Source organism: Macrotis lagotis, chromosome X, assembly GCF_037893015.1.
Source record: "Macrotis lagotis isolate mMagLag1 chromosome X, bilby.v1.9.chrom.fasta, whole genome shotgun sequence".
Taxonomy (NCBI): Eukaryota; Metazoa; Chordata; class Mammalia; order Peramelemorphia; family Peramelidae; genus Macrotis; species Macrotis lagotis.
In genome coordinates, this window is record NC_133666.1 from 63,445,628 (window position 1) to 63,589,806 (window position 144,179).

The window sequence follows — 144,179 nt, forward strand, 5'->3', positions numbered from 1 at the left end:
TGATATTATGGTCTAGAAGTACATGAGGTCATGATGAAATTCTTTCTAACATGGAACAAAAAATATCAAAATCATAAGACAGATTTAGGGGAGGTCCCCAATAGCCAGAAAGTCAAATAGTTATTTAATTGAGGACAGGAAAATGCGAGAAAAGCATATCGGGGCTTTCTCTACACAGTTCTATCAGATAAATTGTTTGGCTTGGTTTGACTTTACGTGACCAATTGATTCAGTAATAGAAAGACTTATGTCTGTCCTGAATTTTTCTCAAGCTATAGTAAGGGAGAGAGACTAAAGTAGCAAATTGTTGGTCAATTAGGGACTCATATATACATATATACTGTAAAAACCATAAGATTCTTAAAACTATATTCTTAATAAAAGATTGATTTCTTTAGAGAATACTCAGTCTTCACATATCAGTAAGAAATTATGACTCCTGGGTATCACCCCCCCATGTTAATTACAAACTCAGGAGGGTAGTGATCAGGTTATTGGGAGACTTGTCCTGACAAGAAGAGACAAGAGATTAGATAGTATTTTGTTGTCTTTGAGGAAAAAGTTGGGCACAGAGATATTGTGCAATCTTCATTGTCAGGCCACAAAAGAGGTTAATTATTTTCCCTATTCTGTGTTTTTACATGAAAGTTTCCCCTCTTTGCCAGATGGAGTATGTTCTTCACTTTAATGGCCTCCCTTAAAGGTTAAATGGTAAATTCCAGAGAATAAAACCTCATGTTTAATCTATACCTTCTGTTAATTTTGTCTGAACCCTATATTTTTGTTTAGGATTTTGCAAGGCAAATGGGGTTAAGTGACTTGCCCAAGGCCACACAGCTAGGTAATTGTGAAGTGTCTGAAGTCGAATTTGAACTCAGGTCCTCCTGACTCCAGGGCTAGTATTCTATCCACTACACCACCTAGCCTCCCCTGAACCCTGTATTTTTAAGGTTATTTTACAGTTTTAGGGTTCACAGTCTATATTTATACATATATAATATGTGTGCCTGTATGCATATACTTTCTTGTGTAGCTATAGAATTTCCCACACTGACTAGAAGCATGCTTTTTGCAGTAACTACTTCTGCTGACTATATATGAGTATATATAATAGGTCCATCGATCATATGGAATGGTTGGACAAGGTTTCCTATAGAAAGTGGAATTTGAATTGGGACTTAAAGGAAGTCAACGAGGATGGTATTCAGGGCAAAGGAGGGAGAACTTTCCAGGCATTGGAGACAACTGGAGATAATGCCTGGAGTAAAGAGTTGGAGTATTTTATTGCTGGAACAGCCAGGAGTCCAGTGTCAGTGGATCCAAGAGTCCATAGCTATGAGAAAGGTGGGGAGAGGACTAGGTTAAAAAGAATTTTGAATGCCAGAGTATTTTGTATTTGATTCTGGAGGTGATAGGAACCAACTAGAGTTACTTGAGTTAGGGGGATTTGAATCTGTGTTTTAGGAAAATTATTTTGTTGACTGAATGGAGAATACATTAGAATGTGGAGACTTAAGTCAGCTAGACCCACCATCTGGCTAATGTAGTAATGTAAGGATGAGGTAATGAAGGCCTGCACCAGGGTGGGGGGCATTGTCAGAAGAGAATAGAGGGAGTAGTTAAAAAATATTGCAAAGATGAAATTGATAGGCCTTGACAAAACTTGGATATGGTGATGACAATGGAGTGTAAGAGATAGTGATGAATCCAGGATGACTAAGTTGTGAACCTGAGGGGATGATCTTGCCCTCTAAAATAAGAGGGAAAAGAGGGGTGAAGAAGATGAGTTCTGTTTTGCTCATATTGATGTCTACTGGACATCCAGTTTGAGAAAACTGAAAGGCAATGGTAGATATGAGATTAGAGGTCAGCAGAGAGTTCGGGGCAGGATAAATTGGATTTGAAATCATCAACCTCGAAATGGTAATTAAATGTATGGGAGCTGGTGAAAATGAAAAGTGAAAATTGTATAGAGAGAAAAGAGAAGAGAGCCCAGGACAGAGGTCTGAGGGGAACTTATGTTTAGAGGAGATTCCAACAAAGGAGACAGAGAAGGGCAGTCAGAGAGGGAAGAGGAGAAACCAGGAGAGAAGGAAGATGTCCCAAAATCCTAGGGAAGAGCGAATATCCAGGAGCAAAGAGTGATCAACTGTGTCAAAGCCTGCAGAGAGGTCAAGTAGAATCAGAACTGAGCAGAGGCCATTGGATTGGGCAACTAAAAGATCATTAGTAATTTGGAGAGGAGCAGTTTCAGTGGAATGATAAGGTTGGAAGTTAAATTTTAAGGGGTTAAGAAGAGAGTATTTGATGGCTAAGTAAGTCATTTAAGTTCTAAGCCTATGATCAGAGGTGTCAGACATGAAAGCTTGTAGCCTATAACACGCCTAAAAGGGGATGGGGAAAGAACCAGATGTAATTGGGAAACAAAAATGTAATTGAGAAATATTTTTAAAAAATAAATAAAAGTATAATATAATACAATTAACATAGATAATGTAAATATATAGCTTTTAAGTTAATCTGTAACCTACAGGAATATATATATATATATATGCACATATATATGTATATATATATAATTAGAAATCCTGTTTCTTTTTTTCATTTCTCATCACTAGTATAGATGACTCCTATTTTTGTTCATTTTTGGCAAGGCAAATGGGGTTAAGTGGCTTGCCCAAGGTCACACAGCTAGGTAATTTTTAAGTTATCTGAGGCTGGATTTGAACTCAGGTCTTCCTCACTCCAGGACTGGTGCTCTATCCATTGTACCTCCTAGCTGCCCCTAGATAATTCTTTGATACCATAAATTGCAGAGAAGGTGCTGACCTGCATTGGTAGAGACAACTTTCTCACCTGGAAGTTCCCTCTACCAACATATAGACTTGAATTATATTAAATATTCTAAGATTCTATAAAGATTTAATATATTGGGGAAAGTATTTGAAAAAAATTATTATTTTTTTCTTTCTTTTCTTTTTTCTGTTTTATATTTTTTGGAGTCTGGTAGTATAAACTGGAAGTACAGTGGCCACTCATGAGATAATCCCATTGTTGATTGGTACAGAAGCTTTGACCTATTCTGTTTCTGATTTGGATCAGTTTTCTCTTCCCTAGGTAGCCTCCCCTCCCCTATCTCCAAGACACTCACCATATTGGATCGGGACTTAGTGAAGATTCCTGGTTGTCATTAACCCATCCACTTTTCAGAACTCCCAAAACCATCCACTTTTCAGAACTCCCCAAACCAAGTGATCTGTGCATCTTAGCCTTTCCCACAAGAAGGATTATAGGAATATGCTGCCATGCCCGGTGTAACATAATAACACAAGAGATCCATTGTCAGCTAAAATGGGAGGGAAAGAAGGCATATGGCACAAAGGAGTACTTTTCAATCCCCTCTTCTGGATTCCCTTCTCCATTACTGCTGAAGCCATGACACCTATGTATTAAGTGAAACTTTATCAATCCTAAAAATGTTCTGTTTCCTATTTTACTTGCTACTGTCTGTTTGTTTTGATTGTCATGAATAATAATCATAACAGCTCATTTCTCATAATGATGGAGGGCTATTGAGGGGATCACATGAAATAATATATGTAAGGTGCTTTGCAAACCTCGTGAGTGTCGGTTATGATGCTAAATATGTTAAGGTTATGACCTAAAAAAAACTAATGAATTCCCAGATTTCCTCTCCTCTCTTCTTATATCTCAGCTTCCGTGGGTTTAACCTTTTCCTCTCAGTACCATCTTTAACACACATTTCTTTCCTTAGGATGACCCTAAGATAATTGTATCCCAATACTAGTGACAGCAACAACAGAACTGAATATAGGAAAGCATTTATATAAAATATAATCTCCAAATTCCTTTGATTATTGTTATTATCAAAGAAATTGATCAAATCAGTTATAAAGAATGTTTTTCCTCTATATGAACATTGTTGTTGCTGCTACAGCTGTTCGTTGTTTGAGGAGGGAGGTCCAGACCTACCTGTGATTTTATTATTAGAAGAAAGGTGGGAATTTCACCAAAGAGATGGAAAGCTCTTCTGTAATTTTCTATCCTAGAGCTGTGTCTGTGGCACTAAGAAGGTAGAGGACTGATCTATGGTCACCCTACTAAAGGCACAGATTCGAAGTCTTTCTGTCTCGAAAACTGATCCTCTATCTGCTATGCCACACTGTCTTTCATGTAGACATACATATATCCACCAAAATTTCAGCATTAGTAATGGAATAAAAGAACTACCTAACAATTGAAATGAGATTTTAATAAAACATTTCATTTTGTGAAATCCATCCATGTTGCTGGGCTTTTATAAAAGGCCTGCCATCTTCTTAATTATAAACTACAGTATTTAGAGGCCTGGAAATCAGAAACTTGAATGGAAAATTCTCACCAGACAAAACTTGGCATTCATTCCACACCAGTAGCAAATGTTTTTACAAATTTTAAAATCAAATCAATTCAGCTCTTTTAGAATAGACAATATGCACATTTGAATAGTAGCATTTGGTCTATTTGGGGACCAAAAAAAGTATCCTGTGATTGTATGGTGCCAGATCAGCAGTTTTCTCTTGGAGAAACAATAGGGTGAAAGCCTGATAGACAACATGCTATTTCTAACCATGTGACTTCCTTAAAAACATAAGCTTTCCAGCTGAAAGGAATCTTCAGTGTCTGGGCCCCTCATTTAACAGAGGGAGAAACCAATTCCCTAAGAAATAGTGATCTTCCCAAAGCTACCTGTTGGCAGAAGCAAGATTCCATCCTAGACCTTTTGAGTCCACTTCTCAATCTTAGGCCAGCAGCTTCCCCAGACAAACGATGAAATCAACAGTATTTTTATGCTTGCATTACCTGACTCTCCTGAAGTCAAACAAGAGGATAAGACACTATATATCTATATCTATATCTATATCTATATCTATATCTATATCTATATCTATATCTATATCTATATCTATATCTATATCTATATACATATACATATACATATCTATATACATATCTATATACATATCTATATACATATATATATATTCTTTCATAATAAATGCTTTGGAAGGGCACAAGTAGAGTTATCTGAAGTCTGAGAGCAATAAGATAGATATTGAGATATTGGCATATGGGATAAAGATAAGCCTTGCTACAGGAGGGTCCTTTGGTCTTAGGTTACAGAGAGTTGTGAGGAATTCAACAGGAGGAGGGAGGTTATTTCAGGCTTAGGGTACATAGTAAAAGTACAGTGACTGAAAAGTATATGAAACATTCAGGGTACAAAGAATAGACTGATTTGGCTGCAACAAGTATCTTACAGGACTAAGGCATAAGCTATAAGAAAGAAGATAAGGAAAGTTAAGTTATGTGAACCCTAAAAAACTGTAAAGTTTAAAAATATAGGATTAAAATAAAATGACAGAAAACATATGTTAGACATGATGTTTTATTCTCTGGGATTTACCATTAGCCTATAGGTGGAGGTCATTCTGGTATGTCTACACTGGGCTGAGGGAGAGCAGACTACTTATATAGCATCCAGGGAAGGAGAACCAGGATATTCATAACAATAATAGACAAAAGCATAAACCTCCCTGGATGCTGTTCTATTAAGTTGATCATACTTATACAATCCTATCTTGTCTAAGGGAAGACGTCTTCTTTCCAGGATAGAATTATTTAAAGAAAGCAGGATAAGTATTCCAGCATCCTGATCACTGTTTTTCTGAGTTTGTGATTAACCTAGAGGGAGATAGTGACTTTTTATCTACTGGCAAAGGTGACTATAAAATAAAGATTGAACACTATTCTAAAGAAATCAGCCTTTTTTTACATAGAATACAGTTGTGAATTAAAGCATCTCTGAGGTACCACCTCACACCTCTCAGATTGGCTAATATGACCAGGAAGGATAATGATCATTGTTGGAAGGGTCGTGGGAAATCTAGGACACTATTACACTGTTGGTGGAGCTGTGAATGCATCCAATCCTTCTGGAGAGCTATTTGGAACTATGCCCAAAGGGCAACAAAAATGTGCATACCCTTTGACCCAGCAATACAACTACTGGGTCTATACCCTGAAGAGATGATGAAAAAGGGTAAAAACATTACTTGTACAAAATATTTATAGCAGCTCTGTTTGTGGTGGCAAAATTGGAAATCAAGTAAATGTCCTTCAATTGGGAAATGGCTTAGCAAACTGCGATATATGTATGTCATGGAACACTTTTGTTCTATTAGAAACCGGGAGGGATGCGATTTCAGGGAAGCCTGGAGGGATTTGCATGAACTGGGGCTGAGAAAGATGAACAGAACCAGAAAAACACTGTACACCCTAACAGCAATATGGGAGTGATGTTCAACCTTGAAGGACTTGCTCATTCCATCAGTGCAACAATCGGGAACAATATTGGGCTGTCTGCAAAGGAGAGTACCATCTGTATCCAGATAAGGAGCTGTGGAGTTTGAACAAAGTGCAAGGACTATTCCCTTTAATTGAGGAAAAAAACAGATATCTTATTGTCTGATCTTGTTACCTCTGGGACTTCTTTTCTCTTCTTCAAGGATATGATTTCTCTCTCATCACACCCAATTTGGATCAAGGTACAACATGGAAACAAAGTAAAGACTGACAGAGTGCTTTCCGTGGCGGGGGGGGGGGGGGGGGAGGGAAGCAAGATCGGGGGGAAATTGTAAAACTTAAAAAATATCTTTAATAAAAATACATTTCAAAAAGAAAGAAATACATAAAAAGAATACAGTTGTAGAAATTATTATCATCATCATCATTATCATTATTACATTTTGACAGGTGGCAACAGATTTCAAAGGACCTTGAATGCCAAACAAAGGAATCTGAAATTTACTCAATAGACAAAAGATGATGTTAAGTACAATAAAATTCTCAAAACTGAATTCCCGGTAAAAAGAAGGATTTCATTAGAATACGGTCTTCACCTATCAGTCACCTTGCCAACTAAATAAGAAATTAATACTCCTAGGTATCTCCCCCTATACTAATTAAAAAGGTAGGAAGACAATAATCAGGATGCTGGGAGACTTGTCCTGCCAGGAAGAGAGCATAAGAGATCAGATAATGTTTTGCAAGTATGAATGCCTTTGAAGAGTATTTGGGCTACTTAATATTGGGCAACCTTCATGGTTAGGCTGCAAAGGAGCTTAATAATTTTCCCTATTCTCTGTTTTTGTAAAAAACGCAGCTCTTTCCTAGTTCAAGTGTGGTCATTTTCTTAATGGCCATCACCTATAGGTTAGAGGTAAGAGCTGAGAGAATAAAACTTAAAAATGTCTTATCTACATTTTCTGTCATTTTATTTTAACCCCATATATTTTTAAAATTTTATTTATTTAAGGCAATGGGGTTAAGTGATTTGCCCAAGGTCACACAGCTAGGCAATTAATAAGTATTTCAGGTCATATTTGAACTCAGGTTTTCCTGACTCCAGGGCTGGTGCTCTATCCACTGCACTCCCTACCTGCCCAATCCCTACATTTTTAAGATTTTTAGTTTTAGGTTTAACAATGGCCACTGAAGATTTTTGAGCAGAAGCATCACATAACGAATCTGTATCTCAGAAACCTCCTTACTAATGAAATCAATCTTTGACCTTGATTACCTATATAATTCAAATGGAAGTCATTCCAAAACCAGCATCTTCCTAATAATTGCCTGTATTTTCCCCTTCATTTAATATATATAGGAGCCACAAAAAACAAAGAAACCCAGACATTATCTTTCTGAAGAAAACTGATCCTTTAATATTAATATAAAATTGTTGGATTTACAATAAGATGACCTTGATTCAAATTTACACTTTGCTACTTGTGACTTTCTAAGCATGATCTAAGATAAGACATTTAATCTCTCTGGGCCTTCTTCCATAAAATGAAAAAAGGTGGGGATGTGGAGGAGGGGACTAAATAATTTCTTCGGTCTCTTTCTTCTTTAAATTTATGACCTTATGATCGACATCTTATCTCAAAAGGCAGCACAAATTTGATCTGAAGGATTACAAAATAACTGTACCTCAATCACTCAGGCATCCAAGAAATTTGGGCAAAAACAAGGTGTATTGCTTCAATTATCCAAGTAATTTTAGGGATTTATTCATTATTAGGAAAACTTAATAATTAACTCACAGGGTGCATTGGCAAAAATGAACTCCTCCTCACTGGATTTTTTAAAACCACTTCTAGAAGATGTCATTGAAGGACTTGCTGATAGATTAAATAACCTCAGAGGGCCTTTCCAACTTTGAGATTTGGACATTCTACTGTGTATCTTATATATAGCTTCAGCTAATGATACAATTCTCTTATAATAGTACTCATCATAGATTCAATTCCACCATTTTGCTTTTTAAACTCTAAAATAAGAAAATATAATATTATAGCATACTGTTGTAAATAATGTAATGTACAATTATCTAGGGGCATGCTGAGGCTAATCATTCACATTTCCTCCTAATTTTTCTTAAGTCTATTAACAATGATAAAACCCTCCCCTTGATCTAGGTTTGCCAGCTTTAGATATTTGGCTTAATTTTCAAACAAAGTTTCACACTAAAAGTCTGGTTAAGGAGATTACCAAATAATGGGAATTAGTGAGAACAAAAACATTTTGTCTCAGCTACCAGGCTTACCTTTCAATCTGAGAATAGATAGTGCTTATTGCAACCTTCTCCCATGAATTCTATTTGCTAACATTTCCCACTTTTTGCTCATTTCCCTTTTGTTCCAGAGACCTGTAATACAAGGCTTTGGTGAACTACTACCAAGTTCTTTCTTGCAAATGTCAATGAATTAAGAAGATGTGCAGATTGAATTGCAAAAGTAAATTAGATATTAAGAGCAACAATTTCTTTAATTAATGAAATGATAATGTTCAGTGCAGGGTGCTAATAGTGTAGTAAGAATTATTTCAACAATTAACAGATTTTATACATTTAACCACAGGTGCTATATATTAAATACATTTTATTACTATAGTAGGTGACTTTAATTAATAATAAGAACAAAGGGTGGGTTATATTAATAATTAATTCATTATGAACAATGATCAAAATAAATGACAATTATAAATAAAGTTAATAAATCCCAATCCCCAAAGTAACTCATCAATATAATAACTTCCTATAATATTTTGGCTCCTGCCTTCCCCAAGAAGGTTCCTTTGTTGATTTTACTTACAATAAGCAATTATACATTATTGAAATATACAATTATTGCTATACATAAAGTATTCCATGGTGAGTTTGTAAGTGGTACCACAAGAAATTTATTGAAGAAATGAAGGGAATAGTTGAGGGTGCCATAAGAGGCAATGGAAAACCACAAATTAGTTCGTCTTGAGTATCTTCCATTGTTCAGCCTGATTCTCCTTTTCTGCCTTTAAAGGGCAAAAGTGAGGAGGGGAGAACATTCTTTAACCCATGTCCTTATTTCTAGTTAGAATAGAGAATCAATAAAATGAAGCCAGCAGTGAATCAGACTCTGTCAGACCTGTCATTTTCCTGCATGCTTCTTATGGATACATATAAAAAAGTAATGAAAGGGAAACTTGTTTCAGGGAGAATTCCTAGGATAGTGTAGGAATGCCCATCGATCCTATGGGAAAATAGGCTATTCTAGGTTCACAGGTAGAAATCATCACTATTTATACCTTATCCTTTTCTTCCAGGTAAAAACTATATTCCAATTGTTAAACATAATTTTCTCAGGCTAAAAATGAAATAACAAAATGTTATTTTATCCATGAAACTTTATTCTCTAGGATCTTACTGAGCCCTACAGGGTGGATGATATCATTAAAGATATCAACCCTGATACAAAGTTTAGGGAACACATTTATACAGAAAGGACAAAGATATATAAAAATTTTGGTCATCAACCAATCAGATTACACATTAGTACATAAAGGTGTCACTAATTAGACTTATAACCTGTTTACAAAGTCTGTTCTATTGTAAGAAAACTGATAAGGATTCCGTTGGAAGACTATTGTCTACATTTTGGGGATAAGAAGATCAGTTCCTGCTTCTTCAGGATGATGTTTATAGCCAACTGTGAAAGCTAAACATGCAAGCTTGCATATGCAACCAGGAGAAACAGATTGTGTGAAACATACTGAGCTTGCCTTCAGATTTATATCTATAGACACAGATCTTGCAGTTATCAGAGGTTAAGATTCAGACTTAAAAAGTCTAATTAGAGGCTAAGAAACCAATTTTTGATCAGAAATATAGGATTAAAGACAGTAAACTTTGACAGTTTATACCTTAAACTGTCCTTGAGTCAAGGTTTTCACTTACACCTTAGTGAAAACCTTGTCTCAAGGAAATTCAATTTAAGACCTTTTCTAGCTTTACATTACTGCTGTTCAGTCATTTTTCAGTCCTATCTGACTCATTATGATCCTTATTTGGGGTTTTCTTGGCAGAGATATTGGAGTGGTTGGCCATTTCCTTCACCAGTTCATTTTACAGATAAGAAACTGAGGTAAACAAGGTTAATTGACCTCACAGTGTCACACAGTTAGTAAGTAGTCTAAGACAGGATTTGAACTCAACAAAATGGGTCTTTGGGACTCCAGGCCTGGTACTCTGTCTACTGAAACACCACCACTTAGCTGTCCCACTTCACATTAAATAAAGCATAAATATATTGGGTTCTCTGCCCATGTCTGCACATAATTGCCAAATCCTTTTTACTTTATTGCTATTGTACACATATCTTTTAAAGAGCATATAGAGCTAGATCTCTTATGTTACTCCTTCTTTGGGGTTTTTGACAGTATAGTACTTTCTTAATTCCTCTCTCCCTGACACCAGCAAAGCCACTAAACATCACATCTAGGTGAAAATTAGAAAATTCATTCATTTGTCTAGGTCTGTGCACGTATCAACACGATAAATATGCTATAAACTACATTTCTGGATGAGAGGGTGACAATTTTGCTTTTCATTTAAAGATATATTTAGATCTAACCAGGGCAGCTAGTGGTCACTGGCCTTGGATTCAGGAAGATGGGAATTCAAATCTTGCCTCAGACACATGACAAATTGTGTGACCTTGGGAAAGTTACTTAACCCTGATGGCCTCACATCCAGGGCCATCTCCAGTCGTCCTGATTCATATCTAGTGATTCAACTCAGATGATTCTGGAAGAGAAAGTAAGGCTGGTAACTCAGAACAGCCGAGCCCCCACTCAAATTCAATTCATGTGCTTGTCATGGTATTGCCTCCCTGATGTCAGTGATCTTCTTCAAAAATGAAGGATGAAAGAAAGAAAGAAAGAAACAAACAAACAAACAAACAAACAAACATTAATTAGATGCAAGCAGGATAATGTCACCAGAATTAAATTAACAAATGTGAAACTAAGCATTCAACTTCACTGTATTTGAAATATGATACAATCCTCAGTTCTTATATACCCAGAACAATTTCTCAAGACATCCCTTGAATAGTGCTAAATGTTAGAGAGTTAATTCCTTTTTGTTGTTGTTCATTCATTTCCAGTTGTGTCTGACTCTGTGATCTCAATTGGAGTTTACTTGGTTAAAGATCCTGAACTAATTTGCCATTTCCTGCTCCAGCTCATTTTACAAAAAAGAATACTGAGGAAAATAGGGTAAAGTGACTTGCCCAGGGTCACACAGCTAACACATGCCTGAGACCAGATTTGAACTCAGAAACTCTTCCTGACTCTAGGCCTAGCACCCTATCCACTGTACCACCCAGGAGTAGCTAGTTTTTCCTTACTTGAAGGCTAAAATGTATCTTGTAATCAGAGCTGGAAGGACCTTTGGAGACTATTTAAATCAGCCCATAACCTGACCAAGAAACCTATCACCAATACCTCCAGCACATGATTAGACTCCACTTGAAAAACTCCACCTGAAGAAATAAAGCAATAAAGGAGCCTTATCTTCCAAAATAGTATATATGACTAAAAACATAAACGGAACAATGAAAACAGCAAAGGAATCAAAACTGGCCTCGTACAGGTGAAAACCTACATCTGAATTCTGGCCAAATCTTCTAGTTTCATAAATCACAAAAACAGACCCTAGAAAAATCCATGTACAGGAGGGATGGTGGAGCTTATCAACACCAGCGAATCATCATATCTAAATAAAAGGAACTTTTTATTTATTATTTTTTAATTCCTCCACATTTAAATTAGTGTTATGTCCTTCAGCATAGTTCCCTAGAGGCCCAGGTTCCTTCCTTCCAGTGTTAAGTAGACTCAGAAACCATCAAGGTCTTCTCAAGTTACTGGACCACCAGTAGCAGTGTCATCGAAAAGTTGAAGATAACTCTTACATTTGGCACCAAATGAGGGTAAATGTTCTTTTGTTCTCATTCAAGGCTTCTTCATTAGGTCAGAATTGACAGTTTTGTTCAGTCTAATATTTCTTTTGTCTAGCATCACACTTCTTTTCCATCGTTCCATTTTGTAATTATGAAACTCTGGGGTATAATTATGTCGTGAATAATGACTATAATGTACTGTATGAGAAGATGAAACCTGTCTTTCTGACTTAAACTGTAGTCTTCGCTTCATTAAAAGTGAGTAATGTTATACCTTGTCAACAGGATACTCTAAATAAATGCATAGCTGTGACCTTTGGCCTTATTATCATTTCCCATAATATTTATTTCATGATTACTATAAATCATACGAAGCAATGAATTTCTAATGGTTGTTCAGCAAATCTCTAGAGAATCAAGTCACCCGGTCTTTGGCTTTATGCCACCTGACTTGTCTCTCTCAGAAATTAGCTGCTAAGTTAGTTGTTGGGTTTTTTTTTTCCTTTGCTGTGCATACTGATCCTTCAAAAGGAATTACTTTTCACAAGATCATATACTAGAGAATCATTACGCAGGATCTATAGGGAATGAACTAGTTTGGTGGTTGCTTCTGCTCTTGTTATATTGTCTCCTTGAGTGAAAAAGATTCAGTTTTCATTTAGCCATGTTTGACAGAATTATGAAACAAGATAATCATATACTTAAGTAAATAAGCTTGAGAAGACCCAGATCATTTCTTGAGTGTCATTTGTTATGATGGATGCTATCAGAAAAAAAAATATGGGGGGGGGAGTAGAATATAATTTTGAGAAATCTCATACAGCAGTTACTAATTTCTTTTCCTTAAGCTATAGTCAAGTTGCTTGGTAGTGCTTAGGAAGCTTACTGGATCTCAGCAAAATTGGCAGTGGGAGTTTGAGAGCAAAAGGAGGCAGGGGGAAAGCTCAGTAGAGGGTGATGAAGAGGGTAGGGTTGCGGTAAGAGATGGACTTTTTTCTCTTTAATTCATGTTTCCATTGCTAAAGGCATCTTTAGTCCTTTGCTTCATTCTTTTCTTATGATCCAGTCCTCTTACCCCTCCTAAATGATATTTAAAAAGGAGGGTAAAGTTCCCAAAGTGCCTTGGGGTAACATATATTTTTTAAACCAGGCCTTCTTTATAGCCTCCATTTTTCTCCTAACCAATTACCTGAGGACCCAACCAGGTGCCAACAAACAGAATTGCTGCCTTGTCCTTTAACAAAAGGTTTCCTTTTCATTAAAAAAATCCTGGTTAACAGGATTAAATCAACCAGCCTAAAGTGGTTCTAATAAGCACACTATGACTAAAAAATCTAATGCTTATTAATAGTTGCACCATTTTGCACATATTTCTGTCAACCTATTTTCCAATCTTCTATTGACTAGAAAAGGAAATGACTTTTCCCAAAGATTAGATCAAGAACAACAGACAAAAATGTCTTCCTTAGGCCACCTGTGTGGGAATTCCCAATAACCTGTAATCTTAGAGAGGATTGTCAGAAGCTGAGAAGTGACTTGATTTGGTGATAAGCCCACAACTAAGAAAAGCCAAGCAGCCAATCAACAAACATCTATCAAATGCTTGCTGTTTTTCTAAGCAAAATGCCAGGTGTTGGGAAAATAAATTAAAAAATGAAAAACTCAATCTATCCTCTTAAGGATCTCACCTTCTATCAATGAAGACAAAATATACATATATGAATATATGAAATATACACATCCTAGATAAATATAAAATAAATATAAGGTGGTTATAGAGGTTAGGCACTAACACTGGGGGGATCAGGAAACGTGTAGAAAGAAAGCTGAGCTTGAAGGAATAGAGGAGCTCTATAAGAAAAAAAGAAAGGAGAAAAAGTGTATAACAGAAAGGGGAGATAACTAAGCCAAAGGCAAAACGATGGGAGATAGAGTGCTGTGTGCAGGGAAAAAAAAAGAAAGGCCAATTTGGTTGGATTGTAGGCTGGAGGAAGGGAAGTAATATACAAGGACCTGGAAAGATTGGTTGGGGCCAGACCTCAAGAGATTTTAAAGTCAAACAGTGGAGCTGAGATTTGATTTTAGAGGTAATAGGGAGCAACTAAAAGTGATTGAGTAGGGAAGTGATATGGTCATAGATAGACTTAAGGAAAATCACTCTGGCAGCTGTAAAAAGAAGTGTCAAACAGGCAACACACTGAGCCCACAATACACTCAAGCACATGGCTCCAACCTCATTAAAATGTAATTGGAAAATATTTAGCAAAATAAATAAAAATACAATAAAACACAGATAATATTGCATTTGAAAACCAAACCAGTATGAGACCTCTAGGAATCCTTATGTGTGCCATGATATATATTTGATTTATTTTTCTGAGTCTTTAAGAGTAGAGTTGGGTCATTTCCATTGCTTTGATGGTCTTTAGCATAACGATAGGGCATTATTTTTATTGGAATGTCTGATGACTGCTCCTGGTCCCTTCTTCTTGGGTTGCCCCTACTCCATCCTGAGTTGGGGGGGGGGTGCTGCCCTACTCTGATTGGACAAGCCGAAGGTGATATTTCAGCTCCCACCTTCTTATGTTCAAAGTTATAAAAACTCCAGGCCAGGGCTCCATTTTGTGGAGTTTGGCTGCCCTGAGATGACAATTAAACCCATGGAAACAGATAAACGTCATCAATACTGAGTATAGTCACAGAAAAGGGGACCCATGTGAGAGTTTGGGGAGTACCCTCAAAATTAGGGAGCATGAGATCAATAGTGGACCACCACAGAAAGTTGAATTGGAGCAGTCAGACAGGTAAAGATTAGTGTGTAAACCTGGAGAGGGGAGAGAATTCAAGAAGAGAGTGGAGTCAAGAATGTCAAATGCACCAAACAGGTCAAGAGTTATGAGGGCTAGGGAAAACACTATCAGCTTTGGAAAATAAAAGATTGTTAGTAACTTTGAAAAGAATACTTTTGATTGAGTTATAATGCTTAGAGTCCAAATTGCAAAGGATTGAGAGTGGGTGAGGAAAAGAAGCGGGAGTAGAGGCAGTGAGTAGAAAGTTTTTTTCTCAATGTTTAGTTGAGACAAAGAAGAGATGAAGGGCAAAAGTCTGACTAGATTGAATCTAGATTTTATTTAAGGGTGAAGGAGACTTTGGTGAGTCTGAAGCAGTAGAAGGAAAAAAACCAAGGAGGCAGGAAAGGTAGAAACCTACTGTTGATCATCCTTAATTCTGGAGAAGATTTGTTAGAAATGAATTCAAACCCAGGTTTTTTTTTGACTGCAAGACCAGCCCTTTTTTAACCACAATATTATGTCACTTATAGTTAAGAGGACCAAAATAAAAAAGCCACAAATGGGTAGTTCAGTTATTTCATTTTAATGATTCAGCTAGATAAACTATTAATCTGTTCAGCCTAGAACTTAGAAACCTACCATTTTTTGTCTCCAAATATTTGTCTCTATTAATTTATGGTTCCTTTCTGGCTGTTGGTGAGTCATGAGTTCAAAGACAAAATCACATTTTGTTTCAAAGACTGGCTACCAATGAATTATGTTTATCCCTTGAGATATCTTTTTTTGCTGCTTTGAAGATACATTATTCCCAGAATCCTCCAGTTGAAAAGGGAAGCTCCATTTCTTCTGGTTTTGAGTCCAACCTCTATTTATGTCTTACTTCATATTCTTGGCTCAAGTTTCTACCCCAACTCCCTTCTGTCCCATCTCTCGATTTCTGGATCTTGAATAAGGAACTTACTGGTCCTTTTTCCCTAGTAAACTATCCTAAATCCTGTCATAACTGTAGTCTCCTAACATCCCAAAGACAAGGACTGTAGTTAGAAAGTCTTATGGTTGCTTCCCAATGATCATTAGTGTGTCATCCCTAAATTAGTCAAATCAAGTAGTGCTTAACAGTAGGTGGTATGCTTGGTTTCCCTTGACATGAGTTTACTGGATTGCATAGTTAGGGGTAGAAGGAATCTTTGAGGTCATCTGATTTGTTGTCCTCGGTTTTTAGAAGGCAAAACTGAGACCAAAGAAGTGGCTTCCTCAAGGTCACACTGGTGACAGAGGCAGGATTCCAATCTTGGTCCTTGAACTCCAAATCCAGGACTTCTCCCTTTTTACTCATTTCATATACATATATATATATATATATATATATATATATATATATATATATGTATATGTATATGTATATGCATATATATATACACACACACATATATACATACATATATAGACTAGTGACAGAAATGATGATTCTAAATGATTCTAAGCCTTGTTTGGGCTGGCATAGGACAAACAGCTTCTAAACAGTAAGATGCTTTTCTAAGACACATCTGACAGGAAATTGTAGTTAAAAGCAGCCAGATGATCTAATGTAAATTCACCACTCCAATATGGGGGAAACTGGATAAGTAATTTGCATTGTACAAGAGACCTTCAAGAATAACTAGTAGTGATGAGAATAAATGAGGAGGCTAAGTAAATGAGAGCATTATTATGCAGACATTTATGAACCATTAAGCATAACCACAGCTAGGGAAATAGCTTTCTGTTTGCCAGAGATAACCACTCTGAACTCTGATACATAATACCATCAATGAGGAATACAAGAATGTTTACACAATAAGTAGAATTAAAAAGAATATCTAGTTCTCTCAATAAGGCAGGAGAAGCTAAAGAATACTCTCTATTACCAGTGTTCTCCAGATCGATCAAAGGGAAAATGAGTTGAGTAATAATCTTCTTACAGAGATGTGCAAAGCACAATTTATTTTGACAAAGGGTCTTCCACTGAAAAGTTCTCTCAGATATCCCTCTTGCTATGTACTTCAAAAGCCAATGTTGAATCTAGCCAAGTCATCAAAGTGTATATGCTGTCATCATTCCACACACACACCAAACTCCCACTGACTTCAATCAGGAACGTCATAGTCAAAACCCCAGCGGGATATGACCCCAATTTTTTCCCTTGACACCAAATTCAATGACTCTACTCAAAAAAGGGGCAGATAATTCTACTTTTCCCATAGACAATTTTAATAGTGGCAGCTTATAAAGGAATTTTATGAAGTATATTACTGTGACCTATGTCTCTTGGCCTCTGTTCACACTAACATACTTAAAAATATTACACAATTAAGATTTTTTTTCAAAATGTAGGAAGTATCACTATGTATTTGCTAGGGTGACAGTACCCAACAGCAGCAAGAGCCCCTGAGAAAATCACTTGCTAAAATAATTCTCAGATGCTGAACCAAATCATTATCAACCACTCCGATTCATTTCAGTTTTCAGAAAACAATAGGCTATTATTTTCTATGGTGAGAGGAATACTTAGGACTTCTCTCATATCCAATAATACTATAGATACTAATGACACTTTGCTTCTCTGGAAAAAAAAAACAGATGAAGCTACTGATCCCCAAAGTGTAGAATTAGAGAATCTAAGAACTGGTAGGGCCTCAGAGGTAGTTTTTTCATTCAACTCACACCCAAACACCTCACACCCAAACAAAACATGTAGTTTTCTAATCTTTAAGTTCCCAGAACGTTTACTGAAAGTATCGTTAATCTTACTTGCCATTCACAGACAATATGAATTCTATTTCAACAGGCTTCCCTTTCCTTTGGGTACCAGAACAGTTCTAACAAAAGGTGAGAATATGAGGGGAAGCAATGATTAGGCCAGAACGAAGGGAATCTTACAGAACAATGAGCAACTTAAAAGGCTACAGCAGGCTCTAGAAAACTAAACTAGAATGCAGGTGGATGGCCCTCAGCAGATTACTTCTTTGCTGGGAAACTGTTTCCTCATCTGGAAAGAGAGATTAGAACTTTCCTCTAGCTCTACCTCTATGATCCTTTGGTCTGTAAATTCAGAGATTGGTATTTTTAACTGTTGAGCTATCAATCTATAATTGCATAATGAATTTTTAAATTGATATTTTATTTTTCCAAATACTTGTTATGAAAGGTTTTCAACATTCATCCATATGCATATGCATATTTTTAAGTTACAAAATTTCCTTCTACCCCACCTTCCCACTCCCCACCCCTCAACCACAATCAGGTTAATATTGTACAAATACATTTATGTTAAACATGTCTATAGATTAGTCATTTTTGGTTTGAAGATTAGGATTAAGGGAAAGCAATATAAAAGAGAAATTTCATATTCTGAAGTGTTTTTTTTTGTTTTGCTTTTCTTCCCCTGGATAGGAATAGCATTGTCCATAGCTGATCTAATAGAGTTGTTCTAGCTCTCTGAACTGCTAAGAGGAACTGAATCCAACAAGGTTGATCATCTCACAGTGTGGTTGTTAGTGTGAACAATGTTCTCTTGGTTCTGCTCCCTTCACTCAGCATCACTTCCTGTAATTCATTCCATGCTTCTCTACAGTCTGACCATTTATGATTTCTTATAGAGCAATAGTATTCCATGGCATTCATATACCATAGCTTGTTCAGCCATTCCTCAATGGGGAATTTCCAATTCTTTGCCAAGACAAAAAGAGCCGCTATGATTATTTTGGAACATATGAGACTTTTCCCATTTTTTATGATTTCTTCTAGGATTGAAATTGCTGGGTCAAAGGATTATCAGGTTGGTGTTCTTTGGGCATAGTTCCCTATTGCTCTCCAGAAAGGTTGGATCACATCACATTTCTACCAGCAATGCATCAATGTCCCAATTCTTCCAAACCTCTCCAACATTGATTATTTTCCCTTTTTGTCATTTTAGCCAATCTGATAAGTGAGGTGATACCTCAGAGTTGTTTTAATTTGCATTTCTCTAATCAATTATGATTTGGAGTATTTTTTCATATGACTAAAGATAGCTTTAATTTCTTCATTTGAAAACTGTCTATTCATATCCTTTGACTGATTGTATGATCCTAAGATGAAACAAGGTGAGAAATGACTCTGGTCCTCAAGGAATCTCAAGGAGTCCTCAAAACACTACAACTGAACAGCCTCCTCCTGAAGTCAAGCTGGCATTTTTGTCTGTAAACACCTGAGATTAGAGGCTCTAACTGTATGATTGCTGTTATTGTTTAGTTGTTTCAATTGTGTTTAATTCTTCATGACCCCATTTGGGGTTTTCTTTACAAAGATAGGTGAGTGGCTTGCTATTTACTTATTATCCTCTGTATGATGACAGAGGCTAATGATAATGTCTGAATTTATCATTCCTGTTCCACCAAACCCTGTAATGTTTGTCCTTCATTTTCAAAGAACTCAATTACCTCCGTGATGTCATGATCTTCTAAAATGAAGGCTGAAGGAATGAAAGCATTGTTTCCATCACAAGCAAATCCTTGCCAAGGAAGGAGTCTTTTACCATGAGGGGAAAGTACTAATAAGGTTCACTCAGTTACAAATTCAAGGCCAGTACTAATAAGGCTAATGAGAAAGGACAAATCCAAATTTTGGTTCTAGAGCCAATTCTACCGTGGGTCTGGCTGTCCTGACTGGTGACCCCCTATTTTCAGACCTTCTCAACAACCAAAATAGCTACCTTGCCTTCTCTCCCAGCTCATCCAATTCCTGAATTGGGGGAGGGGGCTGTTAATGTACATTCCCATGATCTCACACCTCTGAAATCATAGTGTGTCCTCCCTGCCCCACTCACCCAATGTAGTGCTATTCTATATGTGTATCCCCAGGACATAGCACAATATTTGACACAGAATATGTTAACAGATGCTTTTTATTCATTTATTCATTTAACAAAGGTAATCACTCACAAAGGTAATCTCATAGCAAAAAGTGAGGGTATGAGAGGGAGGGAAGGGGAGAGGGAGGAAGGGAGGGAGAAGGGGAGAGAGAGAGAGAGAGAGAGAGAGAGAGAGAGAGAGAGAGAGAGAGAGAGAAAGAGATTCTTATGATTGATATACAGAATCTTGAACAACAAGGCTCTCTATATAAGGAAAACTGGCCAGAATTTCACTTCTTCCAAATTCAAAATATGCAGTAATATTTCAAAGTAAAATTCTTTCAGGTCAGGATGAATTGAGGTGTTCCTAGAAGGGGAACATACTTCAATCAACATGCAATAATGGTAATTATGTAAAAGGCTGTCTTTTAAACAGTAAGAAGCCAAGGAAAGGGACAATAACTGTATTGTAAGGAAGCAACAGGCTTTATACAATTCTTAGGCCTTTGGCTCCTAAATCAATATTTCAGTGACCAATTACAGATATAATGATACATTACAATGTCACAGCAAAACCACATGATGTATTGTCAATAAAAATGGCTCATAAAAAGCAAAATGCACAAAAACAATGACAATATTTACTGTTTGCAAATATTTCCAGCCAAAATGATAAGACATCAAAACTTGGAAGTTACAAGATGATAGATAATTCACTGGTGAAACAAAGGTGCTACTTTTCAGCAAACATGTCACTCTAGAGTTTTTAAAATCACTAAAGTTCTCTATTTTTAAAAAGAAGAAATCTATTTCTCTTAAATTTGATCTCAGTTTCTGGTAAGATTTCTCTCATCCATCCAATCTGTCTCTACCATCTCAACTTCTCCTATCTAGTTCACACCTCCTACCCTATCACTTAGTAAAAGAGTTAAGAGCCATTTAGAGAAAGTCAATTAAATGAAAACCACTTTGATCACTCTGAGTCAAGATGGCAAATCATTGCCTTTAGTTACAATATTGCAGATGAAGTACTTGGAGCTGAGCCATTCCCAAACCTCAGAGCCATTTTGCAAATCTTGACCACTGTCACATATAAGCATTTAGTCCATGATCTGACTATCAGTCAATTTCCAAAACTCCCACCCCTTGCCCCTTCTTTACTAAAGCATAGAAACCCTATAATCAAGACTTCACTAATCTAAATTAGAAATTTTCTAACTTCCCTTAAAACTGTTGGTACTAATTCTGTTCTCACTCCAGTTTTGTCACTAATTGAATGGCTTTGGGAAAGACACTCAGGGGCTCAATTTTGTCAGAAAAAATGAGGGACTAGACAACTTTTAAGATCATTCCAGCTTCAAAACTATGAACTCTAAGATACTGTTCAATTTCAAACTGATGACCCTGTGATCTTCCTGTCCCACAGCTCTTATACTCAGATGTCGAGTTAACATCCTTTTTTACCAAAAGAGATTAAAGCTCAACTAGGCCATGTGCAATTATACATATGATGTATAATGAATATATAATGAATTGTGACTAAGGCTGCTAGATTGTCCAGTGAATAAGATAAATCACTGGACCTGGAGCTTAAGAAGATCCAAGTTCAAATCTGGCCCTGGACATATACTAGCTGTGGGCAAGTCACCTAACTTCTGTTGACCTCAGTTTCTTCATCTGTAAAACAGGGATAATATCAGTGCCTACCTCCCAGCATTGCTGTCATGATCAAAAGAGAAAATATTAACAAGTGACATATAAATGTTAGGTATTATAATTTGGATTTTTTTTTTTGGTGAGGCAATAGAATTTAGTGACTTGCCCAAGGTCACACAGTTAGTAAGTATCAAGTGGTCTAAGGCTGGATTCAAACTCAGGTTCTCCTGAATCCACTGTGCCATCCAGTTCTACTATTATAATTTTATTGAGAATTAAAAACTATAAATCTCCACTAGCATCCAGGAAGAAACTTCTTGTATGCCCTTTTCCCTGGAAGGCAATTATGCAGGGGATCACCTTGATTAGGAGGCCAAGGCAGCCAGGAACAACATGAGGGGGCATCAAAGAGAAGATGTTGTTTCATTTGCTTCATAATTGCGCTGTTACATAATCATTTATCACATTGGCACTGAAGTTCAATATCAATATTTGTGTAATGCCTGTATAGAAGGGGTCTTTGACACCTTTCTGGACCACAAGAAACTCCTCGGAAATATAAACTTGGCTAGGTGTCTTTGGGTCTGAGAGTAATCTGACAGGACCAAAATGCTTGACTTGGGGGGGTCACGAGATATACCATGAATTCCTTTGCGATTCACAAAGCACCCTTGTTAACCTCATCATTTTGCTGTATCTGTAAGATTCCTGCTTTCTCCCAAGACTGCCTCCCCTTCCCTAGATGCAGCAGGAACCATCAGAGAGTAAATTCAACTCCCTTAAACCTGTGGGAAGCACATGAGTACAGGACTCCCTCTGTCTCAGGAAACTTGTTAAGACATAACACAAGGACCCTGATCCTCTTCTAGGATCACCGATCTATACTAGGCCATATATTTGCATATGTTTGTAATAGTCTGACAAGGAAATGTAACTAACTGCTAACTCTGTTTCTCTATCCTGCTTGCTCACAATATGCCCCCCCTCAAAATACTATAAAACCTTTTTCTCTGGACCCTCGGTGCTATGTGATTTGAGGAGGTATCCCAACATAGTCATTTAATTTGTTGTTCTTTGTTACTTTGGTTACCAGGATTTTTAAGGTGGTATTCATCTAATTCCTTCACTGGCTCTCCCCTTGAGCCTGCTTTCTGGATGTGCTACAATGAGTGATATGATCCTTCCCTCCTCACCCCTGCATTGTCTCTTGAGCACTTCCTAGAGGGATTTTTTAGTTGTATTTAAAAAAAATAATGGGTTTTGGTGTTAAATTGACTGAGGCCAAACTACTCAGCCTGTTATTCTACCATTATGAGAAGCCCCCCCATTCCTTGTTTATGTTCCCTTCTCTTCCCCATTCTCCATGATTCTGTGCTGCCAGAATGTTTTCCACCACACACACACACACCCCTTTTAGAAAAAGGACTAAGAGAAAGAGTTACTTCAGGAACAATTAGTAAGATAAGTGTTAAAACGGACCTTATTTTGAAGTTATAGAAACAGGAAAGAGACAGTGAATATTACCAAATATGTTAAACAAAGAAATCATAGAAAGAAATGCTATTTTAATTTGAAAAATGTGTGGGAAAATAAATTTTCGAATGACAAGACAGTCAGATTAATCCTAATGTATATAAAGGGGTTACCAAGATATGCCAGTATAGGGGAAACTAAATAGTTAATCTTTTTCCAGAATGATATGGTATCATTAGAGCTTCAGGAGTTCATCAATATAGATTCTGATAATGTAGTTATAACAGAAAATTATGGGACATATAAGGATTTAAGAATAGATCAACTCCCCCCCACCCAAAAAGACTGTCCCTCTATAAAAGTTATTCAACTTACTCTATTTGAAGAAGGGGGGCAGGGAGTATTATAATTAGGCTAAGAGATTTTTGAATGACTATTTGCCTCCTCCAGGGTTTTAGCAGTTATAATCAAGAAATGATAAAAATTAAAACCTTGGAATGGAAAATGTTTTGTGAAAAGTGAAATCATATTTGTGGTTTATAACTGTATAAGCTATGTGACTCTAGTTCAGAATAGTATGAATTAAAGTCAAGAATAGCTAATGAAAAGGAATGGTGGGATAGTATACTGAGGGAAACTGTGAGCTGTATAGCCTGGGTCAGAGGTTTGGAAAGAGCTGGAAAGAAAATCCAGATATAGAGACAACTGGGGTTTTTGAACCATTTGCTATGTATGGAAATTGGTTAAAGCATGTAGACGGAAGGTGTGAGCAGGTTTAACTTTGTATACAAAAGATGGATTTTGGAAACTTTGGAAAGTGGTTTACAAATCATTGTAAGAAAAGAAGAAAGCATAGAACTATAAGTCTAAAGGGAGATGTGTGTTTATATGAGGTTGGGGTGATATAAAATTGCATTAAATTGGTAGTTTTTGCAATGTTTGACAATGAATTGATTGAAAAGTAATAAACTCCTGAGTGAAAAGTTTGATGTGAAAGCAATTGCTAGTTAATTGTTAATTTTATTATGTTATTATTAATTCTATAATGTGTTAATCTAAAGATACATGTAAATTGAATTAAAGGGTTTGTAAAAAATATGTTTGAGTTTGGATTCTGATGTTTTATGGCCCCTCCAGAGTCATGGGTGTTAGGACACACTTGTGAGTTAGCTTTAGAATAACTAAACAAGGGGAAGGTAATATTTTACACTGATTGGGATATAGTTCATATATTTGGGAAAAATCTGGAGTGAGTGAGTAAGGATAAACACTAAAGGTAAAGAATTAGTCCATATTACTTTGCTATCTCAAATTGTGGGGTATCTCCAATTCCCAGAACATAGAATGTTCTAATATTAAGAAATGTTGGTCAGTGAGGATAGAAAACTCTTATAAGAGAGAGCATTGAGAAGTTAGAATTGCTCTGATCAAGATAAGAAGACTTTACAAACTTGTTTAGCCTTTGAAAAGAAAATGATTTAAAGTTAATTTGAATATGACTTTTGCAATTTAAGAGAAGTATAAAGAAAATCTTGTAGTCATAAGAAGGGATTATTTTAACAATTGGTCTTAAGAATTCTTTGTAATTGTAAAGTTTTAGGGAGTAAATAGAACACACATGTAATTGAAATTTCGTAAACTTAGTATAACAACAGTTTAAACTGTACTTTTTGAGACTTTAATATTGTTCTTATAATAACAAATTAGGAATGAATTGTAGTTCATCTGTCACATTTGTAAAGAACTGTTATGAAATAAAACTAGATGAATACCTTGCCAATGGATTATATCTCTCAAGGTATTTTTCCCCAGAAAATTTGTGAAAGGCTTTGTTTTTCACTTCATGTTTATGAAATGGAATACTGGTAGGTGAGATCAATGTAGCTTATTTATTATCTGTTAAAGAGAGGAAATTATACATATAACTGTAACACTGTCTTCGGTAATAAGTGTATATTGGGCTTTTGAAATTATTATATAAATCTAACATTGATAGAGGATCTTATTTTCTCTGAAAATAGAAGTGTAATTGGAAGAAGAGGTAAAATAAGTTATGAAGCAAACTTCAGAAGAGGTTAGTGTGTAAAAGATACTTCATTATAAGGTTAACTTTCAGAGAACCTGTTGTTTTCTGTTGCTTTAAGAGAATGAGATGTCAGCATGAAACCTTATGTTTCATGTGCGTTAAGAATTTAATGTTTACAGCATCTCTTAACTGCCAGAAACCCTTTCCAATGATACAGAGGGGCTTTGGGAAATGATTAGGAAATTAAAAATTCTCTGACCCTAATTAGATGATTTATCAGTAAGTAAGCTTGAAGGGTGTTGTCAAACATGTGATCTGCTTTTGGAAATGTCAACTATTCTACTGTAACGATGTCAAAACTGGAATGACTGCTAATGAGGGAAATGACCAAAGGTCATGACCCTCTGGGTTCCCTGAAATTTTAAATAATGTGGTGGACCTTGCTCTAGATCTGTAGGTCTAGGTATAAATATAATAATAGAAAGATTATTCTGTGAAATCTAGTTCTTCATGTGTTACACTTATTACGGATTTGTTAAATTTAGAGCCCTCAGCCCTTGATATCTCAAACCCCATCCCCCCACCCCCATCACCAGGTCCAGTCTGTTCCAGATTTCTTCAGTAGATCTGACGGGGGATACAAGAGCAGAGAGGGTAATGCACTTTCCTAGATGGAAAAATCCTGTTTTGTCTCCCCTTCCCCCTGAACCAGCCTACTCCTCCCACCTTGGAAGATTTCTTCTCTGAAGAAAAAGGGAAGAAGAAGGCAGCAGGAGGATGTTGGGGAACTGGCAGAGAAATTTTATCTCAAAAACAATAGAGAGACAATTAAAACAACACCTGCAGCAGGTTTTGAGCATCTCTTGGTTTTTGTTGATACATTTTCAAAATGGGGAGAAGCTAATGAAACAGCTTGGAAGTAATTAAAGAATTTTGACTGAGCCCCTCCCCATTTGACCTCCTGCTAGGAATCAGGTCAGGCAATGGCCCTGCCTTTCCAGCTCAAATCTCTCAAGGGAAATTCCAGATACTGGGAGAACTTGACTGCCATTTGATGTTTAGAAAGTAACCCTATTTAATATATTCTGATGACAGGGGCACTCAGAGTACATATATGTGATACATGTGTGAGGAAGGGAGCTGATTGATTATGACCCCCCCCATCTAAATTGTGAAGTGGATTCACTTGGAGATCTAATTAGGAAAAACAACTATTTTAGATTGTGAGACTTTTAATCAATTTACTTTTTATATCAGATACCAAGATGGTCAGCAAAAGGAAATGCTTCTGGGTAAATGTTATGTTCTTGTAACCAAGGAAACCAAGATGTCAGTTTACAGGGATGTGCAGCCTAAGGGGCGGCATCTCAGTGTGGCCTGAGGTTAGATCCTTTTGACTTGACTTCCCCAGAATGACATTTGGATAATGTCTCACCTGGAAGAATAAATCTGGCCTAAGACTTGACTACTCACATGACCTCTGCCTGGACACTGATATTCAATACTTATATCTATAAGGAAATTTTCCTTTGATGTCCTGGATCTGTATGGCTAGTAAGCAAACCTGAAAAAGAAGTTTTAGGTGAATTGGATCTAATGGCCAAAGCTAGGTTAGGTGTATTAGGTGTGTGGCTCTGATGCTTGCTAACAGCTACATGTTAAGATTGGAATTAAGTTTCTCTAATTTTATTTAGAAGGGATGTTTAGGTAAGAAGAAGAACTGTAAATTCTTAGGATAATTAGAGTTTTAACACCTAGTTTAAGGAAAGGAATGAGTCATATAAGATTATCAGGAAAGGGAAAGTCAATGGCATATTTGGGAATATTTTGAAAAATTTCATTTTGGTTAGGCAAGTTTGAGCCATTATTGTAAGAATAGCAAAGGCTAATATTGTTTTATTTTTAAACCATATGCTGAATACTCTGTTTGTTTGTTTTTTTAGGTTTTTGCAAGGCAAATGGGATTAAGTGGCTTCCCCAAAGCCACATAGCTAGGTAATTATTAAGTGTCTGAGACCAGATTTGAACCCAGGTACTCCTGACTCCAGGGCTGGTGCTCTATCCACTACTACACCTAGCCGCCCCTGCTAAGTACTCTGAACTAAGATGATTGTTGAATGTATGTTACAAACTTAAGCCAGTATGACAATTCTCATTGGGAGTTTGCTCATATAGTAAAACACTAATGAAAGCTTATTGTGTTAAAGTGAAGTATCTGCATCAATATGGCAATAAGGTAAAATGTAAATTGCAATCAGCTCCAAAATCTCACTGTCTTGTGATGAAAATATGTGTTTTGGTCTGAGTCAAATGTTAAGCAGATTCTTTACCAGGAGACAAATTCTCAACTAGTCACCTGAACTGGAGAGAACTTTTTGGAACAGAGTCAGAAGATACAGAAGGACATCAGAGGTTTCCAGGAAAGAAGTGAAGAGAGGAGAGACACTGGAACAATTCCTCTATACCACTTCTTAACTATGTATGCATTGTATAGTCAATGGATCTGTTTTTGTAACCTTCCCTTGATTCTGTAAGTGTGACACCCCTAACTTATGCCCTTCTCCTACATAAGTCTATATATCCTATCTACGGAGAGGCTTATCTCTAATTTAGCTGGACTGCAAAACTTAAAGAAATAGGGGGATGAGATGTTATGATGATAACTGGATCCTTTGTAAAGATGCTTCTAGTTCATACTTATCCAGGTTATGAAGATGATAACTCAAGGGTTTGAATTATTTTGGAAAAAAAAGTGGGGAAAGAAGTACAACATCAATATTTGTATAATCCCTGTATAGAAGGGGTCCTTGACACCTTTCTAGGCCCTGCGAAACTCCTCAGAAATATAAACTTGGCTAGGTGCCTTTGGTTCTGAGAATAATCTGACAGGACTCAAATGCTTGACTCGGGGGTCAAGAGATATACCATAAATTTACTTGAGATTCACAAAGCACCCATGTTAACCTCATCATTCATTTTGCTTTATCTGTAAGATTCCTGCTTCCTCCGAAGACTGCCACCCCTTCCCCAGATGCAGCAGAAACCATTAGAGAGTAAATTCAACTCACTTAATCCTGTGGGGAGCACATGAGTACAGGATTCCCTCTGTCTCGGGAAACTTGTTGAGACATAACAAAAGGACCCTGATCCTCTTCTGTCTTAGTCTAGGCACCAATCTATTCTAGGCCATACATTTGCATATGTTTTAATAGTCTGACAAGGAAATATAGCTAACTGCTATCTCTGCTTCTGACTCCTGATTGTTCACAATAACCACTCCCCCCCCAAAATGCTATGAAACCTTGTTCTCTGGAACCTCAGTACTATGTCCTCCAAGTAGGGAACCCGACACAGTCACTGGCAATAAAATGTACTCCCCCAAATTCATAGCTTGATCTCCCTCTTGCTTCATTAGGTTCAAGAGCACAACGTAGAGAACATATGCTACTCTTTTCATTAAGGAATCATAGAATTTCAGCATCTCTAATTTAGAAGGGACCTCAAGATTTATACTTGGTATAAATCATACCTGGCAAAGAATCCTCTTGATGCCACTGAAGTAGTAATCCAGAACTTTCTTGTATATCTTCCTTAATCAGGAATCCACTATCACAACAGGCAGTCCACTCCAGTGTTTGGCAGTTGGATTGCTGTGAAATTTATCTTTTTGGGGAGGGCAGCCAGAGCACTGCCAGTGGATAGAGCACCAGCCCTGGAGTCAGGAGAACCTGATTTCAAATCCAGCCTCCAACATTTAATAATCACCTAGCTGTGTGGCCTTGGGCAAGCCACTTAACCACATTTGCCTTGCAAAAACCTAAAAACAAAAATTTGTCTTGTTGCAACTTCTACTGATTAAGCCTAGGTTTATCCAAGAAGTCTAATCATTCCTTCATGTCACAGCTGTCCCAATAATTGAAGGCAGCTAACACATCCCCTCTTCTCTCCCTCCCCAGCCCTGACTCTAAGATAAAAGTTATCATTTTTATATGACATGACCTTCAGGCAGGCCTTCCACATTCCCTTTGCTCTATGGGCACTCTCAAATTTACCAGTCCATGTTAAAATTGGATGCCAAGATACAGATTGAACATTCGGTACTATCATTCTGCCTTAAATGCAGAGTGTCCTGAAAGTCTCAGTGCAGGCCAGATGTGATCTAACATCTGGATAGAGCACAATAAGATATTTACTATCCTCTCTTTAATATTTCTGGAAACTCTGCAGGCCATTAAATTTTTGTGGTCTATCACATTGCCCTGGTGACTTCTGCTGTACTTCAGGTCTATGAATACCCCCAGATCCTTTTCACACAAATTGCTTTCTAACATTGACTTGCCTATATTGCACTTGGGAAACTGATTTTTTGAAAGCAAGTCTAAGATTTTACTTATGGGGGGAGAGGTTGGATCTATTATTTCAGTGTTGTAGAAAACTTTTTTGTTTAGGCTCTTTGCAAGGTAAATGGGGTTAAAAGCGACTTGCCCAAGGCGACACAGCTAGATAATTGTTAAGTGTCTGGGGCCACATTTGAACTCAGGTCCTACTGACTCCAGGGCCGATGCTCTACCCACTGTGCCACCTAGCCACCCTGCCATCATTAATATTCCTAAAATTATGCTAAGCATTTTATAAAGTCCACTACCACTACAAATGTTCACATGGATTATTTGTATCCAACCTGTAGAAGAACATTCTGAGCTTGTAACAGTCTGATCAACATTGCAAGATTCTAACACAGTGATCTTATTTTGCTCACTATAATTATATTTATAGACAATTCAACTCAAAAAACACTGAATACTCACTGTGACAGTCCAGGTGCTATACCAAGTGTTTGAAGAGACAGAGATATTAGGAAGATACAGTCTTGCTCACAGGCAGCCCATAGTCTGTTAGGGGAGAAAAGATACAATCATAAAGATATGCTCACAGAGAGTCAGAATGCAATGTTAGATTGAGAAAAATATGACCATTATGGGACAAGGGTAAAAAGGAGTAGTCACTTCAAAAATCTCAGACTTCTAAAACTTACATGTACATGCTGCATTTCTTTCAACAGGTGTCATAATTTTTGGTGACTAAATTCATATTTTATCAAGATATTTCTGCATATAACCTATGTGTGATTCAGGCTTGGATGAATAAATGGAACTTTCACTTTGTGGACCTACCTCAGCCCAATTTCCCATTAACTTTAGTCTAAAGAAGGGATAAATGAATTGAGAAGAAACTGTCAAACTGCCCCCCTTAATCGCCTAACAGACTGATCCCTGGGCCAACCAGATCCACCAGTTGGTTTCTTATTCAATCTAATACTTACCATCCACAAACAATTCTCTTAATAGACCTAGACTGTCGAACTCAAGCCAATTTTCAATCCTTGGGACAAATATCTTATCTAAATTATTATGAAAAAAGTGTCAAATCCAACAATTTTCGCTTCCCAGAGAGTTCTAGGGCATAAGATGAAAAGCAGTAGAGATTCTGCAATAAAAGATTAATATAGAGAAAAGTAATGAACTTTAAAGTGATGCGCTGCTAACTAATTTGGTGAAGATGGCTGATTGCCAGTTTGAAGAATAACACCTTATGTACCAAATGGAGTGCCTCAGAGTTAGAACGAAGTTGACTATGGAACAGTCAAATATTTCATTTATTTGGCATTTCTGTCTTAATTTTTTTGCAAGGTTTTCTTAAGTACTTTCTCGTCAATCAGACTTAAGGTGTCTTCCTTCAATGTGCCACGTTACTACACCAATCATAAATTACATTTCTATAACACTATCTAACTGTATAACCAGCTCACGTTAATGCAAATTTAGAACAATTTAAGACCTTTGGGGTGTATTAGTATTTAGGCCTAAACCTTTCCTTAACATGAAGGAGGGGGGCAGTTACAACTGAATGCTGGGAGTTTCTTGCATGCTTTTGGTCCACAGGGGATCTTTGCCTTGCCTTCGTTGCATTTCCTGCACCTTACATAAGTTATGACTGAGGAAAAGGATTGATTTGAGTCTAGTTAAAGACTTTCTATCTGGAAGGGACAAAAATCCTCTTGGCATATAAGGCTCCTAAGGAGCTTTGGGATCATCACGTAAAAATCCCCACATTTTTCACTAGGCTAGAAAGAGTGAGAGGCTGGGATGCTAAATGTTAATGCAACTTTTATTACCATCTTCTTTCATTTAATCTAGGGACAAATAATTGAGATGCATTAAGGTTCGCAATTATTTTGCTAGTTGAGATTCATGTCCACACCATGAATTTCATACTATTATTAAAAAGCTCTAAATGTAGGACCATTTTAGCTTTAAAAAAATAAATACTTGTAGACCTTTCATTTGGTCCACCTTAGAACTGTCATCAGAAACCCCTTTAACTGCAATGTGTTGCATATGTAAATGCTCAGTTTGTCCTCCTTTCAGCTCTTCTATTTAGAATTATCTTTCACAAACATCCAATACTGATCACTCAGCATGGCATGCATCTGCCACACTGGGTTGTTCAAATCTTACCTAGTAGGGTACAAGCTCTGGAAGGCTTTGTAATACTGGAAAGGTTTTGAGTATGGGCCTCTGAGAGACTATGGATGCTTGTTGGACTGGCTTAAGTACACAGAAGTTCAAGGGTAGGTTGGTCCTTTGCCCCCAGCAAAGGACACAATAAAGAACATAAAAACTGGTCCCCAAAATTTCCTCTATTGGCTTTAATGGGGAAGTGGGACAATGGTGTTAAAATGGGTAGTGGGTGCCAAGAAAATATTAATTTTGTTGTTCTCAAATATGAGACTCTTGTCCAGTAGCCAAGGAGACAGACTAATGGAAAAATGACCTCATTCTAAATGAAACAAGGGAATAAAACAAAAAGAAGCTGTATCTAAACAAAAGACTAGCTCACAGGTTCTCCCTGGAGAGGCAAATAAAGGAGTTAGCTGAGTTAATTCTGGAGGGAATTGAATAAGATGACAGTGTAATATAGTGGATTGGACATTAGACCAGAGGTGAGGGAAACATGAGGTGAAATCCTTTCTGAGATCCTGGGCAACCAGGGGCAAAGTCACTTATTTTCTCTTGGCCTCAGTTTTCCCATCTGTAAAATGAAGTGAACAAATAATGGCGATACTTACCTGATGACGTAATTGTGAAAATCAAATAAGAATGTACGTGATGTGTCTTGCAAGTCTTAAACCATTATAAATATCAATGATCTTATAAGTGCACCTCTATTTCTACTTCTATTCTATTTATCCAATCCTAAATTCTCTCCTTAACTTCGTCTTGCATCTCCAAGACCTTGTAAACATTGAAAACTGGAAGTCCAGAAAACACTTTAAGCTCAACAAATTCAAAACATAACTGGGAGGGCTGCTAGGTGCCATAGTGGGTAGAGCACCGGCCTTGGAGTCAGGAGGACCTGGGTTCAAATCTGGTCCCAGACACTTAATAATTACCTAGCTGTGTGGCCTTGGGCAAGCCACTTAAAACCATTTGTCTTGCAAGAACCTAATAAACAACATAACTGGGGATCTTAGCTCATATGCCCCACTCTGGTTCTGTATTACTGAGGAGGGCAATACCATCCTCCCACTTTCTTAAGTTCCTAACTCAGGACTCAACTGGACTCCCCACTGTCACTCACCCCCCATTCCCATATCCAAGCTGTTGATGAGGCCAGTTGATTTCACCTTTTAAAAATTCTCAAATGTACCCCCTTTTCTCCCCTGACACTGCTACCCTGATTGTACAAATCCTCATCACATCACACCTAGATTTTTGCAAGTCTGCTGGTCTCCTTCCCCATTTCAATGCACCCTCCATTGAGCCACTAAAGTGATTTTCCTGAAGCTAGTTGATCCTGCAACTAGCTCCCCACCCCTCTCAAAAAATCCAGTCCCTATTGCCTCTAGCATCAAAAATAAAATCTTCCTCATCAAATGGAATATCATATAACAACACGTCTCATGGAATATTTCTTGTGCTAATAGTAACTCAGTCAATAAACATGAAGCACCTAATCTTTTTACGTCTTTTACCATAGCATTGATGGTTCTATACACAAGCAAGACCCTCCACATCTTCCAAATTTGGAGATTTTCCATGGCTCCCCTCTTGAATCCTTTCCGTTCTCATCTCTGCCTTCTACTTTCCTTCAAGTCCCAACTAAAATCTCACTTTTTTTACAAGAAATTTTCTCAATCCTGGTTCTTATGTCTTGCCACTCTCATTTCAGATTTAACTTTTTCTGTAGCTTTTTGTCCATTCTTTGCCTGCTAATGGCCCCATTAGACGAGGACCTTTGTGAGAGTAGGCACTCTTTTGCCTTTTTTATATGCTCCCCCCACTTTGCACTATGTCCAGCACATAATAGGTGCTTCATATTTATTGACTGAGTTACTATTAGGACAAGAAATGTTTTGTAGCACATAAGATTATCTCATATTCCATTTGCAATAAGACCGTAAAAAATCATGATAGCCTATGCTCTAATAGCTATTGCAGAAGAGGAGGTAGGAAACTTTTTGAAGATGTAAGTTAATGGTATAAGTCAAATCCCTACATAGTTGGATAGTCATGGAGTTATGTATATACAATAGTAGTGCAAAAGGTGTCATTAGGGAGACATTCCATTTGGAAAAGTAGTCTAAGCACTCATCAAGAGAAGGGATAATCCGGGCAGAGCTTACAGGTTCCACCTGGATCCCAATTAGTTCAAGGAAATGAGAAAAAGGGCTTCAAAGCATTAGTTTGATTACTCCCTTACCTGTCTCTGCCCACTCCCTGAAAATGTATGAGGAGGCAAGAAAACTGATTAGAATATGGTTAGATTACAAGCTATAATATGCCCACATCAGTGAAGTCAAAAATCCAAAACAATGAAGTACTCAAAATAAGATTTTATTTCTCATTTTTAAACAAGTATTCCAATTGTTTGAACTGTTAAAAAAAACTGAAACTTATTTTTAGAATGGTCAACTAGCAATCCAAAATCAATTTTCAAATAATACATTTCAGTTCTAGTTCTCTTGTTAACATAGATCTTTTAGTAAATAAATTTCTCTCATAGCTTCCTTTTATGGAAATGTGCATAATGCTCTGCAAATTCATAACTCTTATCTACATGTATTATAAATGTACAAAGTTTTACATAAAAATGACAATACAATGTGACCACAATGCATTTAAAATAGCTGGAATCTGATTTGACCAATCCTATACTCCAAGTCTGAAATACATTTTTATATGATTCCTTTTGCACAAATGAGACAAGAAAAAACATACATTTAGTGTAATATGTTGTCCTAAATTCAAAGAACCTTCACAAGACTATTGATAACAAGAAAACATTTCACTTTTTTTTTTTTAAAGCAATGGGGTCAAGTGACTTCCTAGGGTCACAGAGCTAGGCAATAATAAATGCCTGAGACTGAATCTGAATTCAGGTCCTCCTGACTCCTGGGCCAGTGCTCTATCCACCACATCACCTAGCTGTCCCCAGAAAGAACCATTTTTAAAACATTAAACAGGTTCCTACATGACTGGGTGTCCTAAAGGATAAGCAGGCACAATGTTCCTATAAGATATACTCCCTATTCTAGTCCCATATTCAAGGTTAGGCTCATTTCAGTTGCCTTTTATACAGGTCACTATGGGACTGCTAATTTATAGTTAGTTCCTGTGTTAATGAGGCTTCTAAATCTATGTAACAGGGCAGATGCCAAGGTTGGGCATGGGTTGGGGAACAGATGACTACATGGAACAATGGTGCAGGCTAGGAGTGGCTAGGTGGCATAGTGGATAAAACATCAGCCCTGGAGTCAGGAGTACCTGGGTTCAAATCCGGTCTCAGACACTTAAGAATGACCTAGCTGTGTGGCCTTGGGCAAGCCACTTAACCCTGTTTGCCTTGCAAAATCCTAAAAAAAATGGTCCAGGCTAGTCACTTGGAGTCTTGGTGTTAGACTACTGTATCAACACAGTAAATGAAGCAATCTATTACTAAAAAATAGCATCAGAGAATCCTTTTGTCCATAAAGTGGTTGGTTGCATTCCTGACCGAGTTGTATTCCCAGGGAAAACCTCTGCAACTTTAAGAATCTGACCACTTCCAAACCTGAAAAAGAAAAATGAAAATCAATCCATCCCTTTGAAGGAGTGAATCTCAATCCTCAGCACCCCCCCTACCTCTATATCCCCCTTCTGGTAGCAACTGGTAAATAAAAACACAAATGACAACTTTTAAAATGCAAGATCATACTATTAGTACATGTGTATAACAGTATGAGATCAAAGCAGTCTCTTAGAATGATTACACTTGCTTATTTCTTGAGACATTTAGATAAAGTGAAATGGCAAATTTCCACCATTACAGAAAAATTTATCCCCCTCCCCCACATTAAGTCAACACAGTAGAAATTGCAATAACCTTCCCTATCTCTTCTCCAGATATCCCCTTGGTAACATTACAAAATTCAGCAAGTCACAGCACAAGTGTCCAGATGATCCAGTCTTGAATGTTGTATCTTCAGCTAGAAACATCACTTTTGTGTAAAGCTGCAATTTGAATTTTGTCAAGATGTTCACAAATTCACCCAATTTCTGATTCTTCTCAAACTGAAGAAAATGCATATTCGTCCACTGATGACTGGAACTCCACTTCTGGTGCAGACAAAATGGTCACATATTCAAATTGAATACTTTCATCTTGCTTTAAAGTGTTCAAACAGTTTTAAATTAAAAACTCAGGCTAAAAAAAAAATTTAAAGACCTCAACTTTCTTTTTCAAATGACAATTCGAATAAAACAACTAAATTTCTGGAAAAGTTTACCATCTAAGGGTATAATAGATGAAAGGATAAGCCCTGGAAAATATTTATTCTAGCTATTACCAAAATCGAATTATGTTTTTTTTTTCCTTTTACATAAATTTTATGTAACAATAACTTTGAGAGACTAATTTCAACTGATGAAACAAAACCAATTAATAGTTCAACTAGGCTAAAAAAAAATCCCTAAAAATGCTGCCTATCTCCAAGAGCTCATATATTTTTAAGTCTGGAGTTCTGAAATAAACCTTAAATGGATAAATATGGCAAGTGTGAAATTATTGCTGAGTCATTTTTTCAAATTAAAAAAATTTCATAGGGCATTAAGAGACAGCAAACAATTCATTCCATATTCAGGATTTGACAAAATTAATGTCCATAACTCTACATTTACACAAAAGACCTGGAAAGATTTTCAGACAGCAGGGTTTGGGATGTTTGTTTTTTGGTTTTTTGTACATTTATGAGGACATGCTATGTAAATTGTTGATGTTATTACCAGCAATCATAATGATAGGCTTCTTTTATCCGTCTCTCTTATAGGTGTCAGTTAAAGGAAGAAAATGTTTAAGAGGACCCAGCCAGGCAGCCTTACCTTTCTAGGGGCAATAATCATGTGAACACCTCATAGAGTGCAGTCAGGAATTGGTATCGATAGGATCACAGCCATTTCGCATGGATGTCGAAGTCTACTTTGTTTAAAAGGCTGTCGACACTTCTGTTCTAATTTTCTGTAAGATTATAGCAAATCAGTAGAGAGCTACTTACTCAATAACGACAGGAGGTACCTGCATCCAACCTTCACAGGTGCAATAGTACTAAGTAGGGAGACAAAACAAGACCTATTCATGTCTGTAACAAGGCTAAATCTAAAATGCTCTGCAAAGGAAGATGATCAGCGTCCCTTAAACAACTATTAAGATTGCAGGAGATGCTGTCACTTATAAATTAGCAAGTAGGATTTTTTTCCTTACAGAAAATTCATTTTGAAATTCACTTATTTCAAAAGCAGTTTTCATTTCCAATGAAACCATAATTTTCACAGAGATTGCATTAAATAATTATTTATCTGGAGGTTCAGCTGGATAATGCTTAGTAAAGGTTTTTGTTTTCTTTATAGAAAATTAATTTTAAATTAACTTTTTTTAAGGTTTTTTTTTGCAAGGGAATGGGTTTAAGTGGCTTGCCCAAGGCTACACAACTACGTAAATTACTCTCTGAGGCCGAATTTGAACTCAGGCACTGCCGACTCCAGGGCTGGTGCACTACTCACTGCACCACCTAGCTGCCCCAAATTAACTTTTAAAAAGTTTCCATTCCTAACAAAACAACAATTTTTCCCAATCACATTTAATAATAAATGTAGTTATGGTTATTAATGATAATATTAATTATTATAAAAGAAATACTTCTATGAATTCTATGTAAACTATAATTATATAAATAAGTATAAAACAAAATCAATAATCAATAATTACTCATTATTAATAATACATGTAGTTTATTATTAAAAAGGACATACCTAGAAGTTCACCTGGATGATGCTTAGTAAACTCCTGCGGGAATTCTGCTGTTCCTTGTAGTAAGCACGTGGATAGTCTTTGAGATGCTTAAAAAAATAGCTTCGGTACTTGCTGGCTTGTACTCATACAGGGTATTTGAGTTTACAACATCCAAAGTTCCAAGACAGGAGGAGAAAATCAGGGTGGTCAGTTGTGGGTAGTTATAAATATTTCACCTGGGGTTAAAGACTGTTCACATAGCCTCTGAAGGAAATCTCAAAGTCGGATATTTTAAAAATGACTTGTGCCAACCACTTAGGAAACTCATGTCTTTGAAAAAAAAATTTATTTTAGGTTTTTTTTGTTTTTTTTTTTTTGCAAGGCAAACAGGGTTAAGTGGCTTGCCCAAGGCCACACAGAAAAAAAAGGGCTGCGGTCCACACGCTCCATCTCAGGATATGAAGAGTAAGTTGATATTAAAGTTAAGTTGGAAAATCTTGCCCTAACCATCGGCAAGTGCCCACGTTGGTAGTTGTACACTAGAGAGGAAAAACTAATGAACTTTTTTGTGTTTTCTGTGCCGAGCTTAGATATCCGCCGAGTTTGGGCCCAGAAGATTTTGCTTACGGCAGCGGTTTATGGTGAAATCAAGTTCTTTTTTGGTTTTCTGAAATTAAGTTCTTCATTGCTTTGTAAAGGCTTTTGGTTTTTTGCTTTCTTGCAATTAAAGGTGTTTCTTTTTTCCTTTGTGAAATCAATGGTTTATTGTTTGCTTTCTGAAATTAAAGATTTTTTTTCTTTCTGAAATTAAAGATTTTTTTCTTTCTGAAATTAAAGGTGCTTCTTTTTTTCTTTCTGAAATTAAAGGTGTTTTTTTTTGCTTTCTGATATTAAAGGTGTTTTTTTTTTGCTTTCTCAATTAAAGTTCTTAATCAACAGTTTGCATGAATAATAACAGTTTTTGAAATTGGGTGACATTTCTCTTCCGGATCTTTTGTTATGCCACCCTGGTCTTCCTGCTTAAAAATCTATTAGCAGGTGACCCTGCCTCATCACCCTATAAGGCTTACCTGACTGCATTAATCTCTGCTTTGTAAAGGTCCAGTCAAAAGTATAATCACCTTGCTGATGTGGTAGGGTTACCATTGTGTAAACTTGTTTGAATAGTTGTCTCAGATAGGAATAATCAGGAGTTTCGTCAAAGCGCAGAGCACGGCAGTACTTCAAGTAGGTGGCAAATTGTGGTGGAAAGCCGTAGCATAATTCTTCAATAGTGGTGGATATCTTTTTCTCACTAATCTTTCTATATCTCTCCAACTTACTTTCCCCCTGCAGTCCCTGCCAGGGAAGGCGTGCTCTGCCAAAATATATCAGCACATAAGCAATCGTTTCCAAGTCATCTCTACGGCTCAGTTCGATTCCAAGATGGGCATTGATACTAGCATACCTGGCGGTACCAGTTAGGCTTCTATCGTCTCGGTACCGGATATGTTCTTTGGTTTTGTTATCCTGGTAAGGTTTAGCTAAACCATAATCAATGAGGAATAGTTTGTTGCGGTGCCGTCCCATGCCCATCATCAAATTATCAGGTTTGATATCTCGGTGTATAAAATCCTTACTGTGAAGATATTCAATTCGGGCAAGCATCTGGTCAGCTAACATCGCCAGAGTCTTTAAACTGAATTTCCGAGAGCAGTAATTAAAGAGGTCTTCCAAGCTAGGCCCCAGTAAATCTATAATAAGAACGTTGAATTCTTTCTCTTCACCATACCAATGCATGTGGGGGATGCCTACACCACCCTCAAGCTTTCTGTAGAGATTGCTCTCCCTCATTAACTGCGGGTGGGAGGTACCCTGGGATTCCAGTTTCACGGCCACCTCCTGGCCCGTTAATATATTAGTTGCCAAATAGACCTGGCCAAAGGCTCCGGATCCAATCTTTCTTATTAGCTTATATTTCCCTCCCAAAATAAAATCATCTTCAGGGTCTATCCTACAGGCCATGACCAAAGTTACCCCCGAAAAGTCTGAAAATTAGAAAACCTCCAGAAAGTCAGAAGATAGGTTTAGGGTTGACCAACACGAGGGCTAAGGAATATAACAGGTGCAAAGCTTAAATAAGAGAAAAAGACGAAAAACGCTTGGAAGAAACCAAGGATACGACCTGAAGGAGCAGTGGCTCTCGAAGTTCTGACTCGCGAGAACCAAGCCCCGCCTCAATTCAACCGGAACAATACCCTATCCGTGTGAGAGGGCGGGTTCTAATTTTTATTGGCTCACAATGGGCTCAGAGCCCTGTCAAAAACCTAAGCTCCGCCCATGGCAGACATTTTGTGCCTTCCTGTGGAGCACTCTTTTTTGTAGGTTTTCGCAAGGCAAACGGGGTGAATTGGCTTGCCCAAGGCCACACGGCTAGGTAATTCTTAAATGTCTGAGGCCGGATTTGAACCCGGGTCCTCCTGACTCCAGGGCCGGTGCTTTATCCACTGCGCCACCTAGCCACCCCTGAGAATACTTCAAAAATACAATAAAATGGCTACGAAAGTACCCAGGGGAGGCGGCTAGGTGGCGCAATGGGGCGACTAGGAAGTAGGAAGACTTGTAGAGTGTAGTAGAGTGCAAAGAGGAGCCTCAAAGAAAAAAGCGGGAAAATAGAGTTGGAAGAATAATTAGGCTAGGAATTCAAACTAATAAATTCATCATGCCTCCTCTCTCCTCCAAGCAAAATAAACAATGAACGGGGATAGCAGGACAAAATGATTAGCAGAGAATTGGAACGGAATTGCAGTATATTTATCTAACAGAAATGAGCCAATCGAGAGTTTCTATATCAAGTCAGGGACAAAAATTACGTCATGAGCCAAAACAACAGCTCCCATTTAAAGGTCCATACAACTTGACAGATTTGATCCTCACAATAATGTTGTGAGGAAGCGACCCTTTTTGTCCTTTTTGTTGTTGTTGTTGTTTACAGAAGGGCAGGCAGAACATCTGAGCCACTTTTCCTTTATTACCTTATTTTTACCTCATACATACTCTGAGGAAGGTAGCAATGTTCATTTTATGAATGATAGAACAGAAACAATAAGCTACTTTGCAAATGCTCTACCATTTTCACATCAGAACAGCCTTACCCAATCACTTAAGGTTTACTAAAGGAGACACTGAGGCTCTGCTGTTTTTCACATATTAACACATTTTTACCACAATGCATTGAGGAAACACCTAGCACTGTCATATCCACTTTAGAAAGTAGAAAAAATGAAGTTGTGAGAGCAATTTCATTTTTGTCCTTGAAAAGGAAGATAAAGTTCTCAGAGACTCTTCTAGAATCTTCTCATTATACTTTGCAAAGAATCACTGAGGGAGAGGCAGCTAGGTGGTGCAGTAGATAGATAAGGCACAGGACCTTTAGCCAGGAGGACAGGAATCCTGCCACAAACACTTAACAATTGCCTACCTATGTGAACCTGGGAAAGTCACTAAAAAAAATAAAACAAATACTTTAAATAAATAAACTGTAAAAAAATAAAGACCTCTGAGGGAAAGGTTGACTGGGTCATTTTTTTTAAGAACAAAGAAAGAGATCCCCAATATCACCACATTTTTACCTCACAAAAATCCCACGAGGAACGGTTCTTTATTTTCCTGTCCAATTTCCAAAAGAGGAAATTTAAAACCTAAGGGAATTTTTATGTTATCCCATTTTTATCTTACAAAAACACCCTGAGAAAGTGATGGAGCTTGTTGTCTCTATTTCCGAAAAGAATATACAGCGGATCTCAAAAACTTCACATATATTTTAACTTCAGAGTTACCTGACAAAAATCCTCTGGGGAAGTGTTGTTGCCGCTAAGTTCATTTTCCAATAGAGGAAACTGAGCACTTTGGGTATTTTTCAAAGATTACTCACTGTATTTTTGCCTCTCAAAAACTCTTAGAATGGCCTGTTCTTCTTCTGTCCATTTTGTAATCAAGGAAAATGAACTTTTTAAGCTATCTTCCTGCATTATCCTATTTTGACCTCAGATCAAACCTACCTTTTCCATGGGAAGGAATGATCATTGTTTTTCCTGTTACTTTTAGAAAAGAGAAAGATCAAGTCCTGAGGTACTTTTCACGTGAGGAAAGAAAGTGCTATGAAAACATTACCTCATTTTTACCCCACAAATATCCTATGAGTAAGGATCCATTATTTTCATATCCATTTTACAAAAGAAGAAACTGAAACACTTGAGGCTCTTTTCAAAGATGACTATTTTTTACCTCTCAAAAACTATTTCAGGAAGGTATGTTTTCAAGTCAGTTCACACAAATGCCATGTGAAACAGCTTATCTTCATTTTCAGGAAAACCATACTGAAACTCTCAGGTACTTCACATTTTTTACATCAGTGTGACCTCAGAAAAATTCTCTGCGGGAAGTGCCCTGGTTGACATGTCCATTTATAAAAGGGAAAAGAATCACTTGAGGAATTTTTCATATATTAACCCATTTTTATCTCTCAAAACCTCAGGAACTTTGTTTTACTTCTATCTGTTTTAAAGTGGAGAAAAAGAAATTTCTTTCACATTTTACCCCATACAATTTTTGATCTTCCTATGCGAAGGGGCGACCATTGCTTTGAGGTCAACTTTACAAAAGGAAGAACTTTTGAGGTACTCTTCACATAATACCTCACTAAACCCTCACAAATCACCTCCAAAAGAATGGCCATTGGTCCTTTGCCTTTTTTTTTATTTTTATTTTTTTGGTCCTTTGCCTTTTAATAAAGAGGAAAATAAGACTCTGAAGCACTTTTGAAAGATTGCTTCAATTTGAAAATCCTGTTAGGAAAGAAGAGTCCATTTTTTTCAAGAGAGAAAACTTTTATTTCCATATTCTTGTCAGAATGTGCCATTATTGTCATGTTAATTTTTCTGAAGAGAAAATATATTTACAGGGTACTGTTCAAATATTTTGTCCATTAAACTTCACAAAAAAACTCTGTGAGGAAGCATCCACTGCTGTCATCTACATTTCTGGAAAAAAATGAACTGAAATTCTAGAGTATTTTTAATTTTTTTTATCTCAAAAAAAATCATGTGAGAAATCAGCCATTATTGTCTTGATATTTTTCATATATTACCTCATTTATACCAGACACAGACTCTCTGAGGAAGAGCCCTCTGCTGTGATCTCCATTTTAGAAGCCTGGAATAGATGATTTTCATGTCTATTTAACAGAAGAAGAAATTAAAATTCTGTGGTACTATTCATAAATTAGCTCAATTTGTCTTTTAGAAAAGCTCTTCAAATCTATGTGACATGATTGCACATATATAACCTATCTCAGATTACCTGCTCTCCTAGGATTGGGGGATAGAAGGGTGGGGGGGAGGAAACTTCACAAAAATGAATGATGACAATTATCTTTACATCTAATTGGAAAAATAAATAATAAAAACAAAAACATAAACTCCAGGAAAGGGTCATTGTTCTTCCATTTTACAATTAAAAAAATGAAGCTCAGAGTTATTTTCGCCAATCGCCTTCTTTTGAACTTCAGAACAATCCTGTTATAAAACTGCCTATACTGGCATTTGTCTTTCCTAGAAGAGTAACAAAATTTGGATTACCTTCCATATACATCACTTCATGTCTATCTTGAAACAACCCATGTGAGGATGGGATCATTATTTCCATCTTCATTTAGCAGAAATCGACACCATAGTTCTGAAGTATATTTCCTAGAATGCCTCTCCAGCAAAACGCTTTAGGAAAGGGACCACTGCAACCATTTCCTTTTTTATTTATTTATTTTTTTGTCCCATTGATTTTTGCAAGGCAATGGGGGTTAAGTGGCTTGCCCAAGGTCAAACAGCTAGGCAATTATTAAGCATCTGAGTCTGCATTTGAACTCAGGTCCTCCTGATCCTAGGGCTGGTGCTCTATCCACTACACCACTTAAGTTGGCTCCATTCATTTGGGGTTTTCTTAACAAAAGTGCTAGACTAAATTTGTCATTTCCTTCTCTACCGCATTTTACATATCTAGAAACGGAGGCAAATAAGATTGTGACTTGGGCAGGGTCACAGAGCTAATAAGTGTCTGAGATTGGATTTAACCTCATAACTTTCCTGTCTATCTACATCTTGACAGTAGCATGCTGTGGACCTGACCACTAGAAGGACCTTCTTTCCCTCACCAAATCAAAAAAAAAACTATTTTGCCTTCCCTTGTTTCCCTAGCTTGCACAACATTGACTGACACATAGTAGGTGCTTAGTAAAAACTTATTTAGTCAATAATCTTTTTTTTCTTGTTTGCCTAGAAAAATGACATAAAGAAAACAGACCCTACTGTTTAGTTAGTCAGAAAAGACTCAGACAGGTTTTTGTGTTCAGGAAAAATGCTTAGGTTTATGTGGGTGTTAGTGTTCAGAATGGAATCAGGAAGCTGCTCCAGTGTTCACATGGCAGCCAAAATGGTTATTAAATACCATAGCAACATGTGCTCGAAATGGCATAGGAAAATGTCCTAATTTATATGTGTTAATTTGCCCAGAGTACATTAACTCTAGAGACTTCTGTTGGTGGGGTTGGGGTTTTATTTTTAACTTTACGTAAAGATATAAACATATATATATATATATATATATATACATACATACATATATATATACATATATATGTATGTATATATATAATATATATATGTGTGTGTTTATTTATATATGGAAATTATATATTATATATATACATCTATATATATATATGAAATGTTATAACATGACATATCTATAGAACTTTAAGTTTGACCAAGGGCTTTCCTTCATCTTATTCAAGGCTCACAGGGTCTCTACATATTTATAATCCCCACTTTACAGATCGTGAAACTGAGGCCTGCAGAAGCTAAGCAATTTGTCCATGGAAACACACCCAACATTTATTTGAAGTAGGACTTGAAGTCAAGTCTTGACTTCAGGTTCAAACCTTTATCCACTCTACCTTTGTTTCCAGTAATAGGCTTATTTTATTAACATGCTATAACCCATGCCTGAAATGCTCTCCTTTTTCACCTTCCTCTATCAAGATAGAGTGTCTAGCACATTCTGCTTGAGGTCTTTTCTGATTCTTCCAATTGCTATTATCTCCCTTTCCTAACTACCTTGTATCTGTATATTCTATTGATATTTGTTCTATATACATATATATACACTTAGGTAATGATAGGAGTTTGACAAATGACTGGAATTCTGGCATCTGTAGTTTTGAGCGCTCAGAGAAGTCTGGATTCTCAAATCCTTTGGGCCAAAAGCACAAGATGGTTTCTCCTGAACACAAAGTTGCAGCAGTTAGTCCCTTGAGAGACTCCATGAGGTTGCTTGGGCCCAGGAAACTTCTCAAAGGCTGCTTTACTATGTCCTTATCTAACAATTAGAACTGCTGTTGGGCCCAAGACCTGAAGTATTGCACTCTCTTTCCCCACTACTGTGGAGTCCATCTAGTCTGGACCACAATGCTGTCTGCCCTGAATTCGGTTCTAGGGAAGCCTAGAAGAAGGGTCCTACTCCTTTCCTCACACTCTTGGCTTTTTGTACCACATCCATCCCTCTCCTCATCCTAGTGCCCCAGGAAGAAAATTTCCTCATGGAACAAATTCTGATTCCTATCTAAGGTCTCTCCAAGGTTCTGCACAGGCTCTATTACACTGGCAAGATGGTGTATGATACTTATAGTTGACATGGGAACTAAAGCTCAGAACAAGTAGTGCTTTATGCATGGTCACACAGCTTGTTAAAAGTCAATGACAACGATGGAACCTTGGTCTTCTTGACTTTCAAGTTGAGTTACCTATTTACAATACAATGCCTTTCCTAATGATTTCTTATGTTAATTTAACCTATTACACATGCACATGCATGCATGTGACCTCACACAAACACACACACACACACATATATTATATAAATATATATATATGTCAGAGGTTTGTACTAATCCTACTTTTTTGTCCTTGCCTGAATAGATGACCATGGCTTTTGGGTTTGGCTTGGGCTTACTGCCAAGTTTCACTCAACTTGTTCTCTTAATTCTGATTCCGATTGTTACTATCCAACTCAATGCCAGCAGCCTCTGATCATTGTCTTATAGCCTCCATTTCCTATGCTCTTATTCTCCAATAACGATTCCTTGACTCTAACACGACACAATTTTCCCTTCTTTTCTGTCAACAGTTTTTTACCAGTTATTAGCAACTAGCAAATGTGAGATTGATTTGAGTTTCACTTCATGCCCCTTCCATTGAATGCCTTTTGCTAATTAACACGGAAACATTTGAAAAGGAGGCAATAGGAGAGAGATGCAAGCAAAGTGTCCAGAGAATCTACAAGCTGGATAATGACATTATGAGCTTTTAAAAAGAGTTAATAAAGCTTTTATAAACGTGGATAACAGGAAGCAAAAGGTTAGATTCAGTGAAAAAAAACCCAATAATATACTATCAAGAAGTTGGGAGCTCTCTTTTACTGAAGATCTTCAAAAAACATTCTCTTCTGACTAAGGCAGCTTATGTATAGCTGAGTTGGCCAGAGGGGATGGAAATGAGCTAGACCTAGCCAGAGATGTAGACATTTCTATGTGCAATGTAGTCTAGTATTTCAACTATGTGTGTGTGTGTGTGTGTGTGTACATGCATGCATGCATAAAATGTAAATATGAATAAAATTAAAAGAGTTTTTTGGTAAATGCATCTTCAATATTTCCTTCTCTTAGAAGAATACATTTTTTTCAAGACTATGAACATCGTCCCACATTCTCTAGCCCAAGGAGCACCAGGGAGTGCATGTGCCTAATATGGCAGGAAGCTAAGACTTTTCCAGAGTGGTGGTGGATGGTTTTTTAACATTAAGCCAGCTTCATCTTTTCATTGTACTTGAACAAATAAGTTTCAAAAAATAACACAATTGAGCAGATTTCCTATATGGAACAAATGTGTCAACTTGAAGACATGTAGATATGCTCAATGATCCATTGGTTTCTATATTTCCCATCTCCATTTTGTGGTACAAAAGGCTACCTACATACTATTCCCCTGGGCAGTTATACATATAAACTGAAGATTCTTGGAATTATATATGTAGTTGAGACCAAACCATAGAAGCAGAGTGGGGATGTTCCTATTCCCTCACCCCTTCTAATGGACCACATGCTCATCACAACCAGTAGCTGCTGGCTACTCCTCACATGTCTCTGGGCCTGGTGACTGACAAAAAGGCTGCCTTGAAAGTGACCGAAAGTCAGTCTCATTGTGTAGGCCCAAAGGGTGAGTGGCATTTCCAGGCTCAATCACCAATCCTCTTTGGCATAGAACTCCAATATATTCCCAACCAGGACATTGGGACAGCCAGGACTATATCTTGAAATCATCTTGGTATGAATGCCTGTCCATCTGCACTATCAATTTTACTTCTGATTCTTAGATTCATTTTTAAATTGATCAGTTCCACTGTTCACTCTTTTTTCCTTTTGTCTTTTTATAAAATTTTGATTCTCGGTGGTTTTTAAGCAACGCTGCACTTTTTAATCAATTTGCCATTACTTGAATTTCTAAATTACTTTCATTGTAGGAGAGCTTTAATATTTTCTTGTTTTATATCAGTCTGATTCAATAGGCCTCTCTTTTACCTATCTTCTTTATTTCCAATATTACATTGCTTGTGCAGTGAGATATGAAATTTCATCAATGAAGGTGATCAGAAATTCAGCTGGGCCTCAATCAGTCCTGTTGTGTTGCTCCACAAACATAGCTAGTTTCTGTTGAAAATCTATTTTATTCTGAAAATAATGAGACAGCATACACAAAAACTAATGAGATGCAGCCAAAGCAAAATATTTTATCCCTCAATGCTTACATGAATAAAATAAAGAGGAGATCAACGAATTGGGCATGCAACTAAAAAAACTAGAAAAAATAATAAATTAAAAATCCCCAATTAAGTACTAAGTTAGAAATTCTAAAAAATCAAAGGATAGATTAAAAAATTGAAAGTAAGACAATAATTGAATTGATATATAAAACTAAGAAATGATTTTATGGAAAAACCACAAAATAGATAAACCATCAGTGAATATGATTAGAACAAAAAAAGAAAATAGAATACCAAATTACTAGTATCAAAAATGGAAAGAGTGAACTCACTGCCAATGAGGAGGAAATTGAAGACATAATCAGAGCTATTTTGCCCAACTGTATGCCAATAAATTTGATAACCTGAATGAAATGGGTAAGTATTTATACAAATAGAAACTTCCCAGAGTAACAGAAGATGAAATAAAGTATTTAAATAACCCCTTTTTAGAAAAAGAAATTGTAGAAACCATCAATCAGCCCCCTAAGAAAATGTCTCCAGGTCCAGATGGATTTACATGTGAATTCTACCAAATATTTAAGGAAAAATTAATTTCAATTCTACATCAGCCATTTAAAATTAATTCCAATTCTACACCAGCCATTTAAAAAAATAGGAAGAGTTCTGCCAAATTCCTTTTATGACACCAATATGGTGCTGATACATAAACCAGAAAGATTCAAAACTGACAAAGAAAATTGTAGACCAACCTCCCTAATGAATACTGATGCTAAAATTTTGAATAAAATTTTATCAAAGAGATTTCAGCAAGTTATCACTAGGACAACACATCATGATCAGGCAGGATTTATACCAGGTTGGCAGGGATGTTTCAATATTAGAAAAATGATGAACATAGTTGAACATATCAAGGACAAAACCAACAGAAATCATATGATTATCTCAGTAGATGCTAAAAAAGTCTTTGACAAAATACATTTCATTCCTATTAGAAAAAAAATAGTATAGGTATAAATAGAGTTTTCCTTAAAATCATATGCAGTATCTATCTAAAACATCAACAAATATTATGTGTAATGGGGATAAACTAGGAGTATTTCCAGTAAGATCAGGGGTGAAACAAGGAGGCCCATTAGCATCATAACAATTCAATAAAAAAATTAGAAATATAACCTTTAGCTGACAGAGAAGAAAAAGAAATTGAAGGAATTAGAATTTGCAATGAGAAAGCAAAACTTTCACTTTTGGCAGATGATACGATGGTATTCCTTAGAGAAAAATGAGGAAATCATCTAAAAATCTACTTGAAACTATTAACAAATTCAGCAAAGGAGTAGGATATAAAATAAACCTATATAATCATCAGCATTTCTATATATAAACAACAAAGCTCAAAAGCAAGAGATAGAAAGCAAAATTTCACTTAAAGTAATTGCAAAAAATATATAAAATATATAAAAAGTTATCTTATTATGTAATTCTACAATATCTCATACATTATTTTTTTCCTTAATGATATGATTTCTCTCTCATCCCCATCAATTTACATCAGTGTATACCATGAAAAAAATGTAAAGATCAACAGACTGGCTTCTGCGGGATGTGGGGGAAGGGAAACAATATTAAGGGAAAAATGGTAAAATTCAAAATAAATAAAATCTTTCTATAAAATACTTCAGAATCTACCGCTCAAGACAAACTCAGAAACTCTAAGGACACAATTACAAAATATTTTTCACGCAAAAAAGTCAGATCTAAGAACTGGAAAAATATTACTTGTTCATGTTTAGATTGAGCTGATATAATAAGAATGACAATTCCAACCGAATTACATTACTCATTCAGTGCCATATCAATCTCACTACCAAATGATCATTTTACAGTGCTAGAAAAATATAGTAACAAAATTCATCTGGACCAACATAAGGGCAAGAATAGCAAGGGAACTGATGAAAAAAATTGTAAAAGAAGGTGGTCTAGCTCTATCAGATCTAAAACTATACTATAAAGGGGCAGTCATCAAAACTGCCTGCTACCAGTTAAGAAATAGAGTCATGGATCAATGGATTAGGATTAGGTGGAAAAGAAACAGTAGTCAGTGATTATAGTAATCTAATGTTTGACAAACCCCAAGACATTAGCTTCTGGGATAAGAAGTCACTATTCAACAAATGTTCTTGGGTAAACTGGAAAATGCTATGACAAAAACTAGACATGGACTCACACCTCACACCCTATACCAAAATAAGGTCAAAATGGGTGTAGAATGTATATGTAAAGGGTCATACCATAGACCAATTAAAAGATAAAGAAATACTCTATCTTTAAGATCTATGGAAAGAGAAGAAGAAATTTATGATCAAACAAGAAACAGAGTATATTATAAAATGCAAAATGAATGATTTTGACTATATGAAATTAAAAAGCTTTTGCACTGGTAAAACTCAAACTGCCAAGATTAGATGGAAAGGAGAAATCTGGGAAACAATTTTCATAGCTTGAATACATGACTCCAATTGTCTCAAGAAACTTGTTGAGACATAACACAATGAACATGATCCTCTTCTGTCCTAGTCTAGCCCCCAATCTATTCTAGGCCATACATTTGCATATCTTTTTAATAGTATGACAAGAAAATATAGCAAACTGCTATCTCTGCTTCTGTGTCCTGATTGCTCACAATAACCCCCTCCCCAATGCTATGAAACCTTGTTCTCTGGACCCTCGGTACTATGTCCTCTGAGTAGGTATCCCGACATAGTCACTGGCAACAAAATGTACTCCCCCAAATTCATAGCTTGGTCTCTCTCTTGCTTCTTTAGGTTCAACAGCACAACTTAGAGAACATATGCTAATCTTTTCATTAAGGAATCATAGAATTTCAGCATCTTTAATTTAGAAGTGACCTCAGGATTTATACTTGGTCTAAATCATACCTGGCAAAGAATCCTGTTGATGCCACTGAAGTTGTTAAACAGAGCTCTCTTGTGGATCTTCATTGATCAGGAATCCACTATCACAGCATGCAGTCCACTCCAGTGTTTGGCAGTTGGATTAACGTGAAATTTGTCTTTTTTTTGGGGGGGGGGGGTAGCTAGAGCACTGCCAGTGGATAGAGCATCAGCCCTGAAGTCAGAAGTACCTGATTTCAAATCCAGCCTCCAACATTTAATAATCACCTGGCTCTGTGGCCTTGGGCAAGCCACTTAAACTCATTTGCCTTGCAAAAACCTAAAAAAAATTGGCTTTTTGCAACTTCTACTGATTAAGCCTAGGTTTATCCAAGAAGTCTAATCATTCCTTCATGTCACAGCTGTCCCAATAATTGAAGGCATCTAATACATCCCCTCTTCTCTCCCTCCCCAGCCCTGACTCTAAGATAAAAGTTATCATTTTTATATGACATGACCTTCAGGCAGCCCTTCCACATTCCCTTTGCTCTATGGGCACTCTCAAATTTACCAGTCCATGTTAAAATTGGATGCCAAGATACAGATTGAACATTCGGTACTATCATTCTGCCTTAAATGCAGAGTGTCCTGAAAGTCTCAGTGCAGGCCAGATGTGATCTAACATCTGGATAGAGCACAATAAGATTTTTACTATCCTCTCTTTAATATTTCCGGAAACTCTGCAGGCCATTAAATTTTTGTGGTCTATCACATTGCCCTGGTGACTTCTGCTGTACTTCAGGTCTATGAATACCCCCAGATCCTTTTCACACAAATTGCTTTCTAACATTGACTTGCCTATATTGCACTTGGGAAACTGATTTTTTGAAAGCAAGTCTAAGATTTTACTTTTGGGGGGAGAGGTTGGATCTATTATTTCAGTGTTGTAGACAACTTTTTTGTTTTAGGCTCTTTGCAAGGTAAATGGGGTTAAGTGACTTGCCCAAGGCCACACAGCTAGATAATTGTTAAGTGTCTGGGGCCACATTTGAACTCAGGTCCTCCTGACTCCAGGGCCGGTGCTCTACCCACTGTGCAACCTAGCCACGCTGCCATCATTAATATTCCTAAAATTATGCTAAGCATTTTATTAAGTCCACTACCACTACAAATGTTCACATGGATTATTTCTTTCCAACCTGTGGAAGAACATTCTGAGCTTGTAACAGTCTGATCAACATTTCAAGATTCTAACACAGTGATCTTATTTTGGTCACTATAATTTTATTTACAGACAATTCAACTAAAAAAAACACTGAGTACTCATTGTGACTGTCCAGGTGTATACCAAGTGTTTGAAGTGACAGAGATGTGAGGAAGATACAGTCTTGCTCACAGGAATGCCATAGTCTGTTAGGGGAGAAAAGATACAATCATAAAGATATGCTCACAGAGAGTCAGAATGCAATGTTAGATTGAGAAAAATATGACAATTATGGGACAAGGGTAAAAAGGAGTAGTCACTTCAAAAATCTCAGACTTCTAAAACTTACATGTACATGCTGCATTTGTTTCAACAGGTGTCATAATTTTTGGTGACTAAATTCATATTTTATCAAGCTATTTCTGTACATAGCCTATGTGTGATTCAGCGTTGTATGAACAAATGGGACTTTCACTTTGTGGACCTACCTCAGCCCAATTTCCCATTAACTTTAGTCTAAACAAGGGATAAATGAATTGAGAAGAAACTGTCAAACCGCCCCCCCCTTAATCACCTAACAGGCTGATCCCTGGGCCAACCAGATCCACCAGTTGGTTTCTTATTCAATCTAATACTTACCATCCACAAACCATTCTCATAATAGACCTAGACTGTCAAACTCAAGCCAATTTTCAATCCTTGGGACAGCTATCTTATCTAAATTATTAAGAGAAAAGCATCAAACCCAACAATTTTTGCTTCCCAGAGAGTTCTAGGGCATAAGATGAAAAGCAGTAGAGATTCTGCAATAAAAGATTAATATAGAGAAAAGTAATGCACTTTAAAATGATGCGCTGCTAACTAATTTGGTGAAGATGGCTGATTGCCAGTTTGAAGAATAACACCTTATGTACCAAATGGAGTGCCTCAGAGTTAGAACGAACTTGACTATGGAACAGTCAAATGTTTCATTTATTCGGCTTTTGTATCTTAATTTTTTGCAAGGTTTTCTTAAGTACATTCTCATCAATCAGACTTAAGGTGTCTTCCTTCAATGTGCCACGTTACTACCCTGATCCTAAATTACATTTCTATAACAATACCTAACCTTATAACCAGCTCAGGTTAATGCAAATTTAGAACAATTTAAGACCTTTCGAGTGTATTAGTATTTAGGCATAAACCTTTCCTTAACATGAAGGAGGGGGGGCAGTTACAACTGAATGCTGGAAGTTTCTTGCATGCTTTTTGTCCACAGGGGATGTTTACCTTGTCTTCGTTTCATTTCCGGGACCTTACAGAAGTTATGACTGAGGAAAAGGATTGATTTGAGTCTAGTTAAAGACTTTCTATCTGGAAGGGAAAAAAATCCTCTTGGCATATAAGGCTCCTAAGGAGCTTTGGGATCATCACGTAAAAATCCCCACATTTTTCACTAGGCTAGAAAGAGTGAGAGGCTGGGATGCTAAATGTTAATGCAACTTTTAATACCATCTTCTTTCATTTAATCTAAGGACAAATAATTGAGATGCATAAGGGTCGCAATTATTTTGCTAGTTGAGATTCATGTCCACACCATGAATTTCATACTATTATTAAAAAGCTCTAAATGTAGGACCATTTTAGCTTTAAAAAAATAAATACTTGTAGACCTTTCATTTTGTCCACCTTAGAACTGTCATCAGAAACCCCTTTAACTGCAATGTGTTGCGTATGTAAACGCTCAGTTTGTCCTCCTTTCAGCTCCTCTATTTAGAATTATCTTTCACAAAAATCCAATACTGATCACGCAGCATGGCATGCATCTGCCACACTGGGTTGTTCAAATCTTACCTAGTAGGGTACAAGTTCTGGAAGGCTTTGTAATACTGGAAAGGTTTTGAGTATCAGCCTCTGAGAGAATATGGATGCTTGTTGGACTGGCTTAAGTAAACAGAAGTTCAACGGTAGGTTGGTCCTTTGCCCACAGCAACCGACACAATAAAGAACATAAAAAATGGTCCCCAAAATTTCCTCTATTGTCTTTAATGGGGAAGTGGTACAATGGTGTTAAAAGGGGTAGTGGGTGCCAAGAAAATATTAATTTTGTTGTTCTCAAATATGAGACTCATGTCCAATAAGTAGCCAAGGAGACAGACTAATGGAAAAACAGAGGGTTGGTCTTGACCTCATTCTAAATGAAAAAAGGAAACAAAACATAGAGAACCTGTATCTAAACAAAAAACTAGCTCACAGGTTCTCCCGGGAGAGGAAAATAAAGGAGTTTGCTCAGTTAATTCTGGAGGGAATTGAATAAGATGACAGTGTAATATAGTGGATTGGACATTAGACCAGAGGTGAGGGAAACATGAGGTGAAATTCTTTCTGAGATCCTGGGCAACCAGGGGCAAAGTCACTTATTTTGTCTTGGCCTCAGTTTTCCCATTTGTAAAACAAAGTGAACAAATAATGGCCATACTTACCTGATGACGTGATTGTGAAAATCACATGAGAATGTACATGAAGTGTCTTGCAAGTCTTAAACCATTATAAATATCAATGATCTTATCAGTTCATTCTTATTTCTACTTCTATTCTATTTATCCAGTCCTAAATTTTCTCCTTAACTTCCTCTTGCATCTCCAAGGCCTTTTAAACATTGAAAACTGGAAGTCCAGAAAACACTTTAAGCTCAACAAATTCAAAACATAACTGGGAGGGCAGCTAGGTGGCCTAGTGGATAGAGCACCGGCATTGGAGTCAGGAGTACCTGGGTTCAAATCCGAACCCAGAAACTTAATAATTACCTAGCTGTGTGGCCTTGGGCAAGCCACTTAAACCCATTTGCCTTGCAAGAACCTAAAAAACAACATAACTGGGGATCTTAGCTCATATGCCCCACTCTGGTTCTGTATTACTGAGGAGGGCAATACCATCCTCCCACTTTCTTAAGTTCCTAACTCAGGACTCAACTGGACTCCCCACTGTCACTCAACCCCCATTCCCATATCCAAGCTGTTGATGAGGCCAGTTGATTTCTCCTTTTAAAAATTCTCAAATGTACCCCCTTTTCTCCCCTGACACTGCTACCCTGATGGTACAAATCCTCATCACATCACACCTAGATTTTTGCAAGTCTGCTGGTCTCCTTCCCCATTTCAATGCACCCTCCATTGAGCCACTAAAGTGATTTTCCTGAAGCTAGCTGATCCTGCAACTAGCTGTCAACCCCTCTCAAAAAATCCAGTCCGTATTGCCTCTAGCATCAAAAATAAAATCTTCCTCATCAAATGCAATATCAGATAACAACATGTCTCATGGAATATTTCTTGTGCTAATAGTAACTCAGTCAATAAATATGAAGCACCTAATCTTTTTACGTCTTTTACCATAGCATTGATGGTTCTATCCACAAGCAAGACCCTCTACATCTTCCAAATTTGGACATTTTCCCTGGCCCCCCTCTTGAATCCTTTCCTTTCTCATCTCTGCCTTCTACTTTCCTTCATGTCCCAACTAAAATCTCACTTTTTTTAGAAGAAATTTTCTCAATTCTTGTTCTTATGCCTTGCCACTCTCATTTCCCATTTAACATTTTCTGTAGCTTTTTGTCCATGGTTTGCCTGCTATTGGCCCCATTAGACGATGACCTTTGTGAGAGTAGGCACAATTTTGCCTTTTTTGTATCCCCCCCCATTTGCACTGTGTCCAGCACATAGTAGGTGCTTCATATTTATTGACTGAGTTACTATTAAGACAAGAAATATTTCGTAGGGCATAAGATTATCTCATATTCCATTTGCAAGAAGACCGTAAAAAATCATGATAGCCTATACTCTAATAGCTATTGCAGAAGCCGGGGTAGGAAATTTTTTGAAGAACTCAGTTAATGGTATAAGTCAAATACCTACATAGTTGGATAGTCATGGAGGTATGTATATACAATAGTAGTGCAAAAGGTGTCATTAGGGAGACATTCCATTTGGAAAAGTAGGCTAAGCACTCATCAAGAGAAGGGATAAACCGGGCAGAGCTTACAGGTTCTACTGGAATCCCAATTAGGTCAAGGGAATGAGAAAAAGGGCTTCCAAGCATTAGTTTGATTACTCCCTTACCTGTCTCTGGCCACTCCCTGAAAATGTATGAGGAGGCAAGAAAACTGATTAGAATATGGTTAGATTACAAGCTATAATATGCCCACATCAGTGAAATCACAACTCCAAAACAATAAAGTACTCAAAATAAGATTTTATTTCTCGTTTTTAAACAAGTATTCAAATTGTTTGAACTGTTAAAAAAAACTGAAACTTATTTTTAGAATGTTCAACTAGCAATCCATAATCAATTTTCAAATAATACATTTCAGTTCTAGTTCTCCCCTTAGCATAGATCTTTTAGTAAATAAATTTCTCTCTGAGCATCCTTTTATGGAAATGTGCATAATGCTCTGCAAATTCATAACTCTTATCTACATGTATTATAAATGTACAAAGTTTTACATACAGATAACAATACAATGTGACCACAATGCATTTAAATAGCTGGAATCTGATTTGACCAATCCTATACTCCAAGTCTGAAATACATTTTTATATGATTCCTTTTGCACAAATGAGACAAGAAAAAAACATACTTTTAGTGCAATATGTTGTCCTAAGCTCAAAGAACCTTCACAAGACTATTGATAACAAGCAAACATTTCAATGTTTTTTTTAAGGCAATGGGGTCAAGTGACTTCCCAGGGTCACAGAGCTAGGCAATAACAAATGCTTGAGGCTGAATCTGAATTCAGGTCCTCCTGACTACTGGGCCTGTGGTCTATCCACCACATCACCTAGCTGTCCCCAGAAAGAACCATTTTTAAAACATTAAACAGGTTCCTACATGACTGGGTGTCCTAAAGGTTAAGCAGGCACAATGTTCCCATAAGATATACTCCCTATTCTACTCCCATATTCAAGGTTAGGCTCATTTCACTTGCCTTATATACAGGTCACTATGGGACTGCTAATTTACAGTTAGTTCCTGTGTTAATGAGGCTTCTAAATCTAAGTAACAGGGCAGATGCCTAAGTTGGGCATGGGTTGGGGAACAGATGACTACATAGAACAATGGTCCAGGCTAGGGATGGCTAGGTGGTATAGTGGATAAAGCATCGGCCCTGGACTCAGGCGTACCTGAGTTCAAATCTGGTCTCAGACACGTAAGAATTAATTAGCTGTGTGGCCTTGGGCAAGCCACCTAACCCTGTTTGCTTTGAAAAATCCTAAAAAAATGGTCCAGGCTAGGCACTTGGAGTCTTGGTGATAGACTACTGTATCATCACAGTAAATTAAGCAATCTATTGCTAAAAAAATAGCATCAGAGAATCCTTTTGGCCATAAAGTGGTTGGTTGCATTCCTGACCGAGTTGTATTCCCAGGGAAAACCTCTGCAACTTTAATAATCTGACCACTTCCAAACCTGAAAAAAGAAAAATGAAAATGAATCCATCCCTTTGAAGGAGCAATCTCAATCCTCAGCACCCCCCGTACCTCTATATCCCCCTTCTCATAGCAACTGGTAAATAAAAACACAAATGACAACTTTTAAAATGCAAGTTCATACTATTAGTACATGTGTATAACAGTATGAGATCAAAGCAGTCTCTTAGAATGATTACACTTGCTTATTTCTTGAGACATTTAGATAAAGTGAAATGGCAAATTTCCACCATTACAGAAAAATTTATCCCCCTCCCCCACATTAAGTCAACACAGTAGAAATTGCAATAACCTTTCCCATCTCTTCTCCAGATATCCCCTTGGTAACATTACAAAATTCAGCAAGTCACAGCACAAATGTCCAGATGATTCAGTCTTGAATGTTGTATCTTCAGCTAGAAACATCACTTTCGTGTAAAGCTGCAATTTGAATTTTGTCAAGATGTTCACAAATTCACCCAATTTGTGATTCTTCTCAAACTGAAGAAAATGCATATTCGTCCACTGATGACTGGAACTCCACTTCTGGCTGCAGACAAAATGGTCACATATTCAAATTGAATACTTTCATCTTGCTTTAAAGTGTTCAAACAGTTTTAAATTAAAAACTCAGGCTAAAAAAAAAATTTTAAGCCCTCAACTTTCTTTTTCAAATGACAATTTGAATAAAAAAACTAAATTTCTGAAAAAGTTTACCATCTAAGGGTATAATAGATGAAAGGATAAGCCCTGGAAAATATTTATTCTAGCTATTACCAAAATCGAATTATGTTTTTTTTACTTTTACATAAACTTTATGTAACAATAACTTTGAGAGACTAATTTCAACTGACGAAACAAAACCAATTAATAGTTCAACTAGGCTAAAAAAAAATCCCTAAAAATGCTGCCTATCCCCAAGAGCTCATATATTTTTTAAGTCTGGAGTTCTGAAATAAACCTTAAATGGATAAATATGGCAAGTGTGAAATTATTGCTGAGTCATTTTTTTCAAATTAAAAAAATTTCATAGGGCATTAAGAGACAGCAAACAATTCATTCCATATTCAGGATTTGACAAAATTAATGTCCATAACTCTACATTTACACAAAGACCTGGAAAGATTTTCAGACAGCAGGGTTTGGGATGTTTGTTATTTGGTTTTTTGTACATTTATGATGACATGCTATATAAATTGTTGATGTTATTACCAGCAATCATAATGATAGGCTTCTTTTATCGTCTCTCTTATAGGTGTCAGTTAAAGGAAGAAAATGTTTAAGAGGACCCAGCCAGGCAGCCTTACCTTTCTAGGGGCAATAATCATGTGAACACCTCATAGAGTGCAGTCAGGAGTTGGTATCGATAGGATCACAGCCATTTCGCATGGATGTCAAAGTCTACTTTGTTTAAAAGGCTGTCGACACTTCTGTTCTAATTTTCTGTAAGATTATAGCAAATCAGTAGAGAGCTACTTACTCAATAACGACAGGAGGTACCTGCATCCAACCTTCACAGGTGCAATAGTACTAAGCAGGGAGACAAAACAAGACCTATTCATGTCTGTAAAAGGCTAAATCTAAAATGCTCTGCAAAGGAAGATGATCAGTGACCCTTAAACAGCTATTAAGATTGCAGGACATGCTGTCACTCATAAATTAGCAAGTAGGATTTTTTTTTCCTTACAGAAAATTCATTTTGAAATTCACTTTTTTCAAAAAAAGTTTTCATTTCCAATAAAAAATAATTTTCACAGAGATTGCATTAAATAATAAATTATTTATCTGGAGGTTCAGCTGGATAATGCTTAGTAAGGGTTTTTATTTTATTTATAGAAAATTAATTTTTAAATTAACATTTTTTAAGGTTTTTTTTTTTTTGCAAGGAAATGGGTTTAAGTGGCTTGCCCAAGGCCACACAACTACGTAAATTACTCTCTGCGGCCAAATTTGAACTCAGGTACTGCTGACTCCAGGGCTGGTGCTCTACTCACTGTACCACCTAGCTGCCCCAAATTAACTTTTAAAAAGTTTCCATTCCTAACAAAACAACAATTTTTCCCAATCACATTTAATAATAAATATAGTTATTGTTATTAATGATAATATTAATTATTATAAAAGAAATACTTATATGAATTCTATGTACACTATAATTATATAAATAAGTATAAAACAAAACCAATAATCTATAATTACTCATTATTAATAATACATGTAGTTTATTATTAAAAAGGACATACCTAGAAGTTCACCTGGATGATGCTTAGTAAACTCCTGCGGGAATTCTGCTGTTCCTTGTAGTAAGCACGTGGATAGTCTTTCAGATGCTTAAAAAAATAGCTTCGGTACTTGCTGGCTTGTACTCATACAGGGTATTTGAGTTTACAACTTCCAAAGTTTCCAAGACAGGAGGAGAAAATCAGGGTGGTCAGTTGTGGGTAGTTATAAATATTTCACCTGGGGTTAAAGACTGTTCACATAGCCTCTGAAGGAAATCTCAAAGTCGGATATTTTAAAAATGACTTGTGCCAACCACTTAGGAAACTCATGTCTTTGAAAAAAGAATTTTATTTTAGGTTTGTTTTTTGTTGTTGTTTTTTTGCAAGGCAAACGGGGTTAAGTGGCTTGCCCAAGGCCACACAGAAAAAAAAAGGGCTGCGGTCCACACGCTCCATCTCAGGATATGAAGAGTAAGTTGATATTAAAGTTAAGTTGGAAAATCTTGCCCTAACCATCGGCAAGTGCCCACGTTGGTAGTTGTACACTAGAGAGTAAAAACTAATGACCTTTTTCGTGTTTTCTGTGCCGAGCTTAGATATCCGCCGAGTTTGGGCCCAGAAGATCTTGCTTACTGTAGCGGTTTATGGTGAAATCAAGTTCTTTTTTGGTTTTCTGAAATTAAGTTCTTCATTGCTTTGTAAAGGCTTTTGGTTTTTTGCTTTCTTGCAATTAAAGGTGTTTCTTTTTTGCTTTGTGAAATCAATGGTTTATTGTTTGCTTTCTAAAATTAAAGATTTTTTCTTTTTGAAATTAAAGATTTTTTTCTTTCTGAAATTAAAGGTGCTTCTTTTTTCCTTTCTGAAATTAAAGATGTTTTTTTTCTTTCTGAAATTAAAGGTGTTTTTTTGCTTTCTGATATTAAAGGTGTTTTTTTTTTGCTTTCTCAATTAAAGTTCTTAATCAACAGTTTGCATGAATAATAACAGTTTTTGAAATTGGGTGACATTTCTCTTCCGGATCTTTTGTTATGCCACCCTGGTCTTCCTGCTTAAAAATCTATTAGCAGGTGACCCTGCCTCATCACCCCATAAGGCTTACCTGACTGCATTAATCTCTGCTTTATAAAGGTCCAGTCAAAAGTATAATCACCTTGCTGATGTGGTAGGGTCACCATTGTGTAAACTTGTTTGAATAGTTGTCTCAGATAGGAATAATCAGGAGTTTCGTCAAAGCGCAGAGCACGGCAGTACTTCAAGTAGGTGGCAAATTGTGGTGGAAAGCCGTAGCATAATTCTTCAATAGTGGTGGATATCTTTTTCTCACTAATCTTTCTATATCTCTCCAACTTACTTTCCCCCTGCAGTCCCTGCCAGGGAAGGCGTGCTCTGCCAAAATATATCAGCACATAAGCAATCGTTTCCAAGTCATCTCTACGGCTCAGTTCGATTCCAAGATGGGCATTGATACTAGCATACCTGGCGGTACCAGTTAGGCTTCTATCGTCTCGGTACCGGATATGTTCTTTGGTTTTGTTATCCTGGTAAGGTTTAGCTAAACCATAATCAATGAGGAATAGTTTGTTGCGGTGCCGTCCCATGCCCATCATCAAATTATCAGGTTTGATATCTCGGTGTATAAAATCCTTACTGTGAAGATATTCAATTCGGGCAAGCATCTGGTCAGCTAACATCGCCAGAGTCTTTAAACTGAATTTCCGAGAGCAGTAATTAAAGAGGTCTTCCAAGCTAGGCCCCAGTAAATCTATAATAAGAACGTTGAATTCTTTCTCTTCACCATACCAATGCATGTGGGGGATGCCTACACCACCCTCAAGCTTTCTGTAGAGATTGCTCTCCCTCATTAACTGCGGGTGGGAGGTACCCTGGGATTCCAGTTTCACGGCCACCTCCTGGCCCGTTAATATATTAGTTGCCAAATAGACCTGGCCAAAGGCTCCGGATCCAATCTTTCTTATTAGCTTATATTTCCCTCCCAAAATAAAATCATCTTCAGGGTCTATCCTACAGGCCATGACCAAAGTTACCCCCGAAAAGTCTGAAAATTAGAAAACCTCCAGAAAGTCAGAAGATAGGTTTAGGGTTGACCAACACGAGGGCTAAGGAATATAACAGGTGCAAAGCTTAAATAAGAGAAAAAGACGAAAAACGCTTGGAAGAAACCAAGGATACGACCTGAAGGAGCAGTGGCTCTCGAAGTTCTGACTCGCGAGAACCAAGCCCCGCCTCAATTCAACCGGAACAATACCCTATCCGTGTGAGAGGGCGGGTTCTAATTTTTATTGGCTCACAATGGGCTCAGAGCCCTGTCAAAAACCTAAGCTCCGCCCATGGCAGACATTTTGTGCCTTCCTGTGGAGCACTCTTTTTTGTAGGTTTTCGCAAGGCAAACGGGGTGAATTGGCTTGCCCAAGGCCACACGGCTAGGTAATTCTTAAATGTCTGAGGCCGGATTTGAACCCGGGTCCTCCTGACTCCAGGGCCGGTGCTTTATCCACTGCGCCACCTAGCCACCCCTGAGAATACTTCAAAAATACAATAAAATGGCTACGAAAGTACCCAGGGGAGGCGGCTAGGTGGCGCAATGGGGCGACTAGGAAGTAGGAAGACTTGTAGAGTGTAGTAGAGTGCAAAGAGGAGCCTCAAAGAAAAAAGCGGGAAAATAGAGTTGGAAGAATAATTAGGCTAGGAATTCAAACTAATAAATTCATCATGCCTCCTCTCTCCTCCAAGCAAAATAAACAATGAACGGGGATAGCAGGACAAAATGATTAGCAGAGAATTGGAACGGAATTGCAGTATATTTATCTAACAGAAATGAGCCAATCGAGAGTTTCTATATCAAGTCAGGGACAAAAATTACGTCATGAGCCAAAACAACAGCTCCCATTTAAAGGTCCATACAACTTGACAGATTTGATCCTCACAATAATGTTGTGAGGAAGCGACCCTTTTTGTCCTTTTTGTTGTTGTTGTTGTTTACAGAAGGGCAGGCAGAACATCTGAGCCACTTTTCCTTTATTACCTTATTTTTACCTCATACATACTCTGAGGAAGGTAGCAATGTTCATTTTATGAATGATAGAACAGAAACAATAAGCTACTTTGCAAATGCTCTACCATTTTCACATCAGAACAGCCTTACCCAATCACTTAAGGTTTACTAAAGGAGACACTGAGGCTCTGCTGTTTTTCACATATTAACACATTTTTACCACAATGCATTGAGGAAACACCTAGCACTGTCATATCCACTTTAGAAAGTAGAAAAAATGAAGTTGTGAGAGCAATTTCATTTTTGTCCTTGAAAAGGAAGATAAAGTTCTCAGAGACTCTTCTAGAATCTTCTCATTATACTTTGCAAAGAATCACTGAGGGAGAGGCAGCTAGGTGGTGCAGTAGATAGATAAGGCACAGGACCTTTAGCCAGGAGGACAGGAATCCTGCCACAAACACTTAACAATTGCCTACCTATGTGAACCTGGGAAAGTCACTAAAAAAAATAAAACAAATACTTTAAATAAATAAACTGTAAAAAAATAAAGACCTCTGAGGGAAAGGTTGACTGGGTCATTTTTTTTAAGAACAAAGAAAGAGATCCCCAATATCACCACATTTTTACCTCACAAAAATCCCACAAGGAACGGTTCTTTATTTTCCTGTCCAATTTCCAAAAGAGGAAATTTAAAACCTAAGGGAATTTTTATGTTATCCCATTTTTATCTTACAAAAACACCCTGAGAAAGTGATGGAGCTTGTTGTCTCTATTTCCGAAAAGAATATACAGTGGATCTCAAAAACTTCACATATATTTTAACTTCAGAGTTACCTGACAAAAATCCTCTGGGGAAGTGTTGTTGCCGCTAAGTTCATTTTCCAATAGAGGAAACTGAGCACTTGGGGTATTTTTCAAAGATTACTCACTGTATTTTTACCTCTCAAAAACTCTTAGAATGGCCTGTTCTTCTTCTGTCCATTTTGAAATCAAGGAAAATGAACTTTTTAAGCTATCTTCCTGCATTATCCTATTTTGACCTCAGAGTAATCCTACCTTTTCCATGGGAAGGAATGACGATTGTGTTTCCTGTTACTTTTAGAAAAGAGAAAGATCAAGTCCTGAGGTACTTTTCACGTGAGGAAACAAAGTGCTATGAAAACATTACCTCATTTTTACCTCACAATTATCCTATGAGTAAGGATCCATTATTTTCATGTCCATTTTACAAAAGAAGAAACTGAAACACTTGAGGCTCTTTTCAAAGATGACTATTTTTTACCTCTGAAAAATTATTTCAGGAAGGTATGTTTTCAAGTCAGTTCACACAAATGCCATGTGAAACAGCTTATCTTCATTTTCAGGAAAACCATACTGAAACTCTCAGGTACTTCACATTTTTTACATCAGTGTGACCTCAGAAAAATTCTCTGCGGGAAGGGCCCTGGTTGACATGTCCATTTATAAAAGGGAAAAGAATCACTTGAGGAATTTTTCATATATTGACCCATTTTTATCTCTCAAAAGCTCAGGGACTTTGTTTTACTTCTATCTGTTTTAAAGTGGAGAAAAAGAAATTTCTTTCACATTTTACCCCATTGCATTTTTGACCTTCCTATGCGAAGGGGCTACCATTGCTTTGAGGTCAATTTTAAAAAAGAAAGAAGTTTTGAGGTACTCCTCACATAATACCTCACTGAACCCACACAAATCACCTCGAAAAGAATGGCCATCAGTCCTTTGCCTTTTTTTAATTTTTTTTTGGTCATTTTCCTTTTAATAAAGAGGAAAATAAGACTCTGAGGCACCTTTGAAAGATTGCTTCAGTTTGAAAATCCTTTTAGGAAGGAAGGGTCCACTTTTTTCAAGAGAGAAAACTTTTATTTCCATATTCTTGTCAGAATGTGCCATTATTTTCATGTTAATTTTTCTAAACAGAAAATAGTACAGGGTACTGTTCAAATATTTTGTCCTTTAAACTTCACTTAAAAACTCTGTGAGGAAGCATGCACTGCTGTCATCTACATTTCTGGAAAAAAAAAACGAACTGAAATTCTAGAGTATTTTTAATTTTTTCATCTCAAAAAAAATCACGTGAGAAATCAGCCATTATTGTCTTGATATTTTTCATATATTACCTCATTTATACCAGACACAGACTCTCTGAGGAAGAGCCCTCTGCTGTGATCTCCATTTTAGAAGCCTGGAATAGATGATTTCCATGTCTATTTAACAGAAGAAGAAATTAAAATTCTGTGGTACTATTCATAAATTAGCTCAATTTGTCTTTTAGAAAAGCTCTTCAAATCTATGTGACATGATTGCACATATATAACCTATCTCAGATTACCTGCTCTCCTAGGATTGAGGGATAGAAGGGTGGGGGGGAGGAAACTTCACAAAAATGAATGATGACAATTATCTTTACATCTAATTGGAAAAATAAATAATAAAAACAAAAACATAAACTACAGGAAAGGGTCATTGTTCTTCCATTTTACAATTAAAAAAATGAAGCTCAGAGTTATTTTCACAAATCGCCTTCTTTTGAACTTCAGAACAATCCTGTTATAAAACCGCCTATACGGGCCTGTCTCTTTCCTAGAAGAGTAAACAAAATTTGGATTACCTTCCATATACATCACTCCATGTCTATCTTGAAACAACCCATGTGAGGATGGGATCATTATTTCCATCTTCATTTTACAGATGTCGAAACCATAGTTCTGAACTATATTTCATAGAAAGCCTCTCCACTAAAACGCTTTAGGAAAGGGACCACTGCAACCATTTCCTTTTTTATTTATTTATTTATTTTTGTCCCATTGGTTTTTGCAAGGCAACGGGGGTTAAGTAGCTTGCCCAAAGTCACACAGCTACGCAATTATTAAGCATCTGAGTCTGCATTTGAACTCAGGTCCTCCTGATCCCAGGGCTGGTGCTCTATCCACTGCACCACTTAAGTTGGCTCCATTCATTTGGGGTTTTCTTAACAAAAGTGCTAGACTAAATTTGTCATTTCCTTCTCTACCGCATTTTACATATCTAGAAACGGAGGCAAATAAGATTGTGACTTGGGCAGGGTCACAGAGCTAATAAGTGTCTGAGATTGGATTTAACCTCATAACTTTCCTGTCTATCTAGATCTTGACAGTAGCATGCTGTGGACCTGACCACTAGAAGGACCTTCTTTCCCTCACCAAATCAAAACTTCTCAGTTCCACTGTGCCCCGTTTCCTCTAGGCTTAGTAGCAATGAGCTCATCCAATAAATTATTCTCTGCTGTGTAATATTTTCATCACTAACTCCAACCAAGTCACAACTTAACAGAAGCCTTCAAGACATGTGCGTAACCCAAATTCTCAACAGTAAAACCCTCAAATTTTATGACAAGGCCAGTGGGGTAAATATTTCAAGGGTTCTCTCTGACATTAATATATGTTACTGTGCCTTTTCCTTACCCTCAAGCCATTTCCTTATCCTCAAGTACGACAGCAAATTGACAGTGTTTTAAGGCTTTGCAAAATGCTTTCTATATATTACCTGATGAGAGTTCCCAAATCTATAAAGTAGAGATTAGTGCTATGACTCCCATTTTGCAAATACGGAAACGGGCTCACAAAAGCTCTTCTAGCTGGACCCAATGCACAAACATTACAGTGGCCTCATTCAGTGGAAGTCCAATGCTCATTCCACTAGACGATGAGCAGAAACTATTTTGCCTTCCCTTGTTTCCCTAGCTTGCACAGCATTGACTGACACATAGTAGGTGCTTAGTAAAAACTTATTTAGTTAATAATCTTTTTTTTCTTGTTTACCTAGAAAAATGACGTAAAGAAAACAGACCCTACTGTTTAGTTAGTCAGAAAAGACTCAGACAAGTTTTTGTGTTCAGGAAAAATGCTTAGGTTTATGTGGGTGTTAGTGTTCAGAATGGAATCAGGAAGCTGTTCCAGTGTTTACATGCCAGCTAAAATGGTTATTAAATACCATAGCAACATGTGCTCAAAATGGCATAGGAAAATGTCCTAATTTATATGTGTTAATTTGCCCAGAGTACATTAACTCTAGAGACTTCTGTTGGTGGGGTTGGGGTTTTATTTTTAACTTTACGTAAAGATATAAACATATATATAAATATATATATATATATATATATAATATATGTGTGTGTATGTATTTATATATGGAAATTATATTATATATATATACATATATATATACATATACATATATGAAATCTTATAACATGACATATCTATCGAACTTTAAGTTTGACCAAGGGCTTTCCTTCATCTTATTCAAGGCTCACAGGGTCTCTACAGATTTATTATCCCCACTTTACAGATCGTGAAACTGAGGCCTGCAGAAGCTAAGCAATTTGTCCATGGCTACACACCCAACATTTATCTGAAGTAGGACTTGAAGTCAAGTCTTGACTTGAGGTTCAAAGCTTTATCCACTCTACCTTTGTATCCAGTAATAGGCTTATTTTATTAACATGCCTGAAATGTTCTCATTTTTCACCTTTCTCTACCAAGATAGAGTGGCTAGCATATTCTGCTTGAGGTCTTTTCTGATCCTTCCAATTGCTATTATCTCCCTTTCCTAACTACCTTGTATGTGTATTCTATTGATATTTGTTCTATATACATATATATATATATATATATATATATATATATATATATATATATATATATATATATATACACTTAGGTAATGATAAGAGTTTTAGAAATGACTGGAATTCTGGCATCTGTAGTTTTGAGCCCTCAGAGAAGTCTGGATTCTCAAGTCCTTTGGGCCAAAAGCACAAGGTGGTTTCTCCTGAAGACAAAGTTGCAGCAGCTAGTCCCTTGAGAGACTCCATGAGGTTGCTTGGGCCCAGGAAACTTCTCAAAGGCTGCTTTACTATGTCCTTATCTAACAATTAGAACTGCTGTTGGGCCCAAGACCTGAAGTATTGCACTCTCTTTCCCCACTACTGTGGAGTCCATCTAGTCTGGACCACAATGCTGTCTGCCCTGGATTCATTTCTATTGAAGCCTAGAAGGGTCCTACTCCTTTCCTCACACTCGTAGCTTTTTGTAACACATCCATCCCACACCTCATCCTAGTGCCCCAGGAAGAAAATTTCCTCATGGAACAAATTCTGATTCCTATCTAAGGTCTCTCCAAGGTTCTGCACAGGCTCTATTACACTGGCAAGATGGTGTATGATACTTATAGTTGACATGGGAACTAAAGCTCAGAACAAGTAGTGCTTTATGCATGGTCACACAGCTTGTTAAAAGTCAATGACAACGATGGAACCTAGGTCTTCTTGACTTTCAAGTTGAGTTACCTATTTACAATACAATGCCTTTCCTAATGATTTCTTATGTTAATTTAACCTATTAAACATGCACATGTATGCATGTGAGCTCACATGCAAACACACAAACACACACACACATATATATACATATATATGTGTATATATATATATATATATATATATATATATATATATATATATATCAGAGGTTTGTACTAATCCTACGTTTTTGTCCTTGCCTGAATAGATGACCATGGCTTTTGGGTTTGGCTTGGGCTTACTGCCAAGTTTCACTCAACTTGTTCTCTTAATTCTGATTCTGATTGTCACTATCCAACTCAATGCCAGCAGCCTCTGATCATTGTCTTATAGCCTCCATATCCTATGCTCATCTTTTCCAATAACGATTCCTTGACTCTAACACGACACAATTTTCCCTTCTTTTCTGTCAACATTTTTTACCAGTTATTAGCAACTAGCAAAAGTGAGATTGATTTGAGTTTCACTTCATGCCCCTTCCATTGAATGCCTTTTGCTAATTAACAGCAAAACATTTGAAAAGGAGGCAATAGGAGAGAGATGCAAGCAAAGTGTCCAGAGAATCTACAAGCTGGATAATGACATTATGAGCTTATAAAAAGAGTTAATAAAGCTTTCATAAATGTGGATAACAGGAAGCAAAAGCTTAGATTCAGTGAAGAAAACCACAATAACATACTATCAAGAAGTTGGGAGTTCTCTTTTACTGAAGATCTTCAAAAAACATTCTCTTCTGACTAAGGCAGTTTATGTATAGGTGAGTCGGCCAGAGGGGATGGAAATGAGCTAGACCTAGCCAGAGATGTAGACATTTCTATGTGCACTGTAGTCTATTATTTCAACTGTGTGTGTGTGTCTATATATATATATATATATATATATATATTCATGCATGCATGCATAACATGTAAATATGAATAAAATTAAAAGAAATTTTTGGTAAATGCATCTTCAATATTTCCTTCTCTTAGAAGGATACATTTTTTTCAAGACTGTGAACATTGTCCCACATTCTCTAGCCCAAGGAGCACCAGGGAGTACATGTGCATAATATGGCAGGAAGCTAAGACTTTTCCAGAGTGGTGGTGGATAGTTTCTTAACATTAAGCCAGCTTCATCTTTTCATTGTACTTGAACAAATAAGTTTCAAAAAAATAACACAAATGAGCAGATTTCCTATATGGAAAAAATGTGTCATCTTGAAGACATGTAGATATGTTCAATGTTCCATTGGTTTCTATCTTTCCCATCTGCATTTTGTGGTACAAAAGGCTACCTACATACTAATCCCCTGGGCAGTTATACATATGAACTGAAGATTCTTGGGTTTATATATGTAGTTGAGACCAAACCATAGAAGCAGAGTGGGGATGTTCCTATTCCCTCACCCCTTCTAATGGACCACATGCTCATCACAACCAGTAGCTGCTGGCTACTCCTCACATGTCTCTGGGCCTGGTGACTGACAAAAAGGCTGCCTTGAAAGTGACCGAAAGTCAGTCTCATTGTGTAGGCCCAAAGGGTGAGTGGCATTTCCAGGCTCAATCACCAATCCTCTGTGGCATAGAACTCCAGTATATTCCCAACCAGGACATTGGGACAACCAGGACTATATCTTGAAACCATCTTGGTCTGAATGCCTGTCCATCTGCACTATCAATTTTACTTTTGATTCTTAGATTCATTTTTAAATTGATCAGTTCCACTGTTCACTCTTTTTTCCTTTTGTCTTTTTATAAAATTTTGATTCTCGGTGGTTTTTAAGCAACACTGCACTTTTTAATCAATTTGACATTACTTAAATTTCTAAATTACTTTCATTGTAGGAGAGCTTTAATATTTTCTTGTTTTATATTGGTCTAATTCAATAGGCCTCTCTTTTACCTATCTTCTTTATTTCCAATATAACATTGCTTCTGCAGTGAGATATGAAATTTCATCAATGAAGGTGATCAGAAATTCAGCTGGGCTTCAAACAGTCCTTTTGTGTTACTCCACAAATGTAGCTAGTTTCTGTTGAAAATCTATTTTATTCTGAAAATAATGAGACAGTATACACAAAAACGAATGAGATACAGCCAAAGCAAAATATTTTATCCCTCAATGCTTACATGAATAAAATAAAGAGGAGATCAATGAATTGGGCATGCATCTAAGAAAACTAGAAAAAAGAATAAATTAAAAATCCCCAATTAAGTACCAAGTTAGAAATTCTAAAAAATCAAAGGACAGATTAAAAAATTGGAAGTAAGAAAATAATTGCATTGATATAAAAAACTAAGAAATGATTTTATGGAAAAACCACAAAATACATAAACCTTTAGTGAATATGATTAGAAAAAAAAGAAAATAGAATACCAAATTACTAGTATCAAAAATGGAAAGAGTGAACTCACCGCCAATGAGGAGGAAATTGAAGACATAATCAGAGCTATTTTGCCCAACTGTATGCCAATAAATTTAATAACTTGAATGAAATGGATAAGTATTTATACAAATAGAAACTTCCCAGAGTAACAGAAGATGAAATAAAGTATTTAAATAACCCCTTTTCAGAAAAAGAAATTGTAGAAACCATCAATCAGCCCCCTAAGAAAGTCTCCAGGTCCAGATGGATTTACATGTGAATTCTACCAAATATTTAAGGAAAAATTAATTCCAATTCTACATCAGCCATTTAAAAAAATAGGAAGAGTTCTGCCAAATTCCTTTTATGACACCAATATGGTGCTGATAGATAAACCAGAAATATTCAAAACAGACAAAGAAAATTGTAGACCAATCTCCCTAATGCATATTGATGCTGAAATTTTCAATAAAATTTTATCAAAGATATTTCAGCAAGTTATCACTAGGATAATACATCCTGATCAGGTAGGATTTATACCAGGTGGGCAGGGATGTTTCAATATTAGAAAAATGATGAAAATAGTTGAACATATCAAGGACAAAACCAACAGAAATCATATGATTATCTCAGTAGATACTAAAAAAGACTTTGACAAAATACATTTCATTCCTATTGAAAAAATAAATAGTATAGGTATAAAAAGAATTTTCCTTAAAATAATATGCAGTATCTATATAAAATATCAACAAATATTATGTGTAATGGGGATAAACTAGGAGTATTTCCAGTAAGATCAGGGGTGAAACAAGGAGGCCCATTAGCACCACAACAATTCAATAAAAAATTAGAAATATAACCTTTAGCTGACAGAGAAGAAAAAGAAATTGAAGGAATTAGAATTTGCAATGAGAAAGCAAAACTTTCACTTTTGGCAGATGATACGATGGTATTCCTTAGAGAAAAATGAGGAAATCATCTAAAAATCTACTTGAAACTATTAACAAATTCAGCAAAGGAGTAGGATATAAAATAAATCTATATAATCATCAGCATTTGTATATATAAACAACAAAGCCAAAAAGCAAGAGATAGAAAGCAAAATTTCCCTTAAAGTAACTGCAAACAATATAAAATACATAAAAGTTATCTTATTATGTAATTCTGCAATATCTCACACTTTATTTTTTTCCTTAATGATATGATTTCTCTCTCATCCCCATCAATTTACATCAGTGTATACCATGGAAACAATGTAAAGATCAACAGACTGGCTTCTGCGGGAGGTAGGGGAAGGGAAACAATATTAAGGGAAAAATGGTAAAATTCAAAATAAATAAAATCTTTTATAAAATACTTCAGAATCTACCGCTCAAGACAAACTCAGAAACTCTAAGGACACAATTACAAAATACTTTTCACGCAAAAAAGTCAGATCTAAACAACTGGGAAAATATTTCTTGTTCATGGTTAAATTGAGCTGATATAATAAGAATGACAATTCCAACCAAATTTCATTACTCATTCAGTGCCATATCAATCTCACTACCAAATGATCATTTTACAGTGCTAGAAAAATATAGTAACAAAATTCATCTGGACCAACATAAGGGCAAGAATAGCAAGGGAACTGATGAAAAAAATTGTAAAAGAAGGTGGTCTAGCTCTATCAGATCTAAAACTATACTATAAAGGGGCAGTCATCAAAACTGCCTGCTACCAGTTAAGAAATAGAGTCATGGATCAATGGATTAGGATTAGGTGGAAAAGAAACAGTAGCCAATGACTATAGTAATCTAATGTTTGACAAACCCCAAGACATTAGCTTCTGGGATAAGAAGTCACTATTCAACAAATGTTCTTGGGTAAACTGGAAAATGCTATGACAAAAACTAGACATGGACTCACACCTCACACCCTATACCAAAATAAGGTCAAAATGGGTGTAGAATGTATATGTAAAGGGTCATACCATAGACCAATTAAAAGATAAAGAAATACTCTATCTTTAAGATCTATGGAAAGAGAAGAAGAAATTTATGATCAAACAAGAAACAGAGTATATTATAAAATGCAAAATGAATGATTTTGACTATATGAAATTAAAAAGCTTTTGCACTGGTAAAACTCAAACTGCCAAGATTAGATGGAAAGGAGAAATCTGGGAAACAATTTTCATAGCTTGAATATATGACTCGAATTGTCTCAAGAAACTTGTTGAGACATAACACAAGGACCATGATCCTCTTCTGTCCTAGTCTAGCCCCCAATCTATTCTAGGCCATACATTTGCATATCTTTTTAATAGTATGACAAAAAAATATAGCAAACTGCTATCTCTGCTTCTGTCTCCTGATTACTCACAATACCCCCCCCCAATGCTATGAAACCTTGTTCTCTGGACCCTCGGTGCTATGTCCTCTGAGTAGGTATCCCGACATAGTCACTGGCAACAAAATGTACTCCCCCAAATTCATAGCTTGGTCTCTCTCTTGCTTCTTTAGGTTCAACAGCACAACTTAGAGAACATATGCTATTCTTTTCATTAAGGAATCATAGAATTTCAGCATCTTTAATTTAGAAGTGACCTCAGGATTTATACTTGGTTTAAATCATACCTGGCAAAGAATCCTCTTGATGCCACTGAAGTGGTTAAACAGACCTCTCTTGTAGATCTTCATTGATCAGGAATCCACTATCACAGCATGCAGTCCACTCCAGTGTTTGGCAGTTGGATTGATGTGAAATTTGTCTTTTGGGGGGGGGGGGTAGCTAGAGCACTGCCAGTGGATAGAGCACCAGCCCTGAAGTTAGAAGTACCTGATTTTAAATCCAGCCTCCAACATTTAATAATCACCTGGCTCTGTGGCCTTGGCCAAGCCACTTAACCCCATTTGCCTTGCAAAACCTAAAAAAAAAAAAATTTGTCTTTTTGCAACTTCTACTGATTAAGCCTAGGTTTATCCAACAAGTCTAATCATTCCTTCATGTCACAGCTCTCCCAATAATTGAAGGCAGCTAACACATCCCCTCTTCTCTCCCACCCCAGCCCTGCCTCTAAGATAAAAGTTATCATTTTTATATGACATGACCCTCAGGCAGCCCTTCCGCATGCCCTTTGCTATATGAGGACTCTCAAAATTACCAGTCCATGTTAAAATTGGATGCCAAGTTCCAGATTGAACATTCACTACTATCATTCTGCCTCAAATACAGAGTGTCCTGAAAGTCTCAGTGGAGGCCAGATGTTATCTAACATCTGGATAGAGCACAATAATATATTTACTATCCACTCATTAACATTTCTGGAAACTCTGCAGGCATTAAATTTCTGTGGGCTGTCACACTGCCCTGGTGACTTCTGCTGTACTTCAGGTCTATGAATACCCCCAGATCCTTTTCATACAAATTGCTTTCAAAGACTAATTTGCCTATATTACACTTCGGAAACTGATTTTTTTGAAAGCAAGTCTAAGACTTTACATGGGGGGGGGGGGGTTGGATCTATTATTTTAGTGTTGCAGATCACTCTTTTGTCTTAGGTTTTTTGCAAGGCAAATGGGGTTAAGTGACTTGCCCAAGGCCAGACAGGTAGGTAATTATGAAGTGTCTGAGGCCGGATTTGAACTCAGGTCCCCCTGATTCCTGGGCCAGTGCTCTATCCACTGTGCCACCTAGCTGCCCCTGTAGGGTAACTCTAAATGATGAACTTTACCCTTTCAAAGTAAGAGGGATGCTTGAGATACTGGGAAGTTAAGTGATTTGCCCAAGGTCACACAGTTATTATATGGCAGAGATGAGTTTGACTCCAAAAATTATTCTTCATCCACTTTTTCCAAAAAGTTGGCTGAAGAGAAAATCAGTTTTAGAGCCAGGAAGACACATGCTGCAAGTCCCATCTCTCACCCCTCCTTACTTTTTGACCCATGAGGAGTCATATAATCTTTCACTACCTCCAGACAAGTCTCTAAGACTAGAAATTGGGGAATCAAGCCTCACTTGCATCTGGAAGGAATTCCTGAAGTAAATAAAATCACAGATTTAGTCCCTAAGTGCCTGTCCTCTATTCCTACATACAAATACCTCAAATATTTGACCCACAATTTTGTCTTAAATTCAGGGTATCCCCAAAGTCCAAGTGCAGTTGCCTAAAAATTCAAATCTAAGCCTAACTTTTCAAATAATCTACATGTCTATGCATTTTTCCTCTCTAAGGATATGTAGACATCATTAATATTCCATTTTTTTCTGCAAGGCAAATGGGGCTAAGTGCCTTGTACAAGGCCACACAGCTAGGTAATTATTAAGAGTATGAGGCCACATTTGAACTCAGTTCCCCCTGACTGCAGGAACGGTGCTCTACCCACTGTGCCACCTAGCTGCCCTGCCATCATTAATATTCCTAAAATTATGCTAAGCATTTTATAAAGTCCACTACCACTACAAATGTTCACATGGATTATTTGTGTCCAACCTGAGGAAGAACATTCTGAGCTTGTAACAGTCTGATCAACATTTCAAGATTCTAACACAGTGATCTTATTTTGGTCACTATAATTATGTTTATAGACAATTCAACTCAAAAAAACACTGAATACTCACTGTGACAGTCCAGGCACTATACCAAGTGTTCAAAGTGACAGAGATATGAGGAAGATACAGTCTTGCTCACAGGAAGCCCCTAGTCTGTCAGGGGAGAAAAGATACAATCATAAAGATATGCTCACAGAGAGTCAGAATGCAATGCTAGATTGAGAAAAATATGACCATTATGGGACAAGGGTAAAAAGGAGTAGTCACTTCAAAAATCTCAGACTTCTAAAACTTACATGTACATGCTGCATTTCTTTCACCAGGTGTCATAATTTTTGGTGACTAAATTCATATTTTATCAAGCTACTTCTGTACATAGCCTATGTGTGATTCAGCGTTGGATGAACAAATGGGACTTTCACTTTGTGGACCTACCTCAGCCCAATTTCCCATTAACTTTAGTCTAAAGAAGGGATAAATGAATTGAGAAGAAACTGTCAAACTGCCCCCCTTAATCGCCTAACAGGCTGATCCCTGGGCCAACCAGATCCACCAGTTGGTTTCTTATTCAATCTAATACTTACCATCCACAAACAATTCTCTTAATAGACCTAGACTGTCAAACTCAAGCCAATTTTCAATCCTTGGGACAGCTATCTTATCTAAACTGTTATGGGAAAAGTGTCAAATCAAACAATTTTCGCTTCCCAGAGAGTTCTAGGGCATAAGATGAAAAGCAGTAGAGATTTTGCAATACAATAAAAGATTAATAGAGAGAAAAGTAATGAACTTTAAAATGATGCGCTGCTAACTAATTTGGTGAAGATGGCTGATTGCCAGTTTGAAGAATAACACCTATTGTACCAAATGGAGTGCCTCAGAGTTAGAACGAAGTTGACTATGGAACAGTCAAATATTTCATTTATTCGGCTTTTCTGTCTTAATTTTTTTGCAAGGTTTTCTTAAATACGTTCTCATCAATCAGTCTTAAGGTGTCTTCCTTCAATGTGCCACGTTAATACACCAATCCTAAATTACATTTCTATAACACTACCTAACTGTATAACCAGCTCAGGTTAATGCAAATTAAGAACAATTTAAGACCTTTGGAGTGTATTAGTATTTAGGCCTAAACCTTTCCTTAACATGAAGGAGGGGGGCAGTTGCAACTGAATGCTGGGAGTTTCTTGCAAGCTTTTGGTCCACAGGGGATGTTTACCTTGTCTTCGTTTCATTTCCGGGACCTTACAGAAGTTATGACTGAGGAAAAGGGTTGATTTGAGTCTAGGTAAAGACTTTCTATCTGGAAGGGAAAAAATCCTATTGGCATATAATGCTCCAAAGGACCTTTGGGATCATCACGTAAAAATCCCCACATTTTTCACTAGGCTAGAAAGAGTGAGAGGCTGGGATGCTAAATGTTAATGCAACTTTTATTACCATCTTCTTTCATTTAATCTAGGGACAAATAATTGAGATGCATAAGGGTCGCAATTATTTTGCTAGTTGAGATTCATGTCCACTCCATGAATTTCATACTATTATTAAAAAGCTCTAAATGTAGGACCATTTTAGCTTTAAAAAAATAAATACTTGTAGACCTTTCATTTTGTCCACCTTAGAACTGTCATCAGAAACCCCTTTAACTGCAATGTGTTGTGTATTTAAAGGCTCAGTTTGTCCTCCTTTCAGCTCCTCTATTTAGAATTATCTTTCACAAATATCCAATACTGATCACTCAGCATGGCATGCATCTGCCACACTGGGTTGTTCAAATCTTACCTAGTAGGGTACAAGCTCTGGAAGGCTTTGTAATACTGGAAAGGTTTTGAGTATCAGCCTCTGAGAGACTATGGATGTTTGTTGGACTGGCTTAAGTACAGAGAAGTTCAAGGGTAGGTTGGTCCTTTGCCCCCAGCAAAGGACACAATAAAGAACATAAAAAAATGGTCCCCAAAATTTCCTCTATTGTCTTTAATGGGGAAGTGGGACAATGGTGTTAAAATGGGTAGTGGGTGCCAAGAAAATATTAATTTTGTTGTTCTCAAATATGAGACTCTTGTCCAGTAGCCAAGGAGACAGACTAATGGAAAAACGGAGGGTTGGTCTTGACCTCATTCTAAATGAAACAAGGAAATAAAACATAGAGAACCTGTATCTAAACAAAAGACTAGCTCACAGGTTCTCCCTGGAGAGGCAAATAAAGGAGTTAGCTGAGTTAATTCTGGAGGGAATTGAATAAGATGACAGTGTAATATAGTGGATTGGACATTAGACCAGTGGTGAGGGAAACATGAGGTGAAATCCTTTCTGAGATCCTGGGCAACCAGGGGCAAAGTCACTTATTTTCTCTTGGCCTCAGTTTTCCCATCTGTAAAATGAAATGAACAAATAATGGCCATACTTAACCTGGTGATGTGATTGTGAAAATCAAATAAGAATGTACGTGAAGTGTCTTGCAAGTCTTAAAGCATTATAAATATCAATGATCTTATCAGTTCAGCCCTATTTCTACTTCTATTCTATTTATCCAGTCCTAAAATCTCTCCTTAACTTCGTCTTGCATCTCCAAGGCCTTGTAAACATTGAAAACTGGAAGTCCAGAAAACACTTTAAGCTCAACAAATTCAAAACATAACTGGGAGGGCAGCTAGGTGGCGTAGTAGATAGAGCACTGGCCTTGGACTCAGTAGTACCTGGGTTCAAATATGGTCCCGGACACTTAATAATTACCTAGATGTGTGGCCTTGGGCAAGCCACTTAAACCCATTTGTGTTGCAAGAACCTAAAAAACAATATAACTGTGGATCTTTGCTCATAGCCCCCACTCTGGATCTGCATTACTGAGGAGGGCAATACCATCCTCCCACTTTCTTAAGTTCCTAACTCAGGACTTAACTGGACTGCCCACTATCACTCACCCCCCACTCCCATATCCAAGCTGTTGATGAGGCCAGTTGATTTCACCTTTTAAAAATTCTCAAATGTACCCCCTTTTCTCCCCTGACACTGCTACCCCGATGGTACAAATCCTCATCACATCACACCTAGATTTTTGCAAGTCTGCTGGTCTCCTTCCCCATTTCAATGCACCCTCCATTGAGCCACTAAAGTGATTTTCCTGAAGCTAGTTGATCCTGCAACTAGCTCCCAACCCCTCTCAAAAAATCCAGTCCGTATTGCCTCTAGAATCAAAAATAAAATCTTCCTCATCAAATGCAATATCAGATAACAACATGTCTCATGGAATATTTCTTGTGCTAATAGTAACTCAGTCAACAGATATGAAGCCCCTAATCTTTTTACGTCTTTTACCATAGCATTGATGGTTCTTTCCACAAGCAAGGCCCTCCACATCTTCCAAATTTGGAGATTTTCCATGGCTCCCCTCTTGAATCCTTTCCGTTCTCATCTCTGCCTTCTACTTTCCTTCAAGTCCCAACTAAAATCTCACTTTTTTTAGAAGAAATTTTCTCAATCCTTATTCTTATGCCTTGGCACTCTCATTTCCCATTTAACTTCTTCTGTAGCTTTTTGTCCATTCTTTGCCTGCTATTGGCCCCATTAGACTATGAACTTTGTGAGAGTAGGCACTCTTTTGCCTTTTTTGTATCCCCCCACTTTGCACTGTGTCCAGCACATAGTAGGTGCTTCATATTTATTGACTGAGTTACTATTAGGACAAGAAATATTTCATAGGGCATAAGATTATCTCATATTCCATTTGCAATAAGACCGTAAAAAATCATGATAGCCTATGCTCTAATAGCTATTGCAGAAGAGGAGGAAGGAAACTTTTTGAAGAACTAAGTTAATGGTATAAGTCAAATCCCTACATAGTTGGGATAGTCATGGAGTTATGTATATACAATAGTAGTGCAAAAGGTGTCATTAGGGAGACATTCCATTTGGAAAAGTAGTCTAAGCATTCATCAAGAGAAGGGATAATACGGGCAGAGCTTACAGGTTCCACCTGGATCCCAATTAGTTCAAGGAAGTGAGAAAAAGGGCTTCAAAGCATTAGTTTGATTACTCCCTTACTTGTCTCTGCCCACTCCCTGAAAATGTATGAGGAGGCAAGAAAACTGATTAGAATATGGTTAGATTACAAGCTATAATATGCCCATATCAGTGAAATCACAACTCCAAAACAATAAAGTACTCAAAATAAGATTTTATTTCTCATTATAAAACAAATATTCCAATTGTTTGAACTGTTAAAAAAACTGAAACTTATTTTTAGAATGGTCAACTAGCAATCCATAATCAATTTTCAAATAATACATTTCAGTTCTAGTTCTCTTGTTAACATAGATCTTTTAGTGAATAAATTTCTCTCAGAGCTTCCTTTTATGGAAATTTGCATAATGCTCTGCAAATTCATAACTCTTATCTACATGTATTATAAATGTACAAAGTTTTACATAAAAATGACAATACAATGTGACCACAATGCATTTAAAATAGCTGGAATATGATTTCAACAATCCTATACTCCAACTCTGAAAGACATTTTTATATGATTCCTGTTGCACAAATGAGACAAGAAAAAAACATACTTTTAGTGCAATTTGTTGTCCTAAGTTCAAAGAACCTTCACAAGACTATTGATAACAAGCAAACATTTCACTTTTTTTTTAAGGCAATGGGGTCAAGTGACTTCCCAGGGTCACAGAGCTAGGCAATAATAAAAGCCTGAGGCTGAATCTCAATTCAGGTCCTCCTGACTCCTGGGCTAGTGCTCTATCCACCAAATCACCTAGCTGTCCCCAGAAAGAACCATTTTTAAAACATTAAACAGGTTCCTACATGACTGGATGTCCTAAAGGATAAGCAGACACAATGTTCCTATAAGATATACTCCCTATTCTAGTCCCATATTCAAGGTTAGGCTCATTTCAGTTGCCTTATATACAGGTCACTATGGGACTGCTAATTTACAGTGAGTTCCTGTGTTAATGAGGCTTCTAAATCTACGTAACAGGGCAGATGCCTAGGTTGGGCATGGGTTGGGGAACAGATGACTACATGGAACAATGGTCCAGGCTAGGGGCGGCTAGGTGGTATAGTGGATAAAGCATCGGCTCTGGAGTCAGGCGTACCTGCATTCAAATCCGGTCTCAGACACTTAAGGATGACCTAGCTGTGTGGCCTTGGGCAAGCCACTTAACCCCGTTTGCCTTGCAAAATCCGAAAAAAAATGGTCCAGGCTAGTCACTTGGAGTCTTGGTGATAGACTACTGTATCATCACAGTAAATGAAGCAATCTATTACTAAAAAATAGCATCAGAGAATCCTTTTGGCCATAAAGTGGTTGGTTGCATTCCTGACCGAGTTGTATTCCCAGGGAAAACCTCTGCAACTTTAAAATCTGACCACTTCCAAACCTGAAAAAGAAAAATGAAAATGAATCCATCCCTTTGAAGGAGTGAAGCTCAATCCTCAGCACCCCCCACCTCTATATCCCCCTTCTCGTAGCAAGTGGTAAATAAAAACACAAATGACACCTTTTAAAATGCATGTTCATAGTATTAGAACATGTGTATAACATTATGAGATCAAAGCAGTCTCTTCCAATGATTACACTTGCTTAGTTCTTGAGACTTTTAGATAAAGTGAAATGGTTAATTTCCACCATTACAGAAAAATTTATCCCCCTCCCCCACATTAAGTCAACACAGTAGAAATTGCAATAACCTTCCCCATCTCTTCTCCAGATATCCCCTTGGTAACATTACAAAATTCAGCAAGTCACAGCACAAGTGTCCAGATGACCCAGTCTTGAATGTTGTATCTTCAGCTAGAAACATCACTTTTGTGTAAAGCTGTAATTTGAATTTTGTCAGGATGTTCACAAATTCACCCAATTTCTGATTCTTCTCTTCTCAAACTGAAGAAAAGGCATGGTCGTCCACTGATGACTGGAACTCCACTTCTGGCTGCAGAAAAAATGGTCACATGTTCAAATTGAATACTTTCATCTTGCTTTAAAGTGTTGAAACAGTTTTAAATTAAAAACTCAGGCTAAAAAAAAATTTAAAGCCCTGAACTTTTTTTTGTCAAATGACAATTTGAATAAAACAACTAAATTTCTGAAAAAGTTTATCATCTAAGGGTATAATAGATGAAAAGATAAGCTCTGGAAAATATTTATTCTAGCTATTACCAAAATAGAATTATGTTTTTTTCCCTTTTACATAAACTTTATGCAACAATAACTTTGAGAGACTAATTTCAACTGACGAAACAAAACCAATTAATAGTTCAAATAGGCTGAAAAAAAAATCCCTAAAAATGCTGCCTATCCCCAAGAGCTCATATATTTTTTAAGTCTGGAGTTCTGAAATAAACCTTAAATGGATAAACATGGCAAGTGTGAAACTATTGCTGAGTCATTTTTTCAAATTACAAAAATTTCATATGGCATTAAGACACAGCAAACAATTCATTCCATATTCAGGATTTGACAAAATTAATGTCTATACCTTTACATTTACACAAAAGGCCTGGAAAGATTTCCGGGCAGCAGGGTTTGGGGTGTTATGTTTGTTTTGGTTTTTTGTACATTTATGATGACATGCTATATACATTGTTCATATTATTGCCTGCAATCATAATTACAGGCTTCTTTTATCCGTCTCTCTTATAGGTGTCAGTTAAAGGAAGAAAATGTTTAAGAGGACCCAGCCAGGCAGCCTTACCTTTCTAGGGGCAATAATCATGTGAACACCTCATAGAGAGCAGTCAGGAGTTGGTATCGATAGGATCACAGCCATTTTGCATGGATGTCGAAGTCTACTTTGTTTAAAAGGCTGTCGACACTTCTGTTCTAATTTTCTGTAAGATTATAGCAAATCAGTAGAGAGCTACTTACTCAATAACGACAGGAGGTACCTGCATCCAACCTTCACAGGTGCAATAGTACTAAGTAGGGAGACAAAACAAGACCTATTCATGTCTGTAACAAGGCTAAATCTAAAATGCTCTGCAAAGCAAGATGATCAGTGTCCCTTAAACACCTATTAAGATTGCAGGAGATGTTGTCACTCATAAATTAGCAAGTAGCATTTTTTTCCTTACAGAAAATTCATTTTGAAATTCACTTTTTTCAAAAAAAAGTTTTCATTTCCAATAAAAAAAATAATTTTCACAAGGATTGCTTTAAATAATAAATTATTTATCTGGAGGTTCAGCTGGATAATGCTTAGTAAGGGTTTTTGTTTTATTTATAGAAAATTTATTTTTAAATTAACTTTTTTTAAGGTTTTTTTTTTGCAAGGCAATGGGTTTAAGTGGCTTGCCCAAGGCCACACAACTACGAAAATTACTCTCTGAGGCCGAATTTGAACTCAGGCACTGCCGACTCCAGGGCTGGTGCTCTACTCACTGTACCACCTAGCTGCCCCAAATTAACTTCTAAAAAGTTTCCATTCCTAACAAAACAACAATTTTTCCCAATCACATTTAATAATAAATGTAGTTATTGTTATTAATGATAATATTAATTATTATAGAAGAAATACTTATATGAATTCTATGTAAACTATAATTATATAATTATAAAAAAGAATCTATAATCAATACTCATTCATTATTAATACTAAATGTAGTTAGTTATTAAGCATAATATTAATTATTATAAAATAAATACTTCTATGAATTCAATGTAAGTTATAATTATATAAATAAGTATAAAACAAAATCAATAATCAATAATTACTCATTATTAATGATACATGTAGTTTATTATTAAAAACGACTTACCTAGAAGTTCACCTGGATGATGCTTAGTAAACTCCTGCGGGAATTCTGCTGTTCCTTGTAGTAAGCACGTGGATAGTCTTTCAGATCCTTAAAAAAATAGCTTCGGTACTTGCTGGCTTGTACTCATACAGGGATTTGAGTTTACAACTTCCAAAGTTCCAAGACAGGAGGAGAAAATTAGGGTGATCAGTTGTGGGTAGTTATAAATATTTCACCTGGGGTTAAAGACTGTTCACATAGCCTCTGAAGGAAATCTCAAAGTCGGATATTTTAAAAATGACTTGTGCCAACCACTTAGGAAACTCATGTCTTTGAAAAAAGAATTTTATTTTAGGTTTGTTTTTTTTTTTTTTTGCAAGGCAAACGGGGTTAAGTGGCTTGCCCAAGGCCACACAGAAAAAAAAAGGGCTGCGGTCCACACGCTCCATCTCAGGATATGAAGAGTAAGTTGATATTAAAGTTAAGTTGGAAAATCTTGCCCTAACCATCGGCAAGTGCCCACGTTGGTAGTTGTACACTAGAGAGTAAAAACTAATGACCTTTTTCGTGTTTTCTGTGCCGAGCTTAGATATCCGCCGAGTTTGGGCCCAGAAGATCTTGCTTACTGTAGCGGTTTATGGTGAAATCAAGTTCTTTTTTGGTTTTCTGAAATTAAGTTCTTCATTGCTTTGTAAAGGCTTTTGGTTTTTTGCTTTCTTGCAATTAAAGGTGTTTCTTTTTTGCTTTGTGAAATCAATGGTTTATTGTTTGCTTTCTAAAATTAAAGATTTTTTCTTTTTGAAATTAAAGATTTTTTTCTTTCTGAAATTAAAGGTGCTTCTTTTTTCCTTTCTGAAATTAAAGATGTTTTTTTTCTTTCTGAAATTAAAGGTGTTTTTTTGCTTTCTGATATTAAAGGTGTTTTTTTTTTGCTTTCTCAATTAAAGTTCTTAATCAACAGTTTGCATGAATAATAACAGTTTTTGAAATTGGGTGACATTTCTCTTCCGGATCTTTTGTTATGCCACCCTGGTCTTCCTGCTTAAAAATCTATTAGCAGGTGACCCTGCCTCATCACCCCATAAGGCTTACCTGACTGCATTAATCTCTGCTTTATAAAGGTCCAGTCAAAAGTATAATCACCTTGCTGATGTGGTAGGGTCACCATTGTGTAAACTTGTTTGAATAGTTGTCTCAGATAGGAATAATCAGGAGTTTCGTCAAAGCGCAGAGCACGGCAGTACTTCAAGTAGGTGGCAAATTGTGGTGGAAAGCCGTAGCATAATTCTTCAATAGTGGTGGATATCTTTTTCTCACTAATCTTTCTATATCTCTCCAACTTACTTTCCCCCTGCAGTCCCTGCCAGGGAAGGCGTGCTCTGCCAAAATATATCAGCACATAAGCAATCGTTTCCAAGTCATCTCTACGGCTCAGTTCGATTCCAAGATGGGCATTGATACTAGCATACCTGGCGGTACCAGTTAGGCTTCTATCGTCTCGGTACCGGATATGTTCTTTGGTTTTGTTATCCTGGTAAGGTTTAGCTAAACCATAATCAATGAGGAATAGTTTGTTGCGGTGCCGTCCCATGCCCATCATCAAATTATCAGGTTTGATATCTCGGTGTATAAAATCCTTACTGTGAAGATATTCAATTCGGGCAAGCATCTGGTCAGCTAACATCGCCAGAGTCTTTAAACTGAATTTCCGAGAGCAGTAATTAAAGAGGTCTTCCAAGCTAGGCCCCAGTAAATCTATAATAAGAACGTTGAATTCTTTCTCTTCACCATACCAATGCATGTGGGGGATGCCTACACCACCCTCAAGCTTTCTGTAGAGATTGCTCTCCCTCATTAACTGCGGGTGGGAGGTACCCTGGGATTCCAGTTTCACGGCCACCTCCTGGCCCGTTAATATATTAGTTGCCAAATAGACCTGGCCAAAGGCTCCGGATCCAATCTTTCTTATTAGCTTATATTTCCCTCCCAAAATAAAATCATCTTCAGGGTCTATCCTACAGGCCATGACCAAAGTTACCCCCGAAAAGTCTGAAAATTAGAAAACCTCCAGAAAGTCAGAAGATAGGTTTAGGGTTGACCAACACGAGGGCTAAGGAATATAACAGGTGCAAAGCTTAAATAAGAGAAAAAGACGAAAAACGCTTGGAAGAAACCAAGGATACGACCTGAAGGAGCAGTGGCTCTCGAAGTTCTGACTCGCGAGAACCAAGCCCCGCCTCAATTCAACCGGAACAATACCCTATCCGTGTGAGAGGGCGGGTTCTAATTTTTATTGGCTCACAATGGGCTCAGAGCCCTGTCAAAAACCTAAGCTCCGCCCATGGCAGACATTTTGTGCCTTCCTGTGGAGCACTCTTTTTTGTAGGTTTTCGCAAGGCAAACGGGGTGAATTGGCTTGCCCAAGGCCACACGGCTAGGTAATTCTTAAATGTCTGAGGCCGGATTTGAACCCGGGTCCTCCTGACTCCAGGGCCGGTGCTTTATCCACTGCGCCACCTAGCTACCCCTGAGAACACTTCAAAAAATACAATAAAATGGCTACGAAAGTACCCAGGGGAGGCGGCTAGGTGGCGCAATAGGGCGGCTAGGAAGTAGGAAGACTTGTAGAGTGTAGTAGAGTGCAAAGAGGAGCCTCAAAGAAAAAAGCGGGAAAATAGAGTTGGAAGAATAATTAGGCTAGGATTTCAAACTAATAAATTCATCATGCCTCCTCTCTCCTCCAAGCAAAATAAACAATGAACGGGGATAGCAGGACAAAATGATTAGCAGAGAATTGGAAAGGAATTGGAGTATATTTATCTAACAGAAATGAGCCAATCGAGAGTTTCTATATCAAGTCAGGGACAAAAATTACGTCATGAGCCAAAACAACAGCTCCCATTTAAAGGTCCATACAACTTGACAGATTTGATCCTCACAATAATGTTGTGAGGAAGCGACCCTTTTTGTCCTTTTTGTTGTTGTTGTTGTTTACAGAAGGGCAGGCAGAATATCTGAGCCACTTTTCCTTTATTACCTTATTTTTACCTCATACATACTCTGAGGAAGGTAGCAATGTTCATTTTATGAATGATAGAACAGAAACAATAAGCTACTTTGCAAATGCTCTACCATTTTCACATCAGAACAGCCTTACCCAATCACTTCAGGTTTACTAAAGGAGACACTGAGGCTCTGCTGTTTTTCACATATTAACACATTTTTACCACAATGCATTGAGGAAACACCTAGCACTGTCATATCCACTTTAGAAAGTAGAAAAAATGAAGTTGTGAGAGCAATTTCATTTTTGTCCTTGAAAAGGAAGATAAAGTTCTCAGAGACTCTTCTAGAATCTTCTCATTATACTTTACAAAGAATCACTGAGGGAGAGGCAGCTAGGTGGTGCAGTAGATAGATAAGGCACAGGACCTTTAGCCAGGAGGACAGGAATCCTGCCACAAACACTTAACAATTGCCTACCTATGTGAACCTGGGAAAGTCACTAAAAAAATAAAACAAATGCTTTAAATAAATAAACTGCAAAAAAATTAAAGACCTCTGAGGGAAGGTTAACTGGGTCATTTTTTTTAAGAACAAAGAAAGAGATCCCCAATATCACCACATTTTTACCTCACAAAAATCCCACGAGGAACGGCTCTTTATATTCCTGTCCAATTTCCAAAAGAGGAAATTTAAAACCTAAGGGAATTTTTATGTTATCCCATTTTTATCTTACAAAAACACCCTGAGAAAGTGATGGAGCTTGTTGTCTCTATTTCCGAAAAGAATATACAGTGGATCTCAAAAACTTCACATATATTTTAACTTCAGAGTTACCTGACAAAAATCCTCTGGGGAAGTGTTGTTGCCGCTAAGTTCATTTTCCAATAGAGGAAACTGAGTACTTGGGGTATTTTTCAAAGATTACTCACTGTATTTTTACCTCTCAAAAACTCTTAGAATGGCCTGTTCTTCTTCTGTCCATTTTGTAATCAAGGAAAATGAACTTTTTAAGCTATCTTCCTGCATTATCCTATTTTGACCTCAGAGCAATCCTACCTTTTCCATGGGAAGGAATGACGATTGTTTTTCCTGTTATTTTTGGAAAAGAGAAAGATCAAGTCCTGAGGTACTTTTCACGTGAGGAAAGAAAGTGCTATGAAAACATTACCTCATTTTTACCTCACAAATATCCTATGAGTAAGGATCCATTATTTTCATATCCATTTTACAAAAGAAGAAACTGAAACACTTGAGGCTCTTTTCAAAGATGACTATTTTTTACCTCTGAAAAATTATTTCAGGAAGGTATGTTTTCAAGTCAGTTCACACAAATGCCATGTGAAACAGCTTATCTTCATTTTCAGGAAAACCATACTGGAACTCTCAGGTACTTCACATTTTTTACATCAGTGTGACCTCAGAAAAATTCTCTGCGGGAAGGGCCCTGGTTGACATGTCCATTTATAAAAGGGAAAAGAATCACTTGAGGAATTTTTCATATATTGACCCATTTTTATTTCTCAAAACCCCAGGGACTTTGTTTTACTTCTATCTGTTTTAAAGTGGAGAAAAAGAAATTCCTTTCACATTTTACCCCATTGCATTTTTGACCTTCCTATGCGAAGGGGCTACCATTGCTTTGAGGTCAATTTTAAAAAAGAAAGAAGTTTTGAGGTACTCTTCACATAATACCTCACTGAACCCACACAAATCACCTCGAAAAGAATGGCCATCAGTCCTTTGCCTTTTTTTAATTTTTTTTTGGTCATTTTCCTTTTAATAAAGAGGAAAATAAGACTCTGACGCACCTTTGAAAGATTGCTTCAGTTTGAAAATCCTTTTAGGAAGCAAGGGTCCACTTTTTTCAAGAGAGAAAACTTTTATTTCCATATTCTTGTCAGAATGTGCCATTATTTTCATGTTAATTTTTCTAAACAGAAAATAGTACAGGGTACTGTTCAAATATTTTGTCCTTTAAACTTCACTTAAAAACTCTGTGAGGAAGCATGCACTGCTGTCATCTACATTTCTGGAAAAAAAATGAACTGAAATTCTAGAGTATTTTTAATTTTTTCATCTCAAAAAAAATCACGTGAGAAATCAGCCATTATTTTTCATATATATATTTTTCATAATATATTTTCAAATATTACCTCATGTATACCGCACACAGACTGTGTGAGGAAGAGCCCTCTGCTGTGATCTCCATTTTGGAAGCCTGGAATAGACGATTACCATGTCTATTTAACAGAAGAAGAAATTAAAATTCTGTGGTACTATTCATAAATTAGCTCAAATTGTCTTTTAGAAAAGCTCTTCAAATCTGTGGGACATGATTGCACATATATAACCTATCTCAGATTACCTGCTCTCCTAGGATTGGGGGATAGAAGGGTGGGGGGGGGAGGAAACTTCACAAAAATGAATTATGATAATTATCTTTACATCTAATTGGAAAAATAAATAATAAAAACAAAAACATAAACTCCAGGAAAGGGCCATTGTTCTTCCATTTTACAATTAAAAAAATGAAGCTCAGAGTTATTTTCACAAATCGCCTTCTTTTGAACTTCAGAACAATCCTGTTATAATACTGCCTATACTGGCATGTCTCTTTCCTAGAAGAGTAGAAAAAATTTGGATTACCTTAAATATACATCACTCCATGTCTATCTTGAAACAACATATGTGAGGATGGGATCATTATTTCCATCTTCATTTTACAGAAGTCGAAACCATAGTTCTGAAGTATATTTCGTAGAATGCCTCTCCACCAAAACGCTTTAGGAAAGGGACCACTGCAACCATTTCTTATTTATTTATTTATTTATTCATTTATTTTTGTCCCTTTGGTTTTTGCATGGCAACGGGGGCTAAGTAGCTTGCCCAAAGTCACACAGCTAGGCAATTATTAAGCATCTGAGTCTGCATTTGAACTCAGGTACTCCTGATCCCAGGGCTGGTCCTCTATCCACTGCACCACTTAACCTGGCTCCATTCATTTGGGGTTTTTCTTAACAAAAGTGCTAGACTAAATTTGTCATTTCCTTATCCACTGCATTATACATATCTGGAAACGGAGGCAAATAAGATTGTGACTTGGGCAGGGTCACAGAGCTAATAAGTGTCTGAGATTGGATTTAACCTCATAACTTTCCTGTCTATCTAGATCTTGTCAGTAGCATGCTATGGACCTGACCACTAGAAGGACCTCCTCCCCCCCCCCCCCCGAAATCAAAACTTCTCAGTTTCACTGTGCCCCGTTTCCTCTAGGCTCAGTAACAATGAGCTCATCCATTAAATTATTCTCTGCTGTGTAATATTTTCATCACTAACTCCAACCAAGTCACAACTTAACAGAAGCCTTCAAGACATGTGCGTAATCCAAATTCTTAATGGTAAAACCTTCAAATTTTATGACAAGGCCAGTGGGGTAAATATTTCAAGGGCTCTCTCTGACATTAATGTATGTGACTGTGCCTTTTCCTTATCCTCAAGCCATTTCCTTATCCTCAAGTACGACAGCAAATTGACAGTGTTTTAAGGCTTTGCAAAATGCTTTCTATATATTACCTGATGAGAGTTCCCAAATCTATAAAGTAGAGATTAGTGCTATGACTCCCATTTTGCAAATGCGGAAACGGGCTCACAAAAGGTCTTCTCCCTGGACCCAATGCACAAACATTACAGTGGCATCACTCAGTGGAAGTCCAATGCTCATTCCACTAGACGATGAGCAGAAACTATTTTGCCTTCCCTTGTTTCCCTAGCTTGCACAGCATTGACTGACACATAGTAGGTGATTAGTAAAAACTTATTTTGTCAATAATCTTTTTTTCTTGTTTGCCTAGAAAAATGACATAAAGAAAACAGACCCTACTGTTTAGTTAGTCAGAAAAGACTCAGACAGGTTTTTGTGTTCGGGAAAAATGCTTAGGTTATATGGGTGTTAGTGTTCAGAATGGAATCAGGAAGCTGTTCCAGTGTTTACATGCCAGCTAAATTGGTTATTAAATACCATAGCAACATGTGCTCAAAATGGCATAGGAAAATGTCCTAATTTATATGTGTTAATTTGCCCAGAGTACATTAACTCTAGAGACTTGTGTTGGTGGGGTTGGGGTTTTATTTTTAACTTTACATAAAGATATGAACATAAATATAATATATATATATATGTGTGTGTGTGTGTATGTATTTATACATGGAAATTATATATTATATATATACATATATATATACATATATGAAATCTTATAACATGACATATCTATCGAACTTTAAGTTTGACCAAGGGCTTTCCTTCATCTTATTCAAGGCTCACAGGGTCTCTACAGATTTATTATCCCCACTTTACAGATCGTGAAACTGAGGCCTGCAGAAGCTTAGCAATTTGTCCATGGCTACACAACCAACATTTATTTGAAGTAGGACTTGAAGTCAAGTCTTGACTTCAGGTTCAAAGCTTTATCCACTCTACCTTTATATACAGTAATAGGCTTATTTTATTAACATGCTATAACCCATGCCTGAAATGCTCTCCTTTTTCACCTTCCTCTACCAAGATAGAGTGTCTAGCACATTCTGCTTGAGGTCTTTTCTGATCCTTCCAATTGCTATTATCTCCCTTTCCTAACTACCTTGTATCTGTATATTCTATTGATATTTGTTCTATATACATATATATACACTTAGGTAATGATAAGAGTTTTAGAAATGACTGGAATTCTGGCATCTGTAGTTTTGAGCCCTCAGAGAAGTCTGGATTCTCAAGTCCTTTGGGCCAAAAGCACAAGGTGGTTTCTCCTGAAGACAAAGTTGCAGCAGCTAGTCCCTTGAGAGACTCCATGAGGTTGCTTGGGCCCAGGAAAGTTCTCAAAGGCTGCTTTACTATGTCCTTGTCTAACAATTAAAACTGCTGTTGGGTCCAAGACCTGAAGTATTGCACTCTCTTTCCCCACTACTGTGGAGTCCATCTAGTCTGGACCACAATGCTGTCTGCCCTGGATTCATTTCTATTGAAGCCTAGAAGGGTCCTACTCCTTTCCTCACACTCGTAGCTTTTTGTAACACATCCATCCCACACCTCATCCTAGTGCCCCAGGAAGAAAATTTCCTCATGGAACAAATTCTGATTCCTATCTAAGGTCTCTCCAAGGTTCTGCACAGGCTCTATTACACTGGCAAGATGGTGTATGATACTTATAGTTGACATGGGAACTAAAGCTCAGAACAAGTAGTGCTTTATGCATGGTCACACAGCTTGTTAAAAGTCAATGACAAAAATGGAACCTAGGTCTTCTTGACTTCCAAGTTGTGTTACCTATTTACAATACAATGCCTTTCCTAATGATTTCTTATGTTAATTTAACCTATTACACATGCACATGCATGCATGTGAGCTCACATTCAAACACACAAACACACACACACAAACACACACACACACACAAACACACACACATATATTATATATATATATATCTCAGAGCTTTTATATCTCGTACTTTTTTTTTGTCCTTGCCTGAATAGATGACCATGGCTTTTGGGTTTGGCTTGGGCTTACTGCCAAGTTTCACTCAACTTGTTCTCTTAATTCTGATTCCGATTGTTACTATCCAACTCAATGCCAGCAGCCTCTGATCATTGTCTTATAGCCTCCATTTCCTATGCTCTTATTCTCCAATAACGATTCCTTGACTCTAACACGACACAATTTTCCCTTCTTTTCTGTCAACAGTTTTTTACCAGTTATTAGCAACTAGCAAATGTGAGATTGATTTGAGTTTCACTTCATGCCCCTTCCATTGAATGCCTTTTGCTAATTAACACGGAAACATTTGAAAAGGAGGCAATAGGAGAGAGATGCAAGCAAAGTGTCCAGAGAATCTACAAGCTGGATAATGACATTATGAGCTTTTAAAAAGAGTTAATAAAGCTTTTATAAACGTGGATAACAGGAAGCAAAAGGTTAGATTCAGTGAAAAAAAACCCAATAATATACTATCAAGAAGTTGGGAGCTCTCTTTTACTGAAGATCTTCAAAAAACATTCTCTTCTGACTAAGGCAGCTTATGTATAGCTGAGTCGACCAGAGGGGATGGAAATGAGCTAGACCTAGCCAGAGTATGTATGTCTGTGTGTGTGTGTGTGTGTGTGTGTGTGTATATATATATATATATATATATATATATATTCATGCATGCATGCATAACATGTAAATATGAATAAAATTAAAAGAGTTTTTTGGTAAATGTATCTTCAATATTTCCTTCTCTTAGAAGGATACATTTTTTTCAAGACTGTGAACACTGTCCCACATTCTGTAGCCCAAGGAGCACCAGGGAGTACATGTGCATAATATGGCAGGAGGCTAAGACTTTTCCAGAGTGGTGGTGGATGGTTTTTTAACATTAAGCCAGCTTCATCTTTTCATTGTACTTGAACAAATAAGTTTCAAAAAATAACACAAATGAACAGATTTCCTATATGGCACAAATGTCATCTTGAAGACATGTAGATATGCTCAATGTTCCATTCTCAAATACAGTATCAAATGGTTTCTATCTTTCCCATCTGCATTTTATGATAAAAAGGCTACCTACATACTAATCCCCTGGTCAGTTATACATATGAACTGAACATTCTTGGAATTATATATGTAATTGAGACCAAACCATAGAAGCAGAGTGGGGATGTTCCTATTCCCTCACCCCTTCCAATGGACCACATGCTCATCCCAACCAGTAGCCGCTGGCTACTCCTCACATGTCTCTGGGCCTGGTGACTGACAAAAAGGCTGCCTTGAAAGCGACCAAAAGTCAGTTCTCATTGTGTAAGCCCAAAGGGTGAGTGGTTCTTCCAGGCTCAATCACCAATCCTCTTTGGCATAGAACTCCAATATATTCCCAACAGGGACATGGGGACAGCCAGTACTATATCTTGAAACCATCTTGGTATGAATGCCTGTCCATCTGGACTATCAGTTTTACTTCTGATTCTTTGATTCATTTTTAAATTGATCAGTTTCATTTTTCATTCTTTTTTCCTTTTGTCTTTTTGTAAAATTTTGATTTTCGGTGGTTTTTAAGCAACGCTGGACTTTTTAATCAATTTGCCATTACTTAAATTTCTAAATTACTTTCATTGTAGGAGAGCTTTAATATTTTTTTGTTTTATATCAGTCTAATTCAATAGGCCTCTCTTTTACCTATCTTCTTTATTTCCAATATAACATTGCTTCTGCAGTGAGATATGAAATTTCATCAATGAAGGTGATCAGAAATTCAGCTGGGCTTCAAACAGTCCTTTTGTGTTACTCCACAAACGTAGCTAGATTCTGTTGAAAATCTATTTTATTCTGACAATAATGAGACAGCATACACAAAAACTTATGAGATGTAGCCAAAGCAAAATGTTTTATCCCTCAATGCTTACATGAATAAAATAAAGAGGAGATCAATGAATTGGGCATGCAACTAAGAAAACTAGAAAAAAGAATAAATTAAAAATCCCCAATTAAGTACCAAGTTAGAAATTCTGAAAAATCAAAGGACAGATTAAAAAATTGAAAGTAAGAAAAATCATTGAATTGATATATAAAGCTAAGAAATGGTTTTATGGGGAAACCACAAAATAGATAAACCTTCAGTGAATATGATTAGAAAAAAAAGAAAAAAGAATACCAAATTACTAGTATCAAAAATGGAAAGAGTAAACTCGCCGCCAATGAGGAGGAAATTGAAGATATAATCAGAGCTATTTTGCCCAACTGTATGCCAATAAATTTGATAACCTGAATGAAATGGATAAGTAATTCTGCAATATCTCATACTTTAATTTTTCCTTAATGATATGATTTCTCTCTAATCCCATTCAATTTACATCAGTGTATACCATGGAAAACAATGTAAAGATCAATAGACTGGCTTCTTCGGGAGGTAGGGGAAGGGAAGCAATATTAAGGGAAAAATGGTAAAATTCAAAATAAATAAAATCTTTCTATAAAATACTTCAGAATCTACTGCTCAAGACAAACTCAGAAACTCTAAGGATACAATTACAAAATACTTTTCATGCAAAAAAGTCAGATCTAAACAACTGGGAAAATATTACTTGTTCATGGTTAGATTGAGCTGATATAATCAGAATGACAATTCCACCCAAATTACATTACTCATTCAGTGTCATACCAATCTCCCTACCAAATGATCATTTTACAGTGCTAGAAAAAAAATAGTAAAAAAATTCATCTGGAACAACAAAAGGGCAAGAATAGCAAGGGAACTGATGAAAAAAAATGTAAAAGAAGGTGGTCTAGCTCTATCAGATCTAAAACTATACTATAAAGTGGCAGTCATCAAAACTGCCTGCTACTAGTTAAGAAATAGAGTCATGGATCAATGGATTAGGATTAGGTACAAAAGAAACAGTAGTCAATGACTTTAGTAATCTAATGTTTGACAAACTCCAAGACATTAGCTTCTGGGATAAGAAGTCACTATTCAACAAATGTTGTTGGGTAAACTGGAAAATGCTATGACAAAAACTAGGCATGGACTCACACCTCACACCCTATACCAAAATATGGTCAAAATGGGTATAGAATGTATATGCAAAGGGTCATACCATAGACCAATTAAAAGATCAAGAAATACTCTATCTGTAAGATCTATGGAAAGAGAAGAAGAAATTTATGATCAAACAAGAAACAGAGTATATTACAAAATGCAAAATGGATGATTTTGACTATATGAAATTAAAAAGCTTTTGCACTGATGAAACTCAGACTGCCAAGATAAGATTGAAAAGAGAAACCTGGGAAACAAATTTCATAGCTAGGGAGTTCTGATAAAAGTCTCATTTCTAAAATATATAGAGAATTGAATGAAACTTCTAAGGTTACAAGTCTTTCCTCAATTGATAAATAGTCAAAGGATATGAAATGGAAGTTTTGAAATGAAGAAATTAAAACTATATATAATCATATGAAAAATGCTCTAAATCAGTACTGATTAGAGAAATACACATTTTAAAGTGAAAGTAGTCCTCTTTGAGTTCTTTCTTTGTACATGAATGAAATTTTCCATCACCGGTCTTTTAAAATACAGTCTTGATCACTGTATTACTGAGAAGAGTTTAGTCTAGCATTTCTGATCATCACAAAATGTTACTGGTACTGTGTGTAGTTCAGAGAGGTAGGGCAACCCTGGGAGAACTGTTAGTGCTATACACATTCAGATGAGGAAAAACAAAACAAAAATAAAATAAAATAAAAACCACAGAATCCGAATGGACACTACGTTCACTCTAAAATTTTCTCTTATATTTTTCTTCCTATCCCAAGGTTTTCTTTTATTTCCCTTCAGTCCTAATTCCACATTTAGAAAATGACTAATATGTAAACATGTTAAATACAAATGTACACATTCTAAGTTCACTAGATTTTCGCTGTTGAGGGGAAGGGGGTGAGAAGAGAGGGTGGAAGGAAATGATGCAACTTATAAATATGCATGTAGATGAATGTGAAAAACTTTCATAACATGTAACTGAAAAAATAAAATAAAATATCAATAAAAAAGAAATAGAGTGGTAGATCAGTGGGAGAGGTTAGATTCATAAGGCACTGAAGCCAATAATTATAATAATCTACAGTTTGACAAACCCAAAGACACTAATTTCTGGGATAAGGACTCACTGACAAAAACTGCTGTGAAAACTGGAAAATAGCATGGCAAAAACTAGGCACAAACTAACATCTCACACCCTTTTACAAGATAACGTTGAAATGGGTACATGATTTCAAGGTAAGGGTGATTGCACTGACCAATTAGAAAAGCAAGGAATCATTTACCTGTTGGATCTATGGAGAGGGAAACAATTTATGATCCAACAAGCAATAGAGAACATTGCAAAATGCAATATGGATAACTTTGAAATGGATAGCTTTGAAAAGATTTTGCACAAAAAAACCCAATACAACCAAGATTAGAAGGAAAGCAGAAAATTGATAAACACTTTTTTACATCCAGTATTTCTGATAAAGAATTCGTTTCTCAAATATATAGAGAACTAGTCAAATTCATAAGAATACAAGTCATTTTCCATTTAAGAAATGGTCAAAGGATCTGAACAGTTTTCAGATGAAGAAATTAAAGTTATCTATCGTCATAAGAAAAATGCACTAGATCATTATTAATTAAAGAAAAGCAAATTCAACTAGCTCTGAGCTACACCAAATGTCTGTCAGATTGGTTAATGGGACACAAAAGCAAAATGATAAATGTTGGAGGGAATGTGAAAAAAACTGGGACACTAAGGTACTTATTGGTGGACTTCTGAACTGATCCAACCATTCTGCAGACCATAAAATTATGTATACCCTTTGACCCAAGGATAATACTAACTAGGTCTGTATCCTAAAAAGATCATGAAAAAGGGAAAAAGACCCACATGTACAAAATTATTCATAGCACCTCCTTTCATAGTAGCAAAGAAATGGAAATTGAAGGGATGCCCATAATTGGAGAATGGCAAAAAAAAAAATTGTGTTTTGTGAATGTGATAGAATATCTGCAAGAAATGATGAGCAGGAAGATTTCAGAAAAACTTGGACTTACATGAACTAATGTTAAGTGAAGTGAGCAGAACCAGGAAAACATTGCACACAGTAACAGAAACATTTTGTGATGATCATCCATGATAGACTTAGCTCTTCTCAGTAATATAGTGATCAAGACCATTTTTAAAGATCTGTGATGGAAAATGCCTTCCATATCCAGAGAAAGAACTATGGAATTTGCATGCAGATCAAAGCATACTATTTTCACTTTAATCTTTTTTGTTTTTTTTCTTTCTTCTATTTTTCCTTTTTTCTGGATTTTCTTTCAAAGCATGACTAATATGGAAATACTTGAACAAGATAGTGCATATATAACTTATTTAATATTCCTTGCCTCTTTAGGGTGGGGAAAGAGAAGCATGTGAGGGAGAGAACATTTAAAAAATGAATGTTGAAAACAATCCTTAAATATAATTGGAAACATAAATAAATTTTTAAAAAGGAAAAAAATCTATTTTATTCAAATATTGATGCTCTTTTCATTATCTCTTGAAGTGTAGACCATGTTTTAAACAAAGAGAAAAAGAAAAGATTATCATTTCTTTTTTCTTTAGTCCTTTTTTCTTTAGTGCACTTTAGATAGTCCCATTGCTTCTGGATTCCCTAACATGTCCCCAATGATGTGTTTTCCTCAACTTTCTCAATTTCAATCCATCTATTTACTCAGAAGATAATCCTTATTAGTTAGTTGAGTTTGGAAACTGCTCATGGTTACTTAGCTAATACAGGTCAGAAGCAGAATTTGGACTCAAGGCTTATGCAATGCCACATCCAAAAGTCTACCCACTTTGCAATATTGCCTCTGATTTCCTAGCAGAAAGCAGGGAATAGGGGTTCATTGGAATAAGGAACTTCCAGATAGGGAAATTCCCTCTATCAGTTCAAGTTGACATCTCAGCAACTTCTAGACCTGGAGAGTCATCTAGAGCACTGAGATGCTAAGGGTCAAACAGCCAGACTGTATTAGAAGCAGGTCTTAAAACCCATTAGATGACAAATGGTCTTTGAGCTAGCTCTCTATCCACTATTTCACAGATGTCTCTCCTAGAAGAAATCACCAAACCCTAAAGTCAATGCCTAATTTTAATTATCCTCTTTTGTTCCAGTAATTCTAGAATATTCTAGAATATTCTAGAATATTCTTACTCTTTTTCTAAGCTGAGCTGAAGCAATCCTTTTATACTGAAGATCACATCAGCATGACATTATTGCAGGACTTGATTGATTCCTGTGGCCCACTTCAGTTCAATTTCTTTAGATATACCACTTGTTGTTTTATGCAAGAAATTTTGGAATTTTAATGGTTTATTGAAGTTTTTTCTCAGATTAAATTCTGTGTGCTATATGCCCCAAAGGGTATATTTCACATTCTTGGATTTTCTATAACTCATATCTTTATTACTTTGCAATCTCCTGTAGTGAACTGCATTTGCCATTTTTTGGCCCATATTCATCATATATCCGAAATTTTTCTGTAGGGCACACAGAACACCACAGATGTATGAATAGCTTGCAACATGGAAATTGCATATGTATTTATGTGAGAAACTAAGAGATTCACATTAGGGATTGGACATATAGTATCACTGATAATAGGGAACTCCCTCTATGAAGTAGGTTGGCACTTTCTCTGTAATTCTGAGAAACTAACAAAATGGCTTTTACAATATCCTTTAATACTTTCCTTTTAACAGATTCTGTTTAAGTAAAAGAAATGTCACCTATTTCCATGATGATATAATCAAGATATTTCTGTCCTTCAGATTTCACATAAACCCTAGTACTCTGACACATGTGAGTGAGTTAGGCCTTGATCTTCTGTGTCACATATATGGATGGGAAGACTGCCCTTTGGCTCACAACTATTAACACAGTGTCACAGTCAATTGTTCTCTGAACATTTAGGCAATTGTTTGGATATTTGCTCATCTGTACAATACCAAAGAACTGGATATTTACAGAGCCTTCAACATTCAGGTATTTGGAACCACTTGAGTCATCCAAGTGTTTGGTGTCCTATGTCATTAACTTTGCTTCATCTTCTAGATAGATGAAGTTTTGTAGACCTGTCCACCCCATGCCAAATGAAGATTCCAATTCTTTCCTCTTAATGGAGGCTTCCTGTTTGCTTATAGCCCCCCTTCCATCAGTCACAGTAAGATGGAAACATCTGCAGTTTGCTGCAAAGCATCTAACCAAAGAAGTAATGCCTCTGCCTTTCATGCTGTCAGTCCTGCAGTTTATATTTGAGTTAGACCATGGGGTTATGGTGAAGAAAACTTGGACACAGTTCAAAGCTAAGGCAAAGTGAGTTACAAAGCTCACCTTTCATCACTTCCCTACATGAGAACTTGCTATGCCCTGAGTCCATGTATTTATCAAGTGTTCTTTCTTTTCTCTATCTGTTTCTTCAACTTCCTGTAGGCCCAAGGAACCTTCCAGTTTGGACGGATTAAGGTCACATCTAAGCCTGATCCAATTCTGATTATTCATAAATAAATTATCCTCAATATGAAAGAAAAAAATAGCAACACAATCCTTCTACGGGATTAAATTTGTAATCACACAAGACAAGTCATGAAAATTCTGGATTATAGTTCCCACGGTAACCTTAGAGTGTATGGCCCACATCACTGCTTTTGCATTTAGAATATTTTACTTCTACCAGATGCCAACCCTTGGCATTATCATCTTGTGACAGAAATACTTTTAAGCATTCACCTTACCAGATGAACAATGATTTGTTAATTTTGAACTCAACACTAAAAATGAATCAGTCTAAGAGGCATCCAGGGAAGGGGTGGGATGAGGATCATGCTATGACCAATTTTTTTAAGCATCCATAGGAAAATTATTTAGTTTGAAAATTATTTCATACATGATGTTAACAGAAAATATACTTATTCCTCCCCCCACAGCACATAAGGGCAATCTTTTGAACCATAAAAACAATGGCCCAATCTGTACAACAGATAAATAAATTCTAATCTACAATAATCATCTTATAAAAAATAATAACAAAAAACAAAATAAAACAACAAACAAAAAGTACAGAAATGCCCCTGACTTGTTTACTTCAAAGCGTAATGAAAGTTGTTCTAAAACTTACAGCACAAACTCCCAATCCATTGCTCAAGTTTTACCTGAGGGAAGAATATTGGGTGAGATGAAGTCAGGAGGGATGACTCGGAGGTTGGAAAGGACTTTCCAAATGTTGTAAATATATATATATATATATGTGTGTATATATATATATATATATATTTATATTTATATTTATATTTATATTTATATTTATATATATTTAAAAAAAGAGAAAAACGTCGAATCGATCCATAACCTAGCTGATCTTCTCCTTGGGGAGCTAGTAATGAAAAATCAAGGGGGGGGGGGAAGGGGAGGAATTCTGGACTGAAAAAAATTAGCTTTTTAAAAGCCAACACACAGCACTAGCACAGGCATAGCAAAGGACTCCCAAGTGTTTGGACCAATTCTATAAATCCAACTTGTATTTCCTAATTTAACCACTAGTTGTCATCTAATGGTTGAGAAATTGTCCCCTGAGGGGGAGAGATCTCATAAGCTTATGGGAAATGAAATCTGATTATCTTTTATTTCTGAAATCCTTTGTGGCATCACAGCATAGCTACTGAATGTTTGCCCTTCCATTAAAGGGTATTTTTATAGCCATCTTTGTTTCAACTGCTATCCCTTGCATCAAAATATCTAGCCACTTTAACCCAAAGAACTTAGGAGCAGAAAAAAATACTTTTGAAAACCAGAAATCATAAAGCTTGCATTGTGCTCTGTGAAATGGAATGAGTAAAAACTATAAGAGCAGTTAGGATGTATTATCCTGCTCCTGCCCCAAACTAACTACTCTTCCAAGCCTCCCCATCAACATCAGTAATATCACAATGTTTCACTTCTAGAGATAGAGTCTCTGATTGTCATTTAAGAACTTCCAAGTCATTCTTCACCTTCTAACCACCTCTACCAGGAATAGGGCCCACCTATAAGCTTTGACATCTCTGTCAGGCCAGAATGACACAAATGAAGGCTTAGAGTTACTCAGATCCAGACAGAAGTTTAAAAATTGCAATGAGCAGTCTCTACTCTGATGAGCATCAGGTTCAGTATTGTATTTCTGCTGGTGCTGCTACCTCAAAATCCCTGGACTCCTCAGCTATGGATATTTGTTTGATTTAATTTTAAAGAACCTCAAAACTTTAGGGACTCCCTGAATAGACCCCATTGCCTGTTCCTATATACTTTATCTTCCCAATGACTTCAGACCTGATTATTCTTATTTTAGATAATCTGCTTGATCCTACAAACTGTGTCTGAGCTCCTGGATTTAAGGAAAGAGTGGTGGACTTGGAATAAGGAGACCTTGATTTGAATACTTCTTCAAATATTTATTAGCTATTTGACCATGTACGATTGATGTGAACTTTCAGATCCTCAGTTCCCTTGCTTGTAAAATAGGGGCAGATTTAAGTATTTGGGATTGCTTATAAAGACAGGGTTTGGATTCCAATGTGGTACAATAAATCCTGCTTCAGGAAGAGAAAGAATAGCAAAGGTAAACTTCCCAATTTTGCCTCTGATAATTTCTTTTGCCCTTTAAATTACTACCAATTTAGTATATGTTGTGTAGCACCTGTTTTTGTTGATTTCTAATTGCAAGCTCCATGGGTAAGAACTGTCTCCTCTGTAACTCATGCATCTGTTTCTTTTCTAACAAAACAAAGAAACCTAATTTGTAACCTGCCTAGTAGTGAACAAGAAGCCAAAAATAGGATTAGCCCTGTAAATTCTGAATTTGTATTTGTCTTCCAAATTTGCATTGATCCTGCACACATTTTCTTTCAAAAGTACTCCCTCCTAACCGTCAACACTTCCTTTTACTGTTCTCATCTTGATAAGACTACCATGAAGGAATTCCTGTAGCAGTGGTATTGGGAATCCATGTAGAAACACAAGTTTTCATCAAGTAGAAAAACATCAGAATCATTATATTTCTTTTAGAGGACTGCCTTGCCCTTTGTAAACTGCCCATGACTTATTTCTAGAATTGTTCCAGTAAGCCTAATAAATTAAGTTGTAGGGGCGACTAGGTGGCACAGTGGAAAGAGCACCAGCCCTGGCGTGAGGAGTATCTGAGTTCAAATCTGACATCAGATACTTAACAATTACCTAGATGTGTGGCCTTGGGTAAACCACTTAATCCCATTTGTATTGCAAAAACTTTAAAAAAAATTAATTTGTAAATGGACAACCAAGTTTTATAAATTAAAAACATTCTAAATCCTTATCCATATTTGCTTTGGGGGTCAAGATCTTGGAGGATCATGCCACTTCTGTCTTGAGGCCTCATGTATGAATGCTGAAGGAGAAAGGAAATGCATTTGTTTACACTGATGATTTTCTTAAATCTGAAAAAAAGGCTTAAGTCAGAAGGTGATAATCTTGGTTGACAAATATTGAAGAATTCTGATGACTATGGTTAGCTGCCCTAGAGTATGGTGGTTCTTTCTACAGGCTGCTACAAGTAGGTTGTTCTTCAGAACCAGTGGTGCTTCTGCCTGCATTGTCATTGATATGGCAACAGCCCATGAAGAGTTCCCAGAAAAATATAAATTTCCTATCTTAAACTGCCAGTATCTGCAGCACCACAACCCTGGGGATGACAGCTGTAATATTTCTTGAAAAATACTCATCCGATTTTACTTCCTAATGCCTTCCCTCTTGGTATATGGGACCTCGAGTTTGAGAGAGATCTGTGCTTGGTTAAAGCAAGAACGGATGAGCTCTGGCTCATCTCTGGTTTATTTTCCACCTTTTGCATTTCTTACTGTACATCGTTGGTTGAGTTACATAGCTTCATTGTGATTCATTAGTTTTTTCAGCTATAAAATAGCTATCACAGTACCCATTTCCCAGGTGTACAGGGAGGTTAATTTTCCTGGGGTGTTTGTACAAAAAAAATATGATGATTTCTATCTTCCTTGGTCCTCAACTACATGCTGATACTTTCCTGCATCCCATCAACTCTTCCATCCCACTCATGATAATATGTCTCCCATGTTAGCACTAGAGAGATGAAACCAAAATGGATTTCAGGTCATGACTACCCACCATGCTCATATGAAACATCATTTCATCCCCTTTTATAAACCACCTCCTCTTTTTTCCTCTAAGCCTTATTACTTTATACACCCCCAAGATCACATTTTGGTGCCTCATCTCCATGCCGTATTAGTCATTCTCAACAACCTAACCAAATATTAAGTGGGTTGTAAATTTACCATGCCACTACAGTGTGTGTTTACCTACACGGTTTGTCATCTCTCCCGAGTCTCTGCATCCTCACCTCTTCTTTGCAGTTTCCATCTGCTGCTGCTTCTTAAACACCAGCTGCTACAACTTAATGGGGTCTCAAATGCCTCATCAAGGAAGGCCCACGTGTTTGCATGTTGTGGGGATTACAAAGTTCCTACCATATCAACTCTCTTCCAGTTAAAAAGGCAAATTGAGTTGCTCTTTTCAAATGGGATCATCAACAAATTGAGCTGGGGTGAGGGGGGCTGGTTGGTATAGGCAGGGACATAATTTTCAAGAAATAGTAGGAAGCAATTATAAATCTTGACTTTGGTATGTCAATGGAGCTTTGACCTCATCTGTATGAATATTACCTCCACTAGTGCAGATTTCAACCCTTCCCTTCCACATTTTCCCCTACATTTTTTGTGATGCTTGTCCACATTTTTTTCATAAATCCTAGTATCACTTATTTAAAGCTGGAAGAGATTTGAAAGGTCATGTCAACTAATCTTCTCATTTTACAGAAGAGAAAACTCTTGCCCAGAGAACCTGAATGATGTGTTTAAAGTCACAAAGATAGTAAACAGCAGGGCTAGGGTTGGAATCTGTGTCTTCTCAAGCCAAAACTACCAGTCACTCAGGCAAAAAAGATTTCTCAAGCAAGTACTGGATACCAGTCTCTAACTAAGCGTACAGAGAGGCAAAAGAAGGTCCCAGCCCTCAAGAATCTCACAGTCTATTGGGAGACATGAGCAACCAAATGCAGACAAGCAAGCTCTAAACAGAATAAATTAGCAAAGGAAAGCACTAGAAGAGGGCTTGAGAACCTTCTACACTAGAAAGTAGGACTCCAGCTGGGACTTGAAGGAAGTAAGGAAGGAAAGCCAGGAGATGGAGGGGAAAAGATGGAGGGAGAACATTTAAGATATGTGGACCAGCCCGAGAAAATGCCCAGAGCATACAGATGGAGTATCTTGCTCATGGGACAACTAGAAGGCCAGTGGTACCAACTACCATACTGCCTTCTTCTGCACAGAGGATCTGCCCACCATGCCAGAAACCTTTCCTCTGCCTTCTCTCATTCTTGCTACCTAGCAACCCATTTTCTTCCCTAGCCTTTAGGTCACTCCTCATAAAGCATATCATTGTTTGTAATTTGTTGAAGTCTACCTATATTCATCTGGTGACTTTCCATCATTCTTGGGTCACCTGTAATTTTGATTCTTCTGAAATGAGGATGCTCTATAATTCAGAACCATATTAGCATTACAAGGAGAACACTAATGTTAAAGACATGGGCTGTTGAAGTCATGAGTAGCCTAGGATCACTGAAAATAGGTGCAACTTCCTAAATGTAATTCAGTCTTGTCTTTTCCTATTAAATTCTAGGCCCAGGTCACTGGAGATGTGCATACTGATGGACTCACTCAGTGGACTGCTCATGCAAAAGAATGCTGTAATCTAGACAATATGTGTTTCTCCTCCACTTTTTTTTTCCCTGAGCACGGGTGGTTAGGTTAATTTCTTTTAAAGGACTATATATTTTATTGAAGAGGCATTGCAGTGTTCTGGTGCGTGATACAATTAGTGCAATATTGTCAATGAAAAGGAGCATTTAAAGAACCTGGCCTTCTTCAAGTTGAACTCTCCATAGGCTATCAATTAGCAAACATTTTTAAGGACCTACTAGGTGCCAGTCACTTTGCAATGAAATGGGAATACTAACACAAAAATGAAACTGCCTCTGCCTTCAAGGAGTTTTCTTTCTGTTGTGTAATTGTTTAAAACTCTCCCCCAGTTGGTGTTTTCTTGACAAAGATACTGTAGTGGTTTGTCGTTTCCTTTCCAATTCATTTATCAGATGAAGAAATTGAAAAAAATAGGGTTAAGTAACTTACCCAAAGTCACACAACAAGGAAATATCTGAGGCTGGATCTGAATTCAGCTCTTCCAGATTTCAGGCCTGGCATTCTATCCACTGCACCACCTAGTGGTCCTCAAGGAGTTTATAATCTATTAAGATATTCCAATAACACCGGCAAAAACCCTAGTTGAGCATTTCTCTATTCCGTTTTTATATATTAATGGTGATATTCAGTGAATTGTTGGGTCTATAGTTACATCTATCAAATATTATATGATATTAACATATACACTAAAGATATCTTCCTTCACAGATATATTTGCGACCATGTTTTTTGATTTATTAATTCAAACTTTTTTTGTTGGAGGTTAGGAGGAGTAGCCCTCAAACAGTAGACATCTTAAGATCTTAATTTTTCTGTGTCATTGAGTCAATCATGTGATTATGAAGATATAGTCTGTTATATAAAAATATCTTCCTCTTTCCTTCTCAGGCCTTTATCAAGTATACTTTCAAAATCTTCAGAGATTATTCTCATAAAGGTCTTAAGAGAGAGGAAAAAGTAGGAACATATATCCAAAGGTATTAATGTCTCTTTCCTTTTTGGTAAAATCCCTCTCTTATGTAATTTCCATTCTTTTGGACTCTTCATCTTTTGAAATATATTGAAAATTGAACTCTGCTTTCTTTTGCAATTATCTTACCTCCATCCTGGACATTTTTGTCCAGCCAATCTTTCTAAAATCATCTTCTGAAGTAGCATCTGATACTAAGGCAGTTGAATCCAATTATAATGGTTCCCTAATTGATTGAGAGAAAAATGCTTGCTGGCCCATTCTACTTTCCTCCATTAAAGTCCTTCACCAAGGCCATAACATGGTCAGGGCACAACCCTGAGTCCTCAAGGGTTGATGTTTGTCCAACATTCTCAAAGAAGGCCATGACCTCAGGGAGGTGATGCCATGGCAAGCACAAGAATTGGTTCAGAGTGAAGGAGATGCCATGCTAAGTCATCAGCCTGTTTCTCCTCCAGAGACATCTGGGTCCAATGACCAGTTTTGAAATCAGCATGACCGGAGATGGCCCTGGATGTGAGGCAATCAGGGTGAAGTGACTTGCCCAAGGTCACATAGCTATTAAGTGTCAAGTGTCTGACACAGAATTCAAACTCCTCTTCTCCTGACTCCAAGGCCAGTGCTCTAACCACTGCACCACCTAGCTGCCCTCTTTAGAGTTACACCAAAGAAGCACAAGCTGAGCTCTCTACCAGATTGAATGATCATTGGTTTTTCAAGGCAATACTGTTTTGCAGTAATATTTGTGCTTGGCTTGTATAAATGTTCCATTTCCTTCTCCTCTCCCCTTATTCTGAACACACTTTGTGCTCTTCCTATCACTTTGCTCCTCTTGCCATTAAATGAAAGGAAGTCACATGGAACTGGCAGAGGAGGCAGGGCAGGTAGGCTCACCTAAACTTCAGTCCTAGGAACATCAAGAAATTCCCCATCTGCTGATGGAGGAACAAAGCACTGAACAGAAAAGAATCAGCCTTAGGATAGTGTGGCCAGTGGAATCTAAAGATCTTGTCTTTGGATAAAACTCCAGTTGCCCTACCACCATCATAGTTCCATTTGGAAGAACTGAGGGAGAATTTTATTCTTAGATAGCTGCATTAAAACATGGAAATCATATAACCCAAGTATTCTAATGTGTTCAGATAATGATGATGATGATGATGATGATGATGATGATGTTTGTCCTTCATTCTTGAAGAAGAACACAACATCAGTGAGGTGATACCATGACAAGCATGTGAAATGAATTTGAGGGTGGTAGTACTTAGTCATCAGTTTCACTTTCTACTCTAGAGTTATCTGGGTCCAGTGGCCAGATATGAATCAGGAGAGGTGGAGATGTCTCTGAATGCAGGGCAATAAGGGTGAAGTGACTTATCCAAGGTCACACAGTTAGTAAATGTCAGAGGCTGGCTTCCTGATACCAAACCCAGTGATCTATCCACTGTACCATCTAGCTGTCCTCTACAGGTGCATGTAGAATGGTGGTGAAAGATATCATTTGAGAAAACATTCAAGGAACCTGACTGGCCTAACCAAGATGTACACTTTCAATTTAGCCCAAACTCAATGCATTGAGAAATTATTCATCAAGAGATGAGAGGCACTCACTATGCTCAATTATGTCATCCCATATATCACACCCATTACCAGGACATTTCTCTTCAAATGTAGCTGTCTTATATGGTTGCTGGTCCAGTGTTGGTTGATCATCTTTTCAGATCATAGTCATCCTCAGAGTTGTGGGGGTCAGACCCCAACAAGTTCAGATCTTCAAGAATTCCCAAAGTGACAGTCTCCATGAAATTTGAGCCAAAAAAGGATTTTCAGGATGTCATCATAAATTATCAAAGAACCTATGTTCACTTAAATAGATAATCTGAAAATATCCCCCAGTTGGTTTGCCCTAAAATGTATTTTCATTATGATCTCTATCATTGGTGCTTGTGGTGTTTAGACCATCCTAGAGAGGTAATTGGATACATCTTGGAGCAAGCACTAAGCATGGATAATGTCAACGCAGGGGATGCTGATATGCCTGGTCCATTCTATGCCTGCCAGTGGTCTCTACTGAATCCCCATCCTCAATTTCCCACTGCTGTTGGTTCTACTGTCTTTGGCTCTCCATTCCCTCAAATTGATGAGGCAACAATTGTAAGAGACTATAATGTTTTTTTCAATTTCTCTGATTTCACATTTGTCCTGAATAAAATTAATATGTTAACTTCAAAAAAGAGCCCATCAACTTCATTTTCTTTTTATGTCTTTGCCTCCAAATTTACAGAAAGATTAACAGACTTACTTTTGTTCTCCATGAACTCTGATGCCTTGCTAAATAAAAGTGAGAATATGTTTGAGGAGTGGAGGGTAATATAGATTGTTCTGTAGTTTGGGGTTTTTTAAATTATTATATTAAAGCATCTTCATGTCTTCATGTACTCAAAAGCTTATGTATTTTCACTTATTATGAGCAACTTGTTTTTTTTAAAGCAGGAAGAAAAATACAAATTCTAAGACAGCACCTTCATCAGTTTCCAAATTATAAATTCCAGTCTCTGGATAGAAATCAACTGCTGGTGAAATTCAATAAAATGCTTTCATTTCCTAGTGTGTTTTTTATTCCCTCAAACATTCTGAAAATCCCTGTTAGTAATTATGTGACTTTGTTAAATAATATCTCAATTCATTTAAGGTAAAGGCAGCACCGTTCATTAGCCTTCCCTACCGTGTGTGACCAATAATGGAGCTTTTGGTTTGGGTTTTTGTTTGCTTGTTTGTTTTTAGCGGGCCAATTATCGATTGTCTCCATTCCAATCCAGAACTACAAGAAGCAACTTCACTGCTAGCAGTCTCACACTGAGCTCCTGCCAACTGCAGAAAACCTATGGCAATTCATTATCTTTTCTGCCTTGACAGCTGAGGATGGGTCAAAGGTTTGAATTCACATTTACCTGTCAACTTTTCAGGATAAAAACAAGGATGAAATGAATAGTATCTCAATCGGTTTAGGCCCAAAGCTCTACACAGACAAGGATACCCTTCTTGTACCATTTTTTTTAAATTTTTGAATGGGTCCCAAATCTGTGCCATTCTTTATGTTTCCCCTAAAATCTAGTCAGACAGGATCCAACAGTGCATGTTTGTACACACAGTCAACATTGTCAGAATTGCATTGTTTTGATCATCCTTTGAATTCCATCTTTTTCTAAGCACATAAACTTTTAGAAAATCACTTTCCACTAGGAATTCTCTTTGCTTCTACATTCTACTTATCTATCTAATGATCCTTGTGAGTCTGTGGGAAGGAAAAAAGGAGTAAACAAGTGATGGGAGGACCTTAATTCCAAATGTGTAAGAGAATCATATAATTCCAGTACCATGGCAGCCATAATTTAGAGGTTAAACCAAATAGCTAGAATCCTTCTACACGGTAGTATTCAGTGGCTACCATGGTGCTACTCTGTGGAAAGGTCAAGCTGATGAGACTGGACAAAAGTCATGGTTATATCCATTTAGGAAATGGAATGAAATGGCTAGACTAAAAGAGTCCAATGACCTCTTAGAAGATCCATCCACCTTATTTTTAAAAAATTTTTATTTAAGGTAATGGGGTTTTGAGTGACTTGCCCAAGGTCTCACAGCTAGGCAATTATTAAGTGTCTGAGGCCAAATTTGAACTCAGGTCCTCCTGATTCAAGAGCCAGTGCTCTATCCACTGCCCTATTTAGCTTATTTTTACAGAGGTGGGGGATTATGACTAGGAAACATGCAGACTGTCATATTCATGCATTGAATAGTTTTGCTGAACTGCTTTTTTTCTCACTTTTTAAAATAAGGATAGCTTTCTTTCTTTTTCAAAAGTTGAACATATATAATTATTAGGTTCTCTAAGCTTGCTACCCTTGCTTGAAACCTAGGAAACCAGGCCCATAAATGGGCTTTGGGGGAAGTATACTTATACAATTCCACAATCAGAAGGTAGCATCTGACAAGTCGCTTCTGCATTTTTTCATCAAGGGAATGACCCTCAATTCAGGATATGCTTCATGTCATTTTCCCTAGTGGCAGAGAGTTCACTATCAGAAATAAATATAACTTTATCAGGAAGAAGGGAGAATATAATTAAAAACAGATGTGATATCAAAAACAAAAGCTAGTGATTAAAACCAAAAATGAAGGAAGAAGTCTCCAGTGAAGTGCCTCAGGGATCTGTACTTGGGCTTGAGGTTTTGAAATTTTATAACAAGATGCCACAAAGCTAGGAAGGTCAGCCACTATGCTGACTGATAATAATTAGAACAAAGGGCCAAATCTATTCAAATGAAATTCAGTTGGAATAAAAATAAAGTCTTATTTTAGGTAAAAAAAACAGTGGCATGTCTAAGATAAGCATCTTCAGAAGAGCTGTAGATTATAAGCACAAGATAATAATAACCATTAAAGAGGCAATGCTTTCAGGACTAGTGTAATAATTTCCCTGCTGTACTCTGCCATGACTGGACCACAGATGGAGCATTGTCTTCAACTCTGGATGCCACATTTTAGGAATGATCTTGAGAAGTTGGAGAAGCAGCATGGGCTAGTGAATGAGAGAGAACCTTGAAGCCAGGAAGACTTGAGTATGACTGGTCTTATGACTTTAAGCAAGTCATTTAACCTCCCCATGCTCTACATAACTCCAAGACTTGAAGTAGCAGAGAAAATGATGACCTGAATTGGTGGGAGTTCCTTCACCTCAAATTTCCCGGTATAATCCCTACCCCTCCCAATAAGCTAGAGCAGCTCAGATACTAAAAGACCTTGAGGTAATGTAATATGAGAATCTGTGGAAGGACGTAGGATGTTTAGCCTGGAGAAGAAAAGACCTAAGGGAGTCATGAGAGTTGTATTCAAGTGAAGTGCAAGTTTGGGGCCTTACTGTCTTAAATGCTATTCTCATTAGCAAGCTGGTTCCTCAGAATGTATTTACTTCTCCCCTGAGATTTCTTTTTTTTTGCCAGGCCACACAGTTAAGTAACTATCAAGTGTCTGAGGGCAGATTTGAATTCCTGACTCCAGGGCCAGTGCACCACCTAGCCACCCCATCCCCTTAGGGTTTTAAGGGTAACCCAAATGGCTTGTTGCTTTTCTCTAAGGTTATGGCTCACAGAGCTACATGAGTTTGCTGCCCCACTCCCCAATCCCCCATCTCCCATTACTAGACTTGATGAACTTTTACAAATAGGCATTTATATCTATAAGAACATAAGAACAGCTGATAGAAACAAATCCCTCCAGATCAGAGGCATGCTCTCTCACAAATACACAGAGGCCAGAAGAAGATGACTTCAAGTGAACGAGAGCCCATATGACCAAGGGGGTGGGTAAGTCACAACTACTGGGCTCCTTGCAGAGTCCTGATGCTGCCTTTCTTTAATACACCTAGCTTGTCTTTACATATACACATAGCTTCTAGGATGCTGATGAGAAGGCCAAGTCCTCTAAACTTTGATAATCACAAGTTTCTCCTCTGATCCAGTGGGATGCCTGGTTGGCTAAACTCTACTCCTTTTCATCCTTCTCCTTGTGACCCATGTGACCCTGTTGGATGTTCTCTGAAAATGATCTCTGCTATTTCACCCCTGGAATTCCTTCAATGGGGACGGCTATTGTATAGAAGATCTACAGGTGGACATTAGTTTAATGCCTTTGATTGATTGACTCACTAGAGATGTTCTTAGCTGATAAAGGTATCAGGGCTAGAGTATCTTATTTGTTACTTTAAGTGGTGTGGAATGATTGATTGATTGACTTAATCAGTCTCCACTCTTACACAAGTATTTGAAGGCCTGTCAGGTAGAAGAGAGATTAGTGTTATTATATGTGTCCCCAGAAGGCAGAACTAGAGTCATGAGTGGAAGTCAGAAAACAACAAGCTGGGGCTCATAAACTCACTAACAATGAGAAATCTGGAAAAGAGGAAACCAGTACATAAGGTGGGCTGCACTCAAGAAGTTATAGGCTCAAATCCTGCCTTGGTGGCTATTGAGAAGTCACTTTTCCTGATTCAGCCCATTGTTTTTTTTTTTCATCTGTAGAATGAGGGGCCAGATCTAGATGGCCTCTAAGGGCCTCTGTGGCCTTAAATACATGAAGGTCTTCAGAGATTAAATGAGTATGTATGCTGTTGTTGTCGAAGGTAATCTTTTCCATGCATGGATTGGTGTGAATGGTTGCTGATGTCCTTTCTGGCACTGCAATTCTGTGTAATTCTGCTCAACTGCCATCCCTAATATGTTGTACTTTGTGGCTATTAAACAAAATTCACATATTCTGTACTCTGTTCTTGGAACAGAGATCATCACTACTGGTAAAACCTCTTCATTAAGAACTATGATATTTCCCCTACTTATTAATATCTTTTAAAGCATCAACTTGATATTTATTACTACATACAACTTATTATGCCTCTTATAAATAATAAAAATATAATTTCTGTAGTTCTTGGATGTTGACAAAATACTTTACGTACATGATGTCATTTGATTCTCACAAGAATACTGTGAGTTAAGTGCTATAGTTATTGTCACCATTTTACAGATGAGAAAACTGAGGCTGAGACAGGTGAAAGAACATTCCCAAGACTGCAATCCTTAAGTGTCTGGTGCAGTTTTGAATTGAGGGCTTTCTAACTCAAGTTCAGTGCTCTGGCTATTATAGCATGTTGAGTCTCTAGAAACTCTTCAAAGTTGCCAGTTCGGATACGACTGGATAGATGGATTGTCACATGCCAATATAACGTTGCTGTGTTTGACCTAGATGATAACAAAATTGCAGGATTTATCAAGTACCAGTTCTTGTCAGAATCCCATCCACATACAAAACTCATTCCTCTCTTTATTTGCTGGGGGTATCAAGCTTTGTCAAGGAATGAAATCAAAGGAAATTTATTTGGGCTAAGCACAGTGGGGATCATCTAAGTCTCAAGATGAAAAACATAAAGCTCTTCCCCAAAACAAGCTTCACTATTTGTCCATGATCCTTTTCTTCCAACTCTGACACTGAATTCACAGGTCCAAACAGTGGGATTAGGACATCAGCTACTAAGGGCTCGTTAATGAACTGGAATTTTTCCTATCATATGCCTTGGTTAGAAGGAGACATCGATAATTATGTTCATCTTCTTGCAAATAAAGTAGAAATTGAAAGAGTTTGAAAGAGGCCCTTTTAAAATCACATTAAAAAATGCAGTGCCATGTTTCTCTTTCATCAAGATGGAACTGATCAAATGTTTTAGAATCCATTTCCTAAAGGAAGAGATTTTAGCTTTCAGTAGGAAATTTCATAAAATTTGTTCACCCCTCCTCCAAAACTTGAAAAATCAAATACAGGAACTGAGAATATCATATACTGAGAAATGGAATGATTTGATCCCAAATACAACTGTGAAGTAAATGAAATCTGACTATGATAGCTTGCCTCCTTCCTGTCTGGTATCCACACACTCTGCCCTATTATCCAGAATCCCTCACATAGACTTTACTGGGCTTGTGCTAGAGAGCACACCAAAAAATATATTCTCTTGCTTTTGTGTTGAAAAATTTCTGATCAACTAACCCATGCTAAAGTATAGATGAGTTGCCAGGCCTAAAAGTAAAATAGCTAGGAGAATGGTCTCCGCAGCTTATTCCAAGCTTCATATGTCTAGACTGTGCTAAATTCTATTCTATCTTGATACAGAAGATTAAAATGTTCAAATGATAGAGCATGATGAAAACAATATTTTTTGTAGATAAAACAGGAGGATTTCAGGTGTTCGAAAAGGGTCCTTGTAAAACAGATGTTAGGTTTGTTCTGCTTGGCCCCAGGGAGCAGAACTCAGAAGAAATAGGTGGGAGCTAAAAGAGACAAATTTAAGTTGCGTGTCAGGGAAAAACTTCCTAACAACTAGGGCTTTCATAAGTGGGAAGGATGGTGAACTTGGGAAGTAGTGGGTTCTCCTTACACTAAAGTCATCTGGCAGAGACTAGGGAGTGGTGACCTGGAATGGCCTCTGAAAGGTCTCCCAATACTGACAGTCTAGGACTCTGAGATAAGGTTCTCTCTTCCAGGAAAATTTCAAACTTAATATCTGAAGTCAACATTCTGAGTCAGAAAACAGAACTTGAGGTACCATATTAGAAAACTGTTTAGGAAACGTGGTTCAGGGAAGGCCTTCTGACCCTCCTTAAATCAGAGAATGGTCTACTCTGCACATTCTCAAAATTCTGTCTCAGAAGGGATATTCCTTGCTAGTCTCCTCTATTTATATACAAGAATAAAATATCACCAATAGCTTCTTTGAAGGTTCTATATATATACATATAAAAATGAGAAATGAAAATAATTAGGTTAACATTGAATATACAAATTCAAACACAAAGAAATATGCTTTTTTTAAAGTCTTCTTCCTCAATAATATCTGAAAAAGTCTTGATGGTATCTTCAAAATTTCAGTTTTCCCATATAGCTCAATTCAAAGTCAAGGCTAGTGGTAAAACTCATGATATCTGTGACTCTTGACAAACTATATTTCCTGCGTTGTAGTTTTATTTTGTTAATTTTTTTTACAAAATTTTGCATCTGGAAAAGTTTTTTAAACTCTTTGGTTTAGATTTTAGAGACTTCCACCAGGCAGCACTCTCTCCTACCATTAAGTGAAACTTCCAAGTTAAATATCACTCTAATTATCACCTTCTGTACTTCCTGAGAAAATTAAAAGTAATTCCAACTTAATCAGGCTCCTGACATAAAATGATCAATAGAAAACAGATATTTAAAAGCTGGCAATAAAAAACTCTCTTTCTGTTAAGATTTTCCTCAGTAATGCTGGGAAAACATGTCCATTTAAATATCTTTTATTATGTTGTCAATCCAGTCTGTTCCTGCTACCTAGAATTTCTCCTTTCTCCTTACCTGTTTTGTCATGGGTTTGAGACTAGCTGGGGCAAACTAGAAAGTTTTTCACAGCTGGACAGGATCCCATGAAGTTTGGGGACGGAAGGGTTGTTTTGTTTTGGGGTTGGTTTACCTTAATTATTATATCACCAAGGTCTGGAGATGGAGCTGAGCTATGGTGAAGAGGTCAAGCCTTACATTTCTTAGGGTCTCATATCTGGAGTTCTTGCAACCCTGACTAGGATACTGGGACACTTACTACTTCCCCAAATTGGTAGCGCCACCTGGTACTTTTATGTCAGAGAACCTCCCATTGGTACTGTGTTGGTGCTATTAACACTCAACATATTCCCTCCTCCAAGTCCAACTGTATTTGTCCTTCAATGGTAGCTCTGAACTGATAATGCCATAGCAAGGACAGGGTGATGGAAGCTTTGCTCCTAGGAAGACTGGAGAGGAAAGAAACTGGAGTCAGGGAGTCCAGTTAGGAGGCTATGGCAGAGATGATGAGGCCTGCACTAGAGTAGTAGCTATGTGAATGCAGAGAAATGAAATGCAGAGAATGCAGGTATGAGATGTCATGTTTGCAGGCAATCTATTTTCCTATTGTTAGGGCTGAAATGAAAGAGGTGGAGTCATCCCAATCAGAGGTGGTCGTGGACATAGTATCCTAAGGAGGAAGAGCAGTGCTGTATACTCAGCTACACTAGAATGCCAAGGGAGAAACCAGGATATGGCAAAAGTGATAGAGAGAACTTTCCTGAGGTCAGCAGTCTAGTTCATGGACACCATCGTGGAGGATATGGGTTGAGCTACCCAAGCTCAGAAGGCCAAACAACAACAGAAACCAAAATGAGGTAGGCTGCAATGAACACAGGAGTGCCATGGACTGCTCCCTCTATTGAGACCTAATTCTTTATTCTAGGGATTACAATCACGAATAAATATATCTCTTTTTACAACCACAGTTCTTGAAAGCCTTAGCTTCTCATAGGAGATCAGGGTGTCTGGACCATAAGTATCACAGCTGACAGATTCATTGCTCACCATGAAGTCAAAGTATAATACAGAGCGAGCTGACCTCCATCATCCCCTTATCCTGATGTGGGCACACCTGGAGTCCTAACTACAACATGAAAAATGCATGGAGTACAATTTTAGTAACACACTGGGGACTGACACCCTACTGAGCATCACTCTTCTATATGTTGCTAATAGGTCATTTCATTTAGCTTTTTAAAATATGCCACCACCAATTTCTGGCTTTTACACTACAATCTATTCCTGTCCTCAAGGCTAGAGTTTGAATTTGTCTTTGTAATCAATAATATTTCATGTTAAACATAGATTTCTTGATTTTAGACATGAAACGATCTTCCCTTATCCAGGTAAGAGAATCCAAGAATGACTATCTAAAATAGTTTTAGTACATAGCCTGAAAATGGAGGTTAAGTGTGTACCTGAAATCTTAGAATAATGCCACTAGAAGTCACTCTTGAGGGGTGGCTAGGTGGTGCAGTGGATAGAGCACTGACCCTGGAGTCAGGAGTCCCTGAGTTCAAATCCAGGCTCAGACAGTTAATAATTACCTAGCTGTGTGGCCTTGGGCAAGTCACTTAACCCCATTGCCTTGTGAAAAAAAAACCCTAAAAAAAAAGTCACTCTTGAAAGTCCATTAATCAGATAATATTCTAATAGTGTAATAATAGATTTATGAAGAACTTTAGGGTTCATACAACACCTCACATACAGAATTTCATTGATCCTTGCAACAAACCATGGGTGCTAGAATTATTATCATTTTACAGTTGAAGAAACTGAGGCTCCGAGGAGCTGAATGACTTGTCCTGGGTCACCAACCTCTGTGTTTGCTTATTTTTCTCTAGAGGGTTTTACTCCACAATGATTCAAATCCTTTCCCTCTTTCCTCATTGTCTAGTTTTGGATAAACAGTGATTCAAATGAAAAACTGGCAACTGATGTATATAATAGCAGACATTCAAAATTAAAAGAGAAAAAAATGCAAGCTATAACTCAGACATGTTTAGCCCATTCTTCCAGACATTTGACCTTTTCTACTTTTCATCCAGATGCTTTGGTAGCACAGAGGCCTAAGGAAATTGGAAAAACAGAATGAAGGCACAATCTTGTTAAAAGTGAGGAGGCTTCTTCACTAATTGGTGGAGGAGGGGAGGGTATTGGTTCCAGCTCTTAAACTGACCACCTCTTTCTGCTCTCAGGCAGGGAATAGAGATACAGAACACAGACTTTCCCAGGTGCCCTCTGCCCACAGGGGGACCTGACAATATACATTCACTTCCCTTGCGCAAGAACAATGGAGCAGGCAGGGTGATTAAGGCCCTATGATCCTGGACCTTGCAAGGAAGCAACACTCCTTTAAATCCAGGGACATTTTAATTCATTTCCCAGTCACTAGTATCCCTATGGAGAGAAAACTCCTATCACCATTACTCTTCTTATTCCTATATTATTCAATCAATCATTGGCCACTTGGCGAACTATCCCAAACAACCAATTCCCATTCTTTCATTCTTAACCTCCTTAACCTGTTCCCATTTATGTTCCACTTCAGCCCTGCCTACCTCTTCCCCTATGCTCTCTGGAATGCTGCTTCCATAGTAAACACTTTTCCTTTCATTTGGAATACCTTTCTCTCCCACTCCTTTTATCTCATAGCCTTCACTGAAACCTGGGGGTCCTCCCTGAATACACTACATCCTTGGCCATCCTTTCCAGTACTGGTTGGAATAATCATCTCCCTACCCCAGACACAACTGTTCTAGAGGCCAGGTATTCCTTGATTTCCACTGCCACTTCTGGAAGGTCCTTTTGCTGTCATACTAGTACCAGAAAACTGCTCCTTTGAAGTTCACTATACCAGCATTTCCCAAACTATTCAAATTTTAGTGAAGGTGAAACCAAGATGGGGGTAGGCAGAGCCAAAATGGCAAAGGCAGTGACTCCCCCAAACCCCTCCAAATACTTTCAAATAGCAATTCTAAACCAATTCTAGAATTACAGAACCCCCAAAAAGATGAAATGAAACAATTTTCCAGGCAAAGACAACTTAGAAGGTTGGCAGGAAACATCTGTCACACCTGGGTGAGAATAGAATACAGTCCAGCATAGCAAAACAGGAACAGGTTTTAGAAGTCGCTGAATTAACAGCCGCTATGTAAGGAGCTCTCAGTCCACAGATCACAAGAGGACTGAACAACTGATAGAAGGAGATTACAGAAGTCTCTTTGCTAACTCTAAAGTTGGACTCTTTTGCTTTATCCATGAATGGTTCCAATCACAGAATCTAGGGTAGCAATCCCAGGGCAAGGTGGAGCACTAGTATACCATAGCATGTGGCCACAGAGGGAAGAGGGACTCTATTCACAGTTCGAGGGAAGACTTACAGACCAGAGGACAGCCAGGAGAGTAATAAAAACCTTTCCTTAGAAGGTTACCACCTTACCACCTTAGAAGAACCCTTACCACCTTAGAAGACTTGAAAACTTAAAGATCCCTAGAAGTGCCTCTGGAAACAGCTGCACAAAACTCCTGAAGCCTTGGCCAGTGTGCCTACCAACCTGGAAGCAGAGCAAACAACAGGAAAAAAAATCTGACCATATAAAGGTACTGAGGTGACAAGGAAGATAAAAAACACACTCAGAAAAAGATAAAAAAGTCGAACTTCCTACATCCAAAGCCCCCAAGAACAATATGAGTTGGTCTTGAAGTACAATATTAATAATTGTAACCCCTGTGTAAAAGAGGACCTTGACACTTCTGGGTCCCAAGAAATTTCTTAGTTTGGCCAATGCCCCTAAGTCTGGGAATATACTGACAGGACTAAAACAGTTGACCCAGAGAGTAATGAGATATATACCATAAATTTTATCTGGGACTGACCCAATGTTCTTGTTAACCTAATCCTTTTACTTATTTCTGCAATATTCCTGCTCCCTCCTACAACTGCCTCCCCCTACCCAGGTGCAGCTGAAGCTTTGAAATAGTAAATTCCACCTGACCTAAGGCTCCCTGGTATGTGACTGTCCCGTGCCACAGGCAGACCCCTCACCCTCTCTCTGGTATGTGACTGTCCTGTAGCACAGGAAATATGTTAGACCCTGGCCCCCTTGCATCTTTTATTGACCTCCTATCTATATGATGCCACATGTGTACAACAGTCTGACAAGGAAATATATCTAACTGCTATTATATAAAATAATAAAATTAAAGGGTGAGAGAGGAATATACTTGGAGTAGGGGAAAAGAAGAAGTAAAATGGGGTAAATTATCTCACATAAAAGAGGCAAGAAATAGCTTTTACAGTAGAAGGTAAAATGGGAGAAGGGTACTTTTGAAACTTGCTCTCATCAAAATTGATTCAAAGAAGTAATAACATACACACTCAATTGGAAATAGAAATCTATCTTACCCTACAGCAAAGTAGTAGGGAAAAGGGATGGGTGGAGGGGAATTTGACAGAAGGGAGAGGGGAAAAAACACTTTTGAGGAGGGACAGGATGAAATGAGAAAGAAAACAGAATAAACAGGGGAGGAAAATAGGATGGAGAGAAATACAGTTAGCAATACTAGTACGAAAAAAAAAACTTTGAAGCACATTTCTCTTATAAAGGCCTCATTTTTCAAACATAGTCAAATTTGCAAGAAAAAAAGTCATTCCCCAATTAATAGATGATCAAAAGATATGAACAGTTTTCAGATGAAGTAATCAAAGCTATTCATAGTCATTTAAAAATGTTCTAAATCATTACTGATTAAAGAAATGCAAATTAAAATAATTCTATATACCTATTAGATTTGCTAATAGGACAGAAAAGGAAAGTGACAAATGTTGAAGAGGATGTAGGAAAAATGAGATATTAATGCATTGTTGGAGGAGTTGTGAACTGATTCAACCATTCTATAGAGCAATTTGGAACTATTGCCAAAGGGCTATAAAACCATACCTATCTTTGACCACCTAACAATACCACTACTAGATCTATATTGCAATGGAGATAAAAAAACAAATATGAAAAGGAATTATATGTAGAAAAATAGGTGGGACAGTACAGTAACTAGAGGGCCAGTCCTGGAGTCAGGAAGATTCCTCTTTCTGAATTCATATCCTGCCTCAGACATTTACTAGGTATATGATCCTGGGCAGGTCACTTAACCCAGTTTTCCTTTGTTTGTTCATCTGTCAAATGAGCTGAAGAAGGAAATAGCAAATCACTCCAAAATCTTTTCCAAAAAGACTCCCAAATGGAGTCACACAGGGTCAGACAGGACAGGAACAGCAACAACAACAGCAACCTTGAAGTACTGTATAAGTGCTAGTTTTATCAGCTAATACTTCTATAAGTCTTTAAGGTTTGCAAAATAATGTACATATATTAGCTCATTTGATGCTCACAAACTTGTAAGGTAGGTACCATTATTATACCCATTTTAGAGATGAAAAAAACTGAGGCAAAGAGAGGCTAAGCAACTTGCTCAGGGTCACACAGCTAGTAAGTGTCCAAAGTAGCACTAGAATCTCAATTTTTTTGACATCATATTAAGGTTTGTATTCACTCTGACACCTACTTGCCTATATAGTTCATATCAGCACACTATCCTAAAGGTCTAGTCTAGCCCTCCCATTTTACAGATGAGAAAACTTGAAGCTCAAGTAGCTCAAGTCACTTGCCCAATACAGGAAGTTCCAGAAGCCAAATTTGAATCCTGGTCTCCTGACTCAAAATCCTCTATCTTTGGCTATGCTCCAAATACCTTCTAACATACTCTTACAGGAAGTAGGCCATTAGTCTGTGCTCTTCATAAGAGGGGTCAGAATCCTAAGAGCCTTAGTTAGTTTGATGAACCTTCCAACAGCATACAGTATATACTTCTTATCTTACAAATAGGTACACCTGTCACCTGGGCCATTACTGCTCCTTTTCCTCTTTTGATTGTCCCTCTATTAGCAGTCCTCATAGTGATTTTTCCATCTCAGTTCTGCTCTCTTTAGACCTCTTATCCCACCCTCTCAACAGAGGTCCTCACCTCAATCAATCAACAATCTATCACAAAGGGCCTACTATGTGCCAGACATCACATTAGGAAAATATTTTTCTGTAATTTTCTTCCTTATTGTACTAAAAAATCTTCATATGCTCAAAAGGCAATATAGTTTTCCTTTACTTTTAAGTAATCTGGAAAACTGGAAAAATACAAAGTATGATATTAGGAAATATGTTAGTTTCCAAAGCACAAATTCTAGACTCTGGATAGGAAATCACTTCCCAGTAGAATTCAATAAAAATGTCTTTGTCTTTTGTAGGTATGGACTACTGAAATTGATTAATATACAAACCATCAGGGGTACACATGAAAAAGAGACAAGGAATGCTGTGCCCTTGAGCTCTGCCAACTCTCCCAATTTCTTAATGAACGGCCTCCTATGGTCTCTGTGGGAAAAGGGGCACTATCTGGCCAGACTGTATCATCCCCCTTTTGACTGATTCTCCATATACAGAGGTATAGCCATTGAGCTTCTTTTTTGGTGACCTGCACTACTTCGTACAAAAGTTGCCTACCCCTACAAATTGGCCAAAAACTATATAATTCAGGAATCCCTATCAGAATCAAAAATGAAGGTATAGAATAGAGGTATCAAACATGAGCATGGCCTCAGAAACACATTAAAATGTCACTGGGAAATATTTAACAAAAATAAATAAAAACAATAGAACATAGTGTTAGTGTACATTTTTAAGTCAATATGCAACCTACAAGGATCCTTCTGTATACTTCAGTTGTTCCTTCTCCTCTCTTCTAACTGGTTTGACACCACTGGTCCAGAAAAATGTGCTAGAAGCACTGGGTTGTTTTTTGGAGAAGCTCAGGAAGAAGACCCCCTAAGAGCAAGACTTCTAGATTTTTAGCCAGTACAGTGATTGCAGGGGTGTGTCATCTGAAGAGAACCTCACTTTCTGCCACTAACAGAAGTGCCTCCTGTTGTCTATGGACAAGTGGGAAGGTTAACCAGTGACTGAGTCATTTTTTTTCATGTGACCTCAAATGAGAAATCCCACCCTTACCTAATGGAAGGAAGACAAGGATTTCAGCCTAGGGAATGGCCTGTGCAAATACATGGAGGCACAAGATATAATCTAAAATGGGTTAATTTGGCTGCCATGGAGAATCCATGAAGGATAGTGGTCTGAAACAAGGTCTAAAAAGTAGGCTGGAGTCCCATTGGGCAGGACTTTGAGTATGAAATGAAGAAACAATACGGGACCACCAAGGGATAGTTATTTATGGTATTAATAGAAAGATTATTGTTTATTCCCCAAGAAATAGATAATCAAAGGATATGAAGAAAGAGTTCACATAAGAATTGCAGACTAGAAGCAGCCCTTGGAACAATGCCCCAAATCACCAATCATAAGAGAAATGCAACTCAAAATAACTATGAGGTTTCACCTCACACTCAGCCAAAGTGATAAAGATGACAAAAAATGGGAAGGCAATCCTAGAGGGGTTATGGCAAGGTAGGATCACTAATGCATTGGTGGTGGACCTGTGAAGTAAATTCTTAAAAACAATTTGGAATTAGGCTAAGAAAATGATTAAAATGGCCATACCCTTTTGACCTAAAGCAGAGATTCCAGGCATAGGGATAAACCCCAAGGGAGTCATAGAAAAAAAGAAAGTCCCCACATACACAAAAATATTTATAGCTGCACTTTCTGTGGTAGAAAAGAATTGTAAACAAAGTAGATGGCCATATATTAGGGACTGGCTAGACAAATTATGGCACTTGGTTGTATGTAATGAAATATTACTATGCTGTAAGAAATGATGAATATGATGGAGAGACTTATATGAATTGATGCAAAATGAAGTAGAGCCAGGAAAATAGTATATACAATGACCACAAAAATGTACATTAAAAGAATGATGATGACAAAACAAGTAAAAATGAATGTTACAAAATTAGAACAAGACATGAGAGAAGACACTTCTTATTCCTTTGGAGGGAAGGGGAGGGGAACAAGTATGTGGAATACTGCATAGAATGTTAGATTTTTTTTAATGTGACAGTTTTGCTGAATTTCTTTCTTTTGCTCTGATTTTTTAAAAATTCTTTGCTTTGGGGCTAAGCTCTCTTGGAGGGGAAGGGAGTAGTGTTGGGAGAAATCGAGATGTTGTAAAAGCAAAACATCAATAAAAACTTATTCCCCCCCAAAATCAGTGTCTGCTGCTCACATAGATAATTAGACAGGTCAGTGGATGAATTAATGAATGAAAATAGCACATGTTAAGGACTTCTGTGCAAAATACTGGGTTAAGTGGTAAGGATATGAATATTGGGGATGTGAATATAGAAACAAGACTGTCCCTCTTGATGAGCTCATTTTCTGATGTGGCTGACAACACAGATTGGAGGTTTCAGCTGCATGTCATATACGGAAAAATCTAGTGGTTTTTCAGATGTAATGGTAAAAGAGATAATAACGCATTTGTTTAGTATCCTTTCCATGAATAAAACTCTACTGACTTCTGATGAACCAATTTGAAATGACTTAGTGGTTAAGAGTGCTGGATCGGGGGGGAGGCCAAGTGGTGCAGTGGATAGAGCACCGGCCCTGGAGTCAGGAGTCCTTGAGTTCAAATCCGGCCTCAGACACTTAATAATTACCTAGCTATGAGGCCTTGAGCAAGCCACTTAACCCCATTGCCTTGCAACAAAAAAACAAAAACAAAAACAAGAGTGCTGGATCGGGATGGCTAGGTGGTGCAGTGGATAGAGCACCAGCCCTAGAGTCAGGAGGACCTGAGTTCAAATTTGACCTCAGACACTTAATAATTAACCATCTGTGGGACCTTGGGCAAGTCACTTAAACCCCATTTGCCTTGCAAAAAACTAAAAAAAATAAAAGAGTGCTGGATCTAAAGTCAGGAAAGCCCTAGCTTTGAATCCCAACTCAGATGCTTGCTTAACTGGATGATCCTGAACATATCACATCACCTCAGCCTCAGTTTCCTCATTTCTAAAATGGGGCTAATAAAATGATCTACCCTACAGGATTGCTGTGCGCCTCAAATGAGGCAACATCTGTAAAGTGTTTTTAAACCTATATAAATGTCTGCTTTTGTTATATCTGAACACCAAATCTGTTCAACAAGTCAGCAGTGTTGTCTTATTCATACAAGTGTCTCTTGTTTCAGTATAATAACTGAATTCAAAGGTCATCCACTTGGAGAAGAACACTAAAGAATCTCTTCTGGGGTCTCAGAAGTAAGAGGAAGCAGAACTGCTTGAGTCTGTCATCATAGAGGCTTATGATCTCTTAGATTTCCCCAAAGAAAAATCATTAAAGTCATATACCCAGTTCTACATAGATGCAGGCAATCAATCAAGCATGAATTAAGAACCTACTGTGTGCCAAACACTGTGAGGATCAAATAAGGCAATGTGGGCAAAACACAGCGCTTTATAAACATTAGCTTTAATTGTCATTATTATTCATCATTGTGCTGTCCATCAAAGTGAACAGGAAATGTGTATTCTTTCAGGGTCAATATGTGTGTGTTTGTGTGTGTTTGTATGTGTGTGTTTGTGTGTGTGTGTGTGTGTGTGTGTGTGTGTGTTGTGATTTAGTACTATTGCATCAGACAGTTCCTGACCCCAATTGGGGTTTTCTTGGTAAAAATACTGGAGTGGTTGGCCATTTCCTTCTCTAGTGCATCTTACAGATGAGGAAACTGAAACAAACAGGGAGAAGTGACTTGCCCAGGGGCACACAGCTAGGAAATGTCTGAAGCAGATATCCTTGGAAGCCAGACCTGTGTGATTACAGAAACAACAAACCACACCCTCCCCCCATGAGAATATTTCGTGCATAAGACCTTGTGATTCAAGGTCACATGACCTTCCTTTGACCTGATTCCCACCAGGCATGGTGTCATGTGATCTGCATTCAGGTCATCTGACTGGATGCCTTCAGTGTGTACAATCATTTCAGCCCCACAAGGTCATACAACAAACAAAGCCTTGATGAAGTCCTGAGCAGTTTCCAAAAACATCCTAGAGCAAGCTCAGACATAGAAGTCACTTCATGAGCACAATTGTCTCCTCCCTCTACCCAGATAATTTAGATACCTTTTTTTCTGACTAGTTCCTTCCTTTTGTAGGAACCAGATGTTTTTTAAACTTAGAACAAATGATTTAAGAGGTTAGTTTTATTAAATGCAAACAGAAATTAATGAGGTTTTCTAAATGAAAATCAATGTAATATATTATTCTTTTATTTAATTTAAACTTAATACAGTTTTAGTATAATATTTAATGGAAATGATTAAGCACAATAGCAGAGTAATTTATCATATCCTACTTCGGAAGACCTCCAGTTGCAGGGGCGACCTAGGAAGACTACTAAAACATCTCTCAAGAAGGCAGTAAGGGAAAAACAGTCCCAGGGGGAGACACAGTGGGGAGATGAGAGATTGATGAGGAAGGTGGTAGAGAATGAAGTTCAACCAAATGCTGATTTCAACATCCAAATGTTCCTTCTCAGCATTACATTGGTGAAGTGTGTGCCAGCACTGCTGTTTCACCTATCCTCCACAATAATCCTGGCTCTGGCCATTGGGATCTTTCAGATTCTTAAAGATATACAATTAATCTATTTGGCTGACAACTGTTAATGAGATGTGGGGGTGCGTATAGACAAGTATAACACATACACAACCCACAAACATATAACATTCATAAAAGACACATGATATCAAGCAAGGTTCCCCTGAGAATCCTCAGATACAGAGGAAGCTTAGATTTAAAATAACACTAACTAGACTATACTCATACAGTTTATCTTTTTTTTTTTTTTAAATCGAGGTAGGTTCCATCATAATGAATCTGATCATCAGAGTTGGGGAGAAGAGAAAGGAAAGGCATGCCAAGCAAGCTAGTAAAAGCTTGGAAGTTGAGACAAAAAAGACTCTTGGTGCCAATATTCTGAGAATCAAACTTCATCCCCCCAACAAGCAAGACCTCAGGCAGAAAAGATTGTACTTGGACCATCCCAGAGAGGCTGTTCCAGATCTGGAAGGGTCTTCAAAGGGAGAAAGGCATCACCATCTGGACAACAAGGAGGGGGCTAAGGGTATAGAGCATACTGAAGCATGCTCTTCACAATTTTGTTGTGTGCAAGGAGGCAAATGGAAGTGGAGAGATACAATAACTGCCTGAATCACAAACAAGGTTCTGTCTCTCTGAATTAATTCATCCTAGGCTTGATAACTTTTTAAAGCCCCTTCTTCTCTTAGCTTCAAATGTCTACCCAATGCTCTATCTTGACTTAATTGACAGATCAAATCAACAATTGGCTTGGTGAGTCCCTCTCTTCCCCCTCAGTTGCCTTAGATATTTGAATGGATGGATTTAACCTGTTGTTTTAGCATAACACCAAAATTGTGAATATTTGTCTCTCTGTGTGTGTACATAAGAACTTTGGGAAATTACATAAACTTTCTGAGCTTCATCTGTAAAATCCAGGGTTCAGACTAGCTGGTTCTTTCCATTTCTATGTCCTATGTAATATCTCTGCTTTGGGGCAAAGGGAGGAGGGTCTTTTGAGTGAGGATTTCTGGGTCAGATTCATCAGGAGTAAGTACAGAAAACATCTTTCTTCTTACATATACTCAGTTTATGTTCATGTTCATGTATGCTGTATCATGAGAGACCCTAAAATAAACTAATCTCTATCACTTTTGGTTTTCCATGGACTGAGATGGAATTGTGGTTTAATCTTGAGTTATAACATTTAGTCATTAAGATCTGAAAGCACAGAAAAATGGGAAGAACCTGGATTTTTGAGTCAGAGGAAATGAGTTCAAATTCTGATGTTCTTACTACTGGTGTGACATCTCTCAGATTCCGACTCCTCATCTCTAAAATAAAGGCAGTGGACTGGATGATCTCTAAGTTCCCCTCTAGCACTAGTCCTGGAACCACTGAAATATTATTTCCTATTATTTCCTTCTCTGTGGTTATAAGAAATGTGGAATAATATAAGACCAGTCAAATTCTGCTTTCCTATGAATCAAAATGTTCACTTCTGGATCAACTCATTGACTTAAAAAGAAAACAGGAGAGGTCCATAGTATTTGGAAGGACAAGACCGACGATGGGCTGGTAAATATTTGTTTTTGAAATTTAATTTCCATCATTAACATTTTCTCCATCATTTTCATAAATCCTGACAATCAACAAAACAGTAAAACAAGCCCTGTTTTATAGCATTGGCCCATTTCCAAGATGTAAATGTTCACCCTGGACATTTAACAACTCATGGGTTCAAGCTGGCTCCAGCACAACTCTGAACAAGGTAATGTAAAAAGTCAGATTGTCAGTATAAACGTTCTTAAAAACTCACTTAAAAGATCCACCTTTCCCCAGATTAAGAGGAAACAACAACAACAGCCAGAGTTGACATTTATTTTGCTCTTTTAGATTTCCCAAACTGTTTACATTTATTATCTCAATTGTCACAACCATACAAGGTTGATACTGTCATTATTCCCATTTTATGGATGGAGAAAGGTAAGCTCAGTATCTTGCCCAGGGTCCCACAGTTACTGTCTGAGGAAGGATTTGAGCTCTAATCCCAGAACTCTATCCACTATACCATCCTGCCTTACTATGAATGGAGTGGCATGTCAATTTATGAGTTATTCCTTAGGCCTAGGCTTTAGTACTGTAAGTTAAAGATAGATTTGTACCCCCAAAAGATAAAGGAAAGCAGAAAAGGAATCATATGCACCAACATATTGATAGTAGCTCTTTTTGTGGGGACAAAGAACTAGGAACTATAGGAATGCTCATCACCTGGGGGATGACTGAAGAAATGATCATACAATGTTATGGAAAAGGATAGTTTTTGAGAAACCAGGGAAGCAGTGTGTAAACTAATGCAGTGAAGTGAGAACCAGGAGACCCATTTATACAACGACAACACTGTAAAGACAAACATGGGAAAGATTTAAGAATTCCTGGAATTACCAACTAGGATTTCAGAGGACCCATGAAGAAACATGCTCCCCCTCTCAGGACAGAGAGGTGATGGATTCAGGGTGCAGACAGACAACTGGGGGCATGCCCCATATGAGAATTTGTTTCACTAACTTCTGCATATTTGTTAAAGGGTTTCTTTTTCTTTTCAGTTGGAAGACATGAAGTTAAAAAGGAAAGAAAATAAATGCTTAAATAAACATTTTTATATAAATTAAAGCTAGGAAGTGTGGAATAGCAAAAGTCTTGGATCTAGGGTTAGGAAGAGTCATGTTCAAATCCTACTCCCTCACAGACTAGTTTTGTGAGTGGTCCAGCAAGTCACTAAAACTTAGCTCCTAAATTCTAAATGTAGTAATCTGTGTTGTTGGAGAATATTGCCACATAAATGAAGTGATTGTCATACAAATGAAACCCAGCCCTCTAGCAAGGATCATTACAAAAGAAACATAGTCATGGAAATGCAACTCCCTTTGTTTTGTCTCCCACTATCCTCCAAAAGTCCCTAGACTCTCAGAGCTGGAAGGCACCTCCAAGGCCTTCCTTCTAGGCTAACTCGGATCTGAACAGAGATTTTCTCCAGCAGTCTGACAAGTAAGGATCTAACCTGTGCTTGGAGACCACTAGTGAGGGGATGATGTGCAATCCCCTCCCCAAAGCAGTCTGGGTCCCCATGGGACAGCTCCAACTGGAAGGAAGTTTTCCTGGCATCTCATCCTCCTGATACCAACTCACCCACATCTTAGGAAATGGAAAGTGGATCAGAAACACTAAGGAAAACAATGGAGCCCTTGGGTTCAAAACCAAAGTGGAAATGGGTCTTTTGGCTTTTCATGTTGCAAAACAGCCATCTCTTCCACTTCTCTCCTTCCTGGGGGGATAAATGACTTCCTCTTTATTTCCTTTTGGGTTGCTGGATAGATTAGTGTGCTTCTGACTCATTAAACACAAACATTAAACTTTGAAATGGATTCTCAACTTCTCTCCCGAAGAGTAGGAACCAAATTGGATGATCTTTATTGAAGGACATTAATGCATCACAGAAAAGAAGATTAACTTGTACAAACAATGAACTTCCCCCCCTCCCCTTCTTCAATAAATCCTGAGGCCTTGCTTATTGCTACTCTGCTGAGGAGATGCAAGTTAAAGGGAGATAGAAATAATTTCCTGCTTGAGAGCAGTCAGAGACAGAGGGACCAGCTAGTCCACAATGACTCCAAAGGAGTTCAGAATAAATATACCAAGGATGTCTCTCTCAAAAGTCTTAGTGAAGTTTTAAACTTTCATAGCTTAAAAGTGAGGATGAAAAGCAGTTCAGGCAGGCCAGACAGCTTTTGCAAAAGCCCAGAGGCAGGAGATGGGATGTTGTGGACAGGGAACTGAAGGGGCCAATTTGTCTGTAATGTAGAGTGTTTGAAGGGAAGTAATAAGAAACAAGACTGGAAAGACAGACAGGTTGAAGGCAGATTGTCTAGGATTTTAAGTACCCATTGAGAAGTTTGTATTTTATTCTTAGAGGCATTAGGGAGCCACTGAAACTTCTTGAGTAGGGGAGTTGATTGGAACTAAAGGAATGAATTTAGAAAAAGGTCTTTGAGATCCTAGGACATAATTTATTTGAGGCCTCAGAAAATGGTCAGTCATATATTAAATGAGATTCTCAAAGAAGATCTTGTACCTCAAAAAGACTTAGGGCAAGTCACGATTTGGATAATACACCACCCTTGAGATAACTGTGCAGAAGTAGGTGTTTGCTTGGTGATTCCTTGGAATGACTGATTTGTGTGTGACTTTTCATTAGGAACAGTCAGGGTTATCTAGCTAAATGGCAACATTACTAGAAACATGGCTTTTCCAAGTCTTTCTTGAGTGAGATCCCGAAAATGCATCACATAAAGGTAGAGCACGTCCGGAAGAATCATTTGGTTGTGACAGAGTCTGCCGGAGGAGAGACAGCTTTAGTGGACACATCAGTGCGACTGAGTCTTACAGGCAAGGCTGCTTTGTCTGGCGCTGAGATGAAATGAGCCTCCTATCTATGGAACCCTATTATACAAGAGCTTTTGATGAGAGAAATCTAAGCAAAACTTCATGATCAAAACCAGCCGCCACCTGCAGCCTCAGGGTTCCAAGGGTTCTGAGGATACATCTCTTGCAGAAATCCAAGAATCCTTTAAAACCAAAACCCCTACTCTCAAAAACCTGTGCCTGTTTTCAAAGTACAACATTTGATCCACGTTACATGTAACTGCAAAGGTTTTGTTTTTTTTTTAATTAAAAAATATGTTTTTAGCAGAATAGGAAACTTAAAGATCGAAGAATAATTTTAGAAATTTATTTGGTATACAGTAAACAAAATCTCATTTATCAGAGGAGCTTTGCCAAAGGAATAAGAGTGCCAACCATAGGAATTAGGAACCATAGGCCCAAATAAGAAAGAACCTTTTAGGATTGAGAAAAGAAACAATTTCCTGGATTGAGCCTATGTTTATATGTCATAGTTCCCTCAAAATATCAAAACCATTAAGCCTTTTTTCTAAGTCCAGAAAATAAAAAGCAACAAAATAGTAGGAAATAGCTGGAGCTGGAGCTGGGAAAAGGTTAATGTAATGTAGTGGAAAGAGTGTTGGATTTGGAGTCAAGGACACAGGTATTAATGATGTTTCTATTACTAACCATCTCTGTAACCTTGGATAAGTCCCTTCCCGTTTCTGGCCCTTGGCTTCCTCAGGAGACACAAGCTAAGGTCAGGAAGAATAATAATCCATTTATTTCATTTGAGCCTCAAAACAACCCTGGGAGGTAGCCACGCCGTTATTCCCATTTTCCAGAGGAGAAAACTGAGGTTCAGCTAAGTGACTCACCCATCATCACACAGCTAAGAAGTATCAGAAGCAAACCAAATTGATTTCGTCCTGCTATGTCACACAAAGCAAAGACTGTTTATACCTCATTCTAGGATCTGGTAGCATTCATTTTGATGCTTCAGTAGCATTGTGAAATTGCAAAGGCCCATGGGGAAAATAGCTGTTACATGAAGCTAATGCTAGAGATAAACTTTGACTGACTTTTAGCAAGAGAGGCAGCTGAGTCAATTAAGAGACAATCCGATTGGTTCATATTCATCAAGGCAGTTTCTTCATGGGCTCTCAAAATCAGCTACTACCCACACACTCCTTAAAATAGCAGTACTTTCCAAGTTCATATTTCTGTCACTTATTTGAAGAGCTTTTACCATTATTTACCCTCAACAGGGGCATCAGACTGTCTTCGAATTTCTTTTCTAAAATATGACTAGCCACAAACTCTATATAAGATCCTTGGGATAGAACATTGTGGATCATCCATCATTCTGGATGCAGCTGCAAGTTCACTTGATGGTATTCCTTGCAGTGCAGCAAAGGACACGTCATGAGGTTGTGGGCCTTGTTTTTCTTCTGAACGACAAAATGCTTTCTTAAAAAGCTGCCCACTAGACTTAGCTGGGATTCATTAGATGAGAAACTACATTAGCAAATGTTTGTGTAATAATTTTCTAATCATAGAAGTAACTGAGTCAAGGATTAGATAGAAAACCCCATGGGAAAAATGGGCATAATCAATCAATAAACTTTAGTAATTGCCTCCTCTGTATAGGCCCTATGCTAAGTGCTGAAGATATAAAGAGGCAAAAATTCAGGGGCAGTTAGGTGACACAGTGAAGAGAGCCCTGGCCCCATAGTCAGGAGGACCTGAGTTCAAATCTGGTCTCAGACACTTATCTAAATGTGTGACCTTGGGCAAGTCATTTAACCCCACTGCCATGACAAAAAAAACCCAAACAGATAAAAGAAAAAAGACAAAAGATAATCCCTTTCATTAAGGAGCTCATAACCTCAACAGGGAGACAATAAACAAACCAATATGTACACAGAAGTTCTATACAGGATAAAGAGAAATTAATTCACAGAGGAAAGATGCTGGAAAGAAGACTGGCTGGGAAGGACCTCCTGTAAAAGTGGGATTTTAGTTGGGACTTAAAGGAAGCCAGTAAGCAAAAAAGAGGAAGAAGAGGAAGGAGAATATTCCAGATGTGGGGCACAGCAATTTATAATGAGCAGAGCTGAGAGACCAGAAGATATTGTTTGGGAAACAGCCAGGTTCCTTTGTGCCAGGCTTCTTTTTCCTTAGTTTCCTCCCAGTGAAAATGACACCAAATTCAGAGGTTGCTCAAAGTATATACAGTATATACAGTATATACAGTATATAGAGTCCTTCAGTAGCATAGACCAGAAGAGCTTAGCAACCAGATGGAACAGATAATTAGTGAAAATAGAAAATGGCCAGATGGCAGGCTGTGGGAGCCCTTCCCCCACCTCCACAGGCCAGTCCCCACACCCCTAGTAGGCTCACCTTGGTGTTCTACGGGTTTGGTCTTGCCCTGAGTGGGCACCCTTCCCACAATGCCCAAGTGAGATAATCCTTGAGGTCTGGCTTATCTCTTTATGATCCTCAGTTTAAGTCCTGGATGGAATGGGATCTACAAAGAGGGACACAGTTCTGCCATGGTCAAAATCACATCTGCTTTGCATATTTGCCTATACTTCAGGGAATACATACACACACACATACACACACACACACACACACACACACACAATCCAATTTCAATTCAATGTAATGATTGTGATAGTGGAGAGAGCACTGGACCTGGAGTTGGAAAGACTTAGATTCAAATCTCAGTTCGGATACTGGATGTGGAACCGGGGCAAGTCCCTTCTTCTTCATAAGTCTTAGTTTCTTTATCTGTAAAATGAAAGAGTTAAATAAGATAACCTCCAAGGCCTCCTTCCAAGTTCTAGCTCTAAAACTGTGGGATCTTTTATTCCAGCAACGTGAAGCCAAATAATCATATGGACTAAAGACTTCCTTTATCAGGAAGTTTGTTTTGATATGCACCCAGCAAAGTCTTCAAGTATGCTAGCTTTTAAAATCATTCAATGTATTCAAATCATCATTTTCCAGTATCCAAATTCATTTCATTCCACTCAGTTTTACTGGGGGGAAAAAAGATGAAGGACCGCTACATTCTTCACATGCTGATTTGTCCAGTCAAAGTCTAGAGACCTGTCTTTTCTTTTATCTATATCAATCCCAATTAAGATGCTATGCATTCCAATTGTATATTCTAGCAGGTCAATTAATCTCTAGTTAGGCTATACAAGTTTATACAAATATTTTATATATATACATATTCTGCTATATACACACACACACACACACACACACATATATATGTAAAGTTTATATGCTCATCTGAGTAAACATCAAAGATGTCATTCCCTTAAATGCTTTTCATTCATCCAAGCAAGGGCTATGTTGACAGTTGGGCAATCATTTATAGGAACTGTAAAAATCCTCCATTAAAACCTTCCTAGCTTTGCCACACGGTAGAAATTATGAGGATATCATCCATCAAAATACTAATATTAGTGGTTTTGTTTTCATACATAGCAAATAAAATGTCCTTTTAGGTACCACACTTCATTTTCTCTTTTAAAGGTTGTAGTGCTGGGTCACTTGGCTGTTAGCCACTCTGTTTATTTGGACAAAATAACTTTCATTTCCTAAGGTGCATGCTTTCTTTGGCTGCTAACACTGGGTAGATTATAACCAACTTGATTCAAACTTGTCTAAACTAAATAACTGGCTAGGTATTGAACTGGACTACTGGGGGTGGGGAGCATGGGATCCCCTTCAGGGGGAACCTTCAAAGGATCAGAGTTCATTTCTCACCTCTGCCACATTCATTGAGCTTCATAGATTACAGAATCAATATGCCCTTCCCAATCACATTCCCTCCCCAAATCCCAGTCTAACCTCATCTTCCTTATCTCATACTTGTGGTGTTGATTTTTTGGACCTAAGTGTAAGATTTGACATTTGTCCCAAGTTAATTTTACCTTATTATATTCATCGCAATATTCTTGCTGATCTGGACTTTGGGGATCTGGATTCTGTTATGCTGTGTCTCAACTACATCTTCCAAGCAAGTTTCATCTGCATATTTGATGAGAATGGTAGTAATGACTCTTTCCAAGTCAATTAAACATGTTAACTTGAGAACAAGCAGAGATCTCTGGGACATTCCACTAGAGACCTCCTGCCCATTAATATTACATTATTAAGACAGCTCTATGGCACTGGGCCTGGGATCAGGAAGATCTGAATTCAAATTCAGTCTCAGATACTTATAAGCTTTGTGACAGGGCAAATCACATAACTTTTCTCAGTCTCAGTTTTCTTCTCTGTAAAAGGGGAGAATGATGGTACTTGGCAGTTTAAAAGAATGCTTCCCATTTTCTCAAATCTGACACAGGAGGGCCTTAAAAATGAATATAAGAGCTACCGCAACTTCAAATGTAGGTAGTATAGCATACAGTTCCCTTGATTTTCAGAATGTAGGAGGAACAATGAAGTTCCTCCTGATATAAATTAAGAGGGCATAAGAGAGAAAAGATGTTTGATGAACTTTCTAAAATGTTTCCCGTCTGGAGACTGAGAATCCTTGGGGCATGATATCATGGAACTTATTTTCCTTTTGGAGCTGATAAGGATTGCAAAAACAAATAGAGATTTTCTTGGTCAGCTCCACCTGCAAGGTGTTCTTCAGCAAAATCTGGGCCCCAGGATGGGCCCTGGAATTTGAATGACTGGTGAATTTTCACCTTATTTGGCCCAGTCCTAGCCCATTTCCAGGTTAGATCTGAGCCATTATGTGCTTGTATCCTCTCACCTATTTTTCACCTCCAGCTCCCTTTTCCGTGTTATATTCCCTGATTAGAATGGAGGTTTCTTGTTTGTTTTTGAATCCCCAGTATACAACAGAGTGTTTGGCATACATACTTAATAAATGCTTTTTTATTAAGCATTCATTTTCCCCTTCCACCACATTTTTGTCCCTATGGCTTCCTTTTGTTATTCAACCAGTCCTTTCTGGATTCTCATCCTCTCACCATCTGAAATTGTGTAATTCCTTATAAGGAAGGCAGTTAAGCAAACAAAATAGACAGTGGCTACACTGGAAAAGAATTACAACACTGTTCCTAGAGCTACCACCTCTTTGTCAAGAACAGGAAACTATACTCTATTTTCCAAGAACATTACTGCTATTTTTTTCCTATTTATTTATTTAAGGCAAAAGTGCTAAGTGACTTGCTTAAGGTTACACAGTTAGGCAATTATTTATTAAGTGTCTGAGGCCAAATTTGAACTCAGGTCCTCCTGACTCCAGGGTCCATGCTCTCTATCCACTGCACCAGCTAGCTGCCTCTAAAGATATTTTCATTTACATAATTGCAGTAACTATCTCAGTAGTTGTCCTGGTTCGGCTAACTTAACTTTGCATCAGTTAATATAGTTCTTCCTATCTCTTCATTTCAGTATGGCAATCTGCCACTTCTTCCTGATGTTTTCATTAGTCAGTCAGCTCCTCCAAGATTCTTCATCTTGTGGCCAATCTTATGGATGGGAGCCTCTCTCTTACTTTAGGCTGGTACTTCAATGGCAGATGCATAGTATACTCCAGAATATCCACATGAAATTTAGACCTTCAACTTAGCATGGCCAAAATCAAACTTCTCCCACAAACCTTCCCCTCTTTCAAACTTCTCCATTACTCTAGAGGGCACAGCCTTAGTTCCCCAGCCTTGTAATATAGACTAGACTCTTCATTCTTTCACTCCCCATAATCCAAGACAGTACCCTGTCCTGTTGATTTCACCTTTATTTTTTGTTTGTTTTTATTTTTTTTTTAATTTTGCCTTTGTAGTATCTCTCTAATCACCCTTTCTCTCCTTTGACATTGCCCCAATCCTGGTACAGGTCTTCATCATCTTCTTCCTGGACTATTGCTATAGTAGTTGGTGGATCTGCCTGTCTCAAGTCTCTCCCCATTCCATTCAGCCGCTTACATGACTTATTTAAAACACAGGTCTCACCACATCACCTTCCTCCTCAATAAACTCCAGAGTTACCTGTCACCTCCAGGAGCAAATTCAAAATACTCTCTTTGGCATTCAAAGTCCTTTATTACTTAGCCCCCTCCTCCCTTTCTGGTCTTCTTACACTTCACTACCCTCGACATACACTTTCATCCAGTGACACTGGCCTCGTGGTTGCTCCATAAACAGAACACTCCATCTCCCACCTCAGAACATGTTCATCGATGTTCCTCCTGCCTGCAATGTTCTCTCTCTCTCCTGGTCTCAGCTAAAATTCCACTTTCTACAGGATACTTTTCCTCATCTTCTGCTATTCTTGAGCCTCCCTCTTGCTGATTATTTCCAATTCACCCTCTCTAGAGCTTGTTTGTCCACAGTTGTGTGCATGTTATTTCTATGAGTCTTTGAGCTCCTGGAGGTTGGAGACTGTCTTTTTACCTTTCTTTATATCTCTAGAACTTCCCATGGTGCCTGGAACATAGTAAAAACTTCACGTGTTTATCGACTGACTAACTAGCTCAGTAGGATTTATCAAAGTTTAACCTCAACTGGCATAAGTTTAGAGAAAACTGGATCACCTCCCATGGGAGGTGGGGGGAATAGGAAAGTAGTAAATTCCAATTATGTAAACCAGTTCCTGTGCTAAGCACTTTACAGACATCTCATTTAATACTCTATGATCATATGATTCTGATCTCAAGAAACACACTTCTATAGCCAGAAACAACACATATGTATAGACAAAAGTAATTTGAGGGGAAGGAATTATGCAAGTATAATTGTGAGGGAGTGGGGCTGATAGGGAAAGGCTTCATGTTCAAAGAAGTGTTTCAACTGAATTTTGAAGGAAACTGGAGATTCTAAGAGGTGAAAATAAGGAAGGAGAGCATTCTAAACAAAGGCACAGAGACAGGAAGTGTGGGCTTGAGTATGTGGAAAGAAAAATGGCTAGTTTGGCTTGATTGTAGAGTGTCTGAAAATGAGTGATAATAAGAATATCTAGCATTTATCTACATGTCAGGAACTTTGCAAACTTTCTCATTTGATCCTCAACAACAACCCTAGAAGAGAAGTGATATTAGTTGCTTCCATTTTACAGTTGAGGAAACTGAGACAAACCAAGGTTAAACATACTTGTCCAGGGTCACACAGCTAATAAGTCTCTGAGGCTGGATTTGAACTCAGATCTTCTTGACTTGTCAAGCCCAGCACTCTATTCAATATGCTACTTAGCTGTATAGTGATATACCAGAATGTTGGGGAAAAAAACTTACATTATTCTAGAACAAGTAAATACCCAGACCCTTTCCTGAAGACTTTGCCAATCTTGCCAGTGGCCTTGGTTCTACCAGAACAGAATGATAAATCAACAAATCTTGGAACTTCCAAGCTTGAAGAGAAACCAGAGCCCCAATGGCATCATGTGGCAAATGAAATTGATCCAATATCAATCCCAGAGCTCAGATCTTCTGACTCTTAGATTATACTTTCTATTATATCTTTTTTCTCATTGATATGGGCAACCCCTTAAAATTTTCTCATTCTGTATGATTCCATAAATCCTCCATCATGATGAAAGCCTTTCTTTAATATTTAAGGGTTCCCGATGCAATGCTTAATCAAATATAACCATCAGTTATCTTCTACCCTTGCTACCTGACCAATACACCTAATCTTAACATCATGTGTTCTCAGTGATATCTTTTATGACCCTTCTCACATTGGTAGATGAAAAATATTCATCCTGCATCCCCCCCCCAAAATGATACAAAAGATCAATTTAATTCCTGATAGATTGTGGTATTTCATAACTCACTCAAGACCAGTGCCCCATTGTGTTGTAGAGATGAGTCGAGATCCTTGGAGCCTCTATCAGTGACATCTACACCCTTGAAGATTCTAATAGGCTGTCAAGGTTTTGAATATGGTACTGGTAGCAGTTTGTCTGTGATCTGTGGACAAGCCTAGCATAGTATGACAGGTTTGCTCTACATGTCAGATTTCTTTGGTGTGGGAACTTAGGAAAAAGATGAAACTACAAAATGGCCCTCACCCTCTACTCTACTATACTTATTAAAATATGGCTCAAGACAGCGAATATAGAGCCCAGGATTTGGAATAAGAAAAACCTGAGTTCAAATCCTGATTCAAGACAGTAGCTCTGTGCCCCTGGGGAAGTCATTTTACCTCTCCCAGCCTCAGATTCCTAATCCATACAATGTGGCTAACAATAGCACCTGCCTCACAGGGATGTCCTTAGGAGATATATTATAATATTATATATACATATATATATATGTATATATATATATTATACGCACATACACATTCATACAAAGAGAGAGAGAGAGAGAGAGAGAGAGAGGCAGTCCTTGATCAGGATAATGAGACTGAGTTGGAAAAATTAATTGTGATGGAGAGAACTGTAAAGTGAGAGCCAGTTGTCATGATGGAGAGTTTTAATTAACCATACATAGAATAGCAGTATACCTTTTGAATGTGAACTGAGTAGAGGCAATTCGGGGATATCGGCTTTCTATAATCAGTAGGGTTACAACCCCAGGAGGTTATCATTCAACAATCACTTCTTAAGGTTTCTACTGTGTCCTAGGTACAAAGGATATGAAGAAAGAACTAGAACATTCATTTCTTCAAGGCTCTCCTTCACATACTCGACTGGAATAGTAGAGAGAATAGTAGATTCACAGCAGAGGAAGAATTCTTTGTACTACCAACAAATCCTTTGAGATTCACCACAGATGAAAAATCTACCTCTGTGTGAATGTGTATATGTATATATTTTTGTTTCTGAATGATTTTAGTAGTGTCTACCTCTTCATGATCCCATTTGGGGTTTTCTTGGCAAAGATATAAGATTGTTTTGCCAATTCCTTCTCCAGTTCATTTGACAAATGAGGAAACTGAGACAAACAGGGTTAAGTGACTTGCCCAGTCACATAGTGAGGAGGTGTATGAGGCCAGACTCGAATTCAGGAAAATGAGTCTTCCTGACTCTAGATTGGACTCTCCAGGTATCCTTTCATAATTTATATCCTGCATTGCTACTGGGGGAGGGGGGCAGTTTCTTCTTGGACATAGAGTTTGGAAGGGATTTCTGAGGTCATCTTTTTCAACCCCTTAATTTTAGAGATGAAATAACTGGGACTAGAAAGATGAAATGGGTGTCAGAGGAAGGATTTGAAGCCAGATCCACAGACTATAAATTTGATGTCTATTCTACTATAGAAGGTTGCCTCATTGCACAGCAGACAATTTTGAAGCATATGTGCACCAGTTGAGGATGCACAGTGTTCTAAAGGAAAAACAAAACAAAACAAAACAAAAAAAAAAAAAAACTCTTGTTGTTTACTTGCCCAAGGCTGAGAGCTAAGTCAGAATTTGAAGTTTGCATTCTAAAGACCTTACTCTCTACCCTATTCCCAAATCAAATCAGTGAAACCAGGTAGCTCCCTAATAAAGGAAAGGCTCACCAGCCTTTGGATATTTGGATGATGTTGAGAAGTCTAATAAATTTGGAAGACATCCATTCATCCATTCCAGAGCAACCAAATTAATCCTTCTTTAATGCCTGAGGACTCTACAGGGTCCAAACCAGACTCCAAAGTTAATCAATGAGAATCATCGAATCATAGAATTTTAGGTGGGGGATAAAAACATACATCCATATAACTATTCTACCAATTAATCTGTGGCCTCCAGGAAGCAAAAAGGACATCTAATTCCTTCCTCTCTAAGAAACAGCACTTACACTTGAATACCTTTTCTAATAACATAGGAAATGTTATCTACCTTGACCAGAGCACTACCCTAATGATCCAGGTTCTCTGAGATTTAATTCTCTCTGGAGCTTTAATCTCTGATCTTCAGAATGAGATTAATACCGGATCTATGGAGAGGGCTTAACTTATTCTCCAAGCAAGGTAAAGCTGATGAACTTTCACTGAAGTTCCTGTGCTGAGGCTTCTTTCACTTTCTTTTAAAATGGATTTCTTATGAGGAGTCCCAACTCTCATTTATAGGATTATTTAGGGACCTAGGTTGAATAATACAAACATTTCAACTCACAATTTCTCAAAACTTCTATCCACAGACAAAATCCTAATTTGCAGGTAGCAGGGAAAGGTTGTCAATTCTGTTCAAGGAGAGTTGAAAAGAACTTTTAAAAAATTGTGAGGTGCCATCATCACAACTTTAAAACAACTAAGCAAAGAGGGCCCCCCAGCACCTCAATGACCCTTCTCCTGCCTTAACTTCCATCCTGCTAGTCAATGAAAACTAGCCCCCACTCAGAAACAGAGACATAGAGATGGAGAGACAGAAAGAAAAAGACAAGTGAGAGAGACAGAGGCAAAGAGAAGAGAGAAAGAGACAGAGTGACAGAGAGACAGAGACAGAGACCATGGATGACAATTTCCAACATGTAGTCACAATTATTAGCATAACTGGTAGAAAATTCTAATACCAGCAGGGTCTAAAGTACACATAACCCCACAGAATCTCTAGAATGAGAATGGACTAGTCCAACCCATATGTGAACAAAAATTTATTCAACAAAATCCAGGACAAGTGACCACCTGTTTTTTTTCTTGAACACCTCAGTTGATGAAGGAAAGCCATAGTTACCTTCAAAAACACCATATTCCACTTGATCTAATTAATCTAAATCAGATGTTATGTTATTGTAAGTAAGTAAAAATTAGTTAGAAAATGGTAATAGTTAAAAGTATCTAAGATGTTAGCATGGATTAGGTTTGGGAATGGAAAGAGGTCACATATACAAGAAATTGAATAAGTGAGATGTATAATTGGATGCAAAAAATATTTAGGGTAAAAAACGGGACATTACTGACTAAGGTAATTGTTTAAGTCCTTACTTCACTGTGCCTTTTAAGGAGAGCCCTAACCATATTGAGTCACTATTCCCCCAATTCAACAGGGCAGCTCCATCCTTCACACATTAAGATGTTGCCCATGTTTGCCTTTCTGAAGTCTTATTTTCCACCAAGGATGTACTTCTCTCACCTTCTACAATTTGCTTCAGTGTTTAGTCTAAGTCTTCCTTCTCAAATATTCCTAGAGGACTTTGTCTTGATGTCTCCTTTGTCCCTATCGCTGAGTGATAATGACCTGTGTACTACTGAGGGCAGCTAGATGGCACAGTGAGTACAGCACTAACCCTGAAGCCATGAGGACCTGAGTTCAATTCTGGCCATAAACACTTACTAGCTGTGTGATCTTGAAGTCTGACTGCTTCGCCTTCAGAGCCCTCTCCAGTCTTCCTGATTCCTATCGGCCACTGGATCTAGATGGCTCTGGAGGAGAAAGTGAGGCTGGGGACTTAGCACAGCCCCCCTCACTCAAATCTAATTTATGTGCTTGTCATGGCATCATCTCCCTGATGTTGTGTCTTCTACAGAATAAAGAACAAAAACATCAACAGTGTACTATTATAACTCTGCCCCAACCCTAATAGAATGGACGTACCTTGAGGGCAAGGGCTATTTTATTTTATGGTATAAACTTTGTGTCTGCAGGGCCTAACATAGTTCCTTTCACATAGTACAGGATTAATGTTTGTTAAAACTGAATTGAACTGTTCCCCGTGGGCATGCCCAGGTCGCAGCTCCTCTTCCTCCACATACTGTCTAGTTATAGTTTTAGGTGAGAGACTTTTTCCCCCTGAAAGAGAAGATTATATAGTTCAGAAAGGACTAGTCATTGAATCAGGAAGATCTGGTTTTGAATCCTGTCTTGGACACTTACTAGCTGGATGACTCTTTACAAGTCTCTTTACTTCTGTTTGCCTCCATTTCCTCATCAAAAAATAGAAATAATCAGTCACCAACAAGCATTTCTTGAGTGCCTTCCATGTGTCAGGCCTAATACTATATCCTGGAGATGATAATAGAATGTACCTCACAGGCCTGTAATGAGGTGCAGGTCACATACTTCTTCCAGTTGAATCCAGTAGGGGATGAATCACTACATCTGAAATTAGGAAATCCAGAGTCCAATTCCTACCTTAGACTCTGACTAGATCTTTCAATCTAAACCATTTAACCTCTCTCTGACTCAATTTCTTTGTCTTTACAATGGCAGGCTTGCAAGACTCTGAGATCCTATGATGGATCAGAAAAATTTCCCTAAATTCAGTCCTACCATTCCCATGGAGGTTATCCATCCTAGGAGGGTTTGTCTTCTGAGAAGAGTGAAGTTTATACTTAGTACGCAGTAAAAAGAAGCAAGGCCAGAAGAAAATGATCTCAATTCACTATCTTCCAATCCATGGACTATAGAAGAGACTCCTATTTCCAAAGTTGGAAATTGAGTTGTTTTTATAGAAAGACAGATAAAGAAGTTGTATTTTTTTCTATTCATTCCTTTAATTTCATTTCATGTTCTTCCAGACAGAAGACTGGCTCAAATTCTATGGTCCTGCAACTTCTTTATTTCATTGCCTGGGAAGACAGACTTTTGTTCCAATGATTTATTGTCATAGAGAGTGATGGGTTAGCAAAATGAGACTCATGTTGCTTGAATTAACTACATAAGTGGCCTGGGACTTGTGACATTTGGAGTACCTTCGAGGGTTTTCTAATAACAATACACTTTAGTCCTTGTTGCTGGTAAATGAATGAATGCCCTTTGTTATTTTCCATTATTTTCTTCTACTAGCCATCAATAAAATGAAACAATAAAAAAACCACAGTGCTGAAATACAGAATACTTTTCGGATATTAGATTATTAAAATTCCACTTGGATACCTCAATATGGTTCGATTTGGGCTTCTGGAAGGCAGGGAATCTTCCAAACTGGAAGGTCTGCAAATAGGGGTTCATAAATGCATTCAATGTATAAGTTTGTCTTCTGAGAACAAGCCTGGAAAGGCTTATTATCACCATGAGGCTGATCACCAGGTAATAATTTGTTTGGGTCACATAATATTCATATTTAGGAATCCTGCTGCATGACTGTTTCCTCTTCAGGTGAGACAAAGGAGCACCGGGCTCTGCCTGCCTCTTTGTTTTGTAGTCCCTTGGAATTGTCATTTGAGCGATTTCCATAACCTAAGCAAATCTGGGCCTTGCAATGTTCTCTCTCTCTCTCTCTCTCTCTCTCTCTCTCTCTCTCTCTCTCTCTCTCTCTCTCTCTCACACACACACACACACACACACACACAAATAACTTTGAAACTTTTGAATCTTTCCATCCTCCCTGCAGATGAACTCTCTTTTTTGTGTTGTCTAATCTATTTGGAGTATGAATTCCATGAGTGTAAGAACTGTCTCAATTTTTCTATGTATACTAGTACAATACAGTAGAACAGTAACCATAGCCTCTTCCTCCTCCTCCTCCTCCTAATCTTCCTCCTTCTCATTGCCTCCCCCATCTCCACAGTTATGACAAACTCATCTCCCTCTCAGGTGTACGTACCATCAACCGCCAGATCAACCTGGAGCTCTACGACTTCTATGTCTGCCTGTCCTTATTTTACGACTTTGACCGAGATGATATGGCACTTGAAAAGCTTTGCCAAGTATGTCCTCTACCAATCCCACAAGGAGAGGGAACATGCTGAGAAGTTGATGAAACTCCAAAACCAAAGAGGCGGCTGCATCTTCATGCAAGACATCAAGAAACCAGACCGTGATGACTGGGAGAGTGGGTTGAAAACAATAGAGCATTTTCTGCACTTGGAAAAAATGTCAATCTGTCTTTACCAGAATTACACAAGCTGGCAACTGACAAAAACGACACCCCCTCCCATCCATTTATGTAATTTCATTGAAACCCACTACCTTGATGGACAGGTTAAATCCATCAAACAGCTGGGTGATCATTTAAACAACCTGCACAAAATGGGGGTCCTGATTATGGTATGGCAGAATATATTTATGACAAGCACATCCTTGGAGACAGTGATGAGAGCTAAGCCTCACCTTGGCTTCTCCCACACCTTGGAACTGTGGGCGTGCCTCCTACTGTCTTTCAGTACATGCATATTTTAGTTACTTGACTTTTTGCAATGTCTCAAAAAAACTACCATTTACATTCCAATAAAGTGACTTGATACTGATTTTTTTTTAATTCTATCATTTCATTTGCCAGGCTTCTGAACTCCAATAATTAACTTGGAATTATCTCTTCCAATTTCTATTCTTCCAGTTCTTCCTCCATCAAATTTCCTGGACTCACTCTCTCTCTCTCTCACTTTCTCTCTCTCTCTCTCTCTCTCTCTCTCTCTCTCTCTCTCTCTCTCTCTCTCTCTCTCTCTGTATATATATATATATATATATATATATATATATATATCTTTTTATTAAACACTCTACATACCTTTTTTACCTTTTCTTACTTGACATCTAAACCAAACTAAAGTAACAACCAATTTTCTTACCTCTCAACTTCTCTCCAGTCTGCTCAAAACATCAAAGGTTGCTGAAGTCCTTATCCTAGGGAGTATTGCTTCTCTGGTCTCTGAAATCCTAAGGTATTCATACAGCTCTCAGAAGTTGCCAAAAGTAAACCCACCATTGAACATATACCTCCCACCGTCCTGCTTTCCTTTCTTCCTTCAGTGATCCCGAAACTGGGCTATCATCCTAAGAAAATATTGGAATAACTCACACGAAATTTCATCATACTGAGTTACTTAACTGTAGCACCACTCCCCTATCTCACTATTCTCCAAGATGTTCAGATTCTCGTGATTTTGTTGAAGATTAAGGGGGAAAACCCTAGCAATAATAACTGAGCTAGGTAAAAAATTTATCCGTTCAGATCTGGAAGGATGTAGAATCCAATGCTTTCAAGGACCAGTATCATGTTTTACTATAAGACACGATTTGGTGGAACATCCCTGGATGGTAGATACACAACTTTTGATTGAAAAAAACCCTAAGGTCCTTTTCACATCAAATATAATTGAATATGAATTCTTGAGCTTTTGCAAAAAATTTACTCAATGAAATTCAAAGGTGAGCCTGAATTTTGCTACATCATATAATAAATGTGGAGCAAATTAAAAGATTAATTCACATGGCTGTTCTTTGTGTCTACCTGTCATGGGCCATATGATAGGTTCTCTTACCATTTAACAATACACTTCCTTCTGAGCTTCCCTGAGAACTGAGCCTTCTCCTTGAGCATTGTCCAGCAGTATTTTCATAGTTATCCTAAATCCTCAAAAAGCTTTTGTCCTTCAGATAAAGAAAATATTTCTAGCCTTTCAGGGTATTAGAATTTCTGAAAGTGGAAATTAGTTTTTGAAAGGAATCCAAACATTAGGGACATTTTAGAAGGGGAAAAAAAGTCTAAGGGGTGGGGGGGGAGGTTTCTTTATTTCTAAGGGTAATTGGTAGACCTTTATCTGTTTTGCTAATAACATGCACTGAGAGTATTAATTAAAATATGAGCCATAGTTTTCTCCTTCTTGGCCAAGCTAGGGGGTGGGCTGGTCTTTGTTCATTTCAGCTCTCCTTCTAGAAGACAGCCATCGATTTGGCAGGTATTCATTTAGTTTCTTCCTTACTGCTTCCAGGGCTTGACGTATTATTTGTCAGGAGCTCTTTGAAAGATCTGCAAAGTATTATTAAAGCACTTGATCTATTCTCAGCAGAGCACAGGTTTGGCCTAATTTACTTTTTCTCTGTACAATCGACATTAGAGCTCCATTGATAAAGGCAAGCCTACAA

General features: G+C 37.5%; 1 long non-coding RNA gene and 4 pseudogenes across 1 annotated transcript; 1 reads left to right on the top strand and 4 right to left on the bottom strand.

The window, feature by feature from the left end:
* Positions 1-38,477: 38,477 nt before the first annotated feature.
* Positions 38,478-39,920, bottom strand: LOC141499538 (casein kinase I pseudogene; annotated as a pseudogene).
* Positions 39,921-59,507: 19,587 nt separating this feature from the next.
* LOC141498492 (casein kinase I pseudogene) lies at positions 59,508-61,559 on the bottom strand (annotated as a pseudogene).
* A 17,547-nt stretch (positions 61,560-79,106) lies between these two features.
* On the bottom strand, positions 79,107-82,426 carry LOC141498016 (uncharacterized). Its single transcript, XR_012471521.1, has 4 exons — positions 82,112-82,426; positions 81,049-81,184; positions 80,045-80,286; positions 79,107-79,734 (listed from the first exon to the last, which is right to left on the bottom strand). It is a non-coding gene; the product is annotated as an uncharacterized LOC141498016 (long non-coding RNA).
* Positions 82,427-82,430: 4 nt separating this feature from the next.
* On the bottom strand, positions 82,431-84,594 carry LOC141498015 (casein kinase I pseudogene; annotated as a pseudogene).
* Positions 84,595-128,363: 43,769 nt separating this feature from the next.
* On the top strand, positions 128,364-142,417 carry LOC141498688 (ferritin heavy chain pseudogene; annotated as a pseudogene).
* The last annotated feature ends 1,762 nt before the right edge of the window (positions 142,418-144,179 follow it).